The 140956-nt window shown below is 42.3% G+C and overlaps 12 protein-coding genes across 18 annotated transcripts in view; 3 read left to right on the top strand and 9 right to left on the bottom strand.

Annotated features, from left to right (window-relative positions):
• gspt1 (G1 to S phase transition 1) overlaps nucleotides 1–4459 on the bottom strand; it is an 8739-nt gene extending 4280 nt beyond the window's left edge. Inside the window, exons 1-8 of one of the 2 annotated variants that reach the window (XM_080475011.1) lie at nucleotides 4069–4459; nucleotides 3792–3836; nucleotides 1801–2097; nucleotides 1662–1695; nucleotides 1486–1563; nucleotides 1114–1294; nucleotides 854–1008; nucleotides 368–508 (exon numbers count right to left, since the gene is read on the bottom strand). In XM_080475011.1, coding sequence (XP_080331137.1) covers nucleotides 368–508; nucleotides 854–1008; nucleotides 1114–1294; nucleotides 1486–1563; nucleotides 1662–1695; nucleotides 1801–2097; nucleotides 3792–3836; nucleotides 4069–4264 — 1127 coding nt within the window. In that variant the 5' untranslated portion in view covers nucleotides 4265–4459. Of the gene's footprint in view, nucleotides 1–367; nucleotides 509–853; nucleotides 1009–1113; nucleotides 1295–1485; nucleotides 1564–1661; nucleotides 1696–1800; nucleotides 2143–3791; nucleotides 3837–4068 lie in introns of both variants that reach the window. The other variant, XM_080475010.1, reaches the window with a different exon arrangement.
• Nucleotides 4460–5740: 1281 nt separating this feature from the next.
• dmc1 (DNA meiotic recombinase 1) lies at nucleotides 5741–8845 on the bottom strand (the record flags this gene model as incomplete). The annotated part of the gene is made up of 13 exons (XM_080474999.1): nucleotides 5741–5810; nucleotides 6332–6448; nucleotides 6528–6588; nucleotides 6681–6795; nucleotides 6919–6992; nucleotides 7311–7402; nucleotides 7573–7645; nucleotides 7745–7786; nucleotides 7885–7937; nucleotides 8079–8161; nucleotides 8273–8419; nucleotides 8503–8547; nucleotides 8789–8845. 13 exons carry the CDS (start codon nucleotides 8843–8845, stop codon nucleotides 5741–5743), a joined length of 1029 nt encoding a protein of 342 aa, XP_080331125.1.
• Nucleotides 8846–9929: 1084 nt separating this feature from the next.
• tomm22 (translocase of outer mitochondrial membrane 22 homolog (yeast)) lies at nucleotides 9930–15348 on the bottom strand. Its single transcript, XM_080481546.1, has 5 exons — nucleotides 15185–15348; nucleotides 13020–13168; nucleotides 11923–12041; nucleotides 11061–11178; nucleotides 9930–10940 (listed from the first exon to the last, which is right to left on the bottom strand). Exons 2-5 carry the CDS (start codon nucleotides 13107–13109, stop codon nucleotides 10866–10868), a joined length of 402 nt encoding a protein of 133 aa, XP_080337672.1. The 5' UTR covers nucleotides 13110–13168; nucleotides 15185–15348; the 3' UTR covers nucleotides 9930–10865.
• An 88-nt stretch (nucleotides 15349–15436) lies between these two features.
• Nucleotides 15437–20120, top strand: maff (v-maf avian musculoaponeurotic fibrosarcoma oncogene homolog F; the record flags this gene model as incomplete). Its single annotated transcript, XM_080465084.1, is given in 4 exon segments — nucleotides 15437–15525; nucleotides 19156–19166; nucleotides 19169–19245; nucleotides 19566–20120. Coding segments are annotated over 4 exon segments (621 nt in total). The 3' UTR covers nucleotides 20010–20120.
• A 3060-nt stretch (nucleotides 20121–23180) lies between these two features.
• Nucleotides 23181–33780, bottom strand: tmem184ba (transmembrane protein 184ba). 2 transcript variants are annotated; one of them, XM_080465062.1, is made up of 10 exons: nucleotides 33447–33780; nucleotides 33314–33364; nucleotides 31420–31653; nucleotides 30235–30400; nucleotides 27616–27706; nucleotides 27329–27496; nucleotides 26856–27025; nucleotides 26251–26445; nucleotides 25993–26019; nucleotides 23181–25323 (listed from the first exon to the last, which is right to left on the bottom strand). In XM_080465062.1, the coding sequence occupies exons 3-10, from the start codon at nucleotides 31651–31653 to the stop codon at nucleotides 25103–25105; spliced, it is 1272 nt and encodes a 423-aa protein (XP_080321188.1). In that variant the 5' UTR covers nucleotides 33314–33364; nucleotides 33447–33780; the 3' UTR covers nucleotides 23181–25102. The 2 variants fall into 2 exon arrangements, with proteins under 2 accessions (XP_080321188.1, XP_080321189.1); XM_080465063.1 differs by lacking the exon at nucleotides 25993–26019 and having other exon boundaries at nucleotides 33447–33773.
• A 3377-nt stretch (nucleotides 33781–37157) lies between these two features.
• Nucleotides 37158–48758, bottom strand: csnk1e (casein kinase 1, epsilon). The gene is made up of 11 exons (XM_080477957.1): nucleotides 48483–48758; nucleotides 46739–46836; nucleotides 46546–46656; nucleotides 43190–43338; nucleotides 41681–41909; nucleotides 40775–40945; nucleotides 40545–40693; nucleotides 40226–40466; nucleotides 39835–39983; nucleotides 38591–38656; nucleotides 37158–37494 (listed from the first exon to the last, which is right to left on the bottom strand). The coding sequence occupies exons 2-10, from the start codon at nucleotides 46812–46814 to the stop codon at nucleotides 38624–38626; spliced, it is 1308 nt and encodes a 435-aa protein (XP_080334083.1). The 5' UTR covers nucleotides 46815–46836; nucleotides 48483–48758; the 3' UTR covers nucleotides 37158–37494; nucleotides 38591–38623.
• A 1863-nt stretch (nucleotides 48759–50621) lies between these two features.
• Nucleotides 50622–74706, bottom strand: tnrc6ba (trinucleotide repeat containing adaptor 6Ba). Of its 4 annotated transcripts, none has more exons than XM_080472329.1 (22): nucleotides 74394–74706; nucleotides 72796–72885; nucleotides 68600–68621; nucleotides 67731–68165; nucleotides 64696–67629; nucleotides 63737–63898; nucleotides 63414–63610; nucleotides 63070–63144; nucleotides 62757–62957; nucleotides 62439–62558; nucleotides 62113–62238; nucleotides 61119–61289; nucleotides 60564–60716; nucleotides 60283–60484; nucleotides 57749–57916; nucleotides 57468–57614; nucleotides 57186–57329; nucleotides 56978–57070; nucleotides 55442–55645; nucleotides 55042–55109; nucleotides 54618–54757; nucleotides 50622–53269 (listed from the first exon to the last, which is right to left on the bottom strand). In XM_080472329.1, exons 2-22 carry the CDS (start codon nucleotides 72850–72852, stop codon nucleotides 52705–52707), a joined length of 6384 nt encoding a protein of 2127 aa, XP_080328455.1. In that variant the 5' UTR covers nucleotides 72853–72885; nucleotides 74394–74706; the 3' UTR covers nucleotides 50622–52704. The 4 variants fall into 4 exon arrangements, with proteins under 4 accessions (XP_080328455.1, XP_080328456.1, XP_080328457.1 ...); XM_080472330.1 differs by having other exon boundaries at nucleotides 60564–60692; XM_080472331.1 differs by having other exon boundaries at nucleotides 60564–60689.
• LOC308115033 (putative endonuclease 4) lies at nucleotides 74678–80790 on the top strand. Its single transcript, XM_080472368.1, has 7 exons — nucleotides 74678–74938; nucleotides 75026–75235; nucleotides 77849–78031; nucleotides 78893–79024; nucleotides 79146–79250; nucleotides 79384–79513; nucleotides 79621–80790. The coding sequence occupies exons 1-7, from the start codon at nucleotides 74851–74853 to the stop codon at nucleotides 79682–79684; spliced, it is 912 nt and encodes a 303-aa protein (XP_080328494.1). The 5' UTR covers nucleotides 74678–74850; the 3' UTR covers nucleotides 79685–80790.
• A 23030-nt stretch (nucleotides 80791–103820) lies between these two features.
• Nucleotides 103821–118914, top strand: cdc42ep1a (CDC42 effector protein (Rho GTPase binding) 1a). 2 transcript variants are annotated; one of them, XM_080484396.1, is made up of 5 exons: nucleotides 104267–104403; nucleotides 110477–110594; nucleotides 111112–111254; nucleotides 112801–113765; nucleotides 117250–118914. In XM_080484396.1, the coding sequence occupies exons 4-5, from the start codon at nucleotides 113294–113296 to the stop codon at nucleotides 117972–117974; spliced, it is 1197 nt and encodes a 398-aa protein (XP_080340522.1). In that variant the 5' UTR covers nucleotides 104267–104403; nucleotides 110477–110594; nucleotides 111112–111254; nucleotides 112801–113293; the 3' UTR covers nucleotides 117975–118914. The 2 variants fall into 2 exon arrangements, with proteins under 2 accessions (XP_080340521.1, XP_080340522.1); XM_080484395.1 differs by lacking the exon at nucleotides 111112–111254 and having other exon boundaries at nucleotides 103821–104403.
• On the bottom strand, nucleotides 118399–131459 carry sh3bp1 (SH3-domain binding protein 1). The gene is made up of 18 exons (XM_080484382.1): nucleotides 130962–131459; nucleotides 128718–128760; nucleotides 127793–127897; nucleotides 127633–127709; nucleotides 126893–127004; nucleotides 126573–126649; nucleotides 126408–126495; nucleotides 126266–126334; nucleotides 126092–126182; nucleotides 125856–125992; nucleotides 124912–125023; nucleotides 124736–124817; nucleotides 124572–124655; nucleotides 124369–124482; nucleotides 124113–124210; nucleotides 123285–123453; nucleotides 121997–122349; nucleotides 118399–120352 (listed from the first exon to the last, which is right to left on the bottom strand). The coding sequence occupies exons 1-18, from the start codon at nucleotides 131009–131011 to the stop codon at nucleotides 120081–120083; spliced, it is 2133 nt and encodes a 710-aa protein (XP_080340508.1). The 5' UTR covers nucleotides 131012–131459; the 3' UTR covers nucleotides 118399–120080.
• Nucleotides 131460–132551: 1092 nt separating this feature from the next.
• Nucleotides 132552–136591, bottom strand: pdap1a (pdgfa associated protein 1a). The gene is made up of 6 exons (XM_080466058.1): nucleotides 136421–136591; nucleotides 135230–135312; nucleotides 135073–135147; nucleotides 134346–134470; nucleotides 134095–134246; nucleotides 132552–133912 (listed from the first exon to the last, which is right to left on the bottom strand). The coding sequence occupies exons 1-6, from the start codon at nucleotides 136431–136433 to the stop codon at nucleotides 133878–133880; spliced, it is 483 nt and encodes a 160-aa protein (XP_080322184.1). The 5' UTR covers nucleotides 136434–136591; the 3' UTR covers nucleotides 132552–133877.
• Nucleotides 136592–137607: 1016 nt separating this feature from the next.
• cby1 (chibby 1, beta catenin antagonist) lies at nucleotides 137608–140459 on the bottom strand. The gene is made up of 5 exons (XM_080485296.1): nucleotides 140262–140459; nucleotides 139947–140045; nucleotides 139731–139836; nucleotides 139388–139500; nucleotides 137608–139173 (listed from the first exon to the last, which is right to left on the bottom strand). The coding sequence occupies exons 1-5, from the start codon at nucleotides 140265–140267 to the stop codon at nucleotides 139093–139095; spliced, it is 405 nt and encodes a 134-aa protein (XP_080341422.1). The 5' UTR covers nucleotides 140268–140459; the 3' UTR covers nucleotides 137608–139092.
• Between the last annotated feature and the right edge of the window lie 497 nt (nucleotides 140460–140956).

Here is a 140956-nt window from a genome sequence, read left to right as displayed (position 1 = left end):
TATTTACATGGTGGCTTTTTAGTCAAGCTGACTAAATGTTCAGATCAGCTTGTCCCGTTTCCATGAACACTAACTAAGTGATGAGGCTGCCGCTCCAAGAATATCCTCTGATTCAATGAGCGGATCAATCCCATGACACGTTGTACCGTGATCCCACATCCAGCTTTTACAAGGAAACCTTCCAGGACTGACGATGGATTTGTGAGTGTCGCAACCATGAAGCATTTTCTGGCTCAGAGTCTGATTGCTTCATCTTGCTTTACGTGGCAGCGTTCTCTCTGGGTATGCCGCCATCACATGAAGTGGATCGTGCAGGAAAAAGAAAGTGCAGAGAAAGGTGGAGTGTCGGTAGCGGCTGGTGACTTACGTGTACCAGGGGCATTCGGTTACGGGGTCCTTGAGGTTGGCACCTGTGAGTCCGGAGCAAGGCATGAAGTGGATGTCCTTCTTAGGGTTGAAGCCCACCTTCTTTAGAAACGGCACCAGCTTCTCCTTACATTCTTCATACCTGCAGGAGGGTGGGGCGGATTGACGGCAAACAACTGGCAACACAGTTCTAAGATTTTGAGATCGCTTTCAGGATTCAAACCTGGAACCCCCCCCCCCCCACACACACTCAAGCTTAAACCTGAACCTGGTGGCTTTTTAATAAACTTAACATGTCCCTCAAATCACATAAAATATTTAAAAAATCTCCTAATATTTTCACAACCTGTCTCAAAAAAAGCAACTAAAACATGTAATTACTGGATTAAATCCAAACATTCAATAAGAATACAATATTGGTTTTTCACACATGGCTCAATTTAAAATAAAAAATGGAGGGATACGTTATAGTCTGTGCCGTGTTTACCTTTCTAGGCTCCAGTTGACGGTGGGATCATCCATCTTGTTGATCAGGACGATGAGATGCTTCACTCCTGCAGTTTTAGCCAGCATGGCGTGTTCCCGCGTCTGGCCGCCCTTCTCAAACCCCGTCTCAAACTCTCCCTTTCTTGCTGAAATCACCTGAAGCAAACCCACAGGACAGATATGACTTTCTCCCATCAACAATCCAGAATCTTCTATCCATGGATATTCTTGGCTATTAAGGTTGTTGTTGTTCCTCCTCACCAGGACTGCCAGGTCAGCTTGTGACGCTCCTCCGATCATGTTTGGGACGAAGCTCTTGTGTCCGGGGGCGTCCAGAATGGTGAAATGCTTCTTCTCGGTCTCAAAGTAAGCTCTGCCAACCTCCACCGTCTTCCCCTTGTCTCTCTCTTCCTGGTTGGTGTCCAAAGCCCATGAGAGGTACCTGTGACAGTCACGTTGCTTTAGTCAGACACACTACACTGTCAGAAGATGTGCATGCATTACAAACAAGCCTACGGGAATCAACACATCAACAAGTGACAACACAACACATAAACGTAGAACTATGACGTGACGAGGTCTTGAATAGGTCCACTTTAACTGACTCGTGGAAACTCTCCAGGCTTTTCTCACCATGTCTCCCTGTTCTTTTCTTTTGCTTCTCTTTCATATTTTTCCAGGGTTCGCTTATCCACCATTCCAGTTAAATACCTGACAAAGAAAGAAAGGAAAGAAAGAAAGTTGACAAAAAAAACCCGACTCCGTGCAACTGGTTTTGTTCACAAGTTACATACTTATGGGTTACTCACATTATCTGTCCTCCAATAGTTGATTTCCCTGCGTCTGACACGTAGAAACAGATGATTCCAATGAATAGAACTTTCTAAGGCAATATTTTCATGACAGAATATAAACAAACAAAAAAACTAAAGAAACAAACAAACATACCAACGTGTCCGATGAAGACCACATTCACATGCTCCTTTTTGGGGGCGTCCGGTGGCGCCGGGGCCACTTTGGGCATGGGCATCTCCTCCTCTTCCTCCTCCATCATCTCCTCATCCTCTTTACTTGCGGCGCCCTCCTCCTCCTCTTCCTCCTCCTCATCCTCCTCCCCGCAGGATCCTCCCATCCCGAGGTCCTCCTGCCCTCCGCCTCCCTCGCCTCCCCCGGGCTCCTCCTTCTGCTCCCACGTCTCCTCCTCTGTGGTCATGTCTGCCTCCGTGCCGCCGTTCTCCACTGGAGCTGGAACCACAGGACAGTCAGCACGTCGCGCTTCGTCTGGAGGAACTGCAGCCGCAATAAAAACAAACTGAAACCTGCAACAAACACTTGGGCAGGATTCAAAACTTCAAACTTGGTGCGCTGAATCGTGGCTGAATCAGTAAGAATATAAAAATACTCCAGCCTGCATCAGATCAGTATTCTTCTTCTAGGATTGCTCCATAATGTCTGATAAAGGGACCTTGTTATTTTCAGCTTTGTCTCCACAAAATCTAAACATTTTAAGGTCATATGTTGATCCAGAGTCACTGATGGATAGTCTGTGTCCTATAGGAGTTCAGACCTTCTTATTATGGTGTGAGAAACTTAAATCACTGATTTACAGGCTGTAACAAAACCTCATGGGCAATTTATCCATATTTTCAAATCATCACCACTACAAAAATAACAAAAGTGGGATTTAAACTTCAACACACAGCTCTCAAACTACAGAAGCTACTATAGCTAAAGCTGTCAGAATAAGAACAATCCGGAATTCAAGTGTGTCAATTGGCCTTCTAAATTTGGACCAGACGACCAATTTGTAAAGAAATAAAAACTAAATTAAGCTTGCATTTGTTTTAAATGTACTTCTGTATAAGCTTAAAACTATTGGACAACACCGCGTCACGTGTTCCGCTCAGTCGGCCAAAACGTTAAAATATAATCATTGCAGAGTTCTGCCAAGCAAATGACAAACAAATCCGAGAGTAAACAGAAATCTGCTGAGCCACACAGAAGCATCTTCCCATGGCAACACACAAACAAGACTTCTGTTTCTGTAACTATGAAATTATACAGGCCAGCAGTCACGTACAATGCCCATTTTCTTCTCTTCTTTCATAATCAAACTGTGGGGGGAAAAGCTGCTGCTAACTCAGAGAGCCATTTGTGCCTTGACTTCGTCTCTGGAGCTGTAATTATACCTTGTCATTCAGACATGTTAGGTTATATTTAAAAGGTACAAACACCCCCACGCGTCTGTGTGCAAGAAATTTGTAAGACCAGTCTGTCTTTACTGCAGCTGATCGGTCCTTGGCTCACTCTGCTCCAGCTGCGGGGCTCTGAAAACAAACCACCATCAAGGTCTCTGTAACCTGAGTTTAGAGCCGCACAGCATCCTGGGTCAGGCCACAAATGTGAACAAACCAAGAGGCAGGTTGCGTCGAGTCAGCAGGCACACACACACACACACACACACACACACACACACACACACACACACACACACACACACACACACACACACACACACACACACACACACACACACACACACACACTGCAAGCCAGGGCTTTGGTCATATCACACAGCATGTGTCAGAGCAGAGGGAGGTCTATTTTGGGAAGGGACAAGTAATGTTGCATCATCCACGACAGAGGTGCAAGCACATGGGTTAACTGATGCCACAAACCCAAATAAGGCTCAGTGAGTGTCCAACTCGCAACCTTGCATCAGATCTGCTCTCAGCTTGAAAATCCGTGTCTGCAAGGTAGAGGCTGCACCTGAGCCTGTAATCACAGCTGTAACCTGAACATGCAGTGTGTGTGTGTGTGTGTGTGTGTGTGTGTGTGTGTGTGTGTGTGTGTGTGTGTGTGTGTGTGTGTGTGTGTGTGTGTGTGTGTGTGTGTGTGTGTGTGTGTGTGTGTGTGTGTGTGTGTGTGTGTGTGCATACCGACTGTTTCTGCCACCTCCATGCTGGACACGGGCTCAGGAGCACCTGGGAGGGAAGAAAACAAAGCGTGTCAAAGTCACCCATTTATTAAAGGTTCACGACTGACAATCTGCGTTATGACACAGATATTACACATGACTGCGGGTTAAGCCGACTTGTTGATGACTTGGTGGGTTTACGAGCAGCTGGCAGGAAGGCTAACTTAGCAGGGTTAGCACGGCCAGCTCGCGAGCGGAGAAAACTAACTTCCAGGCGGCGGTGTGCCGCTAAAACCCACCGTCCGCAGCCGGTGTCTCCGCGGCGCTGGCGTGCAGGAAGCTGGGCACGAACACCGGGGCGTTCACGTTGGGGACGAACGGCTTGGCGTTGACGTTTAGGGCGGCGAAAGCGGCCGGGAGCCCCGCCGCGGCAGCCGGGGCCTCGGCATCCTCCTCCAGCTCCCACGAATCCGGGGCCGTGTCTCTCGGGTCCATGGCTGCTTTTCAATCCGGGGTGGACGGAGTTGTCCGCCACGGGGCGCGGTGGATGGTCTCGAGCGGTACGGTTCAAGTCGCTGGTGTGCTTCAGACGTCTACTGAAGTTCCCATCGCTTTGTGCAGCCGTGCTTTGACAAGCATATGGAGCTCCGAGCTGGAACAGCAGCCGCACCTCTTGCGCTCGCCGCCAGAGGGCAGCAGCGGCCCGACGCTCAACAGATAGACAATTAATAAGCGTGTAATAACCGATACCGCACGTATGCAACGTATTCCCTAATGATTTTCACCTTTTTAAATAATCTAATGAAAACCATAAAATAGTTAAGAACCTAATTAAAAGAGTGATGCACAGTATATTCGCCATTTAAAAAAAAAAAACTGCAATAAATTATTTTATTTCAGAAAAAATGTTAGTTATGCATTTTTAAAAAACTGATTGCAGCTACTTAATATATAAAAAATGTAAAATACCTTTTCAGTAGGATTTTACATATTGACACATTCAATTGTGTTTATCTACGTTTGCGCTTCCATTTGTCCCTTTTATACATTGGCAATAACTGACCATGTATCTGGATTTTCAGTAAGCAAATGTATACTGAAAGGACATAAACCCAACATTTATTACATTTTCTAAGGATTTTTAATGTTACATCAATAAAGTAATAGCCTTCGATAAACGTAATAACTTAATAGAATATTGGTAAAACGTTACAACATTGACCTAAACTTTTTTTTAGACTATTGGTTAGTTTTAACATTATTGGTTGCTGAAATGTTCACAGCTGTGGTCCTTCTTACTCTCCTCAATATACCGTTACCTCCTCTTTCAGCCTTCTCTTTCCCCATCCCTCTGGGGCTTTCTCTTTTTATTAATGATTTCTTCTCTATGAGTGTCTGTTGATCATTCAAATATATTGATCAAGCGTATAAAATGAAGACTCAACAAGCTCAAAACAAACATGTGAAGGTGTTCAGACAGTAACAAAACAAAAAGCAGAAGAGATGAAAATAGACATCAAATATTATCCAGTTTAGAATATTTATTACACAATGTCACTTCTAAATCTACGCATCAGCAAAAAGTTCCTTTTTGGAATGATCTGTCTTCAATAGCTATTAACTCCAAATGCAGAAGGAAACAGACACTAATATAACACCACGAGACCCACAAATAACCAGCAGGTGGGAGCAATGTTTGGCTTTTTTAAAAGATCACTTCTGAACAATCACTCCACTGTAAAAAATCTTAACAAATGGTCTTGTTTGGGAACTTTATATTAACGTAAATAAATCTGAACAAACCAACCGAGTGTCTGAGTAGAATAAATTCATCAAAGTAACACAGCAACAGATAAATACTTAAACTGTAGCAAGTTGTATTAAGGTCAAATACCCAATAAATTACTAAATAAAAGAACACACATAATAAATGACATCGGATAACAGTGTTATTGTGTGAAACTCATCTCTTCACTCTTTGGCATCGGTGACTCCTCCGCCTGAGATGGCGAAGGTGGCTTCGTTTTCCGGCATGTCGGGACTGAAAGAAATCAGAGAAATAGATGATCGTTGTAAACGGACTCCGTTCAGCTTCTTTTGTTTTTAACAGCGTACATCAGTCCAACTACAGACTACATCCTTATAATCATTTTAAAGAGCCTTGAGTTACATGTTTCAAGAACTTTTTTTGAGAAGTTCAGGCTTGAGACAAATTTTACATTTATGATGTTAGATACCAAAATAGATGAGACTGAAGTCAAATTACTGGTAATCTCATTGGATGAAAGAGGTTATGCATAATTTTCATTTAGAAAAAGTTTTATTGATCATTAAGGGGTCCACCAGGTCGTCATTTCCTATCCTACCCCTTATCTAATGTTCTTAGCTTGTCAGGCATGAATATAGACAGTGTTTGTGAAGAGTTCTTGAAAAGAGACAGAAGCTAAAGTGTTTTGTTTCACACAGTTTATGGTGAACCCTAAATATTCTTTTCTAGACTTTGTGACATTTTACTATCGTGCAGCGGAAAGTAAGCTTACTAGGCTCCAGTTGTTTAAGTACCTGTCAAAAATCTTTGCGATCCTCATCTCTCCGCGTCCCTTTCTCAAGCTGATCCGCGTAGTGGAGGCATGAGCCAGGATGTGGCCGCCGATCGGTTTCTTGGGATCAGCCTGAAACCTGAAAGGGTTAAGAAATAATGTTTTTTTTCCCCTCCATATCGTTGTTTTCCCTGATATTTAAAGAGCGGCTGCCTTACGTCATCCCGGCTCCAGGATCCGCTGTCATTTGGTTGGTCACAAACACGGCTACATTGTACTCTGGAAAAAATTTTTTTAAATACAATACACTGACCCAATATACACCACACACAAAATACAGATATGTCTTAAACATGCATCCTGGTTCAGACCTTCTGAGATTTTCTGCAGCCTTGAAAGCATCTGAGCCAATTTCTGCTGGCGCTCAGCCAGCTCGCCTCGACCGGAGAAGTCCACTCTGAACAGAGCCATGATGGAGTCGATGATCTAACACAAGTCAGCAAGTCATAGTTTAATGCCTCACCTTTATTACATTGTCAGTTTATAACTAAATGAAAAGGCAAAAAAGAAAAGAAAAGAAAAAATAAGAAAGAATGTGTTGCCACTGACCAACAATTTAAATACTCCTCCTTCTTCATGAAACTTGGCTGCTACAAAGTCCAACAGCTCCATCTGGTGTTCACCTTCAGGAAGAGCAGAAACTTCACAGGTAAACTCAGGATCATGAGGCTCAAACTATTTTTAGTTGACATATAACCAAATTCCATCTAATTGTGAGAAAGTAAAATGAGACCAAAACGACCTATAAACTCAAAATCTGTCTTTAGATTTCGATGTGAATAAGTGTCATAAAAAAGTCCTTTAATGAGGCTTTGGTTAATTTGTCAGCAACAAGATAGCCGGTTTTAAATGCTGCACCAATGTGCTGTGTGTTCAACACCCCTGATCTAGATAGAAAAAAAATAAAAAAGAATAATTCAATATTCAAAATTGGTTCGCACTAGTATAAGCTCTGGCATATAGCACGTTGTCCAGCACAGCATCGTGGTCCACGTTAAACCTGTTAGCGATGTCTCGCAGTCTGTCCGGGCGACTTCATTCAGGGAGGGACGAGTCAAGGAAAACATGACACACATTAGCATCAGTGTCATAATTTATGGATCAGCTTATGGCAAGATTTTACACAGCAGACTGACACGCCATCCATCAATAAATCCTTGGTTAGTCATCAATGCTGCGCGGCTGTTTTCATTTCAAGGATACAAAGTGTTCTCTGTGTCGATGAAGACAACCTTTCCACCCGAGTAGCCGTCCTCACCCGGCAGCTGAGCAGTGACTGGACCACAACGATGGAAAGAAGTTTTAAATTAGCTTTACTTGCTCATTACAGCCTCCCCTTTTAAATCCCTACAATAAAAAAGGGCTCCTGACTCACCACAGAAGGTGTGCGACAGCTGGGTTTTCCCTGTGCGGAACTCTTTCAGGGATGAAACAAAGTTGGCTGACTTGCATGAAACAATATTAAACTTTCTTTAACGTTCAACATAACAGGAGAGAAGTTGAATGTCTTCTGACCTCCAAAAGCCTCCGTGATCGCCATACTCTCAACACCTCCACCCAGCAGTTTGCTACAGTGGTTCAGTAATTATGGGTTAGTTATCATGCTACTATGTCACAGATCACAAAAAGACGAAACTGAAATTCTACAGCATTAGGTGTTCATGAATGTGAATCCAGCAATGTGTGCAACGTTATGAGTGAATCTTAACTCGAACTCCTGGCTGCCGGTCGTGATGTGAAACACCTGCTTCCTCTTTGCACTGTACTCGAAGGCTGTCTGGAAACCCACGGTCTACAATGTAAAGACAACCGTTTCACATCTACATTTAAACCAGTCATATTTTAATTCCACAATAATGGAGGACGAGATGCAGACTGAGGAAACCAGAAGAGGAACTATCACCAGCATTTTCCCAGCTGCCTCCTTGATTTTCTCCACTTTGGCCTCCGACAGGCCCTTGATGTTACACAGAGATTTGCGGGTGGTCATCTGGATCCCCTTGACGGTGCAGATACCCACTGTCTTCAGCTTTTTAATGTCTGCCATATTCTGCAGTCAGACAGGCGCGTGGTGTTGGGCGGACAGAAATGACTATGGACCCGATGAGTGTTTCAATCAAGATGTCTACTCACAATCCCATGTTTCTGTAGGAGGTCAATGTCCTGGAAGAAGGACTCCTGTGGAGTTCAGAGAAAAGCTAAATATTTATCAGGTATTTGCTTAAGTCACTGGGAGAAAAAGAAAAAAAACTTATATTAAGATGTGATCTATCCTATCAATCAATTCGCCTCCAGGGAGTGACGGTTCGGACAGGCCAAATTAGCTCTGAAAGATCATTATTGTCACTTTTAATCACTAAATTTCTCCACATGCGAGATAAATAAAGGGATATCTTATCTTAAACAACTTCAAATTCACCTCATCCTCCTCAAAGCCAGTGTCATCTCCAACAACTTGGTCGTCTGCTGCTTTCATTTTCAACGACAGATAAACTAGATGGAAAAAAAAATAAAAAAAAAATTAATAGTTTAGCTAAAAATAATCGCTGTTAGCTAAAGAAGCTATTAGCTATTCACTTCTTTGAAACAGGTCACAAAATGAATTTTTTAAAAAAAGATTTGAAACGACAAAGTCGGAGTAAACTAACTTTCCCGTTCGTTTGACTATAAAACGATGATGATATGAAGCTACAGGAAGAGAAAACTGTAGTTTAATGCATGAACGAAAGCCGCTCGTAGATCTGACAGTGGCGGGAATGTTGGATTTCTGTTGCATTCATGAGCTGTGGGAAATCGTAATTTTATGTCTTGGTGCACGGTAAAAGTGTATTTATACTGTTTTCAGTTTAAGAGTTGGATTTAAGGTCAAAATTGCGTAATTTCAGTTGTCGATAGCAAACAAGGCTTTCCTTTGGGTTTTTCTTCTTCTCTGAATGTATTTAAAGCATATAAAGCCTATGAGTGATGGATTTTCCCATAAGATCAGTATGAGAAAGGAGCTGGAGGTTTACCGTGAACGCAGCATTGGCGTTAGGAAAGGAAAAAACTTTATAAAATGTTAATTTTAACCTCTTTTGCTATATGATTTAGCAGCACAGTGATTAGGATTGACAAATCAACACATGAAGGCTAGGATTTGATTTCAGACTGGGAACTTATGGTCTGCTGCTATAAGAAACGTTTTTTGGACATTTCACTGTATTTTTTCAGTGCATCATTAAAATTGGCATTTTGATGAGATTGTAGTCACTTTCAATAACACTTATTAAAATAGAAACTTTATCACATATAGTCTTTGCCATGCAAACATACAAAAAAAAAACCCTTTAAAGTTTAAATTTAAAGGTTGTTATGGCAGTAACACTCCAGATGAAATTGGGCTGTATGTGGCTCCTGAACTAAAATGTGTTTCACACCTCTGCACTTAAGCGTGTGCGATCATGCCTACGTACATGTATTTGCAGATGATTTACTAATGACTGTTTTCAGAACGTTTTCTGCCTTTCATTCACGAACAAATGGGATAAGCCACAATGACCCTGAGAAGCATGTCATTTCTTGCTTAGCTACAATATCTCTGATTCCAGTCATTTATTTTTATTCACAATGAAACTGATAAAATCAACAATCACAGGGTGAAAGCAAACGCAACATTTTGGTCTTGATTTGGTGTTTTATTCTTTGCAGTCATGTTCAACACAGAACAGACACGTGGCTTTGCTGAGTGAACAAGAGACTGAATTGTTGGATAAGTGACAAGAGAAAACCCCAATATAACATTCTCTTAAGAGTGGACAAGGGTGATTAACACTGGCGTCAACCATCAAAAACACTTCTCAGATTTTGTGTCATTGAAACAAATTATTTTGCATTTCACCTTCTGTGAAAAAAAGAACAGTGTTGAACCTTTTCGCCATATGAAAGTTGATTGTACTGAATACAATCCAATGTTTACAGCCCAGTGATCAAAGTAGGAAGTTTTATACTTTGACATGCAATGATGAACTGTGACAAGTGCAAGAGGAAACATCATACAGACTGGACATTTATAACATAATGTCTGCAGTTGTCAACTCATCAGCACCAGAAAAACATAATTTAGCCAACAAAAAGTACGGCTTCTCTGACTGCAAACACCAAGACATACCCCTCTTTTCATTATTTCCACCTGCTAATCCCCTAAGGGATCTATTCTGACATAAGTTTTTATTTAAAAAAAAAAAAAAACATGAAAATGGAAGCAGTGCTCCTGAAAATCAGTCTGTGCATGATGTTGGGAGGAAGGAGAGACAGAGAGAGAGATGCATCCTCCTCCGTTCCAACACTGTGTGCTGGAGTGAGCCTTGTGCTACACAGCCGACGCTTGGCTTTCTTCTGCCTTTCCGGTTTAAAAAAACAAACTAATTCTTCGTTCTTCTCCACGGTCTCTCTGTCTCTCCTTGCGAGCGACCTGGCTGTATCGCCTTGCAGTGGATCTCAGGCTCATGTCAGGTCTTTCACATCTTGCCGGGTGCGGGAGGCATCATTCCCGGCATCCCACCGGACATTCCAGTGTTTGGCCCCAACAGAATCTACAGAGAAACAGTCAAACAGATATTTTTCATTTCAAATCCACTCTTCCTGCCGAGTTGTGGCTGACACAAATAAGGGTGATACAGGCACCTCGCCTCTTTCAGCCTGTGAAGACTCACCTGTCTCTGTTGTTGAAGCTGCTGCTGCTCCAACTGTAGTCTCTCCGTTTCAAATACAACCGGCAGCACCAGGATCATAAAGGAGGTAGTTCCCACCCAGAGCGCAGCGCGGGAAAAACTGGAAACAGGCCAACAGCTTAATCAGCTTGTATTTAAACTAAGCAACACACTTTTCCTTTCCGTTTGTCTATCTAAACTCTCAAAGAATTCAGGAAATGTATTGAAAGACTCTAAGGAGGTGGCGGCGTCTGAATCTGGTGACATCGGTAGAGATTTGTTTAGTGCATTCGAGTCATTGAACTGTCAGTGACTTGGAAGCAGACAAAGACTCGTCTGTTCAGGAAATCTGAGCTCACTTTGTAGTTGTGCAACTAAGTTGAGATTACAATCGTTCAAACGACCCACAAACACACACACACAAGAATCCGTTTGAATCCAGGCAAACGTAACAAGTCTGAATTGAAATGTCAGGCAAGGTTTTTATTGTTTTGACAGGGTACCACTGTCAAAAGTATACCTACAAGTAACACTTCATTATTTGCTATTGTGCCGAGTTAAGCAGTGCTTTTACTTCAGAGTGACGGATTTCAAATGCCATATATAACTACATCTAAAGCTGCAAAGGATTTGAATTAATCACTGCATTAATTCTAAACTGTGTAATTCAGAAAGACCCTCAAAAGGTAGTTGCTTCACATCATCCCCCCTTTTTATTTTTTATATTTGTGACAAACTGACTACAACAATCTTGAAAATACATGTTTTAATAGCATTTGTTTCACCAGCAGTTGTTGTCATTGCAACAGGGTAGTTAACAGGCATCAAGGATATCCAGTAAAGTTCAGACTCTGCAGAGACACACCTGTAAAACTTCTTGACCATTGACACTGAGCAGTGTGCAGACACCTCAGCGGCTGTACGCACTGTGTCTGGAAACATCTCCGTCAGGCCCCACAACCTCTCCATCAGTGTCTCATCCAGCTGGAAGAAACAAATACAAACATCAGAGAAGCCTATGACAGAACAGTTTGTGCTGTAGAAGCAGGGGAAAACCACTTTACAGCAAGAGTATGCTGGAAATACAGAGTGATGTTATTAGAATACAACATGACTGATAATACAGCTTTACCGTAAAAAAAACCCCCACAAAGACATAAGATACAATTGAGATATAAATCTCAGTGCATCAGCATCTCCACTGTGAGAGAGGGAGAGGCTCCTAGGAAGCCATTTCGAACTGGTCTCGGTGGTGAGAAAGAGAATGATGGCGAAGGTGTCTTCTAAAATGTACAATGACTCCCAGCCCATGAAAGACACCCAGACTGCCCTGGAGAGCTCATTCAGTGGCCGACTCCTTCACTCCAAGTGTGTGAAGGGGCAATATTGCAGGTCCTTCCTCCCTGCAGCTATGAGACTGTACAATCAGCACTGCTGAACACCACCCTTCAAATACCACCAACCTGGACAATTTGAGACACTGCACTTTATAATGTACAATACCTGTGTGCAATATACATTATTCATTTATTTATTCTGTGCAATAACTTCCAATCCAATCACTACAAAGGTAATTGTAAAATACTGTCCTCATTATCTCGTTTCTGTTAGTTTTTCATATTCATTAATATCGTTATTGTTTGTAATATTACATTACTGTCCACTTACTTACATTACTGGTCCAACAATGCAAATTGCACCATTGTGAAACAAATAATTATCAATCAATCAATCAATCGATCAATTGAACAAACGAAGCTTGTCTAACCTTAGGTCTCCTAAAGAAAATATTGTCATTTAAAAACCAGAACAGTGAGTTAGAGTCTCGTGTATCTGGACAAGTAGCTAATTAACTAGCTTCCAGTGTTGGTCCGAGAGGGAAATGCAACAAAAAGACAAACGTATCGTTACCTTTGTCACGCACATTTTCAAATTATATCACAGGACTGATAAGATACTCACGTCTTCATCTTCATCGTCGTCTATCTCGTCCTCGGGGGGCCGGGTGGCCACCGGGCCCGCGGCCGGGGAAAGCTCCTCGATAGCGGCCATGTCTTCAGCCGTGCTCCGCTCCGATTAGCTGCGAGGACGGCGAACCAGTCGCTAACAAACTCAGCAAAGTCAAAAAAAAAAAATCCCCTTTAAATGTTCTTTTTAATTCAGATAGGAGCTAACGCTAAGAGGCATGCATGAGTCTGAGGTCACGGTGGAAAACGTGAAGCTCGTCAGGGTCGGATGACGTAAGCAAGGCAAGAGGTCAGTCTTGAGCCGTGCGACAAAAGTGAGCGCGCCCCCTGACGGCTTGGCGGTAAAACTGCATGCAAATAAAAATAATACGTGAAATAGATTATTACCCCCGAGTCCTCGAGTGAACCCGGAATATTCTACCAACAGGAAGCCTGGAAAAACTCCCTTGAGATCCAATATAACGTTTATATTGAGATACAATAAATTAGGGAAATAAAATTGAAACAATTTGTCACATTTTGTATTTAAGAGGAAAAAAAAACAATCATATTATGAAAACGACCAATAGAAGACTCCACATAATAATAACAGAAAGAAAAACTACGACTACAACTTCTACTACTGCCACTGTTAGTGCTGCTGCTACTACTACTACTACTACTACTACCAATACTAATACTAATACTATTACAAATAATATTGACACACCCTCTACACTGCAGACTTTGAACACACCCACCTGTCACCTGCAGAAGTTAACTGATGACTCTGCGATTATTTGTCTCGTCAGAGATGGAGACGACACAGAGTACAGAGAATTGACCCTGGACTTTATAGAGTGGTGCCTGAGGAGCCACCTCCAGATCAATACGGGGAAAACCAAAGAGCTGGTGGTGGATTTCCGCAGGTAAAGACAGACTCCCACAACACCAGTGAAAATCCAGGGAATGGACATTAAGATGGTGACATCTATGGGGTGTTCAATTGAACAATAAACTGAAACTAGAGATTTGCATTTCCAGAAGAAAATATGTACAGGCCATTTTTTTCTGTAATTTTTTGTGATTTATTTGGAAACAGTTATAGATGTAAAAGGCACACGGCATAGCAGTCATCTCATGAACAAGCTGCACGTTTTGATACTTGAACAGTTCAAATTAGTTCAATATTGCAGGAGATATAGAAAGAAGTCATAATAATAATAAAAAAGATTTGAATCACTAATGTGTGAATGGCTTTCAGCTCTCAGACAATTAACTTAAATGTGCCAAACACTTTATGACAATATTTGTTTCAATTATCTGTGTTTTGTTCAAGTTTCTTTTTTTCTGCTGTTGTTATGACCTGAGAGGATAACAGGGGTCAGTATTTGCTGCCATCAATAAATCTAAGTTGCTTCCACACAGAATCCTGTCCAAACCTTGACATATTCCAGATTGCAAAATTCCTTCAACTCATGTGCATTTAATCACAAAAGTTGGCAAAAACTAAAAACGGTGATCATTTCAACTTATTTTCATTAAAAACAAACGAGGCCTAGTTTTACAACAATTAGGTTTATCCTACCATACATGACAATAATATATCTATATTAACTGGCAAAGTCTAGGAAACAAGCCGAAAAATTTGATTAAAAAGGTGAAATGGAAACATTCTAGATGCTTGATGAGAAAGTCTGGGTGTGTGGGTTTCCTCTGGGTACTTTGGATTCCAATCACAGTCCAGAAACATGCATGTGAGGTTAATTGATGACCATAAATTGCCCCTAGATGTAACTATTATGTGGCTGTCAGTTTCTCTGTCCTGGGTTAACTGGGATTACCTCCAGCACCCCCTTGGCCCTGCAAAGTATAAAGGAGAGTGGAAGATGGGTGAAGAATTATTTTATATGTCAAACAGTCAAAATAGACCCCTAAAGACAAAACGTGTGTTGTAAATGGGAACACTATACTAGAGCTTTGTTTTGTTTGTTTTTTACGAGGAGGAGTCATAAAACTGTTATGGTTCTTTAAAATATTCTGTAGTTAAAGTCCAGTCAGACCACTAGAGACCTGTTCCTTTTTTTTAAATCGTGAAAGTAGATCACTATGAAATGACTGTGCTTAAAGTCCGAAGTAGGTAATTCAGTAATTTCTTCCAGACTTTAATAGCCAACTTACCTTGAATAATAAGAAAAGACATTTGATGACCACTGAGAAGAGTGTCCGTGACTGTAATAGTCTCTTTTAAAACTCTTTTTTCCAGCCTTGTTGTTGATGGGAGCAGAGGAGGGCAGGAGGGAGCCGCTCATGGAAAAGTTCTGGGATTCAGGGATTCCTTGTTTACATCCTCCCGGAGTACGCCGCGGGGGCGGGGCTGACTCCGCCCTCATTCTTTCGCCCTGACGTCATTGTCGCTTGTGTTTTTTATGAATGAAAGAATCCAACCTCAGAGAGCGGCGGAGTAATTCCGGGAAAAGGCGGACTGACATTTTGTCGCCCGACTCGCGTCGACCCAGCAGGTAAATCGCCACTTATTTCGAAATTATTCCAACTCGGGGCAGATATTCGGTGGTAACGGCCGAGCTTGCGAGCTAATGGTGTCCGCCGGGGAGAGAGAGGGGGGGACGGGGACTCGCTAAGTAGCCGAGGACAAGCGAGCAGGCAGCTGTTTGCTTTAATCTTTAGCTCGTCAGGGACCGTTGATGCTAGGTGCTAACATTACTAGCATGTTTGGGATGATGCGGATAATTCGCCTTCGATCTGAATATTTCTCAATTTGTACTCGCGTCGATTGACGGCTATGATCTTTTCTCACCTCCTCGCTCCAAGCAGACGCGGTGTGACCTTTTTAAAGGTTGTATTTAAAGCCTAAACGAGGGTTGAAGGAGGGAGAAGAGGAGGGGGGGGGGCTGTTTACTACAGTAGCAGCGCCTTTGCCCCGAGCTGGCTATTAAAGAGTCTATAATGGATTTAGCTTGTGAATAATGGTCCTGTTAGATGTGTGTCGCTTGTTTGTTTGTTTGTTGTTGTTTTTGAATGTTTATAAGACCAACGGTATCAGGTGAATCGTCTCGTGGCTGCGGTGCTGCGTTCACTTGTTGCTCTCCTCTTTGCTAGCCTCATGTTACTAAGTGCTCGCTGCTGATTGCGTCTTGTTTTGGTTTATTTTGAGGTAAAAACGTGGACGTCCTGTGCTCTTTGGACTGTAACGGAGGGACGTAGTCACTGTTGTTGTTGTTTTTGGTGTCCTGGGTTTTGTTAGAGACCGGCCCCGTGTCGGGGGAGCCGAGGAGAGGCGTTCTTGCTGAATCACGCTGACTTTACGAAACCGCGGTCTCATCGGTTTACAGCCGGAGTCCTCCGGCCGGTCGGACGACCGCTGCTTCTGCAACCTCCACTTCCTGCGCATTTCGGGAAGCAAACTCTGCTAAAACGAGACCATGAGATATTTCTTCCCCCCCGAGACGTCCACTACATACACGTGTGTTATGAGGACTTATTGGGTAATTACGGCCCCACAGCAAGTAGGATTCCGATGGTGTTACCAAATCAACGTCCCCAGAAAATCCTTTATATGTTTATATGTGGTTCCTCCTCCAGAGCAGGTGCTTTCAAAAAAAGTCTATTTTCAGGCAAAGCTTGTGTTTTGAGGGGGTGAGTTCCTACTTTTCAATCCATCATCACAAACGATTTTCTTCTAGGCAACTTGTTTGAATTAAAAACAAAAGACCAGAAGAAGCAAAAAAGGGAACAATAACATCAACCTGTTATACAACTGTCCTATTAAAGATGTGCTAAAGCAAAAGTAAAACAAAGTTAGAATTAGGTCAAATCTCAAAATAGCGTTTTACACATTACATTACTGCTTTGCAAACAATGCTAGTACAGGTTGTATATGTTGTTCTTTGGGAGGTTTATTACGATTTAGCCGTATGTTGTGACTTTGGTTTCGTATTTAAACATTTGTGTCTTACCAGTTTGTTTTGTGGATTCAGTAAATCAGGGGCACACGAGGGCAATTAAACTTGAATAAGAAAGAAAAATCTTTATTTCATCTTTGGGATTAGAATGATTCCGAGGAGGAGTTGCCTGTAAAACTGTCTGAGATCAAAAGTGTGTCCAGGAATGCTGTACACAGTGAGCACAAGGAGTGAGCTCATCACAGAAGCTCCCAAAAGGTCAACGCCGGCCTCCCTTGTCACCACGGGGTATTATTTACCTGCCTGCTCGAGACGTGGCGTCTGCTGACCTTGTTTTTAACCACTTTCCTCAACTTTCGTCAAGTGAAAGATGAAACGGTGAAAGGCCGTTGACTCTGAAAAGAAAGTCCAGGATTGCGATAGATATAAAAGCAAACGCACTGACTCGGCAAAACTGGTTTGGGGAGGGGAACCACTGCGTGGTTCAGTGATGTCAGGGGAGCATGTAGTGGTGTTGATTCAAATGTTAAAAGATGCTTCTGCTATGAACTGACACTGTGTAATTGTCTGAGCAGGCGGACGGTGTGGCTTCTCTTTTGTATCCTGCGGTCAGTAGGTAGCAGAAAAACAAAAGCTGCACAATCATTTCTCCCCCTCCAACATGACATTGAGCTGGAGCACTCAGCCAAATCAACCCAAGGACTGACTCAGGAGGAATAGACAAGCGGTAGAAATTGGCCCATGTACATGTTACACTTTAATCCCAGACGGAGATATACGCGCGCTGACCTTTCTGAGAGTGTTGGGAGTCCTGGTGCAGTCTGCGTGAAACGCTGAGCCAGAAGAACGAGAGCACAGGCTCACACAAAAACTCTTATTGTTGTTCCAGCTTGGCGTAGCAGTTTAAAGGTGTTTTAAGGCTTTTTGAATCACGATGCCTGGGTTTTTTTTTTTTTTTGCCGTGTTCACGAACAATAGAGCTGTTTTTTGCCTCATTCCACCAAAAATATTTTCTCTTGAGCCGCAAAGCATGTTTAACCTTTTGAAATGAGGATTACGGAGCTCATAAAGTCCATATGTGGGTTTGTTATGGATATAAAAGCTGTTGGACTGCAGTCATGAAGTTTCAGAAGTACAGTTATAGCTCATGAATGTTTTGTAGTTTGAGCTGTTTTACTGTTTTTAGCCATTCTTTGTGGCTTCAGATGTTGTTGTTGTTTTTTTTTGCTGTTTTCATAATTTGAACAATTTAGATGACTCACTATTTTACAGGCTGTAGAGCTAAAATTCTAATTTAAAGGTTATTATGGCACTATTTTACCAGTCTGGCCCACTTGAGATGAAATTGGGCTGTTTGTAACTCCTGAACTAAAATGAGTGTGACACCTCTGATCTAGATGGTTTTACCAGTTTTTAATCCCTCAAATAAAGTTTCTGGTGTTTCTATTCAAATATCAAACATACAAATAAACCAGCATTGTTATGTTACTGTTACCTTTTTTGAATAAAGCTCCTGATTTTAGCCTGAGCTCCTCACCTGAAGTGAAAGATCACCACAACGTGTGAGCGATTCCATATTTCAGTTGAACAATCCTAATAATTATGGAGCCGTTCTTCAAGTTAATTGTCTCATTTGTCACCTCAAGTCCTTTTTAGAGGTGGTGTGTTTTTTCAAATAAGATAAAAATGTTTATTTACATACAGTTGTATCTTAAAAGAGTCACTGCTGAGGTCCGGACACACTCCTACGCTCTGTTTATTTCACGTCAGGCTTGTTTAAACTGTAAGCTTTCCTCACTCGCTGTTTTTTTGCCGTGGTCGCTTTGGACCGTTGGTGACGCGTCGACAAGAGGAAGTGTTGAGGGGATTGGTTAGGACACCTGCTTTGAGCAACCAAAAGGGCAGACGCCTGATAACTTCCTCCTCCCCGTTCCAGCGAACACAGACCGGCGCGTCGCTTTCAAAAGCTCCTCTTCCTTTCATATCAAACCGCGGGGTTTAATAAGAGAGTGTGCTGTTTAGAGAAGCATGAAAGATCTGCGGGTTCTCCTTTTTTCTTTTTCTTTTTTTTCCTTTATCGCGCATGACTGCTTGTCTTGTGAGCGGATGGTAAATGTCAGGCCAGATATGGACCAACAAAAAAACACAATTGTCTCGAATCACACGTGATAACATACCTCCTTTTCTTTCTTTTTTTTAAACAGTTGTATCCTGTTTCTGTTCTTCCAGAGTGTCTGTATCTGTTTGACTGGTGCTCTGGGTGAGAACAACCAAGACAACTGGATCATGACGACAGAAAGAAGCAGCAAAGCCCTGAAGGTAACATGCAGACAGAAATAAAGCTGGGTTTTTATTATCTGGAGTACAGTGAGTCATCTTCTGTAGCCTCGGGCTGAAGGGAAACTACAATGTTTGGAAAGATGTTTCAACATTCATTCGGATCTAGTGTTTTTACAGGGAGTCCACTGTGGTCCTCTGGATTTTCTCACACACACACCGTTACAGTATTCAGAGTATGAATCGTTGTATAATTACAAGTATTGTGTGATGCAACAATATCCGTCAAGTATTCAGAATCTCTAGAAAAAAAGTTAACGCTGGAGCTAGTCATTAATATCGTTCTTTTCCTTCTCCTCCAGGTGAAGCAGGAATGTGGCGAGAACGTGCCCTTCCTGTCGGACAGCGAGCTCATGTCGCTGTCGGTACGGGAGCTGAACCTCCACCTGCGAGGCCTCTCACGGGACGAGATCCAGAAGCTGAAGCAGCGCCGGCGCACCCTGAAGAACCGAGGCTACGCCGCCAGCTGCCGGGTGAAGCGCGTCTCCCAGCGGGAGGCCCTGGAGCAGCAGAAGATGGAGCTCCAGAGGGAGGTGGAGAGGCTCGGGGCCGAGAACGCCGGCATGAGGAAGGAGCTGGAGGGGCTGGGGGCGCGGCTCGCCGCCCTACAGAGATTCGCGCGGGGTCTGGAGGCCGGAGGGGGCAGCCTGCTGGCCACGGCCCCCCGCCTCAACACCGCCTCCGTCATCACCATCGTCAAGAGTCCGCCACAGCCTAAGCCACAGAGGGACCATGAGCTGTCCTAGAAGGGGCTGCTGGGACTGGACTGGGGGGTGGGGATTGGGTCGGGGGGGGGTGGGTGTGGGAGACAACCGGCAATGCAAACACACACACACACACGCACACACACACAGACACACACACACACAGGTTTGCATTGACTACAAACACAAGCAGCAGGACAGAAATCGAAATACTAAGCGCCTTGTTCACATTACGACGCAGCGGCGTGTCACTTCAGCCCGCCGGCAGCAGCTGGAATCCCTTCCACAACGGTTGAACAATGGCAGGTTGGCATTGTGACGCAGGTTTAATGTGAACTCGGCGCTCGGCCCTGCACCCCCCCCCCCAACGGGCTGTTTTGACATCGCTGAGTGAAGCCAGACGACCCAGACAGAGTTACTGTACATCTTTTACTGTTCAACAGGCTCAGCTGCATCACGCTACCCCCAAACAACAACCTCTTTTTTTTTTTTTTTTGACCGGCACCATCTAGCCGGAGGTGATGTGAAACGTTTCAGAGTTTGCAATCCATCCGATTTTTTGTTCAGTCACCCCCCACCCCCACCCCCACTCCCTTCTTACTTTTCTCCATCCATACATGAGGAGGGGAGTCATTCTCGATGGCTCGTGCACACATTTCTCACATTAATGCAGTGCCTTCAGGAGCCGTGAGAATCCAAACCTCAGAGAGAAACAGAAATCATATTGTGGGAGGAAAGTGATTCCAGTCTAATGTTCTGACTTGCAACTTCACGTCTCACAGAGCCGTCGGTCAGTCTGAGGCCCCAGCGACACTTCGTGGTCATTTTTTTTAAACAAAGACAAGAAGAAAGGACACGTCAAAGCAGCATCTGGTAGGATTTATTTGGGCTCGAAAACCGTCTGCATACATTCCCGTTTCGTTTTTTTTTTTTTTTTTTTTTTTTTTGTGTTTTTGTTTGTATGTGCCGATAAGAGACGAAAATGTTGAGTGACATTTATCAGAGATATATTCTATATTTTATTTGTATTTAAAAAAAAAAAAAGTAGATATTATGAGAAGACAAGCTAACGAGTGCTGTGATGTTCTATGTTTCCAGAAGTACTTATGACTTAGTCTGAGGATACCCTCACGTCTAATTATTGTGTTTGTGTGGCTACGACGACGATTACTTTTTTAAAAAAAATGTTAATTATTAGCTGTGTAGAAATACGCTCAAAGCCAATGGCCATATTGCTGTATGATGATTTTTTTTTTCATTTGTGTGTCTGTGTGTGTGTGTGTGTGTGTGTGAGAGAGAGAGAGAGAGAGAGAGAGTATTTTTGTTTGTTTGATTTGTTGGGTTTATGTTCATTTTTTTGCCACGTTTGTACCTGCTTGTTCTAGTGGATTTGTGGAATGGGATGTGATCTTTATATGATGATTTGTACGTTGCTTTTGAGAGGAAACGAATTTCTGAATAGAGTGCTGCAGGGATGACGAAGGAGTCTGAGTCAGTCTAGGTATTTTTATTTAGTTTTTTATTCAAAAGTTCGATTTGAGGATGTGACGGTAATCCTCAGTTAGACACTAATTGTATAAAAAAAGAATTGGGAAATTCCCCGTCGCTCACTTGTGATTTCACTTAGCGGAGCCACTTCTTCATATGTCTTTCATTTCGCTGTGACCTCAAACGGAATTCACAGCAATCTCATTGGGGATGGATTTTGTAATTTAGTCATTATGTTATTAGAACTTTCCTGACAGCTTAAAAAAAAAAAAAAAAAAAAGCTAAATTGGGTATATATCTTCTGAAAAAGTAAAAAAGATGTATCCGCTAATATGAATTCACACTAAGGCAACATGATTCTCGGTCCCTTTTCTGCTTCTGATTGACTAAAATGTGCAGCTACTTTGTAGCTTTTAGTCAAATGATTTTCAGTTTGTTATAAAATGTGGTTAAAACAAAAACCCTGGCAGCTAATGAGTGTTTATGGGTCTCTGTCCTCTGTCGCGTTACCCATTAATGACTGATAAGAACAGACACGTCAAAAGTTTATTTCAACGCCGTATTCACCGTCACTCGATGAGATCAATAGCTTCGGTTGTCTTAATGTTGGTAAAGTCTGTTTATTTCCTGGAGTTACAATGAGTAACTACCATAGTAACTCATTATTATAATGCTAAGCGAGTGAGAGGGCGAGCAGGGCAGGACACGGTGTTGCCATCGTAGGAATTCTAAACTGGCTCCCTGATTTCGGGTGAATAAATAGATTTCTGTGACAACTCGTTCCTGCAGCACTCTTAAGATGTTGAAGGAGTGGGGGAGAAGAAGGAGAGACGAAGGTCCGGCTAGTGGTTGTGGATGGAGAAAGAAAGTAGGGGGCGGGAAAAGAAGGTGCAGCGGTGGCGCTTCACTCACTTGAAAAGCTCCGTCAGACTTCGGCCTGCTCTAGATGTGTCCACCAGGCTATATGGAGTTTAGGCCACTGAATAGTTCTAGCAATATCATATATATATATATATAAATAAATATAAGTAGGCATTGTAACACATTAAAGTGTGTTGACAAATAACTCCTAAAGATATGAGGCATATATTTAGCTATATATGAATATCTGTGTGGCAAAAAAAAAAAAGAAGAAGCATTTATTCTCAATATTTTAACGTCTCACATCTTGTCAAGAATTGTGCTGGATGTTTTGTACTACCTGCAAAACAAAAAATGGTCTTTGTATTTATTACCTGTATTTTTTCTATTGTGAAAATTTAAGTACATTGTCTATTTTATATATTAATTATAATAAATGTTGTACATATTGTACATAAGCTGGTGTTGGACTGGATATTGAATGTGTGCGGCAAGGAGGGGTCAGTGTTGCAACGGAACCCGGGAGGTGAAAAGAGTTCTATTTTTTTCTGGGCTGCATGTGGGCTGAGTCACCGTGTGATTGCACCTGCCAAACGTTGCGACACAACGTGCTGACTCAGCAGGTTTGCAGCAGCTCCTCTCGGCTCCTGGGAGTAAATCAAACTCCTGCGCCCTGTCATCTTCAGGCCATTATAAAAACTGTTCAGAATACACAAACCCACCTGCTATGTGTTTATGAAGAAACACAACCACTTCTTAGCACACAAACATATAAACTGACTTTTAAACCTTCAAAGAATAGGGTTGAACTTGGTTTCCCATGAGGCTTTATGTTCATAAATGAGCTGAACTACACATTGGATTCACTTAAATACAGACTATTTTTATTTTCAGATGCATCGTGAATTTGACAGAGTAGCAGCGTGAGTAACTTTACAACATACAAAGAACTAAAAATATTGTAATAAAAAAAAAAAATTAGATCTCTTTCTCTCCTGTGCTTAATCTGTATATCATGAAGGATTATTTCAACACACCTCCTGCAGAGAGCACTTAAAAACTGTACAACATCAGACTCGAGAATACTCGCATGCAAAAACTCATCACAGGACACCAGGAGTTCCTACTGGCAATCAAAGTGAAATGACACTCTCATACTGATTGTGTTGCTCTGAAACTGACATAAAGTCACAGGTTCAGCTTCTAGTTGGTAAAATGTCTTCGAATAGCAGGCGGCTAAGTGGAGAGCGAGAGAGAGGCTGCGTCCATATTAATATTCATCCGTATGGCCCCCTGGTGTTCACACAGAGCTACAGCAAAGTAGTGAAAGCAGTGAGTAAACATGTTGGCAGATTGGCTCGTGACTCACTGTCATGACTCAAAAACTCCCAACCAGGAGTTAAAAAAAAAAAAAAAAAAAAAAAGTGTGTAACCAGCTCTGGTGGTGAAATTCAACCAACTAACACATGAAATCCTGCCTGGAAGAGAAAATGAGAGTCCAAGTCCAGGAAACCAGGGCCAGTTTGTGCTGCTCTTGACTGATATTTTCCTCACATCGCAGGACTGATACTCAGGATGAGAAGTGTCATGAGCAAAAAAAAATGTTCACAACACTGACGTCCTGTTCAGATGAGTGCAGTTATTACAGTCACAGAAACAAAAACAAGTCATGTGATTCCCAGAGCGACAAATATTCAATGCTGTAATCTGGCAGGGTGTTGAACCTCATCCAGGAAGCCTAAAGGGAACATCATCTCGTCAGATTTCTTTATATGATCATCTCCAGGACCCGATGAAACTACCAGTTGGCAACAACTTGAGGGGACACTGGTGTCAAATTACACCCACGAATGCTGCACGCTGACACAGTTCCGTTGAAAAGGCGGGTTATTCCTCAAAAGTTACAACTGAACTGGCTTCAATGATCACATCATGCCAGCAGCTGCACCTCAACAAACATTTGTAACCTTGGAATCATCACAAGATTTTCTAGTCGAGTTGCAATCGATGAAAATCTTCTTTAAGACGTTGCTGACAGAAATAACCACACAGAGCTAGATAATAGATTTAATATCAGCTCCACCTCTGACTCACATGACAACGCCAGGTCTCTGATGTTAGCTGTAACCTATATTCCTTTGCCGTTTTCCCCCTCAATCCATTTAACCTACATTGTGGCTGACAGAGGCCTGTGATCTGCTTTAATCTCAGCCATTCAAGTAACGCCTATCTAATCCTGAGCAGCTCCACACACTCTGTCCCCTCACTGTCGCAGCCCCCCGGAGCAGATGTACCGGATAATGTATCAGCTGCTCTCATCTGTGCCGTCAATATCAGTAAACAACATGGATCGTGTGACACACTGAGATCCAAATGGACACGAAACAAACTCACCAACACACATTTTAGCATATTATTATTATCGTTGTTCAAACGAAAGCAGCCAGAGGCCACATGACAGCAACACGTCTTTCGAAATCCAAACCAGAGTGAAACAAAAAGGAAACAAAACATCAGAAACGGGCATGATGTGAGAGTCACATGGACTGAGCCAATGTGACCGTTTCACTAAAAGCCACAAAAAACTTTCGATCAAAATGTCAAGTGTGATCCATGACGCAGGAGAGCGACTCACAGGCGTGGCGCCTGTGAGTCGGAGGAAGTGTGGATACAGGAAAAGTTAAGACGCGGGGAATTTCCTCGCACTGAGTTCCGACGAGAACGGAGCGGTAATGGATCAGTCCCACTTGGCTGTGTTTGTACCAACTCCGCTCCCGACGTCTTCTTTAGAATTCGTCGTCCGAGCTGAGCAGGAGGGTCTTCTCTGTGTCGCCGCCGGCGCCGTGGGCGCGTGAGACGGGTGGCGGCGCCCCCTGCTCCAGCGTGGCCTGCTGGGTGTACTGCTGGTAGGCCGGGGAGAAGTTGTGGATGGCGTCCTGGACCATGTCGCCCGGGTTCATGGTCTCCTTCAGGCTGCTGGAGATGCTCTTCATGGGGGGACTGCGGCCTGCGGGGGAGGGGGGGCGGGGTGGGGTGGGGGGCAGAGACCATGTTAATGGGCTTCAATGTTTCAGAGTGGAGAAAAACAAAAAAAAGAAAGGAAGGAAGTGAAGTAGGACGAAAAGAGGGGATTTATAGCGTCTTTATAAGAAAGGGGAGGAAAGGAACGTGTGAGAGCAAAAAGGAGAAGAGGGCAGCGGAGAAGAAAAGATGTGGAGATAAAAGAGAGAGGGAAGAGGAGTGATTTAGAGTGAGGGGCTGGAGGAGAGGGAGCAGCGTGATTTACAGGGCGGTGAGCGACGGGACAAAGGTGAGGGGATGGAAGGAAAAGGAGGAGAAGGGTTTAGAGAGAGGACAGGAGGAGGACAAATAGCTCGCAGAGATGTGAAGGTATGTGAGACAGGAAGTCAGCGAGAAGAAGAAGGAGGTAGAGGAGTGGGAATGATTTAGAAGGCGGGCATGGCTGTCAGCAAGAAGGAAAACAGCGACGCTCACAGGTGGAAAAGAAGATATAATGACCTATAAGGAAGTGTTCATCGAGGAAAAAAACGATCTATTAATATCAACAAGACACGTTTTATTAAGCTCAATACATTTCAGAACTGAAAACAAAAAGCACTAGTATGAACACAGACACAAGAAAGAAATGTAGAGCAAAGGTCAGAGTTCAACCTACCAAACTGTCCATATGTAGGAACAGGTCCTTTATGGCGCAGCAGAGGTATAAAAACAAGACATATGAAGACAGAAAAAACAGGAAAGACGACAAAGAAGAGCGCAAATATGGAGATAATAATGATGGAGATGAAGGAGAAGTAACAACACAATGGGAATGGACAGACTATATATGCATGGAGTCAGATGGAAAAAAAAGAAAAGTTTCCCGTTATTTGTGTGTCTTAAGTCAAAGAGAGGTGATCTGATCCTGCCTCACCTTGGGAGTCCAGACTTTTGTCCATGTAGACCCTGAAGGTGAACGCGTGCCGCAGGGCCAGCGCGGCGAAGAACATCTCGATGCAGATGATGAAGTTTTGGTAACCGGCGGCGACCGTGCCCTCGCCGACAGACACCTCCAGGGAGTTAATCTGAGGGATGGCCCCACACTTCTCCAGGATGGCCAGCAACATGCCTGATAAAATAGTTTGAACAATCTTAAATCTACATTTTCAGACAAAGTGAGTTTTCTGTCTTTACCTGCATGTTCACTTCAGGGCTGAATACACTAATATTTACACCCCGCGTGCCATGACACAAATGATAAAAGGTCATTTCAGTCCAACTGGAAGTGAAGTCTTAAGTGAAGGCAAGCGGATTCAGACAGTTAGCATTAGCTTATCCAGGTAGCTTATGTCGGGCTTTTCATTCTGTCAGACTGAAAACATTTCAAGTGGTTTGTTTAAAGCGGAGCTTTGTTTGGAAAGCTGCACAAAGGTTTTTAGTCTCTACTCAACTCGGTGTTTCTTTAAATCGAGAGTGAGGAGGTCCGAACCCTGATAGATACAGAGGTGTGAGGTGAAACAGACGCCAGAGGCTGCGTACCCTGCCAGAAGGAGAGGAAGATGACCGACTTGACCATGAAGAACTTGAGCATGGGGCTGTACGGGCTGAGCAGCTCCCTGCAGGCGAAGTAGAAGAGGAAGAGGGCGTACAGGGACAAGCTGACGGAGATGTTATTGATGATGGTCACGTACAGGTAACCGCTGGCCACGCTGTGGAGGGAAAGGTCGGATGTCAACAAAGCTGCTTTTCATCAGAGACTTTCACTGGGGCGTGCTCTGATTGTCTATTGTTATAGCCAGTGCTGAAGACTAAATTCTCCCATTAGAGATTAAAGTCTGGCGCTGAAACAATGAAGAGAGGAGATGATGATCAGTCTGGAACATTAAAACGATTAAGGAGTAATTCACATGTTGGAAAAGCTGCGAAACACCTGAATGGGTAACCACCTCCAATCAGAAACAAAGTGAATGCATAAGGAGGGTCTGATTTGGTCGAGCTTTCGCTGTACTTACTTGAAGTCTCCGTCCTTGTATTTGCCATATGCCTGCAGGATGACCGTGATGGCGGCCATTAGCGGTTTGACCACACAGAACTGCAGAGTGGCCTGCTTGCAGAAGCGCAGGAAGCCGATGGAGTAGGCCTTTCCTCTCAGACAGCAGGTCCCGTACATGCAGCTGGACCTGTAGGGGACAAACAGTCAGCGTGTAGTTCAGAGCTTCAAAGCTGTTACATAAAATATCCCAGAGAACAAACACCGTCTAATAAACCGTTTTAAGCCGCTCCAAAAACTGAAACTTACTCAATGGGCTTCCCTCGGATTTCAGCCATTATGGCGCTTTCTCCTCCCAAGTACTCGTAGCACAGACTCAAGAAGTTGTAGATGACGAAAGCTGTAGAGAAGCGAGAAAAAAAGACGATCGGGTCGTTATGAGGCTTCCACCTGCAGACAGTTGTCATAAAGAGAAAATATTAACCCCAACGCTAATTATGGCTTCGTGCTCTTTAAGAGTCTCACAAGACAGTGAGCCAACACACACTTTACCCTGACGCCTGACACTGAGGCTGCTAAAACACAATGTGTCATTGATGTGAATATTTATGGCTGTGATGCTTCAAAATGACTTCAAACGAAAAATATGGTTACAAACAGTTATATTCTGCTGCTTATTTGAAAACAGATTTAACAGCGACTGTTATCATTGGCAGTCGCTACCATGTTTATCTCCAACTCATGGTGGGGGGGGGGGGGGTCATGTTTGTCAAATCATCCATGAGAGGGTGACCAGGGTTTGTTGAAGTATTGCGAAACACAATATCATGATGACACCACGAATGACGTAAATTTCTCCAACACTGCAGTTGGAGTCCACCGGTCCAGCAAATAAACAAATTAAATAACACAAGAAGAATAAAAGGTTAAATGTGTGTAGAGCTGAGATATTTAAGAAACACATATTAGTATATGAACCTGCTTAAACTGCAGGTTTAGTTTTGTTTTTGAATATTCATCAGTAACCTCTGAACATTAGGCTGTACGTTCTTCATCACAAAAGGTGAAACACACCCCGCTTTTCCCCCGACTGACTGACATTCACCCGCCTCCTGTAACCAGCAGATTATCTCTCCTCTGTGCTGCTTCAGCGAGAACCCGATGACGACCAAGAAGCTCATGAAAACACACACAGCCGGGCTAATCCTGTTAACCCCCGAGGAACTTCCTAACCCTTCGTGTGCGCGTGTGTTTGTGCAAACACACACACACACACACACACACACACACACACACACACACACACACACACACACACACACACACACACACACTCACACTCACACTCACACTCACACTCACAGAGCTCTCTCTGAGGGGGGGGATGTGTTTGTGTGAATGAGAGATACAAGTCGCTGTATCAGGTGTGCATTCAGTGTACACTGCGCTGGGCCATGCAGTGTGTGTGTGTGTGTGTGTGTGTGTGTGTGTGTGTGTGTGTGTGTGTGTGTGTGTGTGTGTGTGTGTGTGTGTGTCGCAGTGTTGTGTCTCAACAGCAATCTGGAAGCAGATCTCAGCTGTATTGCTGGCAGATATTCTTGTTACGTCTGCCCTCCTCAGCAGATTTATTAATTTCTCCTTGTCGAGCTCTGGTCTGAGCAGACCCAAATCTCTTTTTATTTGTTTTTCCACAGCTGAGAGACGAGCTCTACCGGATCTGCTATGAAACGCTCTCTTCATGCCCCCCACCCCCCATGCTGGTTGCTACAGTGATACGGGAGACCTAAATACAATGGAAATGGGACCTTTGCAGCAAGTTCAGTTGAGGAGAAAAAAAAAGACACATTATTTGATTCAGCATGTCTGGCTGATGAGGAAGATTTGTGAGCGCAGTTGCCATGCAACAGGTCAGCCATCCCTGCTGGGGGAAGAATAGGGGCTGGGCTCGGCAGTGTCGGACAGAGAAGGAAGAGGGAATAATGGAGAAGTGAAAATTTGTTGGGCAAAAGCGGTGGCGAAAGTGTAAAAATAAAAAAAAATAAAAAAAACTTGCTGGGAAGGAAGACGACACCAGTCGGAGGAGGAAAACAAGCAACAGGCCAGCCGTCGGTATGAGGACGCAACATGACGAGCACTGTAATGACAGCACTTCCTCCTCCTCCGAGCAGCACCATACATAGAGCGCCTCAAACCCGCGGGAGAAATGACGCGACATCGGTTCGCCAACACGCGAGTGACGCGTGAGCCGACTATTTCTGTCCTCAACATTACAACAGACGGGATGAGAAAGATGAGCGGAGGCGGTCAACTTCTTTCCACCAATTTCTGCCAATCTGAGATTGCAGTGAAGCGTTTGTTGTGTAATCATCTGACGTCTGCTGGGAGAAGATGAAAACTCCCCATCGTCTCCGTGACCTTACAGATAATGTTACACTTCTGAAAACACCGACAACTCTGAAGTCGTCCTTCGGTTTCAAAAATATAAAATAAAATTTGCATTTAATGCACTTTCAACAAACTAAATAATGAATAAAAATGCTACCGCAAATCCTACCACAGTGTATCTTGTCACGCTTATCTGGTCAAAAGTAGGTTCCTTCTGAAAACACAGGATATCTGAAGCCTTCCACATGTTTTCTTAAACTCACCTTCATGGTATAGTTTTGCTGCTGCCGCTATTTTGTTGGCTATTGAGGGTTATATCTTTATGTTTTTTTAATTTTACACCACAACAGTGCGAAGAGAGCCACTCCAGTTTTTAGCCTGCCCACGATCGCACAAAGAGAATATGATTCACTCACAGATCACACTCAAGTCTTTTGATAATGGCTGTTTTGAAGTCAACAGCACATCAATGTTTACCTCAAGCTACTTAATCTAAGCATTAAAACCCTAAAGACGACACTAACAGACGCATGACGCGCTCACCTTCATAGCAGTCCCTGACTGTGTCAAAGTAGACGTAGTACTGGTCGTTGGTGAAGAAGAGGAGGCTGAGCCAGGAGTCGAATGCGTAGATAGGAACGATGAAGAGGATCCGCACGATGTGTCTCTGCTCCCTGGGTGAGCTGTAGAACCGGAGGTGCATGTAGATCTAGAGCAGGCACAAGATGAGATCTTAACTGTGTCATCACATTTAAAAAAAAATAAAAAATAAAAAATAGACTTCCTGTTTCGTTTTGTTAAAGTGAGATTCAAATTCAAATTCCCCAGCTTTGACTTTTAAGTAAGACAAGCTGCTTTAGTGTAAGACCGTGTAGGAAGATAAGCCTGCAGAGCCTAACCTTTAATGGATTTTTTAAGAAATAATTAACATCTCTTGGCCGTCTGTCAATATCCCCGGAACTTAATCATCAGTACGTTCACTACCTGAGGTCATCTCACAGGAATGTGTGAGAAAGAGAAAAGTCAGACCTCATTGGGCCTCATATACATCAAGTTACACCAACTACACGCCAGTTTCATTTGCTGGCAGGGTGTGGCTCCATGATTCGGGAGATAAACAGACGCCTAAAACGTAGTTCTTGGCTAGAAAAAGCATGGGGGGGGGGGGGGGAATAGTAGCATGATCTCTTTAAAGCGGGGAAGGGGCCCATATTCCCACTTTTTGAAAATCCCGACCCTAAATAAAGTTATACTGTATAACTTGATAGGCTAAATGTATTTGATATGAGGGAACTACCATTGTGACTTGATTTAAATCAAATAGTAATTTTCATTATCAGATCATTTCGAACTACCAGGTTTCAATCATTTTTATTATTTACCATCTCCCATCTCTTTAGACAAAATGTTTCCAAGCCATCTGTCCATTAAAAAAGCCCAGGCTATTATTTGAAGATTGACTATATTTGCCTTCATGCTCTACATAAAAACAACTGCGGATGTTACCAAGCAACCTCTGGCCCTCTCCGGGCCCGAGGTGCAGATGAGTGTGTTGACAGGGTCACACCACCTGTTAAACAACACAAACCTGCCTGCCTTCTCCACGAGCGCCCACATTAGAAAAGACAATGAAAAACCCCAAAAGCCACATTTGCAGAAATAGATTCCGAATCACCATGTGAAAGGTTTGAACCCCGCCCTCTCTCAGTATTGATGGGATGCGGTTACCTGGTGACAGGTGAGGATGAGCGCAGTCCACACGAAGAAGCCAGACACGGCCTGCGCGGCAGTAGTCATCAGGAAGGTGGGCTGGTCCTGCCCCAGCAGGGGGGCTTCAGGGAGCCACGAGATGTTTGGACCCATGGAGCCTGCTGTGGGCGGGGGGCCGGGAGCCGACACAAGAGGGGAGTCCTCCCCAAGCCTCTCTGACAGCGGTACGTCTCGCCTCCACAGCTTTAACATCTGGCTGAGACAAAGAGGCTGTCAGACACATTTTATAGTACGGGATGTGTGTAGGTGTGAGGCCATCCATGAATCACTAACGTTCCCCTCCACCTGTAATCATCAGCTGGAGTATAGATCACAAACGCTTATCAACGTGGTGCGTAATCTGGGAGAGGACGGCGAGTAAACACACCGCAGGTCAACATTTTGTTAAAGTCAAGTAAAGAATGTGTTTGTCAAAGGACATCTGGCTTCAACTCTGTTTATAGAGAATAGATTTATTCCTTGCATCTCCCTGATTTCCATTCCATGACCACAGCCAGATGACAAGCTCTGACACGTACCAGTGAGCTGTGGTTTTAGGTGGAGTGCGTGAGTTTGATAAACTGTTTTTCCAAGTGTACCGAAGCAACGTGTCATTTAGCCGCAAAGCATTCTGGTACTTTAAGGCTCAACTGGCCTTTCTTTGCATGATAAGAACACTGTAAGGGGATATATGATATTTAGAGGAGAAAGCTACTGGAGTGGCAGAAATAAAACCTGGCATTCAAAGCTCACCATATCTGATTGTTAGATTGTTGTGCACAAAACTAAATATTCCTAAACTTAATAAAAAGTTTAAAGATGTATATGGATATTTCCTTTCTATATCGGATGATTGAAAGAAACAAGAGGAGCCAACAGCAGATAAAAGATGTGATATATGTTGAGCCAGAGCTCCTGAAAATGACTCTTGAAGAGGCCAAAGGATAGATTACATAAGCCGCAGCTGGTCACCGTCTCCAGGTCATGTTCTCAGGGTGTGTTTGTTCTCGCACACTGACGGACCGCTGTCATAGCTCAGGGAAGACAGAGACCTTGACGCTATGGGTGAGGTGAAGTGGGAGGGCTAACACAGACACACGTGATTTTAGACAGAAATAGAGATAATAGACAATAGGAGTGGGCGTGAATGCTCAGAATTGCCATTGATTGAAAGAGTGTGGGGCAGAGAGACCTTCAGAGTGACACAGGAACCAGAAGTCATGCGGACACACAGACAGTGACAAGCAACAGCACAGGAGACCCCGTTTGGCTCCGTTACGACACTAATCATGTTAAACCCAATGTATGGCACGCTGGGGTGCTTTCACACATATATTTGCAAGACCGGGAGGCTTGAGGGCTCCTGTGTGCCCGTGTAACCTGTGTGACAGGTCATTTGTATTGGTTTGCCAGGGATCAGCAGATCCTCACGTCAGAGAAGAAGTGAGGGCATCAGCAGTGAACACACAATGAAAGGATGCTGCGCTGAAGTCAAAGGGGGACATCTGTGTGTTTCATTTGAAAGGCAAAAAAAGGTCACACACACACACACACACACACACACACACACACACACACACACACACACACACACACACACACACACACACACACACACACACACACACACCCAATGAAGCAACAGATGGAAAGGGGGAATTGGGGGCCGACAGATCGTTGTTATAATTCACAATTAGTAATAATATGTCTGATAGTCACAATGAGTTATCATACTAGTAATAACATAGTTATTAGCCTGGGGGGGTAAACATTTTGCAATTAAGTTACTCAAAATAAGTCATTATGGGACCACACTGCAGTGTTGAACAAGATTGAGTGACACGATAAAAAGAAAAGAAAGAAAAAGGCTTACCTCAGCCAACAGCTAGCTGCAACAACTCACAGATTACCTCCAATTATAAAGCTGTAATAGAAACAAAGGCGTTAAAGACTCTCCAAAGTGTCCAAGCAAAGTGTTCCTCCACCGTTTGTGACACCAGACCCACCTGGATAAACTGCCTGTAGTTTTAAACTCCTCCTGAGCTCCGTCAGACGAGCTGCTCGACAAGAAATAACCCAGAAAACGGCCTTAATTCCTCCTCAAAGCCGCCGCAGCGTCTCTCCCCGGACATCCATGTTGAGCCCCTGCTCTGCCCCGTCAACACCTCGGAGTCTCCCCCCCGCCCCCAGTCAACCACGGAGAGCCGGTAAAGTTTGCTCTCCGTGTTAGAAAGCTTCTGTTCAGGGCTGTTGTTGCTCTTCCCGGAGTCCAAACTCTGTTTGTGTTGTTGGAGGAGTACTAATACTCTCTCCCTCACTCTCCGCAGATTCTCACCGATCCCTCGGTGAGATTAACGGCAGATCACACGGCCCCGCCCACTACTGGTGTCATCCCGGCCCCCGAGCCAGCCGCCACGCTGTTTAGAAGTGCGCTCATACACTATGCATTGCGGTAACAACAGACTAAACGGATTTCAAAATAAAAGTGATCTTCCGATCTCTTCACGAAGGTGAGAGCTCATTCACTGGAACGTCACTTTTATTTTGAAATCCGTTTCGGCGTGCTCGTTCGGTAATGCATGGTGTGTGGGCGCACTGCTAAACAGAGCGGCGGCTGACTTGACTTGAGTTTTCTGAAGTAGGGGGCTGCATTGATACCAGGGCCCACTCTAGGAGGACGAGCACGCTCAGCCAATCACAGGCCGAGTACTTCTATTAACCCAAAAGAGGGCGTGGCGTACATCCTGCGAACTGCGCATGAGTGAGTCTATTCCTGGTCCATCAGTGTAATAATGCAGAGGATGATGCCCAAAACAAGTGAACGCTGCTTCCACATAATGATTTCATCAAATGATTAGATTACAATTAACCGTCATAACTACGTAGTCACTTTATGGACAACACAACTCTTTTTTTCATATTTCCTAAGGACTTTCATGGTCACTTTGTAGACCAGTTTCTATAATTATCATTGTTGATATTAACTGTGTAACCCAAGGGTGACAAACGATTTTTCATCAAGGGCCACTTTTTAACTTTATGGTTAAACAACATGGAGCAACACAGTGGTAAATAAGTTTCTCTGCAATAAACCTTGTTAATCACTTGAGTAAAATATGTTCTCTGTTACTAAAATGTGAAAAACTTGAATAAATCTAAGACTATTAAAGATTAGAAAAAAGAAATAATTTACATATTCTACAGCGACTTCAGTCTCCCTTATAAATTAAAGAATTTATTGTTTTTCTCAGAGGCTTACTTTAGCACACCAGATGTGTTTTCAGATGAAATTTGTGCACCAACATGCTGTTGATAATCATCTACTTAACTTTCCTTCTGAGAAATGCATGTTGTTGCTTTTTTGTTGTTTTTTTGTCTATTACAACTTAAGTTAAACATGACGATGGAAACATCTTAAGGCAGGATAGTGTCGTTTTGATGGGTACAAAGTCAACATGTATTTCAATAAATGCAGTTTATTGTTACTTCTGGACTTTGAAAGGACTATCATGTGATTTTTCAAGTTCTCGGAGGCCACATAAAATGGCATGGGGGGCGGATTCGGTACACAGGCCTTGAGTTTGACACATGTGGTCTAGTGGTACAGTGGATTAGAAAGTACACAATATAATTTACCTATTAAAAAACAAGACTGCTTTGTTGTTGCAGACAAACATGTTACTTTTTCACGATAAACAACACAGTTTAAAATTGTGACGATGTCAGTACATTAGTTTTTAATTCACCTGAATCGCACAAAATTGTGCAGAAATGTTGGTGGATGTTTATATTTTGTCTGCTCTCTTTTGCTTTGGTAGCTGCACAGAGTCAAGAAATGCTGACAAAGCAGAACTTGCTGTGCTGACCTTCAGCACCATGCACGGCTTCCTCTAGTCTGTGTTTAGACCATCTCGCTTCAGATAACACATTTCCCACAGCCGCTTTGTCAACAATCCCTCGGATGGAAGCTCAACTGTCTGCAAACTAATTGACTTCAGCAAACTTCTGATAACCTGATCAAATCAATCTGAAGTTCATTGCAAATTCTTAACCCTGACAAATAACTATTATAATAGAGTATCACTTACGGAAATGTTTTCAATGGTTTGAGTCACAATCTTCACATTAATCTTCTTTCATTTCATCATGACTGTGTATTAGGATTGATAGCTTTGAAATAGGCCTACTGAAGGGATTTTCCCGTTCACAAATAACAAAAAAAAAGGCTTATAAAACACATCAAAGCGTCATTGTTGAAGGTTAATGTTAATTTAATGGATTAAACGGTAAAATGAAGTAAAAATCTGACCCTGAATTCATTCATTATTTGGGCCTCACAGTAAAAATATCCCTGATGAATAGATAGGACCACAGTTCAGGATTCAGGGACATCTAGTGGTGAAACTGTAGAATACATATAGGCGAAAACTGCGATTCAAACACTGTGTGCCAGAGAAACTATGGTGGGCATGAAACGGCAAAAAAAAAAATAGTTTGAATAGTCCTTTTCAAAGCCATTTTTTCCCTCAGTGTAAAATATCTTACTTCCAATGTTCCAACCTTTGTTTTAGGGCAATGCATTGCCAATTTTTGGAAATGCATTACGATTTGTGTAATTTGTCAGAGTCTAAAAGGTTTTATGTCTCCTGGTACATTTTACACCACTGAGGCTCTTTAAATTAAATGTAAAGCATCTTGTCAGAACACAGTATGAGGAGTGTATATTTTTATTGAGTCAGAAAATATACACAAATATTATATTAATAAAGTTGAAGCATGGTAAAGAAATGTACAGGACACGAGTCGTCTTCCAGTCAGTGACTTCCTTCTATCCTGACGGACCTGAGACAAGTCATCAATTCTCAATCACAATTCCTCAAAAATATGAACATGAACCTTTCCGTCATTGCCTGCCATAATGGAAACCAAAATACACACATCAGGCAGGCTCTAAAGGTTTGCTTTTTGTCCCAGGGATGTCAGGAGCTGAGCTGTACCATCTCCTCCTGCTGCATCTTTAAACAATCTGTCACAGGCTGGCAAAAGGTATCTACACATTTTACATGAAATAAAAAAAAAACCAGAGCAACAAAAGTACAAATGTAACACCAGACTTGCTTACCACCAAGATCCTACAACTTTCTCAAGTCTTCTCATGCCTGGAGTTACAAGCTGGACTAAGGCTTCATCATATCGTACAATCCTGTTTTCACCTGCTCACTTCCTCCGTCTCCGGTCACATTCAGTGTTTTCAGCCTCCCCTCGGCAGGAGGAGCCGAAAAGATGGGAACTTAAAAAAAAAAAAAAAAAGGTTTTCCTTCAATTCCTCCATCTTCTGTTTCTTCTCGAATGCAAAGCTGAAGGCGAGACGAACACTTAAAGACGACAACACAGACGGACACGTACACTGACGGGAAGCGGCCTCGCCACCACCTGCAAATTCACCGCACGCTCTGTCACACGCTCACCCACCCGATCCACTCCTTGGTCCACTTCTTTTGGCCTCGTCTATTATCATAGGCCTTGGATAACCTTTCGTGTTTGTTTTGATTGTTGTTTACATGTGTATTCAGAACGAAGAACACCAGAAGCAGCAGATGTAGTTCTCACATTAGCAGATTGATAGTTCAGGTGTAAACCACAGAATAGTTAAAAATTACTTCATTTTGTGCATTTTTTTCCTTCCTATATTCTTTTTTTTTTTTTTTTTTTTTTTTGCAAGTTGAGCCTCTGAGTTGATGGCAGGTGAATATGAGTGAAGAAGGGGCAGGACCTGTGTTGTCTGCCCCGCCTCCCCCTTCCCCCACCAGGCCGCACTCCTCCACCTACCCAGTCCAGCCGGAGGAGTTTCTAAAGTCTTTTTTTATTTTTGTTCTCCATCATCTCAGCATGGCTTAACACCGGGCATGCTCACACCGCATACTGACAGACACAAGGACGCCCTCTGTCCCCTAAATTGAAGGGTCTGCAACGCCGAAGTCTCCTCCTCTTCCTCCACTCATTCATGTTTACATTCATCCATTCGAAAAGTAAGGGATGTTTGATACCCTACAGCTGAGGACATACAAAGATACAACAGAACAGAATTATTTGTGTTTTCGCATTCAGGCAGACGCCACAATAAAGAGATTGTAATGAAGGTATGATCACAAATCAGCAGCATTACATTGATGGTGTCGAAGTGCTTCCAATATCATCTTAACTGATGTGGATTGAGGCCAATTTGCAAAAAAAAATAGTTGTTAATGACATGGCATATTGGATAGTAAAGTTGATAGTTGTTTCCATTTTCATAGTAACAATGAAAAAGTTGTGAAACCAGCTGATCCCGGATCTAGTTTTAGGTTTTAGTTTATTGCTCATGCTCACTGTATCTTTATGTTTTTAATGGTTTGGATTTCTTGGTTTGACACTTTGTAGAAGTTGTAGAATTTCGAGAGCAGCACACAAATTAACGACATCTCGTGAAAATGTCACAGCAGATGTGCAACATGTGTTTTGTTGACATCGTTTGTTCCCATATCGAAAATGCAAGCGTGAGCGCAAACTGCACCCCAGTTGGGATTTTCTGTGGCGCAGACCGGGCAACTGCACCACGAGTGTATGAATGAACTAGATTGGCGTATTTCAAGCAAGTGGAAATGTAAACTTGATTGCAAACGGACGTATGGGGACAAAAATATTAGGTCCCGGTGAGGAAAATAATTACAGTATATCTGAAGTTCTGATCTGCAGCGAGTGTGTTTATGTCTGTCTGCCTGTCCTTTCCTGTTATGTCCTTCTTGCTCCTAACCCCAATCAGAACAGCAGAAAGCCGCCGCCGCCGCCACGGTCTGGTTCTGCAGGTTTCTTTCTGTTTTTCCTTTCCAGTGTCGCTTAATGCTTGCTCATGTGGAATTGTTGTGCTTTTCTCGGTAAAAGTGCCTTGAAATGACTGTGTTGTATTTAATGCTATGTCAAAAAAAATGTATTGAATTAATCTGTATATTTCAAGTTAAACTAAGAGTCGACTTAATTATGCAAACTGTGTGTGTGTGGTCTTTTATTTCTCTTCTTAAGTAGCCTGAAAACAAATGGACAGAGGGCACAGGGTCCTACGCTCGGTTACATGTTACATGTGTGTGCTTGCGTGTGTTAAACATGTCCATACCTGCCACTGACCTGCTGGCCAGCGAGGAGGAACTCACTTCGCCAGATGTTCGAATGGCACACTGACCTGGATGTGGAGGATAAATGGAAACTTAGAGTGGATCAAATGATTAATAATAGAGTGGACATTTAAAGTCAGAGTGGAGGTTTGTTGAACATCAACAGCGTTGGAAAAAGTCCTGAAGACTTGTACTCAAACAGTACTTATTAGGTACTTAAGTAAAAGTGTGGTAAAAAATATTAAAGGAAAAGTACAAATGACTCTTTTTACTTGCATTGTCAGTAGCAGGCGTTTGATGTAGTTTACAAGAATAAAATATCCATGTCGGAATATGAAATAACACAATGCCAATACATATGTCAACAAATGTAAATACACAACAGTCATTTTATTTATTAAAAGACTATAAATAAGGTTGGTTGGTTAGTAGGCTGCATTGACCGACCTATTAATTTTATGTTGTTAATTGTTTAGTTGAAATTGTACTTAGCTACAAGCAAAATTATAATTACTACATAGAAAATAACCTGAAAAAAGTAAAATCACCTAAACATGCTACTCAGTTACAGTATTGCAATATTTGACATCCACTCTATACAATATCTCATATATCATATAATAGAATATAGAACAGGTCATTGTGAGTGGTGATGTTTGTTAGCAGTATGTTCCTATACATTGTTTTCCTCTGAGGTAAAAATATTTAATATATGAAGATGTGGGACTTGATTATCACAATGTTTTGGGGGCACATCTGAGATTACAATATAATTTACAATATGACGACAATAAGGCTGTTTGATCTGCATGAATTAATCCGAACTGATCTGCAGTGTTTTTCCATCAAATTCTGTTAATTTCAGTTCAGATGTGTAGAATTCTGTGATTAAAAAACTTCATTTGAATTGAAAATGTATATATGGATATTTGGATGTTGAATTGCTGCATCTTTGACAACCTGCAAGCTGCAGTCACAAAGGTGAATAAATCACTGGTGGTAAAGCCACAGTCATAACGTGAGACTCTGAGCTTTACTGCTTGACATTATTAACAATGACTGTTGTGGATTTCTGTGTACTTTATAAAGCTTCCTTCAGGATCGAAGATGTGAGTTACGAGATATAAAACAATCACATCAACACAATCAAATTTCTTTCAAATATTGGTAAATCTGGAAAAGCTGTCATAGGGCGCGCTCCTCGGGCCATGCAGTAACTTCATCTGTCATCACTCAGCTGTCCTACCTGTGATGCAGTGATGCGTGATTGGTCGAGTCGTGCAGTGAGGTCAGAGGAGGAGACGTTGGCTGGAGCTCCGCGGTGAAGCCTCATGGCCACCTTCCTCTCTCTCTCGGCTCGCTCTGCCCTCCCCGCCTGAGGAGAACGGTTCCCTGCTGGACACACAGAAACACACACTTTAACAACTGGGACGGGGTTTTTTCTGGTGTTGTAGAGCAACGTGTGTGTGTGTGTGTGTGTGTGTGTGTGTGTGTGTGTGTGTGTGTGTGTGTGTGTGTGTGTGTGTGTGTGTGTGTGTGTGTGTGTGTGTGTGTGTGTGTGTGTGTGTGTGTGTGTGTGTGTGTGTGTGTGTGTGTGTGTGTGTGTGTGTGTGTGTGTAACGTTCGGGAGTCCTGACCTGACTGCTGGACTCCACGTGTGGCCGGGTTAGGCGGAGCTGCATCTCCCTCATTCCTCACTCTGTTGGCTGCAGACGGGTTTGGACCGGACGGCAAAGCTCGACCTCCGGCTCCTCTTTGGCCTCCTCCTCCTCCTCCTCCTCCTCCACCGCCACCTCCTCCTCCTCCTCCTGCTCGCTCATCTCCTTCCTTTCCCTCCCTCCTCTCTCTCTCCCCGTCCTCGGCCGTCCTGCTGGCGCCCTGAGATCACACGGAAACACTCCACATGTGAATATGCACTGACGAACAGCATCACACACCTTCAGGAGTGAGACTCACAAACTTCAGCATGTTCCAGTCAAAGACGTAGTCGTAGGAGAAGCCCTGCCTGTGGAAAAGGTTCCTGAAGAGCTGCCTCAGATAGGAGTAATCTGGCTTGTCATCGAAGCGCAGCGAGCGACACAAGTTCAGGTATGTAGAGAACTCAGCTGGAGAAGGGAGAGAAGCAAAACTTAAACAAATCCCTCTCCGGTCCAATCATCCTAAAGTCCTCGTCTGCTTTCACTCACAGGGGTATCCTTTGCAGAGCATCTCAATGGGGGTGGACATTTTCTTCTCGCTGATGCGCTCATACTTCTGCCGCTTGGTGGCAGCCTTGAGCCCCTGCCAGGGCAGAGAGCCCAGGTTGAAGTACATGAGAACGTAGCCCAGAGACTCCAGGTCATCTCGTCTGGACTGCTCTGTGTGGAGAAACAGACCGAATGGAGGAAGAGAGAGGAATGAAAGGAGGTAGAGAGGAAAGGAAAGACTCTTCTGTCTGTCTAAACGTCACGTGGCAATAATAATCTGTTTACTGTTAAGCTTGTCCGATCAGTTCCCTCCTGAAGGGATCTACCAAGCGTAAGGATTTGTTAGTTTCCCTTTAATTGACTTTAGCAGTCATAACATGCTTCACATGATCAGTCACATTCACACTTTGATTGTTGTTGTGCAAGATTCCCAGATGCCATTGGAAGAGACAGGAAGTTCTGCATCTTGCTATAACAAAAACACTTTCATTTTTTAGGGTTTTTAGGAGCACACACTTTTACAGTATCTGCTCAGGTGGATTTGAGCCAATATCTAATATATCAGTAAAATAACTATAGATAAATGAGTGCTGGTGTCCAACGACAAGGCAAAGATGTCCAGAGCTTTCAGGTGATGGGTGCAATCTACCGATTGTGCTGAGCAAATAATAGATCCTTATTTTGCGCACATATTGGTCGATCAGGCAATGCTAAGAGTTAGGGTTAGGGTTAGGGTTAGGGTTAGGGTTAGGGTTAGGGGGTGCAGTCAACTAACATCAACATCTGTATTGATCAAATACCAGATCCATACAGACACTTCTTTGCGTTACAGCTGGTGACTGGATCCAGAGAGATCCAGACAAACCTGCCTCCCTGGTCACAGCTGTGGTCAGGATGTGGCCTTACCGATGCCCAGGTGGGTGTTGATGGACGCGTAGCGGGCAGTGCCGGTGAGGTTCTTATTCTCTCGATAAGGGATGTGCTGGTGTGTTCGGGCGTCGCGGTATTTCTTGGCCAGACCAAAGTCAATGATGTAGACCAGGTTTCCCTTCTTCCCAAGCCCCATAAGGAAGTTATCTGGCTTCACGTCTCTGTGGATGAAGTTCTTGGAGTGGATGTATTCGATCCTGCTGATCTGAAGAGACAGGGAACAAGGTGTTTTGAGGGGGGGGGGGGGGGTTGTTTTTTTTCAATTTCAGTTGCTCCACAGATGTTTTCATCTCAGCAAGTCCTACTGATCATGACTTTACCGAAATTTGAATCCTATGATATCAGTCACAGAGATCTCTTTCCAGCACTTTCCCTGAGTAATTCATCTCATGACATGTAAGCTGACCCTCCGGTGAAACATCTCTTTTCATTTAACTCCATGTGCTTCATGTCTCATATATACACAACATACAGTTCCCACAATATAAAGTTACACTGCAGCTGTTACAAATACATCTAAAAGGACCAAAAATGGATGTGATTCTGTTTAAGAAGTTGTGAGTACTGCAGCCTGAGACTCCACCTGCTTCTTGTGACCCTTCACCGATGGTGACTGGTGGAGTGAGATTCACCCCCCCCCCCCCCCCCCCCCCCCCCCATGGTTATTATGTCTACTCTAAAAGTGAAAGAGAGTTTTAAAGGGCACAAGTCTCATTGCCTGTTGAAATAATAGCTGATTCACTGGGACTGATCAATAACCCTGCCAGCCTTTCTGCAGCTATACAGAAGACATTCCATGTTATGGGGCCAACAAAGTCTGAGCTCGAGGAGAGGAGAGGAGAGGAGAGGAGAGGAGAGGAGAGGAGAGGAGAGGAGAGGAGAGGAGCAGCTACAATGGTTAGAAAAGGAGGTCAAAGTGGCTGGGAGAAAATGGGACGAAAAGAACAAACGTGCCAACTAGACCAAGGAACATATGAGGGATTAAAAAGGCTGGTAAAAGACACCACAGGCCGACCTCGGCGACAGGGATTAGGGCCGTCTCGTGGAGCTTCCATGTCCTACATTGGATCCAGACTTTGGAACCGGAGATATTGAAGGGACACGCTTCATTTCAAGCCGAGCGTCAAAGGTTTGGATGCAAATCATTCTCAGATTTCCAATGATCCATTTAGTTCCGGTCTAAAAATAGTCTCACCCTTTCGTTCCCTGGAGCTTCCCAGCCAGCAGAGGACTGCAGCACATTGTGTGCACGCAAATGTGTAGGTTTATCAGGATGTCTAGTGCAATTAAAGGTTAATTTTCGGTCTATTATCTTTCTATCTATCAGCCTGCAGGCCTTGAGGATCACCTTTATAAATACTCATTGAATCCTGATGGTGCCTCCATGAAACAGAAGCTCTTGACGTAACTGCTTCATTTCTCGTGGTCAGAAAAAGCCCCGATGAACGATTGTGTTTTGAGGTGCGTGCTGCCAGTGTGTCTCACCATCTGGTCGGCCAGCAGCAGGACTGTTTTCAGGCTGAACTTGCGGGAGCAGAAGTTGAACAGGTCCTCCAGGCTGGGGCCCAGCAGCTCCATCACCATAACGTTGTAGTCGCCTTCAGCTCCACACCACTTAATGGACGGGATTCCCACTGAGGAACCAAGAGGAGTAGGAAATGGAGCGCTTCATTATCACACGAGATGCAATGACTCTCACTGAAAGTGAGTCACAACACACAGTAGATATCAAGCTGTGAAACCTGAGAACATCAAATGCCCACTACTTCTCTGAATGAATTCCACTGTCAGCCTGGCGAACATGTGGACGGGTGGCAAAGTCATATATTTGAGGATTGTTCAAAACTCAAGTTGTCCTGGGACATTATTCATGGTACTTTGATAAACGGTGCTTGGACATGCGATAATTAAGAAATGTATGGCGTTATGTCTTGGTAATTTGAAGGGAAATATACAGAAAGTAGATCAGGATTTGGTCAAAGTTTTAATGGCAGCTAGTAAAAAAGAGACGAGGTGAAGGCAGAACTTCCCCACATTACAACAACGGCTGATTATAGTTGGAGATACATGTGACAAATGTGGACCGTCAAAACATGAATGACTGCAAAATGAAAAGAATGACCCTGTTAGAGGAGATTTCCCCCCTTTCTTCTGTGCGTGAATGAAAAGAAAAGAAAGTGGTAAAAAAAACAAAAAACACAATCAATTGTCAGCATTTACATTTGAATGAAAACGGAGTAAAAAGTCAGAAGCAATACGGTCCTACTTCGTTTGTAGCACTCCAACGTCTGTCACTTAGTACAGAAAAAGACGTGTTTCCTCTGCAGAAAAGCACCGTGGAGGATCTTTCTAATCACGTTGCTGCAGGATGAAAACACATCTGGCTCCCTAAAGTGAAAGTGAGGCTGCCCACTGATTGGCTTATTCAATATTTCAAACACACACACACACACACACACACACACACACACACACACACACACACACACACACACACACACACACACACACACACACACACACACACACACCCAAAACACTCCTATGATTGACTGAGTACAACCACTTTGACTCACTCACCGTTCTTTGTACTCATATTACCTGCCTTTAAAATAGCATAAATGACCTTGAATACACGCCAGCACTCCTGCACCACGCACTTCATTTAAACAGTGCCTTAAATGTTTCGACTAACACTTTGTCATTGGAGCAGTTTATCCATTTGTTCTTCTTCTTATAAACTAGAAATTGCTAAAGTACCACGACACACACACACACACACACATGTGAGGGACACAAGTCTTCCACAGGTGACTGATCAGACGGTCAGCAGGGGCATTACAGTGGGGCTCCAGTTCATAAAGCCCTCATTACAAAGATGGATGCACATCTGAGAGTTCGGCGGTGAGTCATCCTTCTATATAGTCTCAACCAAGAGGACCCGGACACTGGACTCCTACAGTGAGGGGAGCCGGGGGCTCAATTATTCTGTGAGGGCCATTTCTGCTGCCATTGTTCGGGTCCACTTAGAAACAGGAGTCACAGCAAATCAATACAGAGTTGTTCTGAGTCACCACCTTTATCCTTGAATAAACCATCGATCCACAAGAGTGTTTTCACTTTCAGGTTGTTGGTTCCCACATCATCGGGACACAAGAGGTCAGCGATGGGTTTGACAAGTATGAAAATGAATCTTAAATCACCGGAACTATATATTACAATCTTGAGAATGTATTTCTCCAATAATCAGTGCAAAGTAATGTATAAGCATTAAAACATATTAAGATCACAGTTAAAGTCTTCCTAAATCTTGTTACATATCGGGCTCTGAAATGAATTTAAAATGCTTAAAATCAGACATGAAACCTCCCAGAAATGAGCTTTTTCCTAAATCTAGGTTTTCACTTTTTATCACAAATCCAACTTGTATTTTTTTAAAGCTTGTTCTGTGCTTTAAAACATTCTGATAAGTTAAAATATGAAATTCCAGGGACAATATATTACTGTTGTACAGCACGCCAGACACAACCAGCCCATAATCACAGCGTCGCTGCTATAAATTCTTCTAATTCAGACTTTCAGACAAATAGTATTTCAAGGTCACTCTAAGAGCAAGAACTACTGTTCAAAGAGAATACTTTAGTATATTTGGGAACAATTTGATGTAGCAGTGATGCTATTAAACTTATGTGACTGTGATCTAAGTTAATTTCTTCTTAAAATTTGCTTTTTACTTTGGTGCAGTTTTATTTCAGCTTCAAAAATTAGAATAAAGTTCAGAATAAAAGGTAAGAATGCCGTTTGTTTTTTAAATTTTTCATGAATAAAACCTTTTGTGGCGTTGGACCCAGAGTAATGCCAGAATATCACAGTTAGCTACGTATTCTTTCACTCTTCAGCAGTCATGAATATTTATTATTTCTGTGTGTAATGTTGGTATAAAATAGCCCAGAAAACCATAAAAACAACGTAGCACTCTTAAATAAATCATCTGGGCTTTTGGTGTTGTCTGAATGAGTGGTGTACATACACTATACTCTGGGAAACATTCCAATAGAATCACTTTGTTCAATAGAAAACTTTGAAGTTTTTTTAATTATTATAATTTTTTACATCGATATAAAATACTCCATTCTGCCCCCACACTGACCGTCCATCCTCTTCTGGAAAACAGTACTTGAAGATTTTGTATCTGCTCTTATAACCGTTCTCTTTTGTGAAAGTAACATATTCAAGGTCGTCACAATACTGCTGTTATGCAATATCTTAAAAAGGTATTTAATTTTAGTTATACTTAAGTAGAATTTGCAGCATGCGAACCACTTTACCACATGTAAAATCATACGTTTCCATTGAATTCATCCACAGTTCGAATAAATATTCCAATCCTTTCATCCCTCCAAAAGTTTCTTGATCTAACTGACATTTAAAATTCTCTTTCTGTGTTTTTGTTTTCGCAAAATAAACCAGTGAAGTGGTAAAATGTCACATAACATATAGTTGTAGTAGTATTTGAGACAGGGCCTTGCATATCAACCCCCCCCAAAAAACATTTACCGGTAGTTGTAATTGAGTACAATTTAGGTAAAGTTTCAGTACCTCTCTAACATCAGTCATCAGCACTGCATGAATCAATGAAACTTACCCTCAACAACCATGAACCAACTCAAACGCTCCATCATTCAAGCTGAAGTCTTTATTGTCCCTGAATGACCCTAAATAGACCTCAATGCATTTCAAGATTAAACAACCTTCAGAGGCCCAGATACCTCACTGCAGCTTGATCTCCTCACACACCCTCCTGATTTGCTAATAAAGGTTTTTAATAAAGTGTGTCTCACCTCCTCCCTGCATCATTTTGTAGAATTTGCTCTCGATGTGGAGCTGTGGGTGTTTCGTCTTCACACATTCCAGTTTGATGGCTACTTCCTCCCCTGTGGCAATGTTTGAACCTGATAGGAGAGATGAACGACGGCGGCGTGGTTACAACCTGAAAGCACCTGGAGGATGGGTGGGATGAAGGAACCTTCTCACCAAGGTAGATATCTCCAAAGGAGCCGCTCCCTATCTTCCTCCCGAGGCGATACTTGTTTCCCACCCTCAACTCCATGGCTCCTGGGCTTCTTAACTCACTGATGGGTTAAAACGCACGCACACACACACACACACACACACACACACACACACACACACACACACACACACACACACACACACACACACACACACACACACACACACACACACACACACACACACACACACACACACACACACACGGATACAAACAAGCACAAAGCTGTCATCAATCACTGCTGATCAATAGAGTAAAAGGACACCATGGTGCAAAGCTGCAGACTTTCAAGTCAAAGCCCGGAGAGCTGCTGGATCCTGAGTGAAGTGAGAACCGGAGGTGAAAGCCACTGAGCCTCAACAGTGACGTGTAGCAGTGCAGCCCGAGTCGAATCACTGGAACTGGGAAGGAAAACGTTGCTCACCAGAAAGTGACTGTGAAGCAAAGTGCTGGTTGAGCTGCAGCGTCTGATGTAACAAGGCTCCTGTTTTAAGCAGACTCCTGACACCGTTACAGTGCCCGGTGATGAATTGAGGACTACAACAACAACAACAACGACAACAACAACAACAACAACAGGCCCTGGTGAAGTGTTTAGAAAGTGCATGGGGAGAAGGTGAAAGGAGAGAGTGTGGAGTTGTGTAACATGTTTAGTCAGAGCTGCAGGTGTGTGTGTGTGTGTGTGTGTGTGTGTGTGTGTGTGTGTGTGTGTGTGTGTGTGTGTGCGTGCGTGTGTTTCACACATGCCTCCCAAAACACTTCAAAGGAGTGTGGTCCTGTGTACAAATGATTTGCATAAACTCCTAGCTTCTACACCGGAGACTCCAAACAAAATCCAAATGAGTCATGTCTTCCTCACCCTAAAGCTCCGAGGTGGACCCCCCCCCCCCCCCAACATTTATATATATATATACACAAGCCAGTTTGACATTGCATTATTGTCTGACTGTAAGTCCAAGTCTTGACTGCACTGTGGAGCTTCACGCATCAACCTATTTTTTTTCTTCTTTGCAGGGACAATAAATAAAAGCAGCGCTGCACATGACCAAACCCTCTCACATCAGCTCTCTCTTGCTCGTTTTGTCTGACAGCATCCACTGTTACAAAACTGAGACCCACTATTGCAGCAGCAAGAGGAGCTGCACACGCACACGCACACGCGCACACACACACAAACGCACACAGGCCAGACCTGCTATTTTCACACAGAGGACTTCACACACGTTGCCCCAGATACCACGAGAGTGTACATGGGGACGATGGGGACGGCGCGCGCGCGCGCGCGCGCACGCGCGCGCGCACGCACGCACGCACACACACACACACACACACACACACACACACACACACACACACACACACACACACACACACACACACACACACACACACACACACACACACACACACTGCCTCATCTCTAGCTGACCATCAGATGTGGTAATAATTCCCATAACCACACCCTCCAGATAGGACCTCTGAACATGCGCACCACCAACACCACTCTCCTATCTGGACTATTAATTTGCCTTAACACACACACACACACACACACACACACACACACACACACACACACACACACACACACACACACACACACACACACACACACACACACACACACACACCTCCAGACACCTTGACCAGCCAACACAGCGCACACACCCCATCACCCCCTCCTCCTCCTCCTCCTCCTCTCACCTCCTCGGTGGTCTCACTCAGGACCCTGGACAGCGACGCACCGACGCGTCTCCGGACGGCTCATAACCCCAGAGAGTCTCCGCTCCAAGCAAATGTTATAAATCCAGTGAAAGTCGATCAGATCCGAGGCGACGAGACTCTGCAAGAATCTCAGAGTCACGATTTGTTTTGGATTTCTTGCAGGAAACTAGACAGTGAGATCCTTCCCTCCCTCTTTCTGTCTCTCTCTCTGTCTCTCCTTCTCTCTCTCCCTCTCCTCTCTCACTTCACACCATTGACAATATCAATGATGTCATGCTCAGACCTGCTCAGATGCCCGGATTGTCTTAAAGCTGCAGACTGCAGACTGTGTGTAGGCATGAATGAAGCTCTGCCCTCACTTTAAACCCTAAAAAAAAAAGCACTAATTAATTAAAAGAAAAAATGATCAAATATATAAGAGTCGTGTCTCTCTGGTAGACCACATGTGTCTACTACAGGATGCAAAACAAAATACACAAATAAAAAAAAAACCATAAATCTCATTCAAGGTAAAGCGTCTCCTAGTGGCCAAATTGAAGTATTGTTTGAAAGTTTCATTATTATCAATTTCAAGTGGGAATACAGACTATTTACAATATTTCAAACAGAATAAGTTTATTTAAAAAAAAAAAGACTACCTATTAACTCTTCATACAATATTTGTGCATAACTTGTGCATCAATAGCGATCAAATAAAACATAATTAAAAATGTTAAATGTTGTTGCTGCTGGGATGTTTTGATCTTTTTTTCTTTACAGTCATATCATCTGATTTATGTATCAGACATTTAATTTTTCTGTTTTCTTTGCAGATGGTGCATTACACAGTAAGACAGTGGTTCTCACCAGCTAAAAGCAGAAGTGATATTTAAGGCTGATTTCTCTCCACAGTATTTAAGTTACTAAACGGAACTAGAAAATTCCAGAGGAAATTTGGTGTGCCCGCCTCTCTTTTGATGTCAGCGTCTCTGAAAAAGAAAGAAATGGCCTTAAATGCCTTTATTTAGCTGAAGGCAGCCAAAATGCTTTATTGTCTTTCTCTTTTATGACAGCTTAAAAACTTTGATTCCTTCACTTTTGATTGTAGGAAATATTGTTCTTCAAGTTATATGTTATTTGCATGAAAAACTGAGGAAAAACCTTAATAAGTCCTTTGTTCCTTCAGCCATCAAGCGGCTGAATCTGGGGGAAAATGAAGGATTTTTCTTCAGCTTGCTCTGGTAATATAAATATTACATGCAGTTCGATTGTCCCTGTGTCCTTGTATTGAATGCGTCTATATTTTGTTCATTATTGCTGGACTAAGCTGGATTGACTGATCAGAATTGCCTGATCTCAAGCTCTGGTTCGGCCTGCTCCTTCCAAACAAAAGTTTGTCAAGTAAAGTCAAAATGTCGATTCCCCTCGAGTTTCCATCCCTTTAAGTCGCTATAATTAATCAGAAAATGAGGAAGAACTGCAAGTTGAGATTGATTCATCAACCAACTGTCCAAACAAATGATGTCATTCTACAGATTATTAGACGACGGAAGAAAACACGAGTCCATCGCAGGGCAAACACACACATTCCCTCTCAATAAATTCAGTCAGCAATTTCTAGATTGTGGGAGAAAACCAAGAGGAACATACAAACTCGTCCACTTCCAATCTCGATGACAGCCTGAGTGGAAAGAACTCAAAATATCAAACATATTTAAAGATGAACTTATTTTTTTCTCAACGATTAAAGCACATTCTTGTCGCACCAAATAAAAACATAATTCTGCCTTTTCCCCTTAATGCAAGTTTCACTTTGCGACCAACAGACTGTTGCTAAATAAAATAATTAGTGATCTGGTTGAAAAGTGCAAAGATGACCAGTCACACAATTTTCCACATAAACGCTTCTCACAGGAAATATTTCTCATATCAGTTATGTGATGGTTTTTAAATATAAAATGTGTGAAAATTGGGCTTTTTCTTTTTTTTTTTAAGGTATGTATGCACTTGGATTTTGTGACGGTCATTATCATCAAAGTGTTAGTAGTTAGTGTTGGTAGAAATATGAAAGTTACCACTCTTGACCATGGAGGGAAAATGTGAGGATGGATCTAACAGACAAAAGAAACCCACCGCACTTCAATTCAACCTTTATTATCTTGCTCTTTTCTGCTTTAAATTAATTTCCTCTCCTTTTTTTTTTTTTGTAACATCTGAAATAAATGCAAACATCCTGAACAGGAGTGATAATAGAGACTGACTTAATTTAAACTGATACATCATAACAAAAGAAAAAAAAACAAACCAAAAACACAGTAAAACAACAAGGTAATGTCTTTTTAACGTGTCTGTAAAACACTGTTCCAGCTCAGCTTGGTATGGTTACGATGTGGCATCCTAACGGAAAAATGCCTTCAGTTGGTTGCTTTGTCTTAAAAACAAACAAAAATCACTCTTATTGCGTTTGACAGAAAAATAAACATACAAACGTGAACAAAATTTAAAAAAAGAAAAGAAAAACAACTTAAGAGACATATGCAATAGTGCCAATGTTTTTGAACTTTTTAGCTATCACACACACACACACACACACACACACACACACACACACACACACACACACACACACACACACACACACACACACACACACACACACACACACACACACACACACACACACACACACACACACACACACACACACACACACACACACACACACACACACACACACACACACACACACACACACACACACACACACACACACACACACCTCTAATGGACAAAACAACAAAACATTCCACATTGTAGCATTAACACAGACACTCCCGATACCGTCGTCTTCATCACATCCTCCTCCTCCTCCGTCGTTCACACTCCTCATGCACACACAGGCAGGCAGGAGGGCACCTTGTACAGCGAGTAAATAAGTGATCATAGTCATCATTACATCATGACAATATATAATAACCAACTTGAGTTCTCGGAGAAAAGAGAAAAAAAAAATACAATAGCGAGGTCAGTGTTTAAAGGGTGAAACGAAAGGGACATCTCTGGATTTCCATAGTTTCACACATTTCTTTTAAAACAGAAAATTATATTAATAATAGTAAAAAAAAAAAAATACAACGTACATCGACTGGAGATACAATTTTGCTTGTCAAATGTAAAAGCGGTGTGTGAAACCGATGGCGTGGCGGGCGGAGGTGGTGGGTGGGGCCGCAGCCGGGCGTTTCGCCAAGGCCACTGCTGCTGTAACATTTCACGGTCCTGTAAGGTTTGTGGCTCTGACCGGGGAATGGAGGGATTCGTGGAGAAGGTGTCAACAACAACCTCAGAGGCATTTAGTGCAAGTTTGGCTAATGTTGTTTTTTTGTAGATATTGTTTCTTTTTTTATTGTTGTTTACCCTGGGTCCCATAGTGATGGTGTAGCTCCACCAAGGTAGACGTGTCGGTACCTCCCGAAAACACTCTTTTCTTCTTCTTCTTCTTCTCTCAAACGTTGTTCGTCCGTGTGACTCAGTAGTGTGGCGTCATCCCTAATTTCCTACAAACTGCTGATCCTTCACACACACAAACATCCAGAACCAAAAAAAAAAGAAAAAAGAAAAAAAGAAAAGTGGGGGGTGCAGGGAGGGGGCGGTTACGCCGGCCAGGTCTTCGAAGGCTCAGTCTGCAAGTCAGAATTTTTGAGATTTGACCATTAAATATCAATTAAAAAAAAAAAAAAAAAAAAAGTGGAGAGAGAAAAGTGGCACACTAAAAACAGCAATAGCTAAACTTGTTGACGTGTGCGACTCTGGCCGAGTCGTCGACAGTGCATGCCTGAGTGATCGGGTCTCTGAATGCAGACGGTGGGATTGGGAGTAAAAAGACAAAGAGCGATCCAGTTTAGTCCGAACGAGTTGAATGGATTTTCACCTTTTTTCTCCCGGTTCAAGTTTCACGGTTGTCTTCATTTAAAGTCAGGCGGTTTTGTGTGTGTGTGTGTGTGTGTGTGTGTGTGTGTGTGTGTGTGTGTGTGTGTGTGTGTGTGTGTGTGTGTGTGTGTGTGTGTGTGTGTGTGTGTGTGTGTGTGTGTGTGTGTGTGTGTGTGTGTGTGTGTGTGTTATGACAGCTGAGGGTCTCTGTGTGGGATGACCAGTGTAGCTTGATTTCCCGTCACCCCGGCATGTAGATGAGGGGGGGTGGGCGTACTAACTTTAAATGCAGGTGTCAGATGGAGTCGGCTCCCCCGCCCAGCAGGTCCCCCGGCAGCAGGGAGGCGGGGCTTCCCATCTGGTGGCGGTCCTCCAGGGCCGGGGAGCCCCAGAGGCTGCTGCTGGGGTACGGCGCCCCGCCCATCCCGCTCATCCCCCCCCACAGACCCTGCCTCCCGGCCTCCATGCCGCCGGCCCCGCCCCCGTTGCTGCTCCACTGGGTGAAGATGCCGAGGCCGGGCCCCTGGGCGGCGGGCTGGTCCGCCGAGCTGCCTGTGCTGTCCAGACCCTGCCACCCGGAGTTGATGGAACCTGCACCGCCGTTTCCAGATCCTCCGCCTGTGGAGGCTCCGTCTCCTCCTCCTGCTGCTGCTGCGCTGGTGCCTCCTGCGCCTCCTCGCTCACAGCTCCCTCCGTTACTATTGGCCCCCACTACGGAGGAGGCGGCGGGCCCGGAGCCCGTGGAGCCTGCTGCGGCTCCTCCGCTGCCGGCGCCTCCGGGCTGGGAATGTGCAATGTAGCGCGCCACGTCCTCCTCGCTCACAAACTCTGCCAGGATAGTGGTGTTACCCAGAACACACCTGGTGGGAACAACGCCTCTGTTAGACACTCACTAATCACTGATCAGTCGTTTCAGTTTTCAAATCCTGCCCAGAACTATGCAGCACTCTAGTTTAAGTGTGTAGACACCAGAAGAAGAGTGTAGACGCCAGGCAGAACGATACTCAAACAGTGGCGCTTCAGTTGTTATGCTGCTGGAAAAGTAGGCAGAGGATCTGAAAGTATTCACAGGTACCCAACAATTACATGAAACCACAAAAGCTTGGTTTTTGTTCAGACTGGTTCATGCTCTTTAATTTTTTATTTGTTTTAATGTCATAAAGTTTTACTTTTGTGTTTGGTCTTTTCACTTCAGTTTATTCAACTTTTCTTATAACATTTGCTACATTCATTTTTTTAATTACCTGTATACTGCATTACTTTTCAGTGATTTTTTTTCTCTCTCTCATCTTTTGTCTCATGCGTTTGTCCCTCGGTTACCTGTACGTATGAATTTTAGGATTCAGAGTTGAATAAATATCATACTGGCTTTTCATGGCTTCTATCACCGTCATGTCCCTACAAAGCAAAAAAAAAAGCTTGAAATGTGTTTCGCGTACAAAAAGCAGCGTCAAGTGTTTGTAATTTGACACCAGCTTCATTGTTGCATGAACTGGATGTCGTAAAATTACACTTGAGAGCCAGAGTTTACCCCTAAAAAAAAAAAAACCAACCCTCAATGTGTGACACTTTAGCCACATTTAATAAAAACACACATTGCCTAAGTTGTTTTTCTGAATGTATTTCAATCAGATAACTCGATTTGTTTTGTTGCTTTTATTGAGTGGTGTTATTTTTCTTCCATTACAGGATATAGTTGTTAATAAGATAAAGTCACAGGTTAAGAAGTTGTAATATTATACAACTAAACACAACAGTCCCGTGTGAGGTGGCAGGTACTGTCATATATTCAGCAAGTCAAATACCTTTTAAGGAATATCTTAGAAAAATGTTTTAAACTGTACATAAACATATGAAATAAAAATACAGTGATGCTGCCACGTGCTTGTTTGTTTGTCTGCGGTAACCACACAATCTCCCCTGAGGGATCAATAAAACATCGGTCTAATGTAACGTATTAGAGAAACACTGAATGAGTCAGCAGGTGAAGCGCTTCACATAAAACAAGAGGAATGAAGTGTTCTGTTGAATCACTCCACTTTAGACTGACTCTGACCATAGCCATCACATTATTGTATCTGGTAGAAATGGTTTGTTGCTACTAGGTGGCGCTAGACTAATTATTTCCAGTATTTAGACTAAAGTGAAGGAAGCCTGCTGCTGGTTTTTGATGCATTTAATAATAAGAAGCAATGTATTGAGCCTTACATGTGCAGGGCACTCTGGGCCTTGGCCGCCTCCTGTCTGGAGCCGTAGCGGATGAGGGCGGTGCCTTGGGTCAGGCCGAGGTGAAAGGTCAGCAAGGGGCCATGCTGCATGCAGATGGTTCTGAGAGTGGAGCCGTCAATCTGCAGAAACACAACGGAAAGACAAAAGCGACTGAAGGGAAGACTCAAATATGACACTCGCACTGGAGCTTTCACTGAATTTCTCTGTTAAATAAAATGTGGCTGAATGACAAGTCCTGTTTGTACTCACAGCTTTAGAAATATGAACAATCAGATATAAATAATAGAAATATTGGGAGGTTTCAGGGGCTTTTTTTTTTTTTTAAAGAAGTGTGTGTGTGTGTGTGTGTGTGTGTGTGTGTGTGTGTGTGTGTGTGTGTGTGTGTGTGTGTGTGTGTGTGTACCTGTGGTGTGAGGTTACTGAGCACCAACCAGCAGCTTTCCCGAGAGCTGCCGTCACTCCAGGTTGAGGCTGCACAGTAAAAGCAAACGGAAGAAAAATCTGAGTGAGACGTTTCCACATTCTCGGTAAACACCATCCAGCGCTGTTTTTCCACTCGGCTTCTCAAAAGGAATAAATGATGAATAACTCGCTCTGACTGAGGCTTCTTTGCTCTTACAAATCAAATATGAAGGAGCTCGTGAGTTTAAAATAACATTAAGTTGAATTTGACTGATCGCGGCTGCTTGTTTTCCCCCCCCGTGTTCATTTAAATCGGCTGAATATTTCAACGAGTTAGAGAGAGGGAAACGGGGAGACACTTTGAGAAGCAGAGAAACACGAAAACTGAGTTAGAGGATTACCAGCTGTGCTAGAGCTGCTGCCCCAGCCCCGGCCAGCCAATCGAGGGGCTCCTCCAGACCAGGGCGAAGGCGATGGCTGCTTCTGACTGGCCAAGCCTGGAGGTGGGCGGGACAACTGGCTCTGGCTGCTGCCGCGGTTGGCTTTCCAGGATATGTGTCCAATCGGCTCTGGGGGCCAGCTGGTCTTGTAGTCTGTGTACTTTGCTGTGGGGGAAACAGAGACGACAAACACACTTTATAACAGCAGGCGGATATTCTTTATTGAATTATGAATGCAGCGTCATGTCATGTAACAGAAAGAATGCGTCTGCTGCCTTTCTTTACCTTGATCCACATTTTCAAAACTAAGACACACATGTTTTCCCAAGTGCTACAATAAAAAATTGGTGTTTATCTGCTGATCACATATTAGGACTACGTAACTGTGCCACAGCAAGAGCTTCAGCAATTTCTGTTTCAATTCTTCCTCCGGCTCCTTCTTTGACTGACTCAATGCACCATCTAGTGGTGCAAACCTTTACTGCAAGATTAAACATTCAAGGGCAAGTAGGATAACTTGCCGATTTTAGTAGATATACAGAGCACAGTGCTGAATTTGAGATCAGAGATAAAATCAGAACTATTGTTTCGTCTCATTACGCCATTACCATTGGTCAAGGTTATAATGATTTACCTTAAACCACATGTGTCGAACTCCAGGCCTCGAGGGCCGCAGCCCTGCACGTTTTGCATGTCTCCCAGCTTCAACACAGCTGATTGCAATGAGCAGCTCGTTATCTGGCTTTGTGCTGAATGTGGTGATGAACCATCAGGACATTCAGGGGAGGGAGACATTGAAAACGTGCAGGGCTGCGGCCCACGAGGATCTGAGTTTGACACCCCTGCCTTAAACACACACTGCTGTTATCGAGTTGTGAACTGTATGTGTGAGGTTCAATTTATTCTTCAACAATCAACTGGAAATTGCTTTTTTTATTTTCATAATTGGATATAGTTTGTATGTGAGGCCACTAGTTGGTGCTTTTAGTAACAAAACCACCCACCCCTGCAGAGAACTGTACAACATAAACATTCAAGCAGGTTTAAACTTTTTCTTCATCGTTTATGTCCTCTCAGTTTCTGCTTTGTATCAGAAATGTCCCCCTGAATGCGATCCAGATAATTGTGTTGTGAAGATACTTTTTAGAGAACTGCAGTTCATTAAACAGTGAGCAGCACATGTGCAGCACTGAGCTATTCAGAAAAGTTGAGCTTTCTCATATTTACATGGAGACAGGAAGTGATGCGTTTTGAAAATGCTGCACTCTGGAAGCTGCTTTCAAAAGGTGCTGTTGTCAGTGACTCCCAAGACTGTTATTGTGTAAACAAGTGTCCAAAATGCCCCAAAAGTTTGCCCTTTTCACTTGGAATCACTATAATCAAGAACTAAAAGACGGCCATTAACACACAAAAGTGCAAAGTCGACATCATGAAAAATGCAAGGGAGTCAAGTCAAAGCAAAAGAACATCAATATGGGGTTGCGTGTGTGTGGTCACCTGAGTTGTGTGCGTTGTTGAGGGGACTGTCTGAGGCACTGTAGGGCCAGGCACCAGGTGAAGGCAGCAAGGTGTTGAGGGGAGGGGTGGAATCTGCAAAGCCACCAAGCATTTCAGGATTACTAAATTTAAACCCACAAATCCAAGAACGCACCAGAGTAAAGGAGAAACGTCCTGTTAGATAAAACAAAATGACACAAATTCTCACCAGTATTGTCTTGTAACAACTGGTGCTCTGTATCATTGAGACTGGGGGATACTGCGTTTCCCATCATGCTCCCTGGGGTCATGTAGGGGTCAGACTCGGGATCCACACGGTCAATTCCTTTCCACGGCACACCAGGCTGGAACTCTGAACAACAAAGGCACAAGTGATGGACGTCAGATCTGAGAGGTCAAAGTGCAAACCGTGGAAACATGAGAACTTCAGCAATTATATTCCTTTTATCCTTTTTGAAAACAATGTGGTTTATCTCCAGTCGTGACTAACCAGGAGGCCAGCTTGGTGTGTTGGCGGGCTTGGCACCCATCTTGCTGCCGGGAGTGCGATGCCAGTTGTCGCTCAGCCCGTCTCCAACCATCATGTCGTACTGGGAGTAGGGCGAGCCCCCTGGCATCTTTATGGGGGTGATGGGACCTGGGATAATAATGGATGTTACAACACTGAAGAGCAGATGGGCTAATTAGCCGAACATGTGATTTCACGCCTTAATCGCATCAACACGATCAGCCTCCCAGTTCATGTGTGTCACGTAAATAAAAACAGCTCACCGTTTTTATGGAAAGCGTTCTCCGGTGAGGAAGTGTCCGGAGAACAGTGTCCCTCCATCATCCATTTGAAACGGGACTGCTGGCCGCTGAGGTCCTTCATGGCTCCAGGGCCCCCCATCACCGAGCCACCCAGGTCCAAACCGGGAAGGTTCATCCCAGAACCATACCCTGCTCAAAATAAATCAAGTAAGTTCTTACTACTGAACGGATTCATGATTGTTGTCGCCAAAAATAATCCGCATTATCAGCATATTTTTCAGTATCTGGTGCAAATACAGGAAAAGTACTTAAAATATTACTCAAAACATTTGCCATATATATATATATATATATATATATATACATACAGGTACTTCTCAAAAAATTTGCATATTGTGATAAAGTTCATTATTTTCCATAATGTAATGATAAAAATTAGACTTTCATATATGTTAGATTCATTACACACAACTGAAGTAGTTCAAGCCTTTTATTGATTTAATATAGATGATTTTGGCAAAAAAGTAAAGAAAAACCAAAAATCCCCATCTCAAAAAATTAGCATATCATGAAAAGGTACTCTAAATGAGATATTAACCTACCGTAATCATCTGGAGCACCACACCCACCCTTGAATCAACGAATTAACTCTAAACACCTGCAAAGGATTCCTGAGGCTTTTAAAACCTCCCAGCTGTTTCATTACTCAAAACCGCAATCATGGGTAAGACTGCCGACCTGACTGTTGTCCAGAAGGCCATCATTGACACCCTCAAGCAAGAGGGTAAGACACAAAAAGAAATTTCTGAGCGAATAGGCTGTTCCAAGAGTGCTGTATCAAGGCACCTCAGTGGGAAGTCTGTGGGAAGAGAAAAGTGTGGCAGAAAACGCTGCACAACCAGTAGAGGTGACCGGACCCTGAGGAAGATTGTGGAGAAGGACCGATTCCAGACCTTGGGGGACCTGCGGAAGCAGTGGACTGAGTCTGGAGTGGAAACATCCAGAGCCACCGTGCACAGGCGTGTGCAGGAAATGGGCTACAGGTGCCGCATTCCCCAGGTCAAGCCACTTTTGAACAAGAAACAGCGGCAGAAGCGCCTGACCTGGGCTACAGAGAAGCAGCACTGGACTGTTGCTCAGTGGTCCAAAGTACTTTTTTCAGATGAAAGCAAATTTTGCATGTCATTCGGAAATAAAGGTTCCAGAGTCTGGAGGAAGACTGGGGAGAAGGACATGCCAAAATGCCTGAAGTCCAGTGTCAAGTACCCACAGTCAGTGATGGTCTGGGGTGCCATGTCAGCTGCTGGTGTTGGTCCACTTTGTTTTATCAAGGGCAGGGTCAATGCAGCTAGCTATCAGGAGATTTTGGAGCACTTCATGCTTCCATCTGCTGAAAAGCTTTATGGAGATGAAGATTTCCTTTTTCAGCATGACCTGGCACCTGCTCACAGTGCCAAAACCACTGGCAAATGGTTTACTGACCATGGTATTACTGTGCTCGATTGGCCCGCCAACTCTCCTGACCTGAACCCCATTGAGAATATGTGGGATATTGTGAAGAGGAAGTTGAGAGACACCAGACCCAACACTGTGGATGAGCTTAAGGCCGCTATCAAAGCATCCTGGGCCTCCATAACACCTGAGCAGTGCCACCAGCTGATTGACTCCATGCCACGCCGCATTGAAGCAGTCATTTCTGCAAAAGGATTCCCGACCAAGTATTGAATGCATAACTGAACATAATTATTTGAAGGTTGACTTTTTTTTGTATTAAAAACACTTTTCTTTTATTGGTCAGATGAAATATGCTAATCTTTTGAGATGGGGATTTTTGGTTTTTCTTTACTTTTTTGCCAAAATCATCTATATTAAATCAATAAAAGGCTTGAACTACTTCAGTTGTGTGTAATGAATCTAAAATATATGAAAGTCAAATTTTTATCATTACATTATGGAAAATAATTAACTTTATCACAATATGCTAATTTTTTGAGAAGTACCTGTATATATTCTAATGTCACAATAATTAAGTGAGCACAGGCCTTATCTTTAAAATGAATGGAATTCTGTCAAAAAAAAAACAATAATTACAAATCAGAGATTAGCCAACAAATGTACATAAAAATGAAACTTATTCTTTCAAAGCAATTGAATCAGATCAAAAGGTTTGGGATGTTAGTCTCCGTCAGTCTAGTGAAGTCAACAGAATGGACCGATGAAGTCACTCACGTAAGAAAAATGTATTGTAAAGACATGTGAGCAAGTCCAGTCGACCTGATTCACTGATTTTAGATGCCTCCTGTTAACAAATTTAAGAGATACTCTGTGACGTCCAATGTTAGCTTTTCAAAAAGTGCTAATATCACAGGAGTTTCAAAAAGTTTATCACGCTTTATGATTGACTTCAAAACTGTTTTTGTCTCTTTGTATATTCAGTCTTAAATGAATGCTTTGTTGCTGTAAAAGTCAGTTGTATCCAAAGTGAAAACCCTCAGTGTGATCTTGACAGCACCTTCATGAGCCACGATCGCTTCACATTAACAAATATCGCTCACCGGAGTACGGTCCAAGATTTTTCTGGTGCAGGTCGGCCACAGATCCTGCCAGGCCCGGGTGTGAAAGCGGATCAGTCCCGGGCAGTTTGGCACCCCCGAGCCCGCCGCCATGGTGGGAAGGGGAGAGTTTGGAGCTGCTGCCTAAACTCCCGACCTGCTGCTGCTGCCTCTGCTGCTGGAGCACCGCCATGATTCTGGCCAGCTTAACCCAGAAAAACAAGTGTGTTCAGATACAAAGAGAAAGTGAAGAGGTCTGTGTAGTGAAACCAGTCCTTGTGTACCTGTTGAGGGTCCGCCTGCTGCCGCACGTTCGGAGTAAACTTCCTCTGGTTTTGAAGGAGATGCTGCTGCTGCTGCTGCTGCTGCTGCTGCTGCTGTGGCTGCGGCGGCGGCGGCTGCTGCTGCTGCTGCTGTTGGAGGAGAAGCTGACAAGCCTGAACGGACACGGGCAGAACAAAACAGATTTAAAAAAAAAAAAAGAGGGAAAAATAGTGAGCAGGCAGTGGGGAAGAAAGAGTATTGCACACAGGATTTATCAACGCTTGCACTGACAAATCCAGAGTGCAGTACAAGTTTTGCCTCCTCTGTGAAATATTTGGGCAGGGAGCCAGACAAAAAGAAAAGTTTTTGTTTGTAAATTTTCCCCAAAAATGTCTGTGCAAATGTTTCATTATAAGCTTTTCTGTTCCATCTTCCATTCCAACACCAGACGTTTCATGATGCTTTGAGTTTTGCGTTACAGTAGTTCATCAAATATAAATGTAAAATGGACTTCATATGTAATCGTGTATTTTCAGATCTAGACCTGTGCTCAAACCCTGCTGTAGCTTTCTCACCAGCTGAAACTGGATGTGAGGTGGGTAGATGCTGCTGAGCATGGCAATATGTTGGGGGGACAGCTGCGGAGGGAATACACCTCCCCCGACTCCTGCCACTCCTCCCACGCCACCGACACCCCCCACGCTTCCGCTGGGAGGGGGCATCTGCTTCAGCACGGAGCCTGGCACCTGGAGACAGACACAACGGCAAGCAGCCACACCTGTTACCACAGAAACGCCTGGGTGCTGTAACCAGTAGCAACTGCATTAGGCTGAGCTTCTCTCCTGACTAACATCGATTCCCTGACATCTTCTCATTAGTTGGTGTTAACGAGCGACTCGACCCAGGACGAGAAATAAAAATTATTCATTTCCTGGAAAAGACACAGATTTCTCTTTGCATTCTCTAGCAAGTAAAACACAATTGCTAATGTTGTGAAGAGTGATTAAAAACTCCAGGGACTCTCCTGCTGATTAGCACACGCCTCACACACAGCATGAGAATGAAAGGTTTCATGTTGTAATTTATCAGAGTAAATTGATCTAAACCTGTGCAACCACAAAACAAAGACTCAAGCTATCTCATGACAGAAGGAAATTACATTTCTTATGTAGTCTGATCAGTTTCTATGTCTACAATCAATCTCTTGTATGTGTTGAGAACAGATGCTAATAGGTGGGCTAATGCTAAAACTAGAGATCAAACAATGCAGAACTAACTTGCACAAGCAACAGTAGCTTGACTTTAGTTATAAAATGGCTTGTTGAAGAAATAACATGACAGTCAAAACTCCTTTTTCAATGCTTTTTCCAACTTCTTTTAAATGGTCGTTTCTTCCCACTCTTTTTGTTTGTTTGCTCGTACACTATAGCAGAGTGAACTGTGTATATAATTAGGCAGATGTCACTTTGTTCTGATCCACATGTCAAAAATAAATCATCGATGCTTTGTATGAAACATATCGACGGAAGCTGGGAAGACAAATACTGTGCAGAGTAGAGATCTGAGTACCTGAGGTGACAGGAACTGATGAGGCACTTGTGCTCGTATCCCTGGGGACTGGTTCATCGAAGGGATATTTGGCTGATGTCTGGACTGGGCCATTCCTCCACTGCTGCCAAAGATACTGTGACCACCCTGTGATGGAAGACAGAAAATAAAGATTTTATGTCCCCAAACAGCAGAGACACAAGCATTTAAACCATAGGTCATTCACATGAACGCGACATCAGAATGGGAGGAGATAATTTGGGGGTCTATTTACAATCGACTTTTAACCACATGTAGCAACAAAACCTGTGTGTGTAGATGACTGGACACAAACAAGAGGAGCTTACTTGTCTAAAGGGAATAGAGTGGTTGAAGAGGGAATGAGACTTGTAGACAGTGGGTGGTGAGTACAGAGAGAAAGGAGCCTCCTCCCCAAGGCACCCATCCTGATTGATCAAAGGCAAGGTCTGTCATTGTGACAGCCAGTGGAGGACCAATTTGAGGAGTGATGGTGAACGGAGAGAAAAGAATTGGGGTAGACGGAAGAAGTGGGGAGAAAAGGTAGAATCACAAGAGGAAATAAATAGTGGTAACAAACAGTATGTTCTATAGACACAAGAAAGACCTAACAGACAAAGACCAGATAGATGGCAGTGAGATGTTACCTTGTCATAGTAAGACCCAGCATCCCCGGGTACTGCCTCTTTGGAACCGGGAGGACGATAAGCGAGCCCTCCACCTCTTCCTCCTTTCCTCATGTCTCCGTTGTAATCAGGCATGCCCATTGCTCTTTTCTCCGCCTCCAGCTTCTTCTCCTGGAGAGACCCCGGAGCCAGGTCGATGTTTGGCCCACTGGAATCATCATTCTGTTTGACAGAGCAGACCATTGTCTTCACTGGATGAAACAATACCACACAAAAACTGCACCTATAACCAATAGTCCAGAAACACAACAGAGTTAAAAATGTTCTGTCTTACCAGCAGGCCCATGTTAGAGAACTGTCTGTTAATGGGGCTCATCCATGAGTCTCCTCCTCCAGGTTTCATTGAACCCTGAGAGATGAAATACATTTAGTAATTTACCACTAACTCACTATGATTTACATAAAGATATAATTGTAAAAATGTTCCACTAAAACCAGAAGAAGCCACAAGTAAGTATATAAACCTCAAATATCAAATAAAGGCTGAACATCTTCAAAAAACACACTGAAATAACTCACATGTGAGTGTAAGAGTGACTGACTGGTTCCTGTTTCTCTTCACATTGAGGTCACAATCAAACAATTTTCTTTAGAAATCTCTTAATTCCTTTTTCTCACCTTGTTGCTGGACTTCTTTCCAGCATGACTCTGCCCCCAGCCTCCATTGCTTCCTTGCCCCCAAGATGAGCCACTTCCCTGGGAGCCAGTGCTATTCCACATGCCACCTCCTTCCTCCTCTTCCTCCCAGCTCGAGTGGCGCGAGGCAGCCACAGAGCCGTCTTTGTCACCCCAGCCATCTTGCATAGACTTTGAACCTGCATGGTAAAAGACTTCAACTTCAAAATTGAGCAGTATGGACATCCTGTTACGTGCAGGTCCACTCAGATTCCATTTCACAGACATCCATAACAAACATGTTTTAGTTTACGTGATTTTCCTACCAGATTTGACGGAGTTCGAAGAAGGGTTTCCCCAACAGGTTGTTTTCCCTCCAGCATCCTCAGGGTCTCCCCAGCCTGTCGGGCTAGTGGGCTTCCCCCAAGCTGCTGTGCCATTGTCTGCTGTAGGACTAGTTGGAGAAGTGCCACTCCATCCTGGTGGACCTGCAGACACACATGACCCAGGTTAAGAGGAGCAATTGATCACAGTGGTGAGCGGCTTGCTCCGTTGCCTGGACAACATTTGTGGGCAAGTCATTTCATTAGAACTGTATGTTTACAAAAATCAAGCAAAAAACTAAAAAGTTGCCGACATTGACATGTTCATTCTTTTCCTATACGAGTCTGATATAGTTTGTTACATCCAGTTCCCACAGCATAAATTCAAGTAATCACTCAAGCTGTGAAAAGAGGAGTAGATTAGTTGTAGCAGTTACTAAAATGACAAAACAAGCAGCCGGCTGGCTGAGTGACAGTTTTTGTCATGACTCAGTTTTTGCCTTGTTCCACTCAATCTCAATGCAAACAGATAACTCAGCTGGATCAGCCAATTCAATTACTTCACAGTCAACCATTGTTTACACCAGAAAATTCAGCACACAGTGCTTTTGCGTTGAAAACTCAGATATTGTCGAGCAAGGAGAGCTGGTGATGAAACCCCATCAAACTAAAAGGATTCACATCTTTGGGACTAAAGTGACATTCATGACCATACTTTAATAATTTCTTACATCAAACTGCAATTCTGGACTCAAGAACAAACTACTCTTTAAACATGCAGCAATGTCACAGAGTCTGGAGTATGCATTCAGTTATAAGTTTTATATAATTTTCCCATGTGCTCACAGACAAACAAATGGAGCCATCTATTCCAGAAAAAAATACTTAATCAAACCTTTCTTTCTTATTTGTGGCACCTAAATAATGTCCCAACAGTCAATGTTGTTTGTGGTATATCTTACCCATAGCAGGTGCTTTTCCAGGTCCATGGCCAGTGTTGAAGTCTCTGTTACCACCGAGCCCTGCAGGCTGTCGATTAGGTTGCTGCTGTATTGGAAGTCCTTGCTGTTGCTGCTGGGACTGATTCTGGCCGTGTGGCTGCTGGCCAGCAGGACCACTATTTTTATCCCACAGGTTGACCGGCTTGTAATTGTAATGAGTTGGGTCTCCCCATGCTGATGTTCCATCATCAATGTCGTTCTTCCTGCTTATAGACTGCGGCGAGGGTTCCTCCCAGCCGCTTGGTTCAGATCCGCCTCCACTTCCCCCAGAGACACCAGGGATGGGCCCTGAGGTCCAGCCTGAGCTTTGGTTCTGATTCTGGGCTTGAGAGGTGAGTTTTCTCCCTCCGCCCCCTTGCATAGCCCCTTGGTCCAATGCTTGCTGTAGCTGTGGATGTTGATTACGGGGCTGTGATTGTTGCTGTTGCAGTTGTGCCTGTGGGCCTGTGACGGAGCCCGACTGGCTGTTTGGCATCTGGTGCATTTTGTTTCCTCCACTCCAACTTTGATGGGGTTTGGACCCCATGCCCCCAACGCCGATACCTCCTCCTCTACTCCCTCCTCCTCCCCCTGTGCCCCCTGCACCCCAGGACCTACGGGGAGTGCTGTCATCCCAGCTCCCCCAACCACCCGCACCTGAATCCCCACCTGAGTGTCCGCCTCCATTTTTCCTTTCATCACCCCACCCACCTCCACCACTATTTGATTTGGACTCCTGCTCTCCCCAGTCTTTACCTCCCCCTACTTTCTGGTCCGACCCCCACCCACTCCCTCCTCCATTACCACCCATTTCCTTCCAACCCGAAGTCCCTTTCTCCTCCTGACTACCTCCCCAGCCTGAACCCACAGGGTTACCTTTCGGACCAGGATCACCCCATCCTCCACCATTTCCTCCTCTACTACTGCCTCTCCATTCTTCATTTCCCCAACCTTTAGCCTCGTGGCGATCCCCAGGTCCCATTCCTCCCCCACCCCAACCTGTATCTTTCCCATGTATGCTAGGCCCAGGCATCGCCCCTGACACCATGCCAGGTCCAGTAGTGGTCATGGGTCCAGATTGTGAGACGCCGAGATTCCTCATGTTGGGGCCTGTAGGAGGTGGAGCTCTCCCAGACAAAGACGCTCCACTACTGCTACTGTTACTGCTGCTCTCCCAGCCCTCTCCAGAGGAACTAGTAGATGGAACCAAAGAAGGACTGACACCTGGACCCATAGAATCAGTGCTTAGGGTCCTTGGTTCCCGAGAATACTGAGAAACACCACCAAGAGAAGATTGGTGTTTAGATGGAGCTGATGAGGACACCCCTTTACTCTGTCCAGCACGCTCATCAACGTCCCAGGATGTGTTTTGTCGGATCTGTGTTTGGCCCCAGCCTGTGTTGGAAAGGACTCGTGGGTCCAGATCAGAACGATTGAGAAGGCTCTGTAAGGCAGCTTCAGTGTTGGGTGCCGGCCGGGGAGGACGACTGTCACTTCCACTTCCTGAAATTCCACCACTGGAGGAAGATCCTCCCCGAGCTTCGGGTTCTCCTACCACACCACTCCACTCCCCAGTTTCACCTTCTTCTTTCTGATTGTCCCAGGCTCTGGTTGTGGTGGTGGCGGCTGTTGAGGATGAGGAAGCAGCAGGATGGTTGCCTGCTGTGCTTCCTCCACTACTGCTGCTGTTACTGCTGCAGGCTCCACCCATTCCCTCACCTGCTGGGTTAGCTCCACCAACAACAGTAGAGTTCCCACCCCAATCACTACCAGAAATTCCTCTTTCTCCTCCCACTCCTGATGAGCCCCACCCTCCCTGAGATACCCCGGAGGTTTGACTACTGTTTCCCCCATTTCCTGCACCCCCCCAAGCATTGACCCCACTTGAAGAACTCGGGTATCCCCAACCCGAGGTTCCATTATCTCCTTCGGCAGCTCCGAAAGCCCCAGTGCCACCTCCTCCACCCTCCCATCCATCAGTCCTTGAGGCACCCGTTTTGGAGTTAGCTGCAGGGTAAGAAGGCTGGCTTCTCCATGAGGAAGCAAGGCCGTGGTCACCCACACTCACCCCACCTCCTCCCACACCATGGTCCATTCCTCCACCAATTCCATCCCCCCCCGCGATTTTTGGTCCCGCTGATTCAGTGTCCCATTTCCCCCCTCCAATCTCTCTGTCTCTGGATTGCATTTGGTGAACTTGGTGCTGATGGGCGCTTGATTGATTCACAGATAAAGATGGGTGACCCCCCAGCACCCCGACTGCCCCACCTCCCAGCCCCAGGGAAGCAGAGTTGTTGGCAGACCCTCCAGGGCCCTGGTGATGGAAGGAGGAGAGGCCTCCTTCCCCTGTAGCAGCAGGGCCATCCTGCTGCACCAGGGCAGGCCAGGCCGAAGGGTTGGCATTTGGACTGAAGTTGGCACCTGGAATCCCACTGCTGCCATCAATAGGGCCACTGGCGTCATGGCTCCCTGGCACAGCGGGGGCTTTGGAAAGTGAGGAGGGCTGTTGTAGGAGAGGCCCAGCTGTAGCTACTGCATTTCCTCCTCCAAGATGACCCGGGGAGGCAGCCGTCCCCCAGGCCACACTGTTGGACGACTGCATACATTCATTGGGCAAAGAGAACGAGGAAGTGGGTGAGGATTGGTTGCCAGAGGCACTAATGCTATTCACAGGCATTCCATTGTTGCCACTGCCCCCACCAGTCCCAGTGAAAGAAGCTCCTCCTCCATCGTTGCCAGCGATGCTAGGCCACTCCTCCAGGTCATTGCCATCAACAATCACCTTCTCCCTGCCCTGAGAGGAGGCCTGGCTGCCTGAGCTTGCCCCCCACATGGAATTTGCATAATTAGAAGTAGTAGTAGAAGCAGCAACTGATGATGAGGTGAGAGCCACTGAGGAGGCAACTGTGCCAGAATCTGAAAAGCCAAATACAATAAGAAAGAGAATTTGGAGATCATTTAAATATTACACACATGGACTAGATGTATTTATGCCATGGAGCACTAATGACACCCACCTGAAACAGCAGCCATGTTTGCATTGGGGCCATCCCCTCCTCCGCCCCCTCCCAGCAGCATGGAGGACAGTGGCGGCTGACCCCTCTTCAGTAGCACTTTATGGTCCTGCTGGCAGCGAAATCGTGGCGGCACTTCTCTCGGCATGTAGCGCGGTGGCTGCTGAGGCGCTTGACTTCCGCCTCCGCTACTTGCACTACCGTTTCCGGCAGCACTGGGGCCGCCAGTAGAGGAGGAAGAACTGGTGGTGGAGGTGGGCTGTCCGTTGGCCACTGCCAGGCGCTTGGCATTGTTGCCGCCCTGTGACGGGGAGGCAGCACTGCCAGGGCCTGAGGTGGCTGGGGATGGGGACGCAGAGGGGGTGGGTCCAGGGCTGGGGGAGGCAGAGCTGCTCTGAGTGGCAGGAGACTGGGCAGCTGCCTTGGTCAAGTCTGGCACTGCAGGATGAAGATCGGCAGGGGAAGGAATAAAGACAATTTTGTCACCTCAGAAGATCAATGCACAAATTACTTCTATGAAAACTATGAAAAAGGGAAGGAGATGTATGAGGTGGACCGTTTATTGTGATTTTATGTTGACGGGAACCACTGAAAACTAAATGAGATGTTACAACTGATTGAGTCAACTACTAACACGTTAAAAATCAAATGGAATTCGCTAATGCATGTTGCTCATATCCTATTTATGAAAAATACATCAAATAATCTAAACAAACAGTTATCCATCTGAATACAAATATATAAATTGTTTACAAACGAGTTATAGTGCCAGAGAAATGATGATTACAAAACGATTGTGAATCTATAAAAAAAAATTATCGAAGACCACAAAAATACAAAAGTGTTCAATATAAGCTCTGACTGCTGCTCACCTTTGTTTTTTTGCTCCGTTACCTGAAAGAAAAAAAACAAACAAAAAAAAAAAACACGAGTTACTAGGGAAGACAGTACAATGAAACTGTTTTTTTAAGACGTCAAAAGAGACAAACTACAACATGTATAGTTGTATTATCAGTTTTTATGTTTTTATTCATGTTCTCACTATCTCGTTTCTGCCATCCTCGCAAGTGAGGTTCTCAATTGACCTACCTGATAAAATAATCGCTGGACAATTATCATTATTATGTACTGTTTACAACAGTAATTCTGACAATTGCGATTATTTTTAATTTAGTATTTTCAGTGCAAAATTGCTTTAAGTTCAATGAAATTTTGTAAAATTGCACTTAATGAAGATGTTTCACTAAAAAGAAATAGTGTGAGGTACAACTTCAAATATTCATCCATTTTCAAATGATTTAACTCTGCTTTTTAATCACTATGCCATCAACCAAAAAAACTGACCTGACATTAACTTTATCGACGACGTAAAAATTTGAGGTAAAAAAGTTTTTTTCTAGTTAACTCAATAAATATGTTTCTGAAATTCTCATACATGCACATATAGAGCCAAATCTCTATCTGGCAGCATCTAGCAAATGTAAAAGTCAACCTTTACCAGACATTCTCACTGAAACAGGCACAAGATATGCTGTAAAAGAAGAGTCCAAACTAAATGCATTCCGGTTTGGGATGTAATAAAAACTGAGGTTACTTTCACACAGGGATAGTTTGTTTGTTTGTGGCGCTCTTACCAGAAAGAGACAGCGACAAGGAAATTTATAAAGTACAACAAAGAAGAAAGGCCGGCTCACTGATTGGCCAGGACTGAAAATGAAAATCCATCCCATTCACTTCTACTTTTCTATGCACGCATGAACTGAACTGCATTTTCTCTGCATTACATTTATTGGAACGATTTAAGTATAAATGAAAACAAATACAATATTTCCCTTTTGAAATCAGTTTTCTGTGTTTGCTTGTTTAAGACATTTCACATTAGTAGGGTGTACATTTAATTGTGTATTACCTTGTGTATGTTTGATGTGGGGGGAGAAGAAACAATGTGATGGGTTGTGTAAACTATATTAACTTAACGACCTACTGACTAAAAACATCTTACATGTCGAGAGAGAGACCTGGCTGGCACCCCAAACAAAAAACCTTCCCACACACACCCTCCCACCAAACCGTCACAAAACCCAACGACTTTTTCATAGGATGGTGTCCTGTATGAGCAGCATTCCAGACAGTGGGCTGTCCGGTAAGTTAACCTGCACATGAAAAAATGCAGTGGTAACAAAAAAGATGCAGGTGAACAAAAGGAAGCGATGTGCTACTGTGGTTACCAAGTTTACTTCCTGTACTCAGTCTGCCAAATAGCGTGCCAGCATGTCATACAAGCCACATCAGGGTTGACTAATATATAAAAAGAGATCCTCGTGGTTCTGTCCATTACCCGGGAGCTCACAGATACGAAGCAAGCAGAGTAATACCACTGACAGTCTGTGGGGCAGTGTAGTGCAGAATAGCTTCGGTGTGAAACAAAGAACACAATGCAACTTTGAAGACAGAAGAAACGGCAATCCTTTGAGGAGAGACTGTAGGTACGTCCGAATTGTCCCTCCTATCTCCTTATCTAACGACTTTTTCTTAACCCCGGAAGCAATTTGTGTGGCGGCCATGGACTGTCACAGTAAGGACTGTCCGAATTCTCAATAAGCAAAGGAAAGGAGGCTCGTTGCTTCCTTTAGAGCTTCCTTTAGCATAGGAACCACTGATGCATTCTTTAGCAAAGGAGGCAAGCTCATGCTGCCCCACAATTCCTTGCGGCGACAACATCAAAAGGGAGCCACTCATCCGAGCGTTTATGGAAACTCAGGATGTTGGAAAAAGGACGCAGCCTCTTTTCCTTTAAGTTACATTCAAACCTTGAGATATCTGAGTTTATATCAGCGGTTAGAGAAGGGGTGGGCAATTCCGGTTCCCGAGGGCCGCAGCCCTGCATGTTTTAGATGTTTCCCTGCTCAAACACACATGAGTTCTCATGATGAGGCTCTGCAGAAAGCTTGATAATGAGCCACTAATTGCTCTCAGCTGTGTTGATGTGAGGACACATTGAAAACGTGCAGGGCTGCGGCCCTCGGGAGCCAGAATCGCCCACCCCTGGGTTAAAGGCACAGGGGAAAGTGGTAGAAATGTACTTTTTGTAGTCCATTTTCCGAAACTTGGAGTTCTTTCTCCCACCACGGCAGACGTCACTAACTTGCGCCGCCGTCTAATTATTATGACGTCACTAAGTGAAAGTGCAGTCCGACTGCCACACCAACGTGATCGCCTTTCACTAACTCCTTTAGGAAGCCTCCTAACACCTTTCCTTAACCCTGTAACGTCATCCACGGGGTTAAGGTAAAATCGACAGATAAAGAGATAGGAGGGCCAATTCGGACGTACCCCATGAGAATACATACAAGGATCCAAGCATATCTGCCACAATACTTCAAATAGACGAAGAAGCTTCAGATAATAATGATATTAGTTTCTAAACATCTTCACCAGCAAAGTTGAAAACACAAGGGAACAAATTATACCTCAAAATCAAATACTACCAGGGACATAAATTCTTACTTCAGCACATTTAATGTTTATTACATTAAATGTCATTTATGTTTGGATTTGACTGTTGTTCAACATGAAACCAACAACATGCACTGTCCTCTAGTGGACGTATCAATTAACAACATCATCAACGCAAGAGATGCATGACAAGGTTTGAAAAGCACATCGCAATTTATGTGCATAAAAGATGCATATCGGGGAGTAAGTGTTTAACCAGTTTCACTCAAGATATACGTTGCCAAAAAGAACAAGCTCCACAGCTAAATTTAAACGTATCGAGCAAGAATCAACTGTCAAAGAAAGCAGAGTGTGAAACTGCTTGTAGAACAAACAGCTGTTTATTCTGTGAGCACATAAACTCAATATTCTCCTACCCCCTCGACACAAAAAGATAGAAAAAAGAATCCTCTGAGCCTAAACATGTGATCCTGTCATACCTGGCTATGGTCAAGTTAATGAATATCAAATGTAATGATCAGACATTTACGAAAAACATCCAATTCCAAAATGTTAACGTGGAGGAGAATAACAGCCTATGACTCCAGATTCAGTTAGTTAATTTTCTTCGTCATTCGTGAGATTTTCTCATGAAATGCATTTGCAGCACAGATGTTACTGGAATCATTTTAAACTATTAAACTGCTAAACAAATGCATGCAGATTTTTTAGCAGAGGTTCAAAAGTCTTAACACAAATCTGCATCATCGTCATAATCTTAACAGCACTACATACAAAGCATGTCTCAAAAAGTCTCTTTCTTGTTTTATAATTCTATTTTGTTGTGATGCACGGAGCTTAAATTTAGGTTGTTTTTATTTCCTCGTCAGGATCCGCTCATAATTAGTCAGTTTTTAGGGCAGCGAGATATTAGGGCAAAATGTGATAAAGCCATTGAGTTTTGTGACCGCTAAATGACTCAAGTATATGATGCTGATGTTTTTGTACTTTGGTATTTGTACTTCCAAATAACAGTGGCCTTTGTCTATTGGACCCAATTGTAACCAGACACAACTGAGGCACCTTTGTTTTTCGTTTATTTTTTTTGATAATGTGTATCTGCAGTTTCCACCGGCAGTCTTTAGGAAGCTGAGCAGGTTTGTTGACTTTGTTCATTTCATTAATTTCTAGAGCAACAGACTACATCTGATTGGCTAAATGTTTTAACATGCACACAGGAAATAAGAGTGCATGTAAAATTGTTTTATTATAGTTCAGCCGCTCATATGTGTATTGGGATAACCATAAAATTGAGATAATATGTGCTATCACAATGAGGCTCCAATCATCACTCCAGAAAATGCCTGTTTTATGGACTCCTCTTGTCACGTGTTTGTATTCTTGTTCGTGTGCAGCACAGCAGGGCAGTGAGATACGATCACATGTGGTCAATTAAAACACATGAGGAGATGCACTCTTATTCCCAGGTGTCAACTCACAGTTTCTATGATAGCCCAAAATGTACGTTAACAAACAGTGTATTATTCAACCAAGCTTTTCCACCATAAAATAGGTATTTCTGGGCCAGTCATACTGCTGTGGAAACACAAACCGACCAATTGGGCATGCTCACCTTCTGAGAGGCTTCCCTTTTTCTTTTGTCGTCTTTTTTCCTTTTCTTGTCTTCCATGAACTACTGCTCCTGTCCTGATACCAGTCTTCTCTGCAGGAGATAAGACAAATTAATCAGAACGCAATCTCAAAATCACCATTTTAAAAATAAGTGATCAGGTTTTTAAGCAAATCTCTTCTCAATCATACACACCGACAGCCTATGGAGACTGCAGCTGCATGACCATGTGAACAAGTGTGAGAGCACAGCATAATAATTACTCCTGTCATTAGACTGCAAAATACAGTGAAAATTGACTTAATTGGAGATATCCAACAGGGTAAAGGATGGAAAATGGCTGACACAAATGTTAAAATGTTCATGACACTGAGGAAACCAAAGGGATTGGACTATTTATCAGCTTCAGCACAAGAAATATGTGATTAAATAACAGAACATAACGCAGAAAGCTTGTAACTAGATGCCTGTTAGTTTGAAACCAGTCAGGTCTCCAGGTAGCATCCCCTAAAAAGGCCCACAAAGAATCATCAGGCATACAACTCGCTGTGGAAAACCAAACATGTAACCCCATGAAGGAGCTCCCAAAATCATTCTCTCTCTCAATGAACGATCACAAGGATTTCCAACTAGTAGGAATGGCAAATGCCACAATTCAACGCGGAGCTAATTCATAAAGATAGAGAGTTGGGTCCCGTTTGAGACTGACCTCTAATGCTTTTGTGTTCCACCAGTTAAAGGTTTATAAGGTGCAAAATAAACGTTTATTATACTGTCACCAGACTACAATGCCTACAGGAAATGCGTATATTTAAGACAATTGTGTATCACAGTGTGGGGTTAGCTGAAATCATGCCTGATGCAGGTTGATTCAGTTTAGAAAGAAAATGTTTATCAATTAGAAAATCAGAGAGCTGGTGGTTTTCTGTGCGTTGATCCCGGGCTGTGCCTCCTGGTTAGTTTCGTTTCTGCTCGCTGTCGCTAAGACACATCAGACAGGAAAACGTGAAATCCCCTCAATCCCTTGTGATTTGAATTTCTTTTTTAATAAAAATAAAAAATAGACACGATCATGCTGTGGAAATGTAAGGTCTACAACAGCTTCAGATCACTGATGAAGCATTTCCACGTCCTTCAGACAGCTACAGCAAAAAGCACCGGTGCTTTATGCAACAATGGAAAGCGTTGTTTTAAAGATTAAAGCAGATTAAAGTGTGCAAACGGAACTAGTGAGCCCTCACTGGTCCGTGCAAGTTGACCATCAGCTGCTTGAAAATCACCCCAGGGAGCGGTTTTAACCTAAACACATCTACATCCCAACCAGCTGTCAACCAGTGTCACTTCAATCCGATCGGCGTGGCTCGGCGGTGCTGAAGTGCAAACACACCGAGGGCCGAGCACCTCGGCTCGGCTAACCCACAGCCACAGACACGCTAAGCGACGCTAGCCACATCGGCTAAGTTAGCACCTGACAGCAGCCACAAGTTGCCCTGTCGATTCATCACTTAGCCGGCGCAACTGTGCTGTATGTCACCCTAATCTCCCCGCATGCACACGAATAAGAGGCCCGCATAAACGCAGGTGAAGGAGCGAATACTCACCTCGGGAATCACATAAGAAGAGGAGCTAGCTCGCTTGCTAGCTTAGCTAAAGTGCTTCAGTGCGATTTTTTTTTTTTTTTTTTTTTTTTAAATTATTACGCTTTTTGAGGCTACAAGAACAGCGACGCCCGAGCGGAGAGTCAAGTAAGTAGCAGATGGTGACGCGCGCAACAAGCTACCTTAATAAGTACTAACGTTGTTAACGGTGTAAACGTTGGCGGTGCAGAAGATTTTAGCTTTCAAAGCGCCGTGGAGTCAGTCGGTTGACGGGCGGCCATTTTGCTGCTCGGCATGAAGCGTCTCCAATGAGCAGGACGCGGCAGCCGCGCGCTGAGTGGCTGCACGCTGCGGGGAGGGACGCACAAAAGCACCGTCTCGTCTCGCCCTCCAGAAGCGACTTCCTCGCGCACAAACTGAACCGAGCGTGTGCCGGGCTGGGCGTACACAGCTTTGGCAAATGGGTCCCAAGAAGAGGAGAGTGGCGAAAGATCGAGGCTCACGAGGAGGAAATAGGAAATTCATCGGAGCGCATGTTACAATTCAAGGTAAGATCTGGTGACAGGTAGTTTAGATGATTTCTTTTTTTTTTTTTTTTAAGCACACGTGACTGAGTTTGCGCCTTCTGTCCCCAGGTGGGATCTGGAAAGCGGTGGAGTCCTGCACCCTGATGGGAGGCAGCAGCTTCGCCCTGTTTCTGGGCTCGCAGCGCTCCTGGAAGAGGCCCCCCCTCGACCCTTCCGCTGCAGACCGGTTCAGAGAGCTGTGCACCCTACAGGGCTTCCAGCCCCAGCACATCCTGCCACACGGCTCCTACCTGATGAACTGTGGATCCCCCAAAGAGGGTCTGTCAATCACAACAGTCACTCGCATTACCCCTGGAGGCACAGTCACAGACACTCCTGTAAAAACAGACACTTTTTTTAATGAGCAAGTGATCAATCAGAAGCACAAAAAAAAAATCATTGCACGTGACTTTTCTACTTGTGGATGGAAACTACAGAGTGCATCCATCTTCTGCACCACTTTGTCCTGTGCAGGGATGCAAGTTACTGGTGGTGATCCTACCTAACTAAGGACAAGAGCAGGGTACTTGGGCAGGTCACATGACATCACAGGAGAAACACCCAGGGGCAACTTAGGGTTACTAATTAACCCGAAGGACCCAGAATACACCCATGAACACATGGCAAGAACATGCAAACTCCACACAGACGGGCCGTATTTGAACCCACAACTTCCCTCGCTGTTATGCGAGAGTTCTCACCACTGCTCCACCGTGTTGTTATTCAGAGCACATTTAATAACAAAACGTTCTGAAACCCCCCCCCCCCAAAAAATTTTTTTATTTATGTCCTGTGCACACAAAACTGGTGCAAGTCACTGTATGGCTGTTTATAAATAGATAAACCCAATAGTATAGTAAGTAATAGTTCTGCTACTGCTAAGATACTTTTACATACTATAATATATATATATATATGGTACAGGTCGATGGGAAATGTAAACGATTCACTTTAAATGCTTGTTCTTGAACTGAACTGTGTGCATGAGTGGTTTTTCTCCTGCTCGTCAGAGAGAACATGCCGATTCCACACAGAAGGGCCTGTCCTGAACTCAAACACATGCGCGTCTTATGATGAAGCGAGGGGGCTAACCACTTCACCACTATGCGTCGAATCCGAAAACGTTTCTTGAAACGCGATTAATCTTTCAGGGATCTTTGGTGTTGATTCGGTGACTGTAGTGCTCATTTTGATATCAATAGTTTCATTAAAAACAAAGAAGTAAGACCATAATAAACTGAAACTATCATCAAAAAAAGTCATGAAAAAAGTTTCAGTGCAAAAGTACCTTTGGACTCTACATTTAAGGCACTTTTAACAAATTATATTGTGAACACACAAAAAAACAACCAAGAAAAGTGCCACCTGAAATCCAACCTAAACTATGGAACATGAAGTCTATTGCTTCTCAGAACAGAGGTGACTGTAGTTTTTAGCATGCATGTCTTCACACAAACACCTTCATGATATCTTTGACACTAATGTGATTTTCCAAATGATAAAATAGCTTAGTTGAGTATCGCTGATCTCTGAGTGTTGTGTTATGATCTCGACTCTTTCTGAAAACGTGTGGCTTTGTAGACAAATTAGAAACGGCAGTTATTTTTATTGGCAAAAAAAAAATAGAAGTCATTTTTACACTTTGCAAGGTCGTCTTGCAGGCTAGCTTTGAATCATGGGTTTGACACCTCTGAGGTATGCACATGTGAACACACACATTTCAACTACGGCAGCTGTAATACTCTTTGTCAGAGGAAACACACAAGCTCAACTATAAACGATGATACAGAACATGATTCAACTGGTTTTAAAATTGAAGCTAAATTATCTTTTGAAATTAAAAAAAACAGGTCATAACTAGACTGATAGTGATGTAACACTATAAATTCCATTAGATTTTTTTTTTTCTTTTTGCACAAACAGGACGTTTTGGCATTCAAGCATTTTTGATGTAACTTGATCTCTTGAGTTTATAAATCTTATATTTTAGGAGTTTAAATGACTTATTGAGCAAGTTCAGTTCACATCAATGCAAGTCAGAACTACAGACAGCTGTGCTCAAATGTAGGGCGTGAAGGTGGTTAACAATTGGTACAGATGAGGAAAATCTATTAAAGTAATTGATACTTTGCCGATGTATTGTTATATCAACATGTACATTATGAACATCCCTAAACTGATATACATGACCGAATTTTAAATATGAAAGAAAAGTGTGATTATTCACAAACGATTCATAAACTCTGATTTATTAGTTGCTTTTTTTTTTAAGAATTCACCTTTATAAGTAATGATCATATAGACATAGTACAGTATTTTGAACCGTTTCAAACTGATTTTTTTATTTTTTTTTAACCAGAGGAAATAATTTTCTCAGTTCAAATGTTTAAAATGCCTGAAACTCTTGAGTTCATATGTTGCGGATGCAGAAATAACTGACAAGTTAATTGTGTTGTCAAAGTACCTGCAATTACAGAAATGGCCTGACCTCAAAGTGTTTTCTTTAAATACAATGTGTAGCAAATTCTATTTTACCAATTTCAAACCAACTCCACGTCCATCCAGCTTCTATACCGGCTCATGCTGCCTGTGGGTGAAGGCGGGTTAAACAGGTCAACAGACGGACAGACCCTCGTTCTGACATTTATAACCTCCAATGTACCATAAATGCATGTTTTGAACGGAGTACTCCGATAAAACCCATACAGATGCAGTGAGAACATTCAAACTCAACAATTACCTATACCAGGGCTTCATGTCGCCGCCATATGACCTCCTCCTACTTCCATACCATGACAACTTTTCCACATCGAGCCCTCAGTTACCCCCAGACACTAACCCCCCCCCCCCCCCCCCCCCCCCCCCCTCCTTCCGGGTTTGTGAACCTCTCAGATGTGTTTGAAAAGAGCCAGGCCCTGCTGGTGGACGAGTTGAGCCGCTGCAGCCTCCTGGGCCTCAGCCTGTATAACTTCCATCCCGGCTCCTCGCTGGGCACCATCAGCACGGAGCAGTGTGTGGAGAAGATAGCGGGAGCCATCAACCACGCTCACCGGGAAACCCCTGCTGTAGTCACAGGTACAAAGAGTCAAAACTATTACTGCCAATCAGTGTGCTGCTATGTGGATTATGTTAAGACTTTCAGCTCGGTCATTTTAAGGTATTTTTATGTTTTTCATAAATTCAAGATGTACTCATATTTGGACGCAGTTATTCTCTGAACTATTAAAGATAGCGTGGAGACGCAGGCTTTATAATTTTCGGGACTGCCTTGAAGAAGAGGTTTTTAATCACAATGACATTTTTACTGGTTAAATAAAACTAAAATAAACGACACCAATTTAGAATAAGACACTACATTAAGCTATAAAATAAACACCACTGTTATGCCAGTTTGATGTCTGCAACTGATGTTACGCTTGTGATATCACACTAAAGCTTAATTTATCACTTTAATCCCATAATAAGTAAATAATATTTCTGCTGGGAAAAGGCATTCCCCTGACCCCCACATCCTTTCTGCTGCCAGAAGTTCTTCGCCACCTCGTACCACTGTATTAATGTAACTTGATCACTCTTAAATCCATCCGCTTTGGTATGGATAACTGCTTCCACTGTAACTCTGAGTCGTCCTTGTATGAAATTTAGCAAAGTAATGATTCCAGTTTAAAGAGGAAAAATTTAAAGTTGTCATTGAAATAAATACTCCTAGTACAAATATGAGGAAAGTCAACTTGGACACAGAAACTAAGTATGAATCCGAAGTTACTTGCCAAAAGCAGCAGCAGCAGCAGTTGTTTTTATGATGTATTTCAGGAATAAACGGCGGCAGCATGGAGTTTGTTTGAGGTGTGGCAGCAGACTGTAAGATGTTTTGCGTGAAAGCACCATCAGACTGATGCTCACTGTTTTTGTGTTTCTTTCCGTCCACATGGTCAGTGTTGGAGAACATGAGCGGTCAGGGCAGCACGGTGGGTGGCAAGTTCAGCGAGCTGAAGAGCATCATCGACCAGGTGAGGGACCAGAGCAGAGCAGGAGTGTGTCTGGACACCTGTCATGCCTTCGCAGCAGGTGAGTGAAACCTCAATAAATCCTCCTCCGCTCTCGGTATGACCAAAATCGGCTAAAAACAGAAGTGTGAAGGCTGTGGGAGTTTTATTTTCATGGTTCCTTGTTGTTGTTGTTGTTTGAGGTCACGACCTGGCTGCAGAGGGAGGAGTGAAGGCCATGCTGGATTTGTTTGATCAAGAAGTGGGACTCGGTTATCTCAAAGCCATGCACCTCAATGACTCCAAAGGTACGACGTGGACTAAAGATCACACACGGATCAGTTTCAGTGTCAGAATTGTGATTTGTGCTAATTCAACCCTGCTGTATATGTTAGGCTTTATTTTTCTTCTATTTTCCGGTTCCTACTTTGTGATCTGCAGGAAAACTGGGTTGTAACCTTGATCGACACGAGGACATCGGTAAAGGTCAGATTGGAATCGCAGCTTTTCGTGACATTGTCAACGAGCCCCGACTGGAGAACATCCCTCTGATCCTGGAGACGCCTGGACGGTGAGAGGACGGCACAAACAAAGCAGACGTGGATAACAAACAACCGTTTTGACAGTTATACGGAAGAATCTGAGTCATGCTTTATTTAGTTTTCCCTTTTTCCACAGGCCAGGATTTGAATATGCCGAGCAGATCGAACTTCTTCACTCTCTGGTGATAAAAAAGAAATGATGCTTGCTGGTAATTTGGTGTTTGCCAGTGGTCGTACAGTTAAATGTTCAGAACTATGAAGGCGTTTTGTAAATACGGCAAAGTAGATGGATAATAATACATCGTTTGACTGTTAGTTTCCTCCTTTAAATAAACGTTAAAGCCTAATTGTTTTTATCAGCAGGGGGCAGCAGTGACACACAAATGTAGGCATGCAATTTTGCCTCACTATAAGTTGTATATATGTTTGTATTGATGTACATGCCTACGCAAAAAAGACTGTGGTGTTTTACCTGTTTTTTCCATTTTTTTTTTTTAAACAAATATATTATATGAATAAAGTTCAATGAATTGTAAAGCTCAATAAAACTTTTTTTTTTTTTTTTTTAATTCTTACATCCTGTAAGACACTTGAACAATCATTTATAAACAAAAGGAGTTTAATCCAGAGTATTCAATTCAGTGTTCAATTGTCCTGTGTGTAAAAGAATTTGTCATTTTTGAGGTTGTGCCTAGTTTATACAAAACATATGTATGTATTGAACTGCATACTTTCCTATTGTCACCCTATGAGGACCACACACACACACACTGATCCCCCACGTCCCTTCCAGCTGTCAAATACCAACACTTTGGTGCAGCTGTTGACCCCTGGGTGGACATTAATTTGCACCTCCACTAACACCCCGTGGTGCATGTAAACATGTACATGTGCACGCAGAAAGGAAAACTGGCTTTTACACGAGAGGCTTGCAAATGCAGTTGAGAGCCTGAGTTATGATCTGTTTATCTTCAGAGTTCTACACTTACACATAATTGCTGAAGTAATGCAAACAATCTAGATGTTGTGTATAATAAAGTGCTGAATCTTGAACTTCCATGGTCTGCCTCAGCACTGTAAGGGAGATATGAGCAGTATCAAACATTGTATTTAAACTGATTCTAAAATGTAATAAAACTTCATTGCAGCCATTAGAAAAGTAGCGTGTGCTGATGTTCCTCCATACGCATGAATTATATTCATCTGCTTTGCACAATGAGAGGGCAGCAGGCACTTGATGGACCTCGTCAGTCCTTATCATTTGAAGACTTTAAACATGTCAAATTAAAATGTACCGATGCAATTTAAAATAAAAAGTAAAATTTTTCAGAGACTACTATTCTTTGAAAACTTGCTCTTGCCAGGATTGTCTGTACCCAATGAAATGCTTATTTTAGAGCAGGTGTGGGCGACTAATGTCCCAAGAAGGCCCTCATGAAAAAGTAGAACTGATATGTAGGGCAACACATCAAGTATTTGAACATAATTCAGCTCAATCCCAATAGATAAAGCGATGAATGTCATCGGTATCTTCTGTTCTCGGACTGCATCAGACAAGTTTGTATATTCCCGTGTATATTTGGTCTGATGAAGTTCAAATTTTTGATCTTTGGAACAATGGTGGACTTCACTAAATATTTAAACTCCATTCTGCATCAGCGTTCAGTTTTAGCTTGAAAGCTGGTCAGGGACAAACACAGAGCCATATGTGGCCCACAGCACTATTAAATACCTTGTTCTATTTTAGTTATTTTCAATAGAAACTCACCGTTTACAGGGACCTTTCACATAGGAGTATTCAAGTTAGTTTTGTTTTAGATTCAGAATCAAAATGTAATGTTTCTACAGTGAAGCTCAAATTGATTAAAGGAAAATGTCTAAATACCTTAATGGATGAATTTAAATGCCACACCTGCTGATTTTAGCTTGGTCTGAAAGGCCCAGAGATAGCTTTTCACAAAGTAAAGAGGAACCTGCTGAAGTCGTTACAGCTCATTTGGGGTGTTGATTTGAGCTCGATCAGAGAGCAGCAGTACACTTCACATGGTTTACGTTTCACAATATCATGGAATCCAGAATGTGATCAATTTGGCCTTGGACTTATTCCACAGAATATGTGGGAAAGTCTTTTTCAAGGTTTTGGATGTGATCTTGAGACTCACACCCTTGACTTCTTTCAAAACCTCCACCAGCAGCCAGTAATTCACAGCCTGGTGCCTCTTGCGGTTTAATCTGGGGGTAAGGTTGTTGAAACAAGCACGCCTACTGTCAAAGTAACAAATGAGATTTTCTATTTATCTGCCAGAAAAATTGCAAAACGTGTCTTCATACAAGACCACGCTGACCAGGGTTCAGTCTTCTCAACAGCAGACGATATCCCCCCGGATATCAGCTCACGGACTGTTTTATAGTGACCTTGAGCTGTGCTATGAAACGTAGCTATTTTGGCAAACAAGCTGTAAAAAAGAAAACCCTAATCTTATTTCCAGCTCCTCTTATTGTCAGTTCTTGCATCCTTTTCAGCTCTTTACTGGTACCAGTGGTATTCATTTCAACACGTTGATGCACAATGTCATCTGTGAACATCCTGGGAGAGGTTGAACCTTAAGTTTCACCAGAAGTGCTGCAAGTTAATCCATTGCCTAAACAATGCATGGTGTACAACTTTTGATGTTCCTGTGATTGTGCCGTCCTCCAGTTCCACGTGTCTTGGCTCTGTTTCTACACGTGGGTCATACTGTTTATGACAAGCTCACATTTCCTCGTCCTCAATTCATATTATCCTGTCAATAAGGACCTCATGGGTAACTTGCTCTAATTTGTGGACAATGTTTGCATTGGCTCCCTGCCTCCGTTGTTCAAATATAAACTTGTTTCTAGATGAACTCATTAATCATTTTTGAGGTCAGACTAATCATCTCATTCAACATTTTGGGCGTGGGAACAGCACTGGTGGCGATGTCAAAGTCAAGCTTTTCTAAATAACTTTTATTTTTTTATTTTTTTAACAATTAGGTCTGACAGGTTGTCTGAAGTATCACTTGATATGTCCTCAACGTCCAGAACATGAACAAGTGTCTGGAGATCATGTAAAACATGCTCCTCTGATAGCTCACACCCTCTGTCTGCCAACACAATTCTGACACTGCTGTGAATGTAACTGTTAACAAAATCAGTGACTGTCTAGTGACTTTCAAAAAGTTCCACCCAGACTGAATAAAAGCTATTATCTCATCATTGTATGTATATTCCATATATAGTCTAGGTATTTTATACATGTTTATGTCCAAACTACATTAAATACATAGTGATTTCAAGTATAATTTGCCAGATATTCACGTTAGTCCACACCTAAGCTCTTGGAGGAGAAAAGACAGTTTACCAACCAGATGCAGGCACCAACAGACAAATCACCTGAAACATGATGTGAAACCTCTTTCCCAGCTAAAGAATTACATTTGTCACAAAATCGAAATGATCTGAGATGATTTTCCATCTTCGGCTTAAGTCACCCTGAGGTTCACTATTTACCTGTACTGAGATAAGTACTGCTTTTCTTGGCTTGTGTTAATATAAACTGCATCTACCACGTTGATCTGTAGTTTTATAAACATATATTTTGATCCCAAGATACAGTTACCATGTGATCCAGTGACACGTCATCTCTGACGTGCTAGTAGAGTCAGAGAAATCTCATTTAACTAAACCTGAAAAACATAAATAAACAATATATCCGTGAGACTGCTGCGGGAGATTCGTGATCTTCATCGCAGGTTCAATTGTCTTTGTTTGTAGATGAGCTCTTCCAGGGTCCTGACATCCTCCTGCCTGTCTTCTTGAAGTAGCTGCCATTATCAGATATAGTGTTCCCTTTCGTTTATTGCCAGTGGATTTGTGTTGACAACAATATGTTTGTGAAAATACAGTAAATACGTATCCTAATCAACATTTAGTTCTTGGTGAGAGTGCTGGAAAAAGAGCTGAAAGCTCTGCTTTGTTTTGAATGTGCTATATATTCAGATATTTTGTGTGATTTTGTCCAGTTTGGTGAGTTTGGTGAGCTTTAATCACTCTGCAAGAGAGACACATCTTATACTTTATTCAGTTCTAACTATCAATCAGTAGGAGGGATATATGACCCTTGTCCAATCACACCTTAAGCACAAGTTTAATCATATAGAATAACACAAAAAAAGATGGCAATAAAGTCTGAAATATATCAACATTTCTATCTTTTCTTGAACTTAAATAGGAGAGTATTTTATTAGATGTAGAGTGTAATATTAAAATGTTATGTCAGTGGAGTGAAGCTCTGACAACTAACCTTACATTTGTTACATAAAATAGTCCTCCCACTGAAGCAACTGACTCGAAATTATTTTACAACTCTGTCAAATAGGAGTGTCTATAGAAGCTGCAAAGATTTTATTTTGAAACTTATAGAAGTTGAGTGAAACATATCTGTAAAATACTATTTAGCCCATTGTTTTGTAAGACCTCCAGACAGAGTCTTGAATGAGGCTTCTTATTGAGTCAGGGATTTTTTTGAGTCTATGCTGTGCCTGGTGCAGGTTCATCTTCACTGATTGTAGCACGATCTTCTGAAGAGAGCAGTGAAGGGGAAACGCTGTGGGATGAAGAGGACAGATTCAACGGGGCTCCATAAGAGGAGCTGCAGTTCCTGCTGGATGACATGTGACTGGAGACTGCCAGCAGTGGACGTCAGGTGGACTGACTTTGAGAGCAACGTGGTAAGCTTGGGCTAACCTGAGCCGTTCGCTTTATTTTCCACCCCAGAGGAAAGACGACCTTTCCGGATGCAGGTGGGATGTGAGGAATCTAAGAAGCAGACATGTCGACTGATGTGCAGAAATCAGTGCTGGCTCTGTTTGGTGAGTGAGGATGGAGCAACGATTACCTTCATCAAGTCCCTCTTGCACTGCTTTTGGTGAGAAACTGCAAGGTCCATCTATATTTCAGAGGTTTCATCATCTCTCCTTTCAAATGTTTGTCAAAGAGAAGCACCACCGTCTTTTTTAGTGACTGATGGGCCAAGAAAAAGTACTGGACCAACCAAAAATACTACCACACACATTTTCTTCTAAAGGCACTGTGCTGTCACCGATTCAGAGGTACAGAGAAAAAAGAAATGTATTCACACCACCTCAAGTTCATATTTGTTGCTGTGATCTTTATCTAATGTAAGACACTGACTCATTGCTTTAAAGAAGAGACATAAACTTTACAGGCCTCATCAGGGCCATCAAATTAGGAAATCATCAGTTTTCCTGGTTGACAAAATGTGCTAATCTTCTCATCTAGTTTACGTTTATAAATCAGACTTGTTCAAAAATCTTTTCTGCGTACACAACATTTATAAATGACGTAGCACTAGTACCGTCTTCTAGACTATGCACGTTTAAACTAGATGCACCATGTTTTGTCCCTTTGTTATCGTGAACGGACACTGACCTTGTACGTCTTATTCTTGTTTACGCGCAACATTGGGAAACTCTGCAGTTTATACGTAATCTTCCGTTGAGCTCTGGATAACATCTACACAAAGTGTAAAATGAGCGCGGGTCCAGACAGTTTGTCTGTCAGCTCGGCATTAACAGAGACAGGAAGTGGAGGTGCCTGGCCCAAGAATGTCTCAGCTCACAAATCCCGCCCACAGGAAATGCCTGTCCGCCCTGTTTGAGGCTGCTCTGATGAAAAGAAGTCTCCTGTTGGCCCAGTTCGACTTGTGACAAGAGGAATGGATTGAGGGTGTTTGAATGATGAGGATGCTGAGCTTGGTGCTGGTGTGCTGTATGGTTTAGATAAGCTGAGGCCTGATGGTTTCCAGTAGGGGCTCTCGGTGATCTGGTTGGGTCAGAGGTCACAATCCAGGGAAGCTGAAGACTAAACAGATGAACACACATTCCTTAACTCTAAATTAATTGTTTTCTAGAGGAGGCTTGTGAGGAGAAACACAGATGGGACTATTAAGAAGTCGTTCCATTGTCTGATTATCTTGTGATGCTTGGTATTTGTTATTCCTGCTGCGCTGAGTGCCCGTGTTTTATGAGCGCTCGCCCAGCCGTTTCTTCTCCTCTTTCTCTGTCATTACATTGAGCTGCAAATATTTTCCACTGCAGCCTGAAGCCAGTGATGTAATTCTAAAACTTTTTAAAGACTAGCAGATATTTTGATGACTCTCAGTGTCTTTCCAAACTCAAATTGGATCGTTCTCTCTCTCAGGATCTGTTTCCCTCAAACTGGGAGCTGCTGAAACAAAGAGCCTGCCAAAAGTAAAGAAGTCCCAGACAGTTGAAATGAAGACACCGTTTCTGTGCTCGACCTCAGCAATGCATGAACTCATTTTACTAGACGGCCTCATGAATAAATACACCGCGATATGTATTGTCCCTACTGCTACTTCATCATCACGCCTATAAAAACACATAAAGTAAATGTTTTTTTCCCCCCAAATCCAGATAATGAAGAAGTTCTCACTTCCCAATTTTTAGGTTTATGCAATTAACTCCAAACTCAAGCTCTCATCACTTTCATTGCACACCAAGCTGCAGATGTGAGTTGAATAGCAGACTTCATGATGTCTTTAAGTTTGCGGGGTCAGTGTAAACATGGTGTGAATGAGGGTCAGTAATTCCAGTGGTGCGATTAGGTTGAACTCTGATCTGCGGCCATGTGAACCTGATACAATGAAGCTATTTGAACCTCATAATGCACACAACGTTTGTCAATCGAAACATTGCCACTAAGAAAGGGTTGAGAATTCAGTCAAAATGGCTGAACTGGCAAAACGCAGAGATGAGTGTGCTTCTGCCGATCTGTGGGAATCAAGATTTCTGTGCATGTTACTTAACCTTTGTCCCCCCCGACTGTGTTCAGTTGTCTCAGTGACGATGTCCCCAGAAAACCAGCACATCTTTTGTGATTCGAACCCGACTCTGAATGTGAAATTTGTCTGGTTGATGTGCCTCAGACTCCGGACTGAATCAGCCTATCAAGTCAGTTTCAATGTAAAAACAATAAATCTCCTTTTGGCTACTCTGCTTTTGAAATACAGTGTTTTGTTGCTTTCGAAGCATCCAATGCACAGATGCCAGTCTGCGTTAAGCTTTCTTTTCCTGCAGTTTGTAAAATATGCACTCCATTAATCTTTATACTGTGCACACACAGACTAGACTGCCTATAATTTCCTAATTAATTCTAGCTGAAAGGCATAGATTGGAGCGATTCAGTAAAACTGCACTCTTCTGCTGAACAGCTCCGCTGAGACTGCTGCATGTTTTTGGTCATGGGACGCTAACTGGCAACTTACGACTCGTAAACTCCGCTCAGTGACCTTTAGACAGCTGGTTCTAAACACATTATTGTCTTTTTGTAAGAACAGAACAGATGTCATCAGCATGATTTAATAACTCAACAAATTACTTTCAGTCTTCTTACTTCAAACACGTTGCACCAAAACAGCTTGTGTCACTTATTTGGTATAAGAGTGGAGCATTGTTTGCATGGGATGCTTTTCATTAAAGAGCAGGATAAAAATATGAAGGGTATTTAAATAATTTTCAAGAAGAACCGCTGAGAAATTATAATGTTGGAAAATCCCATTATTTTTGTTCCAGCTGCACTCATGTCCATTGATTGCAAACTAGTGTCTTTTAACGTCATTACCTGCGAAATTCAGTTTTCCTGCTGGGATGAAAACTGATGCATTCAGACTTTGATGTCTGCATATTAAATACTAAGCTTTAGGAAGCAACACATTAACAAAGCACAAAGAACTAAAAGTTTAAGTAAAGACTCACCTGGTACTAAAAATGTATACACATATAGAAGTGGCTTGAGAGCTGAGATTGATGAATAACTCAGTGTAACGCAGTGTTCACATTGCAGTCCTAATTCTCTGATGTTTGATATCTGATTTTTGGTGCAGTTACGCACTACGATCCTGGACTGGATGACGCAGTATAGAAGATGTAGGCGTGAACAGATGGATGGATGTTCCCGTCACAATTTGAATACAACTGTCATCAGACTCCACTGTTCACAGTATTAAAAATAGATGTCAAACATATCGATTGTGATGCCTGTCTAGAATTAAAAATACATTACTCTCTGATTAAGGAACTAATATAAAAGTGGCCTGTGTCAGAGTTAGGAAAACAAACGTTTATTTGCGCCATTCAGACTGCCAAATAAAAATCTGATATTTGAACATAGCAAGAATGCTTCTGGCCGATGTCTGTCACCTCTGCAATATAAATATTATGCCTTTACCTAAAATGCAACCTCAAAACTCTCATGCAAGGTACCCCAGGTTAGGCATTACAGTGCAAACGCTACACTAACTAATTACAACCTCATTTTCTGACCAGCTTTTGTTTAAAGATGTAGTGTGTACAGTCAGGAGGAATGTGGTGACGCAAGTAAACTAACACTGCAATCGATTCACATTGAGTTAGACTGCAAAAGAGAGGCGAGGCAGAGCGATGGAGTAAAAAAAGAAAATGAGGAGGCTCAAATAGAAGGGAAAAAAAGACTGTATGCGTGGCTTTTCTGTTTTGTGTGGCTTAAATGTTTGTCTGAGCCAAACTCTCTAACCCTCTCCTATACCCACAGCCAATCTGCCATGCCACACACCAACATACTTATTCACAGAACAGACACACTCCAAATCCTGCTCACATGCTCATACAAGCCTTAAAACTTACATGCACACACATATAAGTGAGATGAAGTGCTTAGAAGAAATAAGAGCTTGAAAGCAGGGTGGAGTTCCTTCTGCTTTCTCAGCAAATCCTTTATTTTTGCACCTCAGCAGCAACAGTTCAGGCATCGTAACTTACCTTTAAGACATTTCATTTCCCACAGTGAAAAAAAAAAGAGAGAGAGAGCAGTGATGTGTGGTGTGTGTATATGCGTGCAATGTGTACTTTAGTGGGCCTCTGGTCAAACTGTGCAAGGTCCTTGTGGCTTGAGTGAGAGTGCTGCGAGTCTAAAGAGCAACTGGATGTGACTATAAACAGAAAAGCTGGAAATGAAGTTTTATGACTGTGAGACTCTGGAGGCGACAGACAATCTAAAGAAAGAAAATGTTTCTCTCCTCCTCGGCGAGGTCACAGATCTATAACATCGAGGACCCAGTGTGGTTCCTCCTCTCATTCCTTCCATTTGTCCTCCTCTTCCCTCCCTTCGATTCCACGTCTTCCCGCTGGCTCCGGGTAAGGAATGCTGCCCAGTGGTGGCTGGGCACGCTGCCACGAGGAGACAGGCAATCACAGCAGCAGAGGAGAGCGGAGCATAGAGCAGGGGAATGATGTGAAAAAAGGCCAGAAGAGAGAAAGAGAGAGAGAAGATATGGAAGATCAGAGAAATGAGAGATGTGACTAAATCAGTGGATGGAGGCAAACCAACCACACGTTACTAAAGTAGAGAAAACTCTATGACCTCTTAAATAGGTTCTTTGTAATTAAAGAAATGTAACTTATAGCAACAGAGCATAGGTTTCTGGAGAAGTGTGACGTAACAATGCTCCAAATGATCTGTAAATAATTGCTGAAATATGAAAGCCAAGTCACTCATTCATCAAAATTAGTTATTGGGTAGCTGAGCCCAATCCCGCCTGAAAGGTTTAACACGTCATCAGTTTATCACTAACTAACACAGAAAGATTCAAACACAAACACACCTGCTGACTTTAAATCATCACCATGTCTTCAGAATGTGGGAGGTAGTGGAACTCTCCAGAAAAAATCCAGAGGATGATCGTGTAAACCCACATACTGTCTCGAATGCTCTCTCAAGTATTTATCTTTAAAGTTGTTTTTATCAATGTTTTATCAAACAATAATGAAATCACTTTAATTTGCGAAACTTCACATCCAGTTGCAGCAGCTTCTCTTTTTGTTTTGCACAGCTCTGCATTTACAAGAAAAAATTCCTTGGTAAATTGAGGCATTTCTTTCTTTTAAATCAGTACAACATATACTCAGTGAACTCACAGAAGGATTATCAGCATTCAGTGACCAGTCTTTGCCTTCCAAGCAGCGTTTCTTTTCTTCTCAGCACGGTTTTTGAAGGTCCTCTGATATTATTCTGTAACTGTCAAAACAGACTCCACTTCATTGAATAGATCCTCTGTTGGGAGCCACAGACAGGCTGCACAATACTAGTATTGGGATTGTGATATGACTTTTGATAAATAAACTCTTGAGTATATAATGTCAATATCTTCCGAAGCAGTTGGTGACTGTCATTTCTGATGGTTTTTTTTGTTGTTGATGTTGTTATAGAAGTTTACAATGGCTGCAGAAACTTTGGATTTATCAGCATCCACCGCCAGCATGAAGAATTCAGTAAATAGTGTATGAATGTATCTTGCTGGTGAAAGCACAGATGCATACCACAGTAACAAAAAAGTGAATCACTTGTGGTATGCTCACATGGAATCACTACACAGTTTTGTCGCTAAATTCCATTTTAGTACCTATCCCCCTCTTGTTTTGACTTACCATATCATTTTGGCTTATCCTGAGCAGACCTCTGTGTTCTAAAGTTTTTGTGCATCAGAGGTTCTGATGATCCACGTCAACAAACACACAAAGTTGTTATCAAAGGGCAGCGCATTTTTTTCAGGTGTTTGGAGTAAATAGGCAACTTTCTCGAATTCGCTGAACTTTTCAAGACGGTATTTATAGTTTATTACGTGGCAAAAAGGTAACATTTAAGTTTATTATTTGTAAAAAGTTTGCCTTTGGCACTTGTCAGCAACAGTGTGGTGGATAAAAACCACCACCCAGCACTTTACTTTCTTCATACATATATATCTCAAAACACCAGGTCAACTCAGCTGTTTGTGCTAATTTGGGAACAGCAGTCTTCAATGTTAGTCTTAAAAATATTAGTTAAAAGTATTTTCCTGTTCTAGAAGGTCAAGCTCTTATTTAAATCAATGCAATAGCAATCAACAGTGACGAAACAAAATGAATCATTGCCATTGTGAAGAAAGTTCTCCTTATAAAACCTGTTTCTCCCCAGTAGGACCACATGCTCTCAAATCACGTTTTTTTTTTTTTTTTTACACTTAAACTCACTGCTGAAGTTCAACACTGTCATTTAGATGCCACTGAGCAAAAGGACTAATTACAGCGAGGTGAGTAAAATGACACTGACGCCTCTGCCAGACACGGGCTGGCAAATGCTTCTAAAAGACCATGTTTTTGATTTGCAGGAATGAGGTTGGATTCGTGCTTCACGATAAGAGGTCTGGTGTGTGTGTGTGTGTGTGTGTGTGTGTGTGTGTGTGTGTGTGTGTGTGTGTGTGTGTGTGTGTGTGTGTGTGTGTGTGTGTGTGTGTGTGTGTGTGTGTGTGTGTGTGTGTGTGTGTGTGTGGGTGTGTGTGTGTGTGTGAGACAGCGAGTCAGTCATCCACATGCTAAGGTTGCACAGGTCAGACTGACATTCCTCGCAGCAGAAAGACACGCACACACCTACTCACACCAGCTCCAGCTTTGACCTCTGTTCGATCAGGACCTTGGACATCGCCGACCACTGGATCATCAGAGTAAACAGGCAGTATAGTTTATACAAGCCTGTCTGTTATCACACCAGATTCACATGCTTTGACCGAAGGGTCCATACTGTCAGCCACACATAGAGCGCAGAAAACAGCGACGCTCCGCCACATGCCTTCAGCTCTGTAAATAGCCCCCCCCTGCTTTGGGTCTTTGCTTTTCTCCCTTTTTACAGCCGGTGTGAACCCATACATCATCCGAGCGCCAGAGCCCGCTCCTCCCTGACCTAAATGAGTGACATTGCTAAGGTCAAACGCTAGGACTTGGACATGGTGGTCAGAAATCCCCCCCGTGAGTATTCTTTCTTGAAAGGCAGCACTGTGTGGAGGATCGAGTGCAATGTATCACCAAACTGATTGTTTTCCCTCTTTCATGGGAAGTAATCTGTGAATACTAACAGTCCAGGTACCTGCGTCTTTAGAATGTCATATTATCTGACACTTTGCTCTGATTAATCAAATAAATTTTGTATTTTTGTGTTTATGTTGGTCAATTGACTGTTGACTCAAAGAGGTTCTAGTCAGCTTCCGTCAAACTTTGACAGCTGCTTTAACCCAATTCACACTCAACACAAGTTATAGAGAGACTGTTTTAGATTGATTTAGATTGATAGGAGATTGATAAACACAATATATTCTCGTGTTTCTGCATTTCCGTGTAAACAGACATTGTTTTCAAAATGTTGCTGTGTGAACACAAAACTTTGAAAAAGGGATTTTATTTCTCAGCCAAGATGAAACACTCGCGTATTGAGCTGAACCATCCTATTCGAGGAGAATAAACTTAGCACTGGGTTTGGTAATGACATGGAATTGCAGTGTAGTATATTATCAAATTAATAACACCTTATTACTTTTTGTTGCTGCCAAAAACCCAAGCGAATTGAAAAATAAAATCTCACTTTTTGTGAGCATTCAAGGACGTTCTTCGTTTGCCAGCAAAAATACACAATTTGTACAAACTCTGGCACTGACTGATTGTGTGATAGTGCTTCTCCACTTGATATCTACTGGAGTGTCAAGAATGAAAGTGGGATGAGAGTGACTTTTGAACTGGAGTTACTCTAGAGTTTGGGTTTACGTCTTAGGCTAGCTCAGAGGTGAAAGGACCTACAGGTTAAATCAGGAGAGGGCTAATTTTGTCAAGATAATGAAAGTGTCCTCATCCTCAAAAAAAACAGGACGGGGGAACAGCTCAGCTCAGCTCGGTGCTCCGTGCCTGTGTGTCCGTGCAGGTTAGAAGTTGCAGATCCATGTGCCCAAACTTAGCGTGCCTTCCTGTTTCAGCCTCACAGAGAGACATAAAGTATAGTCTCACAATAGCCCATTGTCCCGTCTCCCCTCTACGCTTCCTGTCAGGTCAGAATTCGCGGAAATAAGGACACAGTGCAAACAAACAGCGGCGGCTAGAGCTCTCCACCCTCTGTCGGGACCCTTCTGGAGGAACCCGACTTCGACTCAGGGGGTGGATGATATCGTTTCTGCCAGGAAGCTAATCAGGGTTGCATCCCAGTCTGACAAACTTGAGAGAACAGAGTCTACATGTGCGCCCAACAATGCCTGTGAAAGTGGACTGACAGGGAATGAAGCAGGAGGCGGTGATGGGAGGGTGGAGTACAGACGGGTTGGGGTTTAAGAAACGAAACCAGGAATGTTGGGGATTTCCAACAGAGGTCTTTATGGTTTTTAGCATATCAAATAATGTGATTACTCTTACAGTGTGTTGGTTTTATTCGGTGGGAAAGTAAACTTTGCACATTTTTAAGGTTTGGGCACATAATCAAAACATGACCACTCTTTTTTTCTGCAGCCCGAGTTACAAAAGTAAATGCTCCTGCTGGTTTTCCCATCCATAACTCAGAACTCCAGCACAGGCTGGGGTTTAAACTTCAAGGCTAGATGAGTGTGATGTTTCAAAAATCAAGCCACGCAGTTTGATGGTGAAGTCCTATTTGTGTTCAAGTGGCCGCCAGAGGAAACTGACGTTGAATGACAAACAATGTAAACTAATGAAGGTAACGTCTCGCAGCAACTTGCAAAATTGATAAGAACAAGCCACGAGTGGCTAAAACAAACCTCATGACTAAAGCCACTCATAGAACACTATAATTCCAGATTTTCTCACATTGGTTAAAAACCAAAACACATCTGGAATCAGATCTAGTAGTGTAGCATATTTCTCTGGTGCACAAGGCTTTTCATGGTGGGGAAGCCCACTCTCGCAGAACGATTCTCAGATTGATGCATTAATTGCTTCAGACATCTTTCGCTGCCCCCACACTTCATCTTTCTCCACCTGGACTCTTTCTGTGCCCCCATCTAATTTCCATTGCAGGAATTACACATGAAAGAATGGTGAGCTGATGTGAGTGGTCACTGATAAGGCTGCAGAATTGCAAATAATTCAATATCAACAATATCATAATAGACTAGCTGAAAAGACATGCATTTATGTTCTAGTTCAACATGGTTGAATCTTTAATATACAATAAAGTTGCTTTAAATCATGCTTAATTCACACAACTGTATGATTAGTTGATTTGAAATTGAATCAATTGGCAGTCCTAAATATTTCATGTCCGGTGGCCACATGAGTTCAGAAGCACAACGGATCAAGAAAAAGAATGTCCAAAAACACCAATGTCAACAAAGTGCTTTACTTCTGAAACACTGCTTTTTGAAACTTCAGATACAGATGTGATGGAAAAAATGAAGAAAACAAAAAACAAAACAGGGCCCACTCACAGCTGGTGTAAATTAGGAGCAGAGGAAACAGAGAAACTATTATATTTGAAGAACATATCTCGACACACATCAGGCATGAACATCATCTATTCTCCATTATCCAGAATATATCTTAATTCCAACGATAAACAGAGATTTTGATCTCTCAAGAACACCAGACACAAATGCACAAATGTACCAGTTTGGGTTATCTATTTAAAAAACCTACACAAGAACATGCAAACTCACAGCGAGCCTGGCTCAGCATCAAGTCTGGGTCTTCTAAGTTCTTGTGTGGTATTTCATATGCTGCACTGGCAAACCACACAATGACAGATTCAAATACGATAATTGCTGTACTAATATATTTCTCCAAACATAACAGAGTTTTGTTGTTGTTTCTTTCCTGGAAATAGGTCTGAAAAAAAAAAATTGGTCTGTGGTTGGCTGATATTCAGATTCCAATATTCAGCTCGGTTCTGCATCATAACAGCATAGAGGCCTCAGAAACTAGAGGAGCCTGCAGGATGTGACCCCTCACACCTGACTGGGTCACATTAACAACAGGTGGACACAACCAGCAGTGACTTTATGGTCATGCCACACGGACGACGAGAAAGTTACAGGTGCTGAACGATATTGTTGACAAGCTGTTCAAAAGGCTTTGAAATGCTGCATCTGAAATGATTTGGACGGCTGCATGGAGGACGCTTTATGGTAGGAGCAGGCGGAACCGGGGCACAGAGACGATAGCTGGAGTGAAACAAGCATGATAAGAGTTCTGTACGATTAACAGTGGAGACTGTATGCCAAACTGTATGTAACCAATAAAGACCTGAGAAGTTGCACTGTTAAGTATGTGTGTAATTTTTAAAAAAATGTTTACTTCAACAAAAAAAAAAAAATCATAACCAGGATTACCTTAAATTACCTTAAATTCAATATATCAAATCAAAAGTTGATATATTGCAGATGAATAAACTTCTATAAGGATATTTGTCTGCAGAGAAAATATGAATGGTGGTTTTCAAAACACCATATTGATTCATACATTATCTTCTGAGTGTATTAAAAGAAAGTGAGAACTCATTTTCATACCCCATTTCGTTGCTAAAGGCACTTAATGGGGTAACGGGCCAGTGTGCCTCAGATCCATTTGAAGGCCACACCCACATGAGCACACATGGACAAACACATTCACGTGCAGCCAAATCCACGAGCGGGCTGCGGAGGAAAGATCCGATCAGGAAATAGTCTTGATGAAAACAAGACATTTGGGATTTTTTTCCCCCCTGCTTCTAAAATAGTAAAACAGCCCCTCTTGAACACATAATTCAACCTGAATCCTGGAGGGAGAGAGGGAGAGAGGGAGAGAGGAAGAGAGCGAGCGAGGGAGCGAGGGAGAGAGTGAGCACCTGCATCCACTGCAGACTCCCCAGACAGACGTTTGGTTCCAGACTCCTGAAAAACACAGTAGCTGCTGTTATTCTAGGAGTCAAATTAGCGGACAGGCCGCTAAAGGTTGGAGAGCCCTAATTTAAACCAGTCTGGCCACTTGGGAGCAGATCAGGCCACAGAAAAAAAGGATTTACTCACTTGTACTCAGTCCCCATTTCTATATGCACCTAAAAAATAAAAGAGGATATTATTGAGCCAGAGAATTTGAATTTAATTAAGTTTGGTTTTGTTTGAAAGTGAGAATTTGTACTCCATAAAATTAAAAAAAAAAAAAAAAAGTCTGTTGGCAGGCTGATTGTCTGCTTTAGTGTCCAAAACTCACACAAAGGACCTCGGTCCACTTAAAGAATAGTTATTTTCTTCCTACTTTAGCAGCGACAAAAAGTTACAGCCGCCTTTTAGTTTGCTCGGCTTGCATTTCTCAAGATCTGCCTCCCAGTCCGACCCGCCTGTTTATGGATCAAGTAGTGGCAACACAATAAAATTCACCCCAAACAAAACCACTCCTGTGAACACACCCATTGTAAAAGCACGTAACTCCAACTTGTTGCAGCTCAATTAGGGGAGGGGAAACTATTTCCAAACCATTACTTGTAATTTCAGAGGGCTGCTGTTCATTACCTGAAAAAGTGTCTGCTCTGAAATGTATTGAAAGTTATAGTTCAACAGGCTGGCTTGGAAAGGACTTCAGTCCACATTGGCTGAGTTTCTCAAGCTTGTGCTGCTGGAAATGGTTTCACCATACCTGGCAGGCGTTTGCACTGTGTGAGAGCTGCTTCCTGGACGGACGTCCCAACATTCAAGTCTGCTGAACACTCTTCCTGTTTCCAACTCGCTGCCTGTACACGTTCCTCCTCGAGATAACTCCACCAATCCACACTTTCTCCCATTTTCTTCCTTCGTCCTGCTGTCTCCTCTACATCTCATCATGTCATAGGATGGTTTCAGCAGACAATCTGCTGATTCATCCGCAACTTAAGGCCTATCCACACATTTATTTATATATGTTTTTTCTTTAAACACAAAGCAGTTGATTTTATAAAGTGAACTAACCACTAACTTTTACACCATGTTTCAAATGAAAACGCATCGCATAAGTGTTATTGTTTCAGTAAAGTACATGTACATGCACATGCGCATTAAAGGCCTTTCAATAAAGTAGTTTTTTCTCTGTTTACATGTAGACTGGGGGCGTTTTTGAAAAGTTCCACCTTTGACAGCCATTTTCAAAAAGTTGTGTTTTCAGTGACTCAGAGCACCGTTGTCGTGTAACAGGACACTCAAAACACTTGAAAACATTATTTAAACAAGGCATTAATATATCCATTTTCAGGGTAAAACTGTTTAAATCCAGAAACACAGATGTTATAACTCACCTCTACTTTAACCTGCCAACTCAAAACACAAAGGTGGAATAAATAGTCGTGTTTGAGTTTTCTTTAGAGCTTCGACCACAAAGGTTCACCTTCCACTGTTCATGTTTTGAGTTTCATGGAAATTGGACATTGTAGTGGGCCAGTTTTAAATTAAATGAATACTGTGCTTGATTATTAAATATTTTCCACTGCTTTGTTTACCTACATAGGGAAATAAATCGCTGCCCTTCCGTTTGTGCTTTCACACATCTGTTTCTTCTTAAAATTTAAAGAGCTTTTACAATGAGGACTAATTAGTGTGATACAACAACTTAAATCAATCTTGTGACTAACTCTGGCCGCTCTTGCAACAAAAACATGTTCTTATTTCAGTGAAGTCTGTCCCTAATTAGCTTTTCCATATCACCATATTCCATATTACACCTTCATTGTAAAGTTGCAGAGATGACTGTCAGCCTGCGACTCAGCCAGCAGCAGAATTGAGGCGATTGTGGTCTGCGAGCAAACTGCTGAAATGATGCCTTTAATTCAGACATGGTGTGGCATTATCTCAGGCAACCGACTTGGCTGAAGTGTCTGGATTGTAAACTCCTTCCAGTAAAATTCAGGAAACACTAAGATAGAGCTGTTAACATGTCTCCACCAGTAAAGGCCAAGTTAAGCAGAAATGCTATTTTTAGTTTAGTTTGAACACAAAAACGTGGTATTCATTCTGTTCATTGCAATTTTGCTCTGGTGTTTTTAAGCGGTGGAGATCCTCGAAGTGATCATGACCTTTCAGCTACTCTCTATGTGGTGGATAATTCTCTGTGGACAGCAGCACATCATTTCTGTCAAAGAGTCACTTTGACTGGGCTTCAGGCTGGTTGAAGTTGCGAAGTTGCAAGTGGATTATCACTGTTCAGGGGCAAGATTTAGCATTAAAAACAAAAAAGAGATCTGCTGTCTGGATGCTTCATCGGCAATCATTGCTCATAGTGGCAAATGGCGAATAAGTAGTCAGGCTCAAACAATATGGCCTTGAATCTACAGTAAGGTCAGGCTTTACAAGTGCAATGCTCAGGCTGTTCTTTTGTATGGCTCTGAGTGCTGGAGAGTAACGAAAGGAGATATAAGAAAGGTTGACGTCTTTCATAACAGCTGCCTCTGTGAGATCTGTAACTTCTACTGGCCCAACAAGTTCACATATGAGGAGCTGTATAAGAAGACGGACTATATGAATATCTTTGGAAATTAAGAATCACAGTCTGTGATGGCTTCATCATGTCCTCAGGATGCTCAGTGACAGGATAGCCAAACTTACCATGATGGACTCCAACTGGAAGGAGGAAAAGAGGCCGAAAACCACCTGGTGAAGGACTGTGATGACAGAGGTGGAAGAGATGAGTCTATCACGGGGTGAAGCTGTGTCGACGTCACAGTCAATCAGCCTTATACATGAATAAAACACTCATTAGTACACTTCTGCTGAGGCAGCTGATCTGATACTACATCCTGGTTCTTTGACATAAAAACAAATGTTTATTCTGAGTACAAAATTTGGGACAAGTTACCAAAAATTTAACACAATTGAACCTCCTCTCTCCCTCTCACACAGGAAGCACATGGAAACATGCTGAGGAAAAACAATCACCAGGCAATGCGGTGGAGAAACTCTCAGCCACAATGTAAATTACAGCGAGTGGTTAACAAGCACGTCAGATGCTGTCGCTTTGTCATCGCACACCTACTCAGCAGGCAGCAGGATGGATCGGGGGTTGGAGTTTAAAGTCTGACACAAACAGAGATATATATTATACCTCCCTGGTACCAGAGGTGACCACACTGGGTCATGTTTGTCCATGAAGTCAAAGACTACTGTCCTGCCACATGCATTCAGATTGACTCGTCTTCCAACAACACCCCCCCGCCCCCCTGTTGTTTTTCCTTTGGTTTGAAATAATTACCCCTTCATCTTGCTTGGAAGAGCAAAACAATGATCTGTATCTCTATATAGTAATGGAGGCCCAGTCTAAACACAGCTTATGCAGTGTGTGTGTGTGTGTGTGTGTGTGTGTGTGTGTGTGTGTGTGTGTGTGTGTGTGTGTGTAAGGTTAGAAAAAGAAAACTATTCCAGCGTGTGATGCTACGGGGTTACACACAGAAATATGTGCCTTTGTGTGTCCGTGTGTGTGTTTTCATGGAATAAAGTATAATGTGTCCAAACGTCGGGGTACTGAAGCGTACTGTGGGTCAGTGTTTGCTTATGTGACTACACACACTCACAGAGTGGAGAAAAGGTCACAGAGCTTGTAGAAGAACCGATATTCAAGTTAAGAATACAGTAAATTAAAAAAAAAAGAAAAAAAGAAAGAAAATAAGTTCGAAGCTGATTCTTAAAAAAAAACCTAAAAAGACTCAATAGATTGGTTTTATAAGGTTTTTGGGAAAGCAAACAGGCAACACGTTCTTGACTCACACACACATTTTTAATGTGTCCTTGTCAGCTGAGAAATGTACACTTTGGGTCATTACTCTGAAAAAGCTTTTCCAAACAATCCAGTGATAAGAAAGCGCCAAACTGTGATGCTTTGCCGCAGACTCACTGAAGAGTGTGTTTTGCGACTCTCAGAGGGACTTAACACAAGCTGCCCGGCGGCCTGAGAACGGGCGTTCTCATGTCAGTGTTTCGCCCCGCGTGTAAACCCGAGGGGAGCGGTGAAAGTTCCCGACGTGAAATAAATCACCATTTAACAAACAAGGCGGGAACCTGAAGAGCTTGCGAGGCCAAATTGTGTAGAACGTGAGGAGCGACGGGGGTCAAACGTATCGATGGCGAATCTCACAAATCACGAGGTTTCCAGTGAGAGATGCACAAGTCGTGGGAGAGTTGTAGTGAAAAAAAAACAAAAAAAAAACCCCAACATGGTTCAACAAAGACAAATGAAGAGCAGGAGGAGAAGGTGAAAAAGGACTAAATTTGTAATCTTGCCTCCCTTTGGGGACGCTGCTCTGAACCGCATCCAAACACTGGTGAGCTTTTTGGAACAAATACGTAGCTGACATGCCTCAGAACAGAGGCTGTTTATGTTGGGATGGACTGAAGGAGGGAGAGAAGAGGGGATGTGAGGAAAGCTGGGGGGGGGGGGGGGGGGGGTAGGAGATGGACAGGAGGATTTGAGATTGTGCAAATAAAAAAATAAATTGAATCAAAGCAGAAGATAAATGAGAAGCTTGGGAAGAAACGACAGCCTCGGCAGATCTACAACAATAATATTGTTTAGTTCAAACTCGGCCTCCAAATCAAGACAAGCAGCCGGCCCCAAACATAAAGTAAAAGCAACAATAAATATCCTCAAGTGTGAGGCCAAACAGTGCTTTAGAAATACAAGAGGAGTAGAGAACACATGACGGTCACAAAAACTTCTGCACTACAAAGCACTACAAATAGCTATCCATGTAGTAATGGGCAGTTTTCACTCGTACGGCCTTCAAACCGAAGTGCTGACTTAATACAGATAACATATCAACCAAGATAACAGCCGGCAGAAACATGAAAATAACCTCTAATGCCCCCCTAAACAAACAACCCTGTTATTAGTGATTAGTCAATCACCTTCAGGTGTGCGGGGAAAAATAACGACTAACAATAACCGAAGCCGTATTCGGTCTTTAAATTCAGATTTAATGAAAATACACATGACTATAACAACAGGACTGTGCTCCATTTGCCTTGAATTACAGCCCCATTAGTGAGGCAAATTTACAGTGCCGTAAGCATTTAGACTCGACAACCAAAATTCTTCTTGTTACAATGCTTCTTGGCAATAAATCTTTTACCAGTGCGGAGTTACTGTTTCCCTTTTGAATGGTGCCACATTTATAGGGAATGTGGATTTGTGGGATGAGCAGCAGCGTGGGTTGTGCCCATTAAAAAATGTTGGCAAATATTCTCAATAAATGTTGACTCAAAGAATATATTAATTCACCAAACAGGAGCTTTAGCATTGTGTGGATGAGCCATACACATCTTCAACTGCATGTCACTTCCATGAAGATTTGTGATGGCCACTGTTTGGATCCCTGGGATCCAGAAGCTCAAAATGAAAGTCTGTAGTGACATCAAAGTTGCTGTTGTGCATTGGCAAAGAAGATTCACTAATAAAAATGTAGAGTATTACCTATTCAGTCATCTCTCAGGAAATTACAGAGAATTAGTGGCTCTAAAATAAATCTATATACATCCACAATCCAAAAAATGTTGGGGCAATGTGTTAAAAATAGAAAGTAAAACAGGATCTAATAATGAATCCATAATTTATTCACAATGGAACACAGACATCATAGCAGATATAACATAAGTTACAATCTCATCACAGCTATTAGCCACGTGAGAATGACAGCAGCAACACATCCCTAAAATGTTGAAATGAAGGCAAAAAAGCCTGTAAAAGTAAGTTGTGTCTTCATTTCACCCTCTTTAACCCTCTAAAGGACACCCACTGAAAAAGACTTTGTGAATGTTTTAATGCAACAGAACTCAACATCATTATACTAGATGACCATATAAACAAATATCACGCGCTCTTGTTTCAACATCTTTTATATTTTTAAGTATATTACCGTAATATATCATAATGTGGTGTTACATGAAAAAATACAATGAACAAGAAAATAAAATATAACTGACAAACGTGTTACTTGCACTTGGATTATGTCCAAACATGGTGTCATGATTTATGCTGGATGGGTCAGTCAGGTCCATTGACTGGCGTTAAATAAACTAAAATATCAATTTTGATAAGTTTAAAGCAGATTGTATGAAATTATGTTTAAAAAAAAACCCAACAACAAAAAAATGTCTTTAATCTCAAAGTTGAGGTCAAGATTAAATAATGTAATCCGTCAATTATGTTGGAAGAAACAAATGTGTAAGTTAGCAAATAAATCGTCTTGTAAAAGATTAAACCTCTGATTTGTTGTTTATGTTCTATTGTGAAAACGAGAGTTTTTTTTTTTTTTTTTTATGGAATTGCAAATCGTGACACTGTTAGGTACATTTTGATCATCATCCCGACTTTCTTGAACTTGACGTTAAACATGACTCGGCTGACAGCACTGCTGGCTCAGGCGAACAGCTCCGTGTTGACGCTGGCGTGAAAAGCCGTGCAGCTGTGCCAACACTTCATGCCAAGAAGAGTGGGCAAAGATGGCAGCATGAGCTGACACAACCAAATACAGACATGCAGCCTCACTGGCACGCAGTAATCCTCCCATGCCTTCTATTACTGTGTATACAGATTAAAAGTGTATAATAAACAGTGTCTTTGCCTGAAGAACACTTAGTCCTTTCTTACCAAACACATGATAAATCTGAAGATGTGCTTTTTGTGAACTGTGCATTAGTCGCGTTACCTCACGAGGTAGCTCACTAAACGGTAAAAATGAACCTTCTAAGAAAAAATGAATTCAGACAAGAAATGTCAGCACAGGACGACCTAACCCTTTGTGACACTGTGCCTAAAGTGTTTTCTGAAGCAGTGCAGGATGGCAGCCATCCAGACTCTGAGTCATTGTGTTATATCCGCTATACCCGACCCAACGCATGTGTGCTGTTGTGTATGTGTGTGGTACCTGGGCTCAGGGGGCAGCAGGGAAGTGTTGCGGCTCACTCAGAGGGGCTCTGAGGCTGTGGTGTCATGGCCTGGCAGGATCACAGGCCACTTCTGAGATTTAACGACAGCAGGGCCCGTTACAGGCCTTTGAGGTCGGGATGAGGATTCTGTTCCTGTTGATAAGGCTCCGTTTCCTGTTGGACAGGTCGGCGCAGGACCATTGTCATGTCCGCTTTATGAGGCGGCCTTTCCCTGAGTGCTGGATGAAGCGCTGCACAATGCAGGCAGGGAGCAGTTAATTCAACTGCAAGTCAAAGCTGGAAGCGTCGAGGTATTTAGGTAATCACTGCTTACCTTCATGTGGAGCTACAATGGAGGGAAATCAACATTAACCTCTGGTGGGAATCCAGTTGTGCAGACTTGAAAGTAAATGACATAGTGCATAATAAAATGGAAGTAAGTATGCAAATTATAATTACTACACCAGCTACATGCGTGGAAGCTTTTTTATGAATTACATAAAAACACAATATTCTTCATACCATACAAGGAAGAATCAGAGTATAAAGTATAAGTATATTCAAGTATAAGAAAGAGACCAATATCAAGACAAGACATTTAAATGGTACAACTTTGTCAGATCTGCTTAATTAAGTAATTTTGATTTCAAGGGATTATGTTTGGGATTAATTTCAATCTGGGAGTCATTTGTACAAACCTACCAGACCACTAGCAGGTTACATTCATTGCAATTTGTTCAATTTTCATCAAAAAAGTGTATATATATATATATAAAATGATTAAGATCCTACAAAAGAAGCCAGTGTAATGGCACTGAATGGTTCTTTCTCACATGTTGCATTGGCTGCAACCTGCAAGAAAGTTATTGATCAACTGAAGTTTGTATATTTCTGTTCATCTTTCTTCCACAGTGCTTTATCCAATTTAAGACCACTGTGTACTGGAACTGATCCCAGCTGATTGTATAGGCCACCAGTCCATAATAGGACAAACACAGATTGGCATTCAGCCTTTAGAATCACACTTAAAAACACTTGTGAAATCACCCCAACATGTTTGTGGATTGTGAGTATCAAAAGAAAACCCACACATGCACAGGGAGAACATGCAAACTCCACAGAGAACGTAGCCTGGACATGTTCAGATCTCTCAAACGATGGCTTTAAAATGACTAAAAGGGGATGTGATGAATGAGTGAATTGTGGTTCCTATGTTTTCAGATGAAGCAGAGCTTGAGAAATTGAGATGGTATGTAACTAATGATCTGAACAATGTTGATTAAATTATAAATGAAGTTGCAAAGATAGATAGCAGCAAGGCTAAACAAAAAGTACATCATAAATAGTGTCAGCTGTTATTAACATAGTCTTTCGAGTAGAAGTTATACATTCGTGGAAATAGGTTTATTTAAAGATGACAGGTATTAGTTCCCACTAATCATCACTCATTGTGTCAGAACCTGCCGAAGAATTGCATGGTGTAACAGCCAATCAGAGACGGAGGTGGGCGGGTCATTACGTATTATTCCCATGTTGGGAATAATCAATTCAAGGTACATCTACTTAAATGTTCTGCTTTTACATCTACAGTTATATTGGTAAACAGAAGGTAGTTTAGCAGCGTGTATTTTCAGTTAATGTGAAGTAGAACTCCTCACTTCTATCGTAGGTTGGTTAACTTACAGTATGTTGTGTTGAAATGAGTTTCAAAAGCTTCGAGTTGACTTCCTTTAAAAATAACAACTGAGTCATCTGACTGTTTCATAAAAGTGTATTGGCTAAAGTCAGCAGACAGCCAGCTGATGAAGTCTGATGATTTGCACTTGACTGCAGTTTGCCTGAACTCATTATAGGATATAAATAGAACTGTGCCCCCCTGATAATGCTCCATGTTGGTGATGGCATCGGATGAGGGGAATCGTGTGTCATGAAAAACTGAAGTGAAGTGAAGCTCTGCGGGAGCTCCTGGTGTGGCTCTCCCTCTCCCTCTGCCCGCCCCTTCCCCCGTCCCCGCGCGCTCCTCACACCCGGCGCAGCAGCGCGTTCAGTCCGCTTGTTCCAGCGGCTCTCCCAAACTCCCCAACCTCCGCTCCAGTCCACTGGGAACAGAATTAACTGGACTCGACCGAACCTTTTTTCTTCTCGTTTCAGTTTCCTGTGGTAAGTTTATAACGTTTTCTTGTCTGGAATATTCCCCATCTGATCAGTGTAAGTGGATGGGAACTTTATTAGACTTCTTCTATTGCCTGTGTGCGTGCTGTAAGTGCTCTGTTGTTGTTGTTTTTTAGCAAAACCTCACCTTGATTTCATTTATGCAACATGATTCATGAGCAGTTGATCCATTCATAACAATCATGGGGTAATTACAAAGTTGTTCTCATGTCAGTGATTTTTGTTTCTCTGTGACATTTGGACTCATCAATATTTTCTCTCATGACTGTTTCTTTAAAGATAAACGTGAATAACAACCTATCAATTACTTGATGACATCATTGCCCCGGCATGATTGGATTAATTATCAGCACCTATTGTTTATAGATTAACGAGAGGCTGGCAGATCAAGGTTTTGGAGCTACATGCCACTCGTCCATCTGTCTGAAAATGTGTGATTAAATAAACCTTAAAAAAAAGTTTTTACTGTTGCTCTTATTTCAAACATTGGGGCGACAACTTGGACTTTTAAGTAAATAATGGCTCAATAGTTTGTCAATTAAAATGTGCATCAACTTATAGCATGTCATCAAACAAGTCAAGATAATGGTGAAAGTGTTCAAATTGCTAAAGGAAGTTAAGAAGCAAAAACAGAAACCTGCTAAAAGAGCTATAATGGGTAGAACAGCTAAAAAAGCGGAATGCTGAAAACGTCCAAGATTTCTAAAGAGGCCAAAAGTGGTGAAATAGAAAAGGTAAGAAAGAAAATAAATTGAGGGGGAAAATAAATGAAGTGTCTCATAATGGCGAGAAAATGGTTAAACCAGCTCAAATAGCCAAACCAGCTAAAAGTGTAATAAAATGTTTACTGTTCTAATTTTTACTTTCAAAACTTGGATATTGAAATTTGACGTACAATCTTCAACAAAACTATATACATCCTAATGAGCTGTTACCCTCGATTTAACAGATAAACATTCTTTGCGGCTCCAGACAAATTTTATTTGAATGAAAGTGGCTCTTTTGGTCATGAAGGTTGGAGACCTCTGACTCAACCCATAACTAAGTCATATGACTGAAAGAGTCTTGCTCAGTGTAAACACAGTGAAGTTAGCTTCAGATAAGCCATTATCATTAGGACTCGTGAAAAAATTGACTCAGTAGTTATCGCACATGGTGGTAATGGCCACACAGACTTTTCTGTTATGTCTGACATTCAATCTGCTCTGCAACATATTTATATCCAGCAGCAGCAACAGTATATAATTATTTCACCACTGCAGCCTTGGTCAAAATGAATCCTGGCACTGCTTTGATTTCTATCACTCTGCCTTGTAATTACAAGAGTTACACAACATGACCTATCAATTTCCGTGCATGTCAGTGACGTAACTGAGATGTCCTCCGATTCACTTGGTAGCCGTGACGGTGAAGTGGAAGCCGCGGGGGCTTTGGGGTGTTTTAATTACAGGAACAAACAGGCACGCATGACATTGGACTTATTACATGTTGGGGGCAGCCGACCTCTGACCTCACAACCTGCCAGCAGGCCTCGAGGGAGGTCGCCATGTGAAATAGCACAAACACAAACACATGCAGTGATAAACGAGGCCGCCTGAAGCCTGCCAGTAAACAAACATACCCACTGGTGATCAATAAAAAGGGAGCCTGCTTCAGTGTCGACAGTAAAAAAAAAATAAAAAATCCAATAAACAACACACAGTGTTAGAGCGCGTCTTCTGTGCAGAGGATCAGTATAGTCCGTGATTTCTCTTCGTGATTTAGTGTCTCTGTAATTCCCCAAGTTAACTTCCACTGGCGTACAGTATATCTTCCTTGAGTACTTGCTTTGAGATTAGCATTCTGGTCTGATGTATGCAGCAGCAGATGGTTCGCACATGCATCTAATATGTTTCCTGTTCATCCCCCCCCCTCACATTCACTAATGATAAGGTACTAGTCCAGGCACTTGATTAGGTAAACGAGCACAGACATTCCCTGTGGGGTGTTTTTTTTTTGTCTACATTCATCAGTCTTTTTTTTTTTTTTTTTTTTTAACACGAGTCCTACATTCTTGCGGGCTGGAATCTATGTGACCTCTAGGTGTCATTGACGCAGCCAAACAGGGAAGGGTCAGTAGAAGAGGTGTGAACTCTGAATCCGGTCACTGTATTTATTTTCACACCATCAGGCTCCTCAGCTACTCCTTGCCTTATTTTTTCTTTGTTGGCGGGGGGCCACACAAGGTGACGCTGGGAATTCTGCACCATCTTTGTCTGTGGTCATCAAATGGCCTCAACTCTCTCATCTACCAATGAGCTTCAATCTTGCTGGCAGCAATGATAATATTTGGTCTTTATCGAGCCAATCGTATAGATAAAACTGCTGGCCTGCATTCCACATATTGTATGATTTATTAACTTTAATTCACTCCAACTGTACGATGTGATGAGTTATTTATAACCTAGGCTGCGGACTGATTGTCATTTATTTTATGGGGACTGTAATGAAACAATGTGAGAATAAGAAGTGATTTCAAAGGCGAGAAAGTACATTACAAAAGTATTTAGGTCAATAAGTGAAACGTTTCAGTCAAAAGTGTCATGTTTTGTCATTATTTTACATGAATACTGAATGTCCTACACAAGCACCAAGAATTTCATAGTGTCTTTCACTTCATCATATTTTGGAAGAAACAGGAAGAAATAAACAAGTTATCAAATACATGACTGACAATAGGCAAACCAAAATGCAATGAATCATAATGGAAACTAGCAAATATGCTTCCTAGGCTTGATCTTTACTGTGAACATTTTGAATGGATAGCAATCTGGAATTGCTCCAAAATTGTTAAAAAGAAGGAGAATAATCCAAACTTTCTCAGAAATTACAAATGCAAATGAAGCTAGACCCAGATTTAGCACTATTTGAGATGTAACTGACCAGTTTTCAGCTCTCAGACAATCAACACAGTATGATACTTAATGTTACATTAATGGTACAAACTTTAACTCTACTCAACTGGAAACAAAGAGACTTTCTGTCCACCTCATTTGGCAACCTTTTTTTTATAGATTATATTAAGATAAATCTAAAAACATCCAAGAATTTATAATTCCTATGTTGAAGTTATGTGCAGAATCTTAACGTGCATCAATGTTGATGCCTCAATTACTTTCAACAACACATTAATAACATATTCACACAGTCACTGCTTGGTTTGACAAATACACTTTAAGTCCTTGTTCAGGTTTGACGATACATTGTCATTTTGGTTTTAATGACTTGGATATCATAAAAAAAATTATTTTCACAACGAACTTGGGCATTGGTCTTTGGGGCGAATGCCGTGACCTGAGGGAAATAAACTTCTCCTGACACGCACTTTCTCATAAGGCCCTATTTACACAACAATGTTTCAAGTGAAAGCGCACCGTTTGTGCATTTTTGTTTCAGAAAAGTTTACACAGCGACGTTTTGAAAACGATGTCTGTGTACACGGGAATTGCAGTTACACGGAAAATGATGTAATTTTCCTGTTGGGCCACTAGTGGGTGCTGCCACTGCTGTTATTCATCTACTCACACATGTGCAGAAGAACTATTCACTGCGGCCCTGGTGCGTATGCACAGAAACAGCGTTTCACAAAAGACACGTTTTCCACCATCTACATGGAGATTGAGCATATTTGAAAGCTTCCGCTATGGGAGCCGTTAACACATTCTGGCACAGTTGTCGTGTCAATGGACACCCAAAACAAAGTTGTGGCCATTCTCTTTCTTTCACCCATCATGGCTTCTGCCATATTCGCTATGGCCACTAGAGGTCACCAGAAAAATGTAACCGCCTGTCTTGTGTAAATGCACTATAGGGGACAATAGTCTCACTGTTGTAACAGCAGTAATCAAGAAGGTGATAAATCTTAGGATTATATAGGCCCTTTCTATCTTGAATATTAATACTTTTTATAGTTTCTTACTATATATTGTTCACTATGAGGAGATGAAGTGTGTGCTGGTGACTTGAAACCAGCCCACTTTCCGTGTCGCCAGGTCAACTTTCTCTAAAAACCCCTCACAAGTAATATATCATATTAATAGTGGTGGATCGTGGAGCACAATTTTTTTAAGTGTAAGTGCAAGAAAATGAAATAAACTGCGTTCAAGAACCAACAAAGAAGGCAAATTATCAGTGCCAGTTCCAGCAAACACAGGAAGCACGGCGGCTTAGAGAGTATGGATATTTATTGAAGCATGAAAATGTTTTCTTGGCAGAGGAGGAAGTGTAGCAGTGTTTTGCTTGGATTGGGACTGAGCATACAGGGTGAAAATAGGAGCATAATTGAAAGTCAAAGGGTGAACCAGAAAAATGCGGCCTTATCTTGTATGTTTGTTCACCTGGTTAGAGGGGTTAGCGGTTCGAGGACATGGGAGGAGAGCGGGAGAAGGAAGGGAGGGGAAGATCTGCGATAAAACACAATGTCCACCGCTGATTTTCCTTGTGACGAACGGTAGCAGTGTGAACATTTAGAAGAGATGGTTTGTTTGCATGGGGCCCCATCAGCTGTTTGAATCAAATCTTCAGAAGCCAGTGAAGACACTTGAAGAACGAGTGGAAAAAAACAAGAACGAGACTGAGGAAAGGAACAAAGATTGATTGTCAAGTGCTGAAAAAAATGGGAACAAAAGGAGCTGATGAAAAGAAGTATTATGGGGCAAGAAGGACTCTGAAATGATGAAAGAGAAGCGGGCAGAGAAACAAGAGACTCGGACCCAAACATGGTTTCAATCAGGGATAGAGGTTTAAAAGAAAGATGTTTAATGGCTGTAATGGAGAGAACGACTCCACCAACCGATGCTCTGCTCAGGAATGTGTTCGTATACACACACACACACACACACACACACACACACACACACACACACACACACACACACACACACACACACACACAACACCCAGTACACACAACACACACGGCTCCTATTAGACCATGGTTACTCTGGTTTGTATCCAGCAAAGCCACCTCAACAAAATACTGTACATAGTGACATGGAAACATTATATTGAGTCTGGGATGTATGAATGCAGTGAAATCCCCTGAACAGTGGCTTGGCAAAGACTGGGACTTAAAACTGAATCTAAAACATGAACAGAGCATGAAGTTTCACTGCAATAATACTTAAGGAAAAACAGGGATAACCAGCGTCACGGTGTGGAAGTGTCAAATACCTATGATAATGAGATAATAATTTGGATATATAAATTTTGATGTGCTAGTGACACATGTCACCAGCAGGGTCTCCTAATAACGCTTCAGGTCTTTTTGGTTAAGACCAAAAAGACTCATTCGCATTTTATGTTTTTGAAGGAATTCACACAAAAAATATTGTGCGTTGCTTTCCAGATGCTTCAGTGTTTGGGAGTCTTAACTTATATACTTATATATGTTCCTCAAGAAAACCATGTTGTAGCTTTCAGAGTTTACGTATTTATTGCAATACTCAACAATATTATCACATATCACATGCAGCATAATGGGGATTGTGTTAGAGGTTGAAAAGCTTCAAAAGATAAGAGTTTTTAGCAATAGGCAGTTATGTGTCATAATCTTTGATTTGGGGGTTTCACAGGCCACTGTTTCTCAAACATTTCTACTTTGATTTCTGTCATACCATTATTTTAAACCCCAAATCATTTCATTCTAATAGTGGGGAAGAGATTGTAATAGTTTTTTTTGAAAAAGGAGTGAAATAACGTAAAGGCTTACAGAGCCCGTGGTGGGTGGGTGGATGGATTTGTTTTCCAATGAAACACCTTAACCAAACAAGCTTTGTTTAAAAAGTTTGTATTTGAGTTAGTCGTTGGTAAGATCCAAAAGAAGGTCCAACATGCAGGTTGGTACAAAACCTGATGTCAACCTGATGTCATGTTTTCAACATGTCCTCACATCTCAATATCTGCACTTCTCCTCATATAGCCTCCTCTCTTCTGTTCCCACTCATTTAATACTTCCTCCATTTTCTTCCTTTTATGAAAATGAAAATGAAATTGAAATGTTTCTGTTTAATTTCCTCTACAGCAGAACTCAGACCTGGTGGATCTTCCTCAGACCAGGACGGCAGCAGCCAGGTCTACCCTGGAAAGAGGCTCCCTGCTGGGGATGATGGAAGAGATGAAGGATTAGGGGATAATCCAGGGTATGTCCAAGTTCCTTCTGTCAAAACCTCTCTCTCCTGATCTCTGAGACAAAGGCGGGTGGGCTGCTACCAGGATAAGAGCATTAAAGTTTCAACATATTTTGCATCCTTGCAGTGATTTTGAAGGTAATTATTCCAATACCGGAGGTGCTGACTTTTTAAAACTTCAAAAATAGAGCAATTGAAAAGACTTCGATCCAGCAGGAAGGAAGGAGAATGGAAAAGGATGTTGAGATAAAACTGAGCCTTGCCCAGAGGTTCTCACATACATAAGAAAAGTCGAAGGGAAGGACCCCCTCTGAGCGGTGGTCAGAGGTCTTTTAACAGGATTACAGGCAAAAGACAGGAGCTTTCCGTAAGCACAATCATAGCAATTAATGTGCTCATTTTTATTCCTGTAAAGCTGCATGTTATAAATTATTTGAACGGTTGTTGGGTTTTTTTCCTCACTTTGAAACCGCAAGACTTTTTCTCTTGATTGGAAACAGCATGTGTGCTATTGTGTCCGTGACCACAGTGACTGGGGAGGTGTTCTGTGCTTCATGGGAACCCACATAAAGCCCCTGCAGGCTCACACCATCTCAGATTGAACATCGCACCTCGGTACACTGGTTCCCGGCATCCCCAGGCGAGCCTCGCGTTCGGCTGCGCTCAGTGTTGGTATGTGGCATGTTTCCTCTCTCCCGCCACTCCCAGATGCCCCTCTTAAAACAGCAGCCAGGGAAGTGGAGCGTAAGGGCCCGGGACTGTGGTCAGCAGCAAATTAGAAGGGCTGCCTTGGTCCTGACGCAACCCCCCCACCCCCCCACCCCCCCCACCCCCCCACCCCCCCCACCCCCCCAACCCCCCGTCTCATGAACCATAGCAGGTCATTAATGAAGCCAGACGGGACCGTGCGTGTGTGGGAGGCCCGCCGACATCCAGCTGCTGCGGAGCTTTAAAGAGAGCCAGAGGTCCATGTCAAGGCTGCTTTATACTATCAAAATATTTTACAAATGGACGTCAATTACTCTGCTGGCAAAGAACAACATGTGATTGAGGGCGGATTTTTCATCTGCCTTCATTGCTGCCTGACTTATGGATGTATGGCGTTTCACATGTGAGAGAAGTAGAAACAAATAGCTGAATCAATACTGATATCACTGAAATCACTGTGAAAACACAGAAATCTTCTCACGGGTTTTTGAATCTACGTACACTCTCGTATATGCCACAATGGTGTTATTATGACACTTTTTTACTGGTCCGGCCCACTCAAGATGGAATTGGGCCCCTAGTATACATTTTTTGTAATACATACCAATTTTGAGTATTTTAAGTTAAAATAATACCATAAATATAAAAACAACAGCTCAACAGCTATTTTTATAATAATATTTTGTTTGTCTGGAGTCATTTAAAACCTTAAATCACAATCTTCAAACTATATGAGAGTTGGATGTTTCTGAAATTGAGGTTATCGTCTTGTGTCCTAACACTGTGTATCAATATATTCTATTACCCTCAACTAAGTTATGCGGATTCATTGTCGTGGTGAGCGGTCTTATCTTCGCAGAAATGGCAGGATCACAGTTCAGTAATTATAATAGATAATCTCTCAATGCTCAGCTGGCTCATGTGTCTTACTAAACCAGTTTTTACTACTTTGGTAATGTGTTTGGATTTCAGTTGCTTTGTCCTCCATATCGCAGCAGTTTGACAGTTCAGCCAAATAGCAACAATAATTTTCTTATCAGGAAATGTTCATTAATCTCTTCCTATCTTGCTGAGAATATTTTGCCTGTTTTGTAAAGTAAGCCGAGCCTGTTGAATGAGGCCTGGCACTCAGCTTTAATGGCACGATAAGTGTGCGCGCTGAATGGCAGTATGAACTTTGTGCAACCCGCAGAGAGTCAAGACAAAGAGAAGGCAGGACTCCCCCGAAAGTCCACATGTTTCATGGATAAGAGGCAGACTTGGGCTGTGTTGCACAGAGAAGGGACTGTGGTCTAAATTTAGATGGTTCCAGACCAGCGGTCACTCGGAACGCGGAATCCTAAAAAACCCCGTGGAAAGACAGATCTTTTCAGGGGAAAGATGTTCTTTTAGTGAACCGACTGGAGGGAAGCACACTGGCCTCTCACTGTTTCTCAGCTTCCATGGTTTGAATCTAAAATCTGACATTTTAAAGATGTTTGTTTTTTCCCCCCTGTTTTACTCTCGATAGATGGTTCCATGGTGCGACCGCAGAACCGTTTGCAGCTGGACTCGGACCTATTTCTGAGCTGATGTTGACGAAGCCAAAGCCCGAAGCGAGCCAAGCAATCTGACCACACTCCAACTGGATCGGCCGCCGTCAAGAACTCAACAGCGCCCTGTTCTCCTCAATTTATGCCTGTTTAATTTAGCCAGTTATGCACGGTAACAAGCTACAAAGACTGGGACAGAATCTGGCCTGTACGTGATAAACACAGATCATATCCCAGCAAACTATTTGGCGTTCAACATTTCAGCCTCAGAAATTGCACAGTTTCATGATCTTGGAATAACCTTTCAGGGCTGTTGTTTTTCTAGCTCTGCACTTTGGACTGCGGCTGTCAGAGATTTTGGCCAAAACCGAAGAGTAGAGAATTAAAACCTTGTTGTTTTGGTTGGATTAAAAGACGTTCTAGGAATAGTTTCAAGTTGAGAAATCTTGAAGCCATTCATCTTTTGAGATCATGAATCTTCAGGAAAAGTTGTCGGGCCTCAAAGGTCTGGTCTCTCACTCCCACAGCAAGCGTCGTTTCAAAGGCGACCTCACGGTGGACATGATCAGCCCTCCTCTGGGCGACTTCCGCCACACCATGCACGTGGGCCGCGGCGGCGACGTGTTCGGGGACACTTCCTTCCTCAGTAATCACGGCGGAACAGGCAACGGCAACAACGGCGAAACGGATTCTGTTTCCTCGCCCGACAACAAAATTGGAGCGTTCTTCTCTCGGACCCTCCGTCAGATCCGGAGGGGCTCGGACAACCGGCCCAGAGAGGAATGCAAGGATCTGTCACCGCCACCTCCGGCCGTTTCTCCCATCATCAAAAATGCCATCTCCCTCCCCAGACTGGATGTGGATATGCCAAATGGGAGTCCCACCACCAAAGTGCTTTTCCCCAGCTCACACAGTACACCAGAGGATAAGAAAAGCTCATATGGTGAGATATTGTTTGTTTATCTCCAATGTTAATTATTCAATTTAACAGTTGCTAACCTGTTGTTACAAACCCACAGATAGCGATTGCCCAATTCTGCAGGTCTCCTGAGATTTGTGTCGTGAAGCTAAGTTTTGGTTTTAGTGTTTGGGTCAATTTATTGTTGCCTTTAGTATTATTTACTTCTGAAGCAGACAGTTTACAGAAGGAAAAGTGCAGGAACTAGTTGGTCTGTAACATTATTTCAAAGAAATGCTGACGCGAGTCAGCGGTGAAGAGTTTTTCATATCAGTGCAAAGTGTCAGTATCGGTCTTGAGCTCACTACAGATTGTGCATGCCCTCAGGAGCCCACAAACTGAGTGCATGTTGAAGTCTGTTAGCAAGCAGCCGGTGCCTCAGCTTGTCCTATTTAGTTTGAATGTTTCTAGAGATTTTCCTATTGTTACACAAAATGACACAGATTACGTCTGGTTTACTGAAGCTTCTGTGTGGATTTCTTAGCTTTTAATAATTGAATGGAGCTTTGCTTTATTTTAATAGTCACTGATGACATCCATCATATTGTCACTGGAACTTTCCAATTGCATGTGATTTATAATTGCCGTGTTATCCAAGGATTACGTGAAACACACCACCAAATGTCCCTTAAATCTAGAGTGCGGGTGTTTTTCCTCAATTTGACCACAAGCGTTGCCAAACAAAGTTGCTAAATGCAGGTAAAGTTCAAGCGAGTTGACCGTTGCTAACTGGAAACTACACAGAACTGACAACTATTTTTAGAGGCTCATTGAAACTCATTCACAGGGTCTGCTCTGTAATCCGGAGACAGATTCGTACCATATGTGTTTATGAATCACTCTGGCTCATAACCAGCAGCTGATAACACAGAGATCCAGACGGAGCTGGCAACCGGCTGCCTGGGAGGCCGTTTGAATCATCCATGTTGACATGACACTCATGGACACTGACCTTCCTGTGTGACTGTGAGTGTGGAAGTGTGAGTGTGGAAGTGTGGGTGTGGGTGTCTTGTTTTGTCTTTATCTTTCCTCTTCGTAGTGACTAAAACTTGTTGCCCACGACTCTTGTGGAGTCTGATTTTGATGTTCTTGTGGGAATATTATAATGTTTTTCAGGATGACAACGACACAAAACTTGTTTTTAAGGTTGAGCCTTGAGTTTTAGAATATTGTTTTTTATTTATTTATTTTATAGCACTGTATTAATCCCTGAGGGGAAATCCATAGCGATTGACCCATCGGTAGCAGCCGCAAAGAGCAGCGCTGAAGGGGAGCTGGGGGGGATGGGAATGGAAATGTGGGAGGAAACCGGCGCACCCAGAGAAAACCCACACGCACACGCACACGCACACGCACATGCACACCCACACGCAGGGAAAAGATGCAAACTCCACACAGAAAGCACTGCGCCACCGTGTGGACGATATAGTTAACAATAGACTCAGCCCCTGTTTACACAACAAAGTTTTCAAGTGAAAATGCAAAACTTTTGTTTTTGTTTTGGGTGTTTGATACACATTGGAGCAACTGAAAACATAACTTTTTAAAAATGTCTCCCAAGGTATTTGAAAAGGCTCTAAAATAGGGGGAAACTCAACTTTTTGAAAATGCTGCTACTGCCCACCACAGCCATAATAGATAGTTCTTTGGCAAATCCATATTAGATGCACAATAACAACAATGGAGAGAGTGTCATGACCCCCAGTCCAAATTCTCCTGGGACTTGTTAGTTTTATAGTTGAGAGTCACCCGGTTGGCGATCCAACTTTGTTGTCTGTCCATATGAATATATGTACACCCGCCATTGATAATGTTTATAGCATATTGTTCTCTGAGCACATGTGTGTGGTTCTATAACAAAAGCAAACAACATAACCAACTTGTGGCCTGGCATACTAACTACATTGTTTCTGTTGTTTCCAAGTAAACAGACATCATTTGAGAAAAGTTGCCATGTCAATGTTAAACTTTCACGTGAAACGTTGTCAAATAAACAAAGCCTCAAGCTTATGGCTTGATGTTTGTCTGAGTTGGTTAGGCTGAGGGTAAAGGTTTAAAGAATGCCTCATGCCACCAAGTGTGTGTCTGTGTGTGGTAATTGTAACATTGTGGGGATCTTAATCTTTCTGGTGACATTATGGGGACATGTTGTCTTTATGAGGACTAAGTTCTGTGGTAAAGACATGGTTTAAAATTAGTGTATTATTTTTTTGCTTAGCTTGAGTTTATGGTTAAAGTTAGGGCAATTAATTAGTGAATATCACTGTAAATACCCCTAAAGCAGAGCATTACCATATTTTAGCTAAAAGTGGTGTCATCTGTTCTCACTATCATTTGACAAAAATAGCAGTTATTTCTAAATTATCAACTTCTTTGATTAAAATGACATTATAATATATAGCTGTGTTTTCAACTTGATATTTATTTCTGAGAGAAGGGTAAGAGAATATAATTTAACAATCTACTCGTATGTGGGTGAATTGTATTGTTTATCTGGACATTATCAATTATGTTATTTTTCAATGTAAAAAATTCAGTAATTCAACTTTTTCAATTCAATTCAACTTTATTTATATAGCACCAAATACAACAGTAATTTCTAGGCGCTTTTAACAGAGAAAAACCCAAGTTATTTTGTTTCCCAGGATTGATGCACAACAACACACACAGTACTTTCCTCCAACCAATGCTCTGGTTTCACTGATGAATTCTACTACATTCTGTCTTTACACTGCATTAATAAGTGTCCTCGGATGCAGTTTTCTCTGGTTAAAATTAAAAAATGGCCTGCAGACTCATTGCCCTACAGAGTTGGCATTGAGTAGTATTGTGGTAATTCAACTATTTGGGTCATCCAGGCAGCAGTGTGTGACTTGCTAAGTGATCCGATGGTGATTGAGCAGATGATTCACTGTTGGCAGAGCAGGATATTGTTTTTGTTTTCTTTCGCATGAACACAATGGGTTGCTGTTGCCCCCTGTTGGAACACCCCTGTTAGGTCATGTAAATAAAGAGAAAGTTAAAACAATCTGAATTATATTTATTTGTTAAAGAAATATTGAAATCATTGTATGAATAAAGTTTTAAGAGAAAATGAGCCAAAACGTTACCCACTGATATGTCAAAAACATACTTTTTAACTTGCTGGATGGTCTTGTAATAATTGTCTGTTTATTCTGTAGTGAAAGAATAATAATATGAACGTGGGGTTTTACAGGGAAATGTCCCCTACACTATTTCCTGGAATTTTGATGTGACTTCAAAACAGTTAGCACAGCCCCACAAAACCACATTTTCAACATTTTATAGCTTTTTAGGTTTATGTAGGCAGACCTAGTATTGTCTCTCTGAGTCTCATGTAGTTTCACACTTACTTGAAAGAAAACTGGTCTTTTGATTCAAAAGTGTGAGAAACCTGTTGGTACCTTCTGTTAGAGTCCCTCTAGTAATAATGGCATTTGTTTCTCAGGTCTGGAGTCGGGTTTTGTCACTTTGCCTCGTCTGTCCCGCTCGGAACGTCAGCAGCCATCCATCTCCATCCCCTCTCCCTGCTCTGCGAACATCCATCGCGGCTCCCTGACCGACCCGGCCGATGCCATCTTATCCACCCGCACCTCCACCATTGTAACCTCGGACCCCAAGCACACTGCCTGCTCTGACTCCCTGCCGTCCCTCACCTCCCTCGACACCTTCACCTTCGACCTGGGCCCCTCCCTCATGAGCGAGGTGTTCGGCCTGCTCGACGGACACTCGTCAGAGGAGCAAGCCCACGCCTGGGAGGGTGAAGAGGTGGGGTCAGCTTGCGGGATGACTAACGATGGATCAGAGTTGGACTCAGCTACTATCTCATATGTGGATTCCTTGCTGAGAGAGGACTGTGGGAGCAGGAAGAGTCCGCACACAGCTGAGTGGGAGGAGGAGGACCGGAGCGCCACGGAGGTGAATGGGTTTGGTCTTTCTGGTAAAGTACCAGATGTTGTGATGGGGTCTCCTGAACGAGCGGCAGTGGGGATGAGGATGGAGAGCGAGCGTTTCCAGAGTGCTACAGATGTGCTTGCACGGCACTATGGCGGCAACTTCTTAAAGGGACAGGGCCGATCGGAGGCCAGCGATTCAGAGGTGACGATCATGAGCCAACCAAAGAAGAATATGTCCTACACTTACATGGACGACGAAGACGAAATCAAAGTCTGAGCAAATCAAAGAGGTTAGCTCAAACGTTGTTTTTTTTTTAAATACCACGTATGATTCCTCTGCAATTCCAAAGACATTAAGCATCTAACGGTTGACAAGGGTTGTTTGGCTGATCGATTGAAAATCACAACTTGAAGCCTTTTACTTGGATTGGTCACTTCTTTGTAGCTGTGCTTCCAGGAGGTGAAGTTGTGACGTAAACCTGCTGCTGAATGTATGTAAAAGGAGCAAAAGACTGCTTTGTGTTTCATGTTCTGCACCTAAAAGACAACTGTTCACGGAAAGTGAGGAAGCGTCAGAGAATGTAGCAAAGAACTTAAAGGAAACGCCAGTGTTACATAAATTAGAAGTCACTTTATGCTTACACAGACGCCTTAATATTCTCTGAGTGAAACCGCACCACTGATGAGAACAAAGAAAAAGTGACTGTTCAAAATAGATTTAATTGTTTTTCAATTCTTTGGCATCACTACAATCTCTTGTCAGCTTTTCACTCAGGAATTCGCTAAACAACAGGAGGAAAAAAGGAGGAGGATTTTAGAACAAGAAATCAGGACTCTCACAAATTGTGAAGTAACAGCCTCTTAACATCCCACCTAACACACTACACAGATAAAGGGATTATTACAACTACTACAGGTATTTGCTCGGTGCACCTAAACCCTGAACCTTATAAATGTTCATTTTATGCTGCAGTCCTTTTATGTTGATACTCTGTGCACCTTTTTGATTATGAAGTTCAACCTCTGTATTGCTTTTTGTAGAAGAATTGCCATTAATATGTTCTTTTATACAACTGTACATTATGAAGTGACCTCCCATGAATAAGTACTTCCAGTATGAGTACCTGCAGTCCTTAATGCAAATTCACATCCATATGCTGCAGTCAGTACCATTGATATACTTATGATGATGTAAAATGACAATAAAAGATATTTTTAATTAGGTGTGGCTTATTTTAGTCTGGTCCCTATAATTCCACTAATATAGGTCAAACTAGGATTTTACACTACCACAGTGAGATATTTGCACCAAAGAGGTAATTTTTTTCAGATTACGTTGTTTGATTTCAGAAACTGTCAGTCACATTTGTATCAAGCTGGGTGGAACTGTGCCGCCTGAGCTATTTCCTCCATTTATCTTCTATCCCAGTTAATCCAGCATGAGAAGGGAGGGTATAATCCATCACAGGGAAGCGAACAACCACAATACACATGCGGGCAATTTTATAGTCATGTGCGTGTCTTTGGACAGTCGTGGAAACCCACATATGCATTTGGAGAACATGCAACCTCTGCACAGAAATGGAGACATTTCTGTGCAAAAGGGAAATTTTCCTGCTGTGAGGCCAGAATGCTAAATCACTACACCACCATGAGGCCAATTCTTCAGAGACGATGCAACTCATTTGTGAACTTGTTTTTTTGACCTTCGCCGACATTCAGAATAGTGAATTTGGTCGATTCATTCAACATTCATCTACTGCTTTATCTAGTCCAGGGTAGCAGGGCATTGGAGACCATCCCTGACGACTTTTTGGTGAAGGCGGGGTGAATCCAGGACGGGTCAACAGTCCATCACAGGGCAAACACAAGCAGAAAGACAACCACACCTACAGGCAATTTAGGAATCAATTCAGAAGCTTTTACCTTTCGGAGAGGATGCAGTGAGTAGTTTTATGAATTACTTTTCTTCACTAACATTATACCCTAAAGTCTAGTAGGCACGAGCAAGCTTATTTATGCATATGTATCTTTATCCACATATAAAGCAGAAAGGTTTTTAAAATGATCAGGTACAGAACTGGCTATTTGCACCTCTCCGGGGTTTTTGCTACATAAATTCATTTATTGTTCGTCTATTGTTTTTGTTTTTTTTAGATCAAATAAATACTGAAATAATCAGAAATAAGAATAAATAAAAGATATTGATTACAGAGTTTAATGTGAACCTTCTCCCAAAAAAAGGGAAATAAGTTTTCAATTTCAAGAGAAGTCACTTCAAATTATGACCAACGCAAAAGCATCCGCGGTTAAGTTTCCTTTTCTAAAAAGTACCAAAGTGTTTCAGCACATGTTGCATTTCCATATTTAAAGACGTTTATTCTCAGTGTGCCTTTGCCTGTGAGGGTGGAGGAAGCGGTGGAGGGCAGCTCGGGGCTTTTAGTCCAGGCTTTTTCTGCAAAGACTTTCTGGGGCTGGGCAGGGGACCGCGAGGCCCCGCAATCGGCGGGGGTTTGGTGTCCTTAGCAGCCGGGGCCGCGGTTGGGACTGGAGGGGCCTCCGTCTTGGGAAATGGTGGGAGTTTTTGTTTGGAGAACTGGACGGTGACCTGCTCATTAGCTTCACCGGCTTTGCTTAGGACGAAGGATCTTTTTGCTGTGAGACAGAAAGAGTGAAAAACAGAAGAATGCAGCAAATCAGTGAAATAGAAAATTTTGAAATTAGTGCCTTTGAGTTCAAGCATGCGTGAGACAATCAATCCGCAGGAACTCTTTGTATTCACAAACATTTGTGTGAAAATGTTTCAGGATATTAACCTCAGTGTTTCGCATAACTTATATTTCCTCAGCCTGTCGATGTATTTACAAAGAAGTATGGTGGACAGATTTGGGATTTCCTTTTATTCGATTGTTACCAGTGTTTTAGCTCCAACAGCTTCCAAAAGCCGGCAAAGTCTCATATTTTTCAGACAGGGTTGCAATCTCTTGTTAAAAACAAGGCCTGTGAATTCTAGACAATAGTTTAACTGTTTTAGTTAATGTTCATTGTCAGAATGATGAGATCTCAATGGGCTGTGATGGTAAAATTAATAAAAAGTAACACAATGTTAGGTAAAGCTAAAGAAGTTCCGCTGGTTTACAGATGTAACAGGACAAGAGGACTTATAAGGAAAAGTATTTCAGCCTCTCCTTGTCCATTACAGCAGTGTGTAAGATGACGCATGAACCCAAAGACTGATATTTTGGTCAGTGGTATGAGACTTCCTGTTTCCTGTGAACATCCTGGTTGTTACAACAAGAGCGGCGGATTTATTTTTCTCTCTGTCAGCCTGCACTATCGAGCCACCACGTCGACTCTGTGAAAGGATATTGGCAGAAGTGAAGAATCTGTACAGGACATTATACAATAGAGAGGAGATGTGGAAATGTCCCGGTCCTTGGCGCTAAAACAACATGATGGATGAAAAGTTTCTGCTTCTCAGGGAGATTAAAGAGGCACTCCACCAGTGTTTTGACCACTGTGTTTATCTTTTTCACTTGTCAGATTTGTTGTCCGAGTGCCACGGCAACGGGTTTTTTTGTCAGCTATTTTTAAAGTTAATCAGTCTAGAGACCGCCTCAACAGAAAAAAGAAAAAAAAAGAAAAATCCATTTGTGTTTACAAAATGAGCACATAAACAAAAAGCTAAGGTTAACTAAGTTAAAAAACCAAAACAAGCTAAACCAGAGCTCAAACATTAACACCATTAAACTTCCAATTCAGCTTGAATTAAATTGATTTGAAGTGTGTTTACTCCATGAAACATGATAAGTCATATACACCTTTTCACAAAAACATTTCCACACATACATGGAGAGACACATAATGCGTACCAATATAAATACAATAATACACTCAACAAATGAAGATCTGCCCTACAGCCTTTCTAGTCTCATTACCCCTCATTTGCACTACTATTAACAGAGACCCTGTTTGAAGCATCTTATCAGAAAACCATTGGCTTGCAGGTGATGGAAGTGGAAGGACAAAAGTATATTTCAAGATTTAACGACTCATTTATGCAACACTATAAAAAGACGGAGCAGGTCAATAATGTCACTGTTGTTTCAGGTTAAAGTTCAATGGTTTTGACAAATGGTCTGTTTTGTAACGTTGAGCTGTGGAGTTTTGAAAAATATCAAACAGGGAATTAAGTTGGAAAATGAGCAACTGCCCTTTGTATTTCTCAGAATTATCTCAGAATATTATCTCAGAAACAGTACTCCAAACTAGACCTGCTTGAATGCACTTTTGACTTACGCTTATACGATGTTGGTGTGATCTTCACAAAAGCATTGTCAGAGCTTGGTCGAGCTTCCAAAATTGGCTCCAGATGGCTCTGATCCGAGGACTGCTTCTGGGTGGGACTTCTGGTCTGGCCCGGGTTTGGATCCAATCCTGTTGGTCTTGGAGGTAGGGCTGGGTTTTGGTTTGCTGTGGAAGTCTTGGAGACCAGGCCAGGATGGCAGGAGGGTGAACTGCTGGACACCGTGCTCTGATGGATCGGCGTTGCTGTCTCTGCTGTGGGGCTGGCCCATGTGGAGCTGCCGCTGCCGCGACTACTCACGGAGCCGGATTTTGTCAGGAAGAAGCCGCTGTCCAGAGAGGCTGCGCTGATGAAACAAAACAGACAAAAAGTTTGCAGATGCTCCAATCATTTAGCCATTATTGGTCACTACTACACGAATACAGGTTGTATTCTTATTCTTATTGAGTTATCACTTTTGCCTCACAGTGAGACGATCATTGATTGGAGGCCAGGAGCATTTTCATGTGGAGTTTGTCTGTTCTCTCTGTGCATTAGGACTGCACAAAGTATTTCAAATTTATCATTAATATGACATCAATATGCACAATATGCATATCTTAAAAGACAGACTTGTACTGAAACATATTAACTTCATATACAGTATTTGACCAATCATGGAACAAACCAAACAAACAAAAAACTTTTAAATGGTTAATCATTTTGCCCATTTTAAACATAATAAAGCAAATATATGTATATATGTAACAATAACATATTTGGGCCAGCTGTAATCGAATTTAGCCAGGAGTAACTACAGTCAAAATTATAATATTACCTAAATATTTCTGCACTTCTTGGAATTATAAGATTGTTTTTTGCAGGGTTTTTTTTTTGCTTATGAAAAATATATAGTGGATGATAAATTCATCATATTCATTCATTGAGGATACATCCTATGAAGCTTGCGCTCTCGATTATTGTTGTAAATGTGCTTTTGCTATTTCATTACAATATTGGTACGTTATTACATTATTAATTTTATTACATTCAAAATGGACAAAACTATTATAATACTGACAGTTATTGACCATTATCAAATTATTGTTTGATAACAAGGGTAAGAGGAATAGCACTGTTGTTTGGTGGAACAATGTACTAAGACAGTAACATTCAGTGTTAGTGTTTGTATTGTTTAATTCACCTGATATCATTCAGCCAAACTGTGCATGCATACATTTTCATTCCATGGTCCAAACAAAATTTTGGTTAATTTGGTGGCTTTAAAATGAGCTTTAGTACCTGTTTGTCTTGGAGAGTGGAAGGTGAAAAGATGAGCTGGAGGAGGCTGTTGACGAAGAGGAAGTCGTTCTTTTCACCTTCTCCCTTTCTTCAAACAGAGACTGAGTAGCTGGGGCAGATAGACTCACATCCGTGACTCCAGGTGAGTCTGGGACCTCGAAGGACACGTCTGATCACAACAAAACAAATAAATACCAAGTTTACTCGAGTTGTAGGTAATTCACAGCTGAGGTCTTAATCATTTTGCTCCAACCTTAATAATCTTATATAATCTTTAATATACTTCTGGGAGGCAATGGGTTCTGCCAGTGAATAAAAACAAAACTCAAGAACGTCTATATTATAGAAACCATCCTAAAAGTCATTTAAAATTCGGATCATGACAGTAAACCTGTATTTTGAAGATTTTTCTTGTCCTGAATGTGTGCATCAGGCCCAGTAGTGGAGTGGATGTACTAAGCCGACCATGTCAATCTGCCCTTTGGCTGTGTGAAAGTTAATTAACACTCAATACAAACTGAGTAAAACCAAGAGAGTTCCCCCATTCCTGTTTCCTAAATCAAATAATCTGACCCTGAAGTTTGTTAGGGTGGTTTTGATGTGCACTCATCAATTCCAACAGTGATACACGAGGCTCCACCTGGTGGCATTAAAAGAGCTGCAACTGGTCTAAATCTATTCAGTTCCACTTCATTTCAACACTTGTGTCACCTTGTTGGACTTGATTCCCCAAGTCATTGATTTTTGCGAACAAATTTTGTGACTCTTATTTATTAATTTTTTTAAGCAACAAGTGAAAGGTAGTATTTGGGGGATTTGCTTGCTTACCTTCCGGGAAAAGACTGGAGCTGTACTGAATAAGAGGCTCAATGACCGTCACCACCTGCACTGAAGAAGCTGAGGCCATGTCGAACGAGACTGATTCCCTACGGAGACAAGGAGAGAACTCAGGCTGCACGATGCACTAATATCAACTCTGCTCTTTATGGTTTCATACACAAACTGAACCGGGATCTCACGAGGCAAAGTGTATTTTGTGGGAGATTTATCCACTGGACGATAGTGGAGATGACTCTATACACACCCTTCAGCTCGGGGCCACAGCAGGTTGGGTCCCAGGACGATGGCGATGTTACTGGGGGTCATCTTATTTACCGCCTGCTGCTCAGAGAGCAGAGACAAAAACTGCACCAGATACCTGACGAGCAAGGAAAAAACAAAGGTAGTGTGGGATCAGCACAAGTAACAGGAAGACTGTAGGTATTCAACAGGAGGACATCCACATACCTGAGGTTGTTGTAGTTCTCAGGGGGAAGTTTCTTCAGTAGGACCTTGAACTGCTCCAGCTTCTCTGTCAGGTCTTTTCCCCGGCTGAAAAGAGACAAACCTTAAAAATAACAACCAGCTTTAACTTTGGAAAATACGGGAAAGAGAGCAGGTGTTATACGCACCCTGCAGCTTCAAACCAGTCATCGTAGAGTTCAAACGTCATGAGAGGTTCAGGAAGTTCTCGAAGGTAACCTTTTAAAGCTCCTGTCAACAAATACAGAGGAACACGTTCGTAATCACACATCTCTTTGAACCATCAGGAACTGCATGTTGGTTTTCAAGCGGACACGTTCCCCACCAGCCACAGCGTGAGGGTCCATACTGAACTCGCTGTGGTCCACCGTCCCTTGATCCAGGCACATTTTCAACTTCTTCACTACCGAAGCTGCGGCAGCCAGACGAAATAGACCCTGAGGAGAGACCAGGACTCAGCGGGTGTGCTTGGACGGTGGCTTGGCAAGTCAAGACCAAGGCCAGAGATCTTTTAGAGTTAATATAATTGACAAACAAAGCTGGTATCAAAACTAGAGAAGACTAGTGTTTACAAGATAAAGACCAAGAAAAAACTGAAAGACTGTTTATGTTTCATAAACTTGATCTTCTGGGTCGAAAATAATGAGATTTAATAACAACATAAGCAAGCAACCCTCATCTCTGTTTGAATCTGTCTAGTACCTGTAAATATTGAGACTACAACATGTCAACACTGATTTAAATAAAAGAGCATTGCATCTAGAAACTGCATGACTATAACTAAGTCCTGCTTCATTGAACATCGTGGAAAAACTGAGAAAATATATTTAACACTAATCCATCCATTCATCCATCATCTATACCGCCATCTCTGGACCATGAACACATTTTAAGAATAAATGCTCAATGTTTTAAATAACTGATGGCTGTCTGAATATCTGAATGAAGGGGAACTATTATGATAAAAAAAAAAAAAAGTGATTTTTTTTTTTTTTTTGCTGAAACTCCACATTATTTATGAATTAGAGTTTTAAAGAATTTGTATTTATATTACCCTCGCCTTATCTGGAGCCCTCAGTTTAACCTCTAATTGAAAGTAGCTGTTTTATCCTCCATTTTCTTCAAAGCCCCTCTTCTCCTCCTAAATGCCCACTCCCATTGGATTGGCTCTGAGCCCATCATGCATTGAGTGCTTGTAATTTGGCTTCAGCCTGATTGTGTTGATGAATAATTAGTCACTTTTTGACTGAAGCAAACACTCGGTCACACCTCCTCCTTCATGCCCGTCCTCAGAAGCATGTGAATACACTCTTGTATAGGTGCAGCGATTTCCATGTTGCTTCCTGAGAGATGTGACAGCAGAGCCTCCCCGTACACCTTCTGGCTGGAATGGCTCAACATCGGCCCTGCAGAGTCATTTAAGCCCACAAAGGAAATGAAAGCAAGCAGCGACGCTGCATCAGTAACTCAAATAAACCCCACAGACAAGAGCAAACTCCGTTCACCTTTTTGACTGTGGCTGTCTTTAAGCTCGCTGATGTTTTTGTCCAGAAATTCGTGTGAGTTTTTGTGGTACTCTGCTTGCAGCTCAAGAATCTACGGAGAAAATAAAAGAAGTGCTGATGGATAAAAGTGGATATTTCGTGGGTATATTGTCATTAATTTAAACTGCAACTCACGCGGATGAAATAATTTGCATAGTCGTCTTCTTTAGTTGCGAAGTGATACAAGTCTGCCGAGTATTGGTCCTGCAAACACACAAGCGGGAAGGTCAGGACTGCGCCTCAGCAACGTAACACAAGGTTGTGAACGCTCTGCTACCTTTATGCTTTCCAACTTCCTCCAAGCTTCTTCCACTTCCTCCCGAAGCCCGTCCTGCTTTGCTTGAGGACCTGTGCTGGCCTGGCTCCTGAGCACAAACACACGGGGTAAAGCTGGTAAACGCCACATATGTGATTCACTCCAACAAAAAGATGTGCAACTCACCTAACCCTCGCATTGTTCCAGTCCATCGTGAGCTTTGCAAATTGCTTCTTGTTCTTAAGAATTTCTGGTAAATCATCCTTGAAAGGAAATTGTAAAATATCTATTAAATACTCATTAAGCTGCAGTTACAGACCTATTTTATGGCAATTTATTATATTTGTAAATGTGCATATTGTCAAGTCTAGTACACAGGGTGCAATGAGGAATGCAATCGTATCCTATTTAACAGTGTAATGCAAAAAAAAAAAAAAAAAACAGAACATAAATAAATAGAAAGTCACTGAGTCACGTCACGTGATGCAATGCTAAACTGCTCTCACCTCGCTGAGCTTGTTTAGTGGCTCGAGAACTTGCTTCTCCATTTTCACCTCAAAATCTGCCAGCATGGTGGCCAGCATCTTCTCTATGAAACAGCACATCTCCAGCACCTGCCTGTCTCACACAAAAGCACACAGACTTTAAATTCATCTCAACAACAGCAACTGACGGGTGTCCTTCTACCGCTGCTCTATAGAGACCGTCCGGACTTACAGTGTCTTTATATGCTACAGCAGCAGCTCAGAATTTATGCCTCCAGAAGGCATCAAGCATCACCTGATACACTTTCACCTTGTGGTACAACTGTCCAGATTAGGAAAATATAACAGTTGGAAAATATGTCCCTGCAAGGTGACCATGCCACACCAGTTGTAACCAAACTACACAAATACAGCACAAATAAAAAACCTGTCCTGCGACATTATGCTTCACTTTATATGAATGTTCAAACTGAAAAGTGACACGTTTATATAAAGATCTAGAGAAACGTTATGTTCAGAAAGAAACCTGTTAAACATTGATGTTTAAGTCTTGCTTTAAGCTGGTACGTCACTTTATAGGGTGAGTCTGTTACACCTTCGGCAAATGAATTCAACTTATTTCCCAAGTTGTAGAGGCATCCTCTTTCTCTCTCATATTGAAAAAACTCAAATGCATCCTTGCAATAATTGTGAGGATTAATTCACTCGACAGCGGTTGGCAAAGGGTTCAAATAAAGATCAGGGATGGATGAAGGTGTCACCTGATTGAAGACTCTGCGTCAAAGTCTTTGAGACTCTCGGCCATGCTGATGGAGAGCAGCATCAGAGGAAGTTTTTTCTGCGGAGAGACGGGCAGACGTGACACATTCCATTCAGGTAATGCTTTCAGAGGTTCTACAGACGTCATGGTTTTGAGGATACCATTCGTTTTTCGGCCTCCAGCCCTTGCTGACTCTGCATGCAGCCCTGCAGCTTCTTATGGAGGACCAGAGCTGCCTTTTTGGTCGGCTCCACCCGCTGCTCCACCTTGAACACAAGCGTACAGTCAGAGCTGAGGGAATGTGTGTTCTCAATCTAATGGATAAACATTGTTTGGATCATTGTAATGAAGGATATACAGCTAAATCTTTCTCAATCTCACTGAACCACACATATAAAGTATAGAAATTTGCATTTGATAGATTTGATTGTCATACAACTGCAAAGCTGTTTGATTTTCTTTGACATTTGCAAAGAACATGCATTTGTGGAATGAGCAGAAAAGCTGAGGATGTGTGTCACGAGCTTAAACTTCTCACAAAATACTTTTTTTTCTTTTCTTTTTGCTGTTGAGTCTATTTTGATGAAGCGGATGAATGAAATTTGAAAAAACAAAACATTTTAGCAAATTAACAAAACACTAACCGAACAAACAGGAGCCTCGGCAGCATGTGGAAGAACCAAACACGGCCACCAAAGAATTTCATCTCAATATCTCCCAACGTTGAGGATCAGCACCAATGATGGCCAGCATTGTTTTTCTGCCCCACACCATAAAACTGCCTCCACCAGAAGATGATATTCTCAGTGTAGATCAGCTTTCTGTGTCCTGTTCACACTTTGACCGTGTGTTCCAGGTGCACGAGGCGGAAGAACTAATTGGTGCAACTCACATAATCAGCTCTGTGGCTCATGCCACAAATGCGGCACTTTTTAAAAGGGAATTGAAAAGGTTTTCCAACTGTATCACTCCCAAAAGCATTGCTGCAGCAAACAGCACAAAGGATCTTAGTTTCTGAGCCTGACGATGTTTTCCATCCTACTATCAGAGTAAGATTTTTTAGGTAAAAGAAACTTTCCCTCTCACCATAACCAGGTCCTCGTGGAGAAGTTCAGTGGCATCCTGTGACCTGCAGATATGCTCATGTTATTATTTAGAAATTCTAAACATCTGCAAATTAAATTCATTTCATTCCGTTTCTGTCTCCATCTCTTTGAGGTAATAATGACCCAAAACTAACACATGCAGTCCATCCATACACACTGACATATTGACAAGCTTGAAGACAGTTTCAAACTGGGGTTGGATGCAATAACAATTCCTCTTTGACCCTGAGTGAGTGCATTGGATAATTTGCAGTGAGCCTATATGGAGTCGTCAATAGAAAACATTTAATACACCAGAACAAAGAAGTTGCACAAAAACACCTGCTGTGGAAGTAAGCACACCAATAACTTCCACATTCCTCTAGGGATTGGTGGCTTTAAAGAGAGAGTGTTGTATATTATTTAGTTAGCAATCAGAAGAGCTTTACAAAGTCCAGATAAAATCATTTAAATGAAGTAAACTTTAAAAAGAACAGTGTTTCTTCAGCTGCTTTAATAATGTGCATGAATAAGATCACCATGAGATTTCAGCTCGGAGGGAGATTTCTTTTGAGATGAATGACTTTTTTTTTTTTTTTTTAACAAATGATGGTTCAACAGTAGTAAATTGAAATTAAAGCGATATTACAAACGCAACGAAAGTTGAATAAAATCTCCAACTGTAAATTATAAAACCGTAAGTGTGACATAAGAGAAATTTGTAGGCAATAAATACTGAATGACCAATGTGAAGGACAGGATTCCAAAATAGTTTTACATGCATCAACTATTATGGATTCACATCTGCAATAAACAGTTTTATTAATTAAACAAACAAACAAAAAAACATTGCATGACATTCATGTGCAATGTGATTCAATTTAAACATCCTGACCACATTACAAAGCCAAGAAATAATATCGTGATGACTCGAATCTTAAACATACGTGAAGCACGTCTGGGGCCTTGGTGTCGGCACATATAACAATAAAACATCTGCATGTGTGGGCGGGAACATTAAAGGACACAACACTTCAAACATAAACCTGAAAGCGCAACCTTCTGCTGTGGTTATGGTGAGCACCTCCCTTCCGTCTCTTCATGAGCAGAGAGGTCCTCAACCGTCTTTAAATAAAGTCTTCAAACTTGTGTTACTCCAATGGGGACAATCGAGTTCGCCTGGACGTCAGATGAGGTTCAATAACTCTGAAGTGAAATTTACTTCTTCCAATGAACACAACTGGGGCTCTAAAATGCAGAGAAGAGAAATTCCCAACACGCTTCAACCATGCGCCACTTCCTATTCTCTAATATGGAACTCTTTCTTGTAGAAAAATAGTTGATTCCGGGCAGAGGCGGGGAAAACATTTAAATGCATGTTAATGGTGTGTACTGGTGCTGTATTTGCCTGCTGTGCAGAGAGGACTGGGTGAAGTGCTGCAGCGGCGGTTAAAGCACACTTCTCTGCAGCTTGTGCATGCCACATAAGTTCATTATTAAACCATCGTGCATCAGCAACAGGAGGCAGTGTGGCATGTTTGATTCAGCTCTGTTGCATGAAAACAAAACCGCATGTGGGTGATTTCGTCGCCCACTTATTTGCCTTTGGCTCGCAAGCAATCGTCCTGTTTTGCCGATGCATGCTAACACGAATGACTTCTTTTTGTTTTTTTACCAAGAAGGATTCCACAAACACTTGTGCAGGGTAACAACCGTCTAAGGTGCAGCTGCTGTCTCCTCACTGTGCACTGCCAAACATTTACCACAGCACCATGTTGATACTAACTGCACAGAAAATCTGAGGTTTACCTCTAAATCAAAAATTCCTGTGTCGCACTGAAGAGGAACCAGCCACCAGCTTTTCAACATGATATTCACAACAGCAAAAAACAAGAAGTTTCTGCCAAACTACATATATTGTCATTTAAAATCACTCGACAAAACACTGAACCTGTGCTTCATTCTGATACAAACAACCAAGAGGTAATCAAGATGTAGCTGCCAGCAAGCATTTTAAATATTAGGAACTAGTTTGTATTCTTCAGACCAGGCCCAGTAAGGTATACACTGTAAATGTGTAACTGGTGAATACTGTGGTTACTGACTCGATTCGTCTTTGCCTGAGAGAGTAATGCGCAGAGAGAAAAACACCAAAACATTCCACTTTTAGGTTCACACAATACATTGAAAACTCCTTGAAAGGATTGTGAGTGTCACTGTAAAAAAAAAACAAGGTTCGGCTTACTTTGCTGCAGAGCTGAACTGCTTCAAGATGCTCAGGGACTGCCGCAGCATGCTGGCAGTGGAGTCCAACAACCAGCTCTTCTAATCTGACCTTTTCAGCCCCGTTTGACCCCTCCAGCAACCCTGTATTAACCAAGTTAAAACTGGACAAAGAAGACAAGTCGTTGTGCCTCTGTGGATTTCTTTGTACTCGCGCGTGCCTCTTTCTGTCGTCAGTTCTCGTTCTGGTTTCAGGTTGAGTGCTCGACAAATGAGGAAGTAGTGCCAATAAAATGTCAGCTATGAAAGGGAAGAGAGATTTTCTTTTGTCAGGTTGGACTGTCCCACTATGATCTGACCTCTGCTTTTAACCCTTGTACAAGACTGGAGCAGACAGACTTCTCAGAATACATTTGTGTAATGTCGAAGCGTCATCAGTCATTTAAGTGACTTTCATATTTAAACAGTCTGCTCGCAGATGTCTGTCAATGCCACCCCGGACTTTGAAGGATGTGAAATGGCTGGAACAGGAAATCATCATTCGGCTTGTTTGTGATATTTTATTCCAGCCAAACTTTTACAACTATTGATCGTTTTAAGTTAATATAGGGAGAAAAAGTCAAATAAAGGGTAATATTTGTATACTGGGTTGTAGTTTTGCCCCATTGCAAGAATGTACAGGGTTTGACTGTGAGCATTTCTGTCTGGAGTTTGCATGTTCTCCTCATTTTCGCCCACAGTCCAACAACAGAAATAGATGTGTTTGTGTTTTTCTGTCTCTCTTCACCCTTTCGTGAGGAGGAATCAGCTCCAGCGGGCCTCGGACCCTGGTCTGGATAAAGCACTGTAGAAGATGGATGGATGAGAGGACGAATATTTTTATACCAGCAGTGCAATGTAATTTCTGTGTAATTTCAATCCTTTTTCATCATCAAATTTTCTAACTTTTTCTATTTGCTGTCTTAATAGCGAGGAGGATGGCAAGCTGAAGCAGATGGAGCTGAGCTTCACCTTTATCATTGTTAGCAGCAATTAATTGGTTGTAGACACTTGATATATTCATAATTCATATTTTGTATGTCCATTTCATTAGAATTTATCCATCTGTGCTACCATGTTCCCCTTCATACTTTTACTTTCGATGACTTTATTCGTTTCTAATCTTGTCTTCAAAACAGCAGCAGCACACAGGCTGCTGCTTAAACTCACTTAAATGCTGCAGGCTGGTGGTGAACTCTGCAAAATGCATCGACCGTTTCAAATCGTGATGCATTCCATTTGCGTGGTTCCAGCAAACGTGAGTTTTTTCGTCCAGGTGCTCTGGTTTCCTCCTCAATCCCTCACTGCTTTCACTTTCCTTTTGTTTTGAACAGAAACTATAAATGCTGTGTATTTGAGCAATTGGGAACTTTGAAAGTTACCTGAAAGTCCAATTTACAGCATTCATATCACAAAGAAATACATTTTCCTCACAAATACAAGCAGATAAATGCCAAACATCAAACATGACGGACAATATAGTGAAGAAATAATGCTTTAAAGTCAATATTGCCCATGAACTTCACTTCTACACATATGGCAAAGTTAAAAAAAGACAAAACAAAAACAATGTAGCCATAATATTGTTGAAGATTTTATTCTTTAAAATGATTTCAAACAGGTTATGATGGGGAAACTCAGAATTACTGCGGAACGCTGTGGCTACATTTCTCACACACTGTGGTTTCAACAGTTTCGCCAGTGAACAACTTCCAGATTTAACACCAGACCTTCTGCTCAGTGAGGACTCCAGCTTAACATGCAGAGCCGCGGAGTCAGACTAACACAGCTCGGCTGTTTCGCACCGCAAGACAGAAATTAAACCACCTTTAAAAAGAAAATGGTGTTTTTAAGTGGACCTAATGAAACAACGAGGTGTGGGTTTTTTGTAGCACTTCAATTAAAGGAGAAAGACAGTGAGTTGGTCCTGTGTAAACTTGAAAATAGGCAACAAAAGACAATCTCTTCTGTGGAACTAGACGACCAACCAGAAGCAAGGCGAGAGCAAAGATACTGAGGCAGTCTGACCCCATCCTGTCCATCTGAAAATTTTATTTTTTGGGGGGGTGGTAATTCAAGTGATACATTGGTGCTGACAAGACACTTTTTGAAACACTTGAAATGCGTGACAAGTGTGAATTTCACAAAAGATTTAAGATTACACGACATGCTGAGTGGATAAACGACAGCACGTTTCCCAGTTTAGTGAATAGAGGATAGAAAGAATTAATGCCAATTATCTCTAGTTGAACTCTGATCATCTAAATTTACACTGCATATCCAAACTACAGTTCTGTGGTGCGAAATGCTAATAGCGATCTTGAACAACGATGCAAACTCCATAATAGATGTCCTTTGTCAGTTTCTCCTCTGATTTTTTCTTTTTAAATCAATCCGTCACTGGCTGGTTCTTTTAGAAGACAGATGATAGGAAGGGGAAATAAAGCACCAAAAATAAAAAATAAACTCATGTATGCCCAGTGCCTGGTAAACATTTATTCTGTAACTATGTAATAAAAAAAAAAAAAAAGTGATTCAAAAATATTGGAAATAACTTGAGCAGCTTGAGAATTAAAACCCTGCCGGGTGGAGAAGAGCTAAGAGGTTGTGAAGCACTTGGAAAACCTGCGACTGTCTCCTCTCGAACCTTCTAGGAGTTACACAGAAAACTGGAGGAATCCCAAATGTTGCACTTCTCTTCAGCTCGGTTCTCCCTGTCCTGACCACACCGTCATGGAAGCCCCACGTTCCCCCCCCTCCGATTCCAAATGAGAGATGGGAGAGTCTAGGAGCGGCCCTGATCTGATAATCCATTCGTATTGGTCCCCTCCCCATCTCCTCCTCCTCCTCCTCCAACCCTCTGAGACTGAAGTGCACGTCGAAGCTCCCGGGTGGAGGGTTAGCGCTTTGCTTTGGCTTCTTCGGATTCTTTTACTGATCAAACAAAGAGAGATACAACAAATAAATGTCACAAGTTTGAGTTTAAAAAACAAAAGGACAGAAACAGCAGGAGCATGGACTTTCACCCTTAAACACAAGCAGAAATGTTTAACAATCCTATCCTCTAACTTAAACAAACGATCTCTCTTCCAGGTTTCACGTTCAGGATTCCTCACCTTTCCTGAGTTCGTCTCTCTTCTTGGCTGCGTCCTCCCTCTGTTGCTTGATGATGGCCAGCCTGGCCAGGTCGGCCCTGGCCTGCTCAGTCTTACCCTCCAGATGAAGCTTCATGTAGCGCTCCTTAGATTTCTGCTTCTCGATCTCCTCTCTGGCACAGACAGACAGACAGACAGGGGGGGGGGGGGGGGGCATTAAAACACCCTCTCCAACATGTCGGAAGGGACAGAGGAATTTGTGTGCCACTCACCTCTCTCTACGAGACAGCTCTCTGGGAGCAGTGACGTCCAGTTCAGCCACTTTCTTGCTCTTCTGAGAGACTCGGTTGGGATTCTCAATCTCTATAAGCCCCTCCACTCCACTCCTCTTCTTAAACTGTGTGCAGAATCATTTACCATATGAATCACCAGCACATCTTTCTACAGCTTGTTTAGCTTTCATTGCTATCACAGCATCATTTTCCATAGTGGGTGTAGTTTATTCCTTGAAAAAAAAACACTTCATGTCTTCTTGTGTTTTTTGATGCTTGCTGTGCGCTTCACTCTTTAGTATGGTCATTGTCAAATGTGAAGCGAGGAGTCCAGACAACACTACAGCGAGCACAGGACTCAAGCACAAAAACAATAGATAAAATAGAGAATCCAAAAAACAAATACACTCTTATACTATCCATGACATCCCATTTTTACACAGCTTCTCAAATGTTCAAAACATAAAGATTCCAATTTTGGATGTTTACTGGGGAAATTATCAGATTAGTATTACTACCTGTCCTATGCACACACACAAACTGAATGAGTTGACCAGAAGTAAATAACACGGATTTAGTAAAGGCAATACAAAAAAGTGGCTATTGTGAACTTTTCAGGTGCTCAGAATAAGACTTGAAAACAGTTTAAATGATAGGTGGGATAACTAGATTGGTTTAATTAACTAAATAGATTAATTTTGTCAGTTAAAGAGGTAAGCTCACTCACTTCAGACTCGTCGTCACTGCTGCTCTCCTCCTCGGACCCGGATGAACTGCCCTTCTCTGCACCGGGATTTTCTTCCTGCAAACATTCACAATTAGCAATAACCTTGCTTTGAAGGCAACTTCATATTTGTACAAGAGCAGAAAACGTTTGTACTGACCAGTTCTTTTTGGGCTCTCATCTGCCGATCAATCTCTTCAGGGTTGCTGAACTGCTTCCCTCGGCCCTTGTGGCCCTTTTTTCCTGCAACACAATTATTCAAGTTGTTGAACTCATCTGGCAAGGTGAGTATATTTTAATCTCAGAGTAGTGTCACATACTGATGATAACAGTATTTCATCCCCTAGTAAAGCTTCTTGCTAGTGCACAGTGCTGTCAATACATTGTTATACAATATTGGCTTTAAATATTATTTGGTGATGACCTGTGGTGAATATTTTTCTTATTGGAAATAATTATACATTTACATCTATATTTTGTCAACAAGTGCAGGCCCAAAAATCATTACAGTGTTGTGCAAAGTAGAACTGTGAATGGATGGATTTTATCGAAACACGACAAAACAAACCAATGTGACAAACTTTTGACTGAAAACAGTTTGACTTGTCTCTCTTGAAAAACTATAAAATGAGAAGTCAACCGTTTTTTTTTTACCATGTGTCCATTATTTGACTATTATGTTGGCTATATTCTAGGTTACAGATCTGTAGCCTCAGCTCACATTAGGTTATTACACTTTAGCCCGAATTAAATACAAAAAAAAAAAAAGAGTTTGGCTGAGCTCCTGTAAGTAAACTCATGTGGTAATTGTTTGTAGTTTCCAATCTGAGCTGTGATGCCTTCATGCAGTGAGAGCAGACAGGGGAGGCATGAATGAGTCACACGGCTCCCTTCACCGGCAAATGTCATGGCCAGCGACTGTGGGCATAAAAACAACCCGACTCACAGCTAGTTTACTCAACAAACCATGTGTGACTGCGTCTGCTTCAGACCAAACAACTGTATTCTTCACAGATGACAATAGATTACTTTGAACGTTACATACGGTGTCGTGTCTTGTCCACATGGTATTAATGCTTGAAGACAAATGCCCTCAAACAGTTAAATATCTGAGCCAACTAACGTCGAGACAAGAGTGGACACACGACAATGACATTTAGAAAACGTGTGTGTTCGCAGTGTCTTTTCCAATTCGATTTTTCCTCAAATATCGCCCTGCTAACCACTTAGCATGCTAACGGCTAAGCATGTGAGAAGTCAATGGGAATCCGTGCTATCGAAGCTAACAATCTGCTAGCTGGAGTTAGCGCACTCAAAACCATTCTGCGTGTATCTTAAGGTGGATACGTACCGCCGCGTGGCATGATTAAAAGAGAGGCTGGAAACAGGTGAGATTTGCCGCGGTGTCGTGCAGCAACACGGCGGTTTGGAGGTAAAGTCGGCGGCTACAAACTACTTTGTCTCTCCCGCTGCTGGTAGCTTCCACGGACCCGTACTCGTTCGGGACGATAAGCGCATGCGCAGTTGGGAGCCACGCATAAAGCCCTTGACGGAGCCGCGGAATGACGCAGACATCCACCAATCGCATAAAGAGGAGAAAAAGTAATTCATTAAAGGCTACACGTTTAATTCGGGAAATGTATTAACTTTTATTGCACATAATCCTTAAAAAAAGAGAGAAAGAAATCTATCGCCTTGTCGTCGGTTCGAGTCCAAGCCAAAACAATGCGTGGAGTTTGCATGTTCTCCTTGTACAGTGAATATTATCACCTTTATTCTATTTAGTTTTAAAAATTAGCATTTGTTACTTTTATTTTTAACGATTTAAAACGTGTACATCTCATCTGTAAAATTTCTAACAACTTTTCATATACTTCTCAAACCTTTACCTGAACTTAGATAAATCCTACTAAAATAAGAAAAGCCTTCATTTGTCCCACAGGAGGGAGATTTGTGTTGCTGCAACAGCAAGTAGACCGTAATAAAAGGGCAGCAAGATAAAGAATAACAAATATTAGTGATAAGTATGAAAAACAATAATGGCAGTAGGAATATTTTACATTCTTGTTTGATAAATATTGGTAGTGACTGCAAATACACCAGAGGTGATGTTGTTACTGCACAGAATAAATGATGAATATACATTACAAGAGAACAGCAATGGACATTTAAAAGCGCAATACAGCTGATCATGTCAATCTGATACCAAGTAAGTCAATAGTTGGCAACAGGGATTTCTATACTTTGTACAAAAGCCTAGTATATGGGTAACTCTGAGCTTATGTGTTTAATAAATGAGTTAAAGGTACCATTCTTTAATTTAATTTGTTCTATTAGAGAAGGCACCAAGGCAAAGACTATTCTTTTTTTTAATCCCAGTTTCAAGCTGTTTTAAAAATGTTCTAAGCCCCATCTGTTTGGTCAAACTTCTGGCATCATCATGATGAAACACTTTAATTACTGATATGGAAGATGCAAACATGAGTGTCTCTTAATATGTGGATCAGTAGAAAGAGTGAAACCATGCCTTGCCACAGTTTTTACCACATCATTTTATTAAGTTTCATTTGAAAAAAAATATAGAAAATACAATAAAAACATAACAAAGAAAAATTAGTGTTCCCTTTCACATGTCACACAAACATACACTTGTGCTCATAAGTTTACATACCCTGGGAGAATTTATGATTTCTTGGCCATTCTTCAGAGAATATGAATGATATGAACGTTGAAACCAAACCACGGTCAGGTAGACCAGCAAAGATTTCAGCCACAACTGCCCGGAAAATTGTTCGAGATGCAAAGATAATCCACAAATAACTTCAGCTGAAATACAGGACTCTGATAAATTGTGGTGTGGCTGTTTCAAGATGCACATTAAGGAGGCACTTGTAGAAAATTGGGCTGCATGTTGCGCAAATGTCACAAAGTATCCCGCTTCCATTACGCCAAAACAACACAGAGACAAGCCTCAAAACCTCTGGAACAAAGTAATTTGGAGTGATGAGACCAAAATAGAACTTTTTGGCCACAACCATAAACGGTACATTTGGAGAGGAGTCAACAAGGCTTATGATGAAAGGAACACCATTCCTACTGTGAAACACGGAGGTGGATCACTCATGTTTTGGGATGTGTGAGCTACAGAGGCACAGGAAACTTGGCCAAAATGGATGGCAAGATGAATGCAGCATGTTATCAGAAAATACTGGAGGAAAATTTGCACTCATCAGCACGGAAGCAGCGCATGGGACGTTTTTGGACATTCCAACATGACAGTGATCCAAAACACAAGACCAAGTCAACCTGTCATTGGCTACAGCAGAACAAAGTGAAGGTTCTGGAGTGGCCATCTCAGTCTCCTGACCTCAATATCATTGAGCCAATCAGGGGATATCGCAAACGTGCAGTTCATGCAAGTACAGCACGAGAACTTACAGGAACTGGAGGCTTTTTACCAAGAAGAATGGGCAGCTTCACCATCTGAGAAAATAAAGAACCTCATCCACAGCTACCACAAAAGACTTGACGCGGTCATTGATGTTAAAGGGGGCAATACACGGTATTAAAAATTGGGGTATATAAACTTTTGATTAGGGTCATTTGGGTACTTTCTTTTGTCATTTTGATTTAAGAAGAGTATGCACCAATAAATAGCTTCACCCAACCATTAACCATGGGTGGAAGAAAGGCTTTTGTGTCTTCATTCATATTCTCTAAAGAATGGCTAAGAAATCATAAACTCTCCCAGGGTATGCAAACTTATGAGCACAAGTGTAAAAGGTTAGAAATAAGGCTGTGAGTTGAACTACGGTCACAGTGTTTCCTGTACATGCTGAAATAATTCAACAATTATAAGTAGTTGCTCCATCTGTTGATGCCTTTCAAAGGCTGGGGACAAAGACATACTTTTTGTAAGAGATCCTCATTTGATCACTTAACTGTTTTGAAAAGAATCAGCAAAACAAAATAATCAAACGGTCGAAAAGTACAAAAATGTGATGAAGACTCAGACTTGATCTGTCATTTTTTTCTTCGATGTTGAGTCTTTATATCTTCCACTTCTTTCTCCATCATGTGATACTCTACGGTTGTCTCAGTCAACTTGAAGAAAAAGATCATACAAGTTATCCATCTGCTTTGGCAACAAGATAAACTACATAAACAGTAAATGCATGCATAATGAAATACTTTGAGCAAGTGTAAGCATTGCTCGATTGGCTATGAACCTATTGCAAGCAAGTCTATCGAGCCTGTACAGAAGAATTTCAGGCAAAAACCCATGAAAAGGATGTAAAAACATCTGCTCGAGTCTTACCATGTCCAAGAGAACTTCGATCTTCAGTTTAAGGAGATTATTCTCCTCCTCCAGCTGGACATTTTTTTTTTTAAGCCGTTGTACTTCCCTGCTGGATGTATTTCCACCCGATTCTGATGGCACACACATACAACACACAACACACACACAAACACACAAACAAACACACACACACACACACACACACACACACACACACACACACACACACACACACACACACACACACACACACACACACACACACACACACACACAAAGCTGTGTTGACTCTTAACAGACATCGTGCAGGCAAAAACAGAAAGCAAACCAAAAATGTCTGTTTACATTAAAAAACTATAACCTGCTATCCACTGTCCTTCTTCAAATTTCCAGCTCTGGCCTCCAATGTTCATCATGGGAGGTCCAAATTCAAGACCCAGCTCTATTTCTCTTGTAGAACGATCCAGCTGAAAGTAATGAGAACGGATAATGCAGTTTTCACACAACCAATAGTATGAACTCGTTGCTACATACAGTATATTTTGGTGATGCAGCCAACGAAACCTGAGTTTCCTACCGTGTGTAGGCTGGACAGAGATGCAGATTTTCGAGGAGGAGTTTTCTTCGGACTAAACGTGTTACCAAAGAGAGGCATCTTCAAAGATCTTTTCAGATTCTGTGATGCAAAAATGACAAAGCGATGCGTATTAACAAGTGACGCCAGCTGCCACCTAGCTACAGTGCGAGTGTTTACCGTTGCTAACCGAGCTAATGTTCGATGGCTATCTAGAAACGCTCATACTTGACATTCAATTAAAAATGTGGACTGCCTCCGTGATTCTGCAGTTTTTTAATAACGGTAATAACAATAATAGAGTGCGTATTGATTTACCTCCATACAGATTATTCTTTGAAATTCGTAATGCGGTTGTTAGATATCCGTTTCTTTCCTAAACATGCTTGCGACTGCGCAAGTCTTCTTCGTCTTCTTCTTCTTCAGTAGTTTCTTCTTCTTCTTCTTCTTCGTTGTATTTTAACGGTAGCTGGCAACCATTCAATGGAGTATTACCGCTTCCTATTGTTCAGGAGTGTGACCAGAGAGAAATAACCAACTATATCCTATTTCAATGCGCATGTCAGGACGTACCATTTCATTTTGTCCTAAAAAAACAACACAAAAAAAACTGAGCACGTTCACGGCAAATAAAAAAAAAAGACATTGAACGCCATCAACATTTACAATTTCATGAAATTAAAAGGAATGTCTAAAGCTCTGATTTGTTTGATTTTTATTGCGCTTTTTGAAATTACACGAACATAACATTAATACCCCTGTGGTTTTTATTATGATGGAACCATCTGTGATCAGTCACAGATTTTGCCCATTACATGTCGTCTTACAACGATTCTAAAAATACAGATTTATGAATTGCTCTTTCTGTAAAGAACACCTTCTGTTTTGGTCTTGTTCCTTTTCTAAAAAGTTATGGGAAGATATTTGCAACTAGATCTCTACCTGTATTGAACCACACTTTTTCCTTTGCTTTGATTATATAGTGTTTGACTTTGTTGACTTACCTTCTGTAA

This window comes from Lipophrys pholis (assembly GCF_963383615.2).
Source record: "Lipophrys pholis genome assembly, chromosome: 1".
NCBI classification, from domain to species: Eukaryota; Metazoa; Chordata; class Actinopteri; order Blenniiformes; family Blenniidae; genus Lipophrys; species Lipophrys pholis.
The sequence above is the reverse complement of the archived record's forward strand: the minus strand, read 5'-3'. Positions and strand labels throughout refer to the sequence as shown.

Coding starts and splice junctions, on each gene's coding strand:
- tomm22 (XM_080481546.1), bottom strand. CDS start 13,109: ATGGCCGCTATCGAGGAGCTTTCCCCGGCCGCGGGCCCGGTGGCCACC. Junction 11,179..11,922: donor ATGGTCAAGAAGTTTTACAG/GTGTGTCTCTGC, acceptor GCCTGTTTCCAG/TTTTTCCCGCGCTGCGCTCT. Junction 10,941..11,060: donor AGCTTCAACAACAGAGACAG/GTGAGTCTTCAC, acceptor GTTTCTCTGTAG/ATTCTGTTGGGGCCAAACAC.
- tmem184ba (XM_080465062.1), bottom strand. CDS start 31,653: ATGTTAAAGCTGTGGAGGCGAGACGTACCGCTGTCAGAGAGGCTTGGG. Junction 26,020..26,250: donor CAAAAGTCTGGACTCCCAAG/GTGAGGCAGGAT, acceptor TGCGCCATAAAG/GACCTGTTCCTACATATGGA. Junction 25,324..25,992: donor TCCTACATATGGACAGTTTG/GTAGGTTGAACT, acceptor CCTCCCCCGCAG/GCCGCAGTCCCCCCATGAAG.
- csnk1e (XM_080477957.1), bottom strand. CDS start 46,814: ATGGAGTTGAGGGTGGGAAACAAGTATCGCCTCGGGAGGAAGATAGGG. Junction 43,339..46,545: donor CAAAATGATGCAGGGAGGAG/GTGAGACACACT, acceptor TTGGTTCCTCAG/TGGGAATCCCGTCCATTAAG. Junction 38,657..39,834: donor CACGCATCACTGCATCACAG/GTAGGACAGCTG, acceptor CTCCACATCCAG/GTCAGTGTGCCATTCGAACA.
- tnrc6ba (XM_080472329.1), bottom strand. CDS start 72,852: ATGGAAGACAAGAAAAGGAAAAAAGACGACAAAAGAAAAAGGGAAGCC. Junction 68,622..72,795: donor AAAGGGAAGCCTCTCAGAAG/GTGAGCATGCCC, acceptor TTTTTCTTTCAG/GTAACGGAGCAAAAAAACAA. Junction 68,166..68,599: donor AACGGAGCAAAAAAACAAAG/GTGAGCAGCAGT, acceptor TTCATCCTGCAG/TGCCAGACTTGACCAAGGCA.
- LOC308115033 (XM_080472368.1), top strand. CDS start 74,851: ATGGGTCCCAAGAAGAGGAGAGTGGCGAAAGATCGAGGCTCACGAGGA. Junction 74,939..75,025: donor AGCGCATGTTACAATTCAAG/GTAAGATCTGGT, acceptor TTCTGTCCCCAG/GTGGGATCTGGAAAGCGGTG. Junction 79,251..79,383: donor GCACCTCAATGACTCCAAAG/GTACGACGTGGA, acceptor TGTGATCTGCAG/GAAAACTGGGTTGTAACCTT.
- cdc42ep1a (XM_080484395.1), top strand. CDS start 113,294: ATGAATCTTCAGGAAAAGTTGTCGGGCCTCAAAGGTCTGGTCTCTCAC. Junction 113,766..117,249: donor GGATAAGAAAAGCTCATATG/GTGAGATATTGT, acceptor TTTGTTTCTCAG/GTCTGGAGTCGGGTTTTGTC.
- sh3bp1 (XM_080484382.1), bottom strand. CDS start 131,011: ATGCTGCGGCAGTCCCTGAGCATCTTGAAGCAGTTCAGCTCTGCAGCA. Junction 126,335..126,407: donor GGAAGTTGGAAAGCATAAAG/GTAGCAGAGCGT, acceptor GTGTGTTTGCAG/GACCAATACTCGGCAGACTT. Junction 126,183..126,265: donor ATGCAAATTATTTCATCCGC/GTGAGTTGCAGT, acceptor TTTTCTCCGTAG/ATTCTTGAGCTGCAAGCAGA.
- pdap1a (XM_080466058.1), bottom strand. Junction 135,148..135,229: donor TGAGAGCCCAAAAAGAACTG/GTCAGTACAAAC, acceptor GAATGTTTGCAG/GAAGAAAATCCCGGTGCAGA. Junction 133,913..134,094: donor GAGAGACGAACTCAGGAAAG/GTGAGGAATCCT, acceptor TTGTTTGATCAG/TAAAAGAATCCGAAGAAGCC.
- cby1 (XM_080485296.1), bottom strand. Junction 139,501..139,730: donor AGAAGGACAGTGGATAGCAG/GTTATAGTTTTT, acceptor GTGTGCCATCAG/AATCGGGTGGAAATACATCC. Junction 139,174..139,387: donor TCGAAGTTCTCTTGGACATG/GTAAGACTCGAG, acceptor TTTTTCTTCAAG/TTGACTGAGACAACCGTAGA.